Source organism: Pomacea canaliculata, linkage group LG5 (assembly GCF_003073045.1).
Source record: "Pomacea canaliculata isolate SZHN2017 linkage group LG5, ASM307304v1, whole genome shotgun sequence".
NCBI classification, from domain to species: Eukaryota; Metazoa; Mollusca; class Gastropoda; order Architaenioglossa; family Ampullariidae; genus Pomacea; species Pomacea canaliculata.
In genome coordinates, this window is record NC_037594.1 from 2205940 (window position 1) to 2326310 (window position 120371).

Sequence of the window (120371 nt, forward strand, 5' to 3'; positions counted from 1 at the left end):
GGATAGGGACTTGCAATATTTATCGAACTTGTTATATTTCACGATACAAATACTCAGAACACTATATTTTTAACAGTTTTTTTCAAAGTGATTTAATGTAGTCAAGGGAGGACAGCTCAACAACAATGTGAGAGAGTGTGAACGCCCCTGGGAAGTCTGGTGTGGGGGAGAGAGAGGTTAGATACATCGTGTGGCTGACACAGTTCAGACTGTTATCGTCTGTTTTACTTTCTATTCCACGTGACAGAACATTCCATCGGGCGCTGATACATAACCTTCCATGTGGGAGATCAAGACCCGCTTACAAGCATCCTTTGGCTATAAACACATTACATACATTACATACTGATGGTCCCCACGGTGTTGTTATAAGCAAAGTGCTGTGTGCCACTGACATTACATAAATCATGGACTGCACTTTGAATGTCTCCATACGCTGGTAGGGGTCAAAAACTGTTTCCAGTCCTCTGAAAAACTTTTTCTTCTCTCTTTCTGTTGTTTTTCTTTTGTAGTTTTCTTTCTGTATTTATTTATTTCAGTCTTTTTTCTGTCTTTTTTCGCTCTGTCTTTTCTCAATTCATCACTCTGCTTAGTTGAAGAGCAGGTCTAATTTATCTTACTGGTCTCTAGACGCAAAAAATGGGTTCCCGCACTTATTTAAAAATAATCAGTTTGTGATGAACAAATTTTCAGTTCTTGTACCGCTTTGTTCGCCCCGCCTTTTGCGTGCTTAAGACCTTTTTTAAGTCTGGCTTAGGCGCAAACATTTGCTGTTTTCATTACGGGTGAAAAACGAAGCTTGTTTGAGACACATTCGCCGAGCAACGCAAGCACAACGCCTGGGTGGCTGGGTGTTTTCAGATTTCTCTTTCTTGAAGGGAGAGAATAGTTGAATTAAATGCTTTTTTCTTCTTGCTCAGCGCATGATCATTAGTGTTTTGCTAGGGAGGATTATTTTGTGCATAAAAATCCGTAACCTTTTTGTCATATCTTTATCTGCACACCTAATCAGTCTAGAACTGAAATAAAATAGAAATCGTTATTATATGAATATCTTAAAATGTATTATATTATTATATTCACAGTTTCATACCGTATAGTGTTTGCTTACCGAATTTAGGGAGAATGTTTGTAACCTGGGCAATAATGAGACGCCATCTTTGTAACAGATATCGAGCTGAACAGCTTCCTGTTGATGTTTGATCATCTCCTACTACGTACCAGTAGGGATTCGTCGTTCTTAGATGAACAACCATTAACATATTCGATTAGCGGGTTCAGAGAACGAGACTACAAAGATGGTGTCTGCTGGTGTTATGTTGAAACCTTTTTATTGCATTTCTTGTTTATGTGTAGTGTCTGACCCTGCACAACACTCTTCCTTTAGGGTACCCTCGAAGCAAGCCCATGATGAGTGAGATAGAGGATGAACTGACTGGCAAACAGAAGGAATGGACTGATAACACCATGCAGAATTAACTTTCATCCCCATTCAAGAAAGGTGTTTGTGGTGACCGTTTTCAGCCGGTGAGTCCATCCATACATGTCTCCCTCCTCCTTTCTTCTGACAACCTGCGTAAGTTAGATTGCATAGGTCAACTTTTACAGGTCTACGAGACGAATGAACGAAATACATGTATTGCGAGCTTAGCTTCGTTTTGGCAGTTGGAGCTAAGCAGCAGTATACTGTAGTTATCTAATCGCATCTAAGTAGATCATCGTCGGAGTTCACTCGGAAGGACGACGCCAGCGAAATGTCTAAACGACAAAAGAGTGAAGAAGGCACAAAGAATGTAAAGGCATAATGGCCATGCGTTCTGTCCAGTCAGGGTGCAGGTTCTGCAAGCCTACTCTCCTCACTGGCGAGATTTTCTGCGCGAACAAATAAATGGCAGTTGTCAAGCCTTCAAACCTTGAAACCCTCGACACGCCCCAGAGTCCTCTTTTGGTCGGCAGACACAATTACGTGGCATTATTCACTCCCCTTTCTACCTCCTTCATCTTGCAGAGGGGAGACTACTCCGTTTCGTGGTTGGGTGGGGAGGATGTCTAATGGCGGCGCTGTTGTTCCTGTCGCTGCTGCAGCCGACCGCTTCCGGTGTCGTGGCTATATTCTGAAGAGGCTAGTAGTGTTTAGGTTGGGAAATTTTCATGGATGTAACCCTGCAACGACTGTGCCAGACTTTTCCCTCGCCCCCCTGCCTTGTGCAGCTGCTTCCGTCATTTGTTTGTCTCCCCCTGCCAATCTCGGTGTGAAAACGTTAATTACTGTATGTTCCGCTTTTTAAACCAGACTTGCCTGTCTGCCGACAGCTATGATAAAGCCAACTCTACAAAAGATACTAGATATGGACCCATGTTTATGATATATTAACTAGTGAAATTCGCAGGTTCAGTGTGGTAAAAAGAAATGGTGGTTATACTGACGATGGTGGCGATGAAGGCAGTGGTCGTCATGGTCGTTCAGTTCTGGTGGTGTTTACTGGGTAAAATAGATCTGAATAAGAAGCAAGAAAAACAGAAAAGAAGACATGTAAGTCAGAGAAGAACCAAGGTTTATTCTTTACATCCTCCTCCCCAAGGTGACTAAAAAAAAAAAAAAAAAAAAAAAAACCTACCAAAATGAATTAAACTTCAGTTCTGAATGTAGACTGGAATCTCATGCATTCGAAACAACAACAATAACTTCGCCAGTGTGTCTTACCCATATGTCATATATTGATGTGTTAGCTCTAGGATCCAGTGACACAACAGCACCATCAATCTGAAATAACCAGAAATAAAGTCCCTGAAAGCTTACCCACACACCGTGGTGTTACTATCCTGATCCGCGGTTTACCCAGTCTTTACACAAAAACCTACTAAACCCTACAAGACCTCTGATATATCAACTCGCTGCTGCTTAAGGAAACTGGTTCCTTTTAGAGGGTGAGAATGTGGGCCACCCTCTCTATCATTCTTATTCCCGCGACTCATTCTCCGTGACAAATGTACGTTGACTGACATCAGACATATCAAGCCTCCAGACCTCATAACCCTAACCACCAACCTTCACACAAATTTACATATATCCTGTCGAGGTAGTCAGCGACAGACTTCTGCGAATAGTCTGACCCAAAGATTTAAAAAAATATATATGAAATGTTAAACTTTCTGCTCTTTCATCGTCTGCAGAGTGGCTGGCGTCTGAGATGACATCCGAAATGCATCATGTAAGCAGACGATTTGAAAGCAGCTGTCTCGTGGCCGACTGTTGTTAACACAGAGTCACTTCAGAGTATAAGAGTGCAGCAGGCGGCTGTAAGTCGCACACTGCCTTCTTCCCCAACTCTATCATCAGCAGCAGCATTAGGTTGTCTTCTGAAGTACTCTGCTCCGACTTCCTACATCCACAGATTGCTGCAGATCGCTCATTCTGCTCCTGCTTCGTGCATCTTTAAAAGTACAACTAGTTCTCAATCTGGACATCTAGTTCTTCCTATTAGCATCACTCTAGTAAACTTCTTGGAATCCCCCACTCTCTTGGCACCCACCCATCCTCTAGACCAGACTTCCATAATCACCGATTGAAGGAAGTTTAGTACCTGTTCACCTTAACAAACCCTCACCTCAATGTGATAACATTTCCCGTCTGTATAATGAAAGCTTCTGTCTGTCGGCCTTGTGGTATAATCATTGTACTTTGAGTGCATTAGTCAACTGTATGATTATTTCTATTCGTGCCGGCAGTCATGAGCTTATAGACATATTTTGTGCAAAATAAATTTTGATCGCGTTGCTGATCTGATGGTGATTTTCCTGATTTCCGTTCAATGCAATGTCTCACTCAGACTGATGTATGTTGAGTAGTCAAGCATTTTTATCAATGATAAAATGTATTGCCAATAAGTAGGTGGGTCTTGTTCTCTAATTTCTCTCTCACTCACATTAATTCCTCATTCACTGGAAAATCCAGCCATTAAGAAAGCCAATATATGTTGTTAGCCAAGTGGAATACTTGAACAAAAACAACATAACAAAATAATAAACTAGAAAGATAGTGCTATGGAACAGCAGACGCTGTTCTTGATCACACAGAGACATCTGTGCGCATCCCAACACCCTCAGAATGAAATGACAACGACCATTATCTGTGAAGGATACCGCCATTCACAGAACAGGGGAGAGAAGACAGAACTGGATCAATAAACGTCTGAAAGGGTGGTATCCCTTTGTTTGGAGATGCTGTGGAGATTACATACTACCGCAAAATAAAGTCAATAAAATTTAACATTTGAGTTATAGAAATAACTGTCAAGATCCGTTTTGCCGTTACTCAACTTTGTGAAAGGTGTCTTTATTACTAAATATTTACCTTTTATTCCTTATGTGTTCCTATGAATTCTTCCTTGACCAGAAGATGTCTCTTATCCATGACTGATATTATCAAGTCATTTCTTAGATTTACATATTATCGTCCGCCATTTCACACACTTTGGAATGTCAGGTAATGAAGTCCGCATGCAAAGTATAACGGATCTTATTTATGTTCACGCAAACTGTGACTGGATAAATGAATGATAAAACAGTACTTTTATTAGTTCATTCGTTATCTTAATAAACATTCAAGCACACAAGGTAAATTTTGAAATCAAATCAAATCAGACTTTATGGTCTGTCGAGGAGACCCAGGACAAATTTTTCTTCGCTCACAAGGGCAGGCATACATACTCACACAGACATTTAACACACAGTTAGGAGTAATGTTCCTGTTTTGATTCATTTTTATTCTATATTTGGCCGTCTGCAGGGGTAGGAACTCCTGATGGCTCAGTCGTAGCCATTGGTAGGAGGCCCTTGTCATGAAGCTGCATGACAAAGCTGTTGAAGCTAACATTGCTCAGCTTCCGGTCCGCCATGTTGCAGGCGATACTCATGCGACGTATGATGCCGACCAGCCGATAGGTGCTCAAGGACGTGGCCCGGAAGTGGTACACCCCTGCGCCTGCAGCGTCCTCCACGAACTGGTTCAGTCCCAAGTAAAATGGCGAAGACGGGTGAAAGGTGTTCGGAGGTCGGAGATCACGATAGCGTTTGTAGATGTGCACGTAGCAGCGATTGTGATTGGCTGGATTGGCCACGACCCGGATGCGTGTTCGGGAAAGGTCAGAGCTTCCTGAGAGAGCAGTGTAGCGCAGGAATTCCGTGCCACTCTCGTCTCGATCCAGAACTATGTCGCCCCACACCTGAAAAAAATGGGAAGTGCAAGGTCTGACTGGAATGTACAGGAGGGAAGAACGACAGTTGTGCCAAAAGATAAGCAAAAGAACAGGTCGTCAGGCGAAGGAACCAAGAATTATATTAACTGTAGAAAAAAATCAAAGAAAGCGATGCGCAGAAACCCATAACTAAAGACAAAAGAATGAACTGAAAGTTGTTATAGGTCAAGTAAGCTTCGAAGACGTTGTGGATGGTTAAGAAGTGGCATATTCCGTATCGTCCTTAGTTGACTACTCTGTGGCAATTTTTTTTCTGCGAATATGCCTGGTGTTCACTAATATGTTTACAGAAAGACTCGCAGAGAAGTATTGTATAGAATAAGAAACGAAAGATCAACAAGTAATAAATGGACAAAATAAAAAAAAACATAAAACTAAACCATAGAAAAATTTGTGCTTATCTATTTTAAAAAACAAGAAAATGGAGCATAATCAGGGCAGTTAGGAACGACCCCAGCAATTATGGGGCGCCAAAAGGAGAATTCACCCCATACAGCGCTACTACCCTTGCAAAGGAGACAATACGTTTCCTGAAAACTGCAAAACGACAAATAAAATAATGCACAAAACGCCTCATATTACTGTTGGGAATAGGGCATAAATAGATGGGAAAGATGCCTTGGGGTAAAGAAAAATGAAGCATTGTCCGCTGAGTCTAGGCATCAAATTGTGACTATCAAAACAAGACACTTTTCCTTGAGCTCCCCATGTTGCCCTGGGTAAACGACTCTCGCTTCACAACTACGACAAATGGTGTCGTCTTGGAGTCTTGGGTAATCAAACTTAGGAGTAGTTGTGCATAGCTTTTGATTGGTCAAACGTTGTAGTGTTTATGGGGTGAATCTACCTCTTGGCGCACCAAAAAGCGCGCGCACACACACGCACACATACGCACCATGTTGGCGTGCTCGCGGACTCCTTTGGGTCCGAAGTAGAGGTTGACCATGAACCACATGCTGTTGAGGATGCTCTCCGGGCTGCTCGTGCCCAGCTGGCCTCGCTCAAAGAAGACATCAATGTCCCTGGCTGTCATGGCGCTGGTCCCTTCCGGCCTGCCCTGCGAGAACAGGCGCTCCTGCTTGAATTTAAGCTCTGCACGCGATCCTGTCCAAGAGATCCATTATTATTATCTTTATCAGGAGCAGAAGAAAAAAATACTTAAGTTTACTTATAATACTTAGAGTACCCCTGATCAATTTTTACAATCATTTTAGCAATCAACCCAGTCTATTTCTTCTTAATACTTTGACCCACCTGCGAATTCCGGGTCGCGCACTATGGACCAGGCATAACCTTTGAACCGCAGGTAGCGCTCTAGGCTCGACTGGATGTTCCGTACATACCCGGGGTCGTATTCCTCTCCGTCATCCTTCCGCAACTGCACATGACGATGACCTTCGTGCATTATCCCTCATCTTACGGGACTTTTTGTGCATCATTAATTATTCTATGTCTATTGGGTGCTGCACACTCGGGTAGCCCGTGTTGTTTCACCAACCGACTATACTCAAATGTAAAACAAAATCACTTTATCATTATGCTAGCTTAACTACTTGCATTTGGCGAGATCATTCTGGTCATATAGAGTGTGATGATAAACATAGTAATAAAACATTTCTTCTCCCCTCCCTTACTCAGTTGCTAGTATTGCCGCTTTGCAAAAAAAAAAATCATTTAATTTCTTGTAAACAGATTCCTGTTTGAGTATCCGCTTACAAACAAGGTTAGTGATCAGTCGTACAGTTTTCTTTTTCTTTCCTTTCTGCCTCGACGTGTGTTTATCCCACCTGAGAAAAGAAGGCGCCCAGAAAGGGGTCGAGCTCACTGGGAGGGATCGTTGCCATGGGTCGCGCGTCGCCATGTTGACTGAGGAAGCGCTGGAACTGCTGCATGTGACCTCGTGTCTTTCGGAGCGTGTGCTTGGAGGCTAGTGTCTGGCCCAGGGTCACCGCTGACCGGGTTCCTAAAGCTAGAGGGTCTGTAATGCAGAAAGAGGAACTTGAAAACAGGGTAAGAAAACAAAAACATACCTAATACACACCAAAGACTCGACATTTTCTGCAGCTGAGATCTCGTTGTTGGATCGTACACGCATTTAGCAGAACATCAATCAATCAATAATGAAGAACGTAGATCAAATGGTCAGGAGACTGATGGTATCCACGTGATCATCAAGCAGAGAGAAACCACGTGACTAGCGACGATGTGAGGAATTGTGCAAACGAATAAATATGCCGTGACGTTAGTTAACGAAGAGTGGACGAAGAAAGTTAAAACCAGCAGATGAAAAACAAAAAGCCATATGCTAGTAAAAAGTCCAGTACAAATTTGGAAATTTATAGTTTCTGAAGGGAAAGAAGGGTGGATGGAAGAAGAAAGAGATGGTAAGAAAATATAGAAGAAATCTCACTAAGCATATACGTCCTCTGTGGCATTAAAACATAGAAAGCACACAAAAAAATCCTTAAACACTCCTAACTATTGAAGTATTTTATAAGAAACAAACAAAGAATGGCGATTGTCCGATAACTTTTCCACTGGAATACCCCTAAATTACAAGCACTTTCAGTCACCTGCCTCCAACCGCTGACTCACCGAAGTTCACCAGAGCGTTATTGCTCAGTCGAACGAGCGAAGCATAGTTCTGAGCGACTCCTGCCTGTGCAAGGCTACTCTGTTGAAGTCTATTGCCATGTTGCTGCTGCCGTTCTTCTGGCCACTCGGGGACGATGATGCAGTCGTTGCTGTCGTCTTCGTTAAAGCCATCGGAAATGAAGCTGGTCTCCGTGTTGTCCCCTGCGCCAGACGACGGACCCACTCCGTTGTCGTCTGCTGCTGACGACGGGGAGACGATTGCTCGACCCCCTCTGTCGCTGCTTCTGCCTGTAAAGAACAACGTCTCCGCCATTTTCTACACAGTGTGTGCATAAGGATGAAGTCAGGCTACTTGTTGACTATAAAAGTCGTGGTGTGCTCTTTTTTCTTTTTTTATTTGCTAAATACTGAATATTTCTCGAACTTCGGTTGAGGGCCCCCATTCAGTTCCCGAGATACACACTTAAAAACCTCACACTACACAGAAAGAGATCAAAATCGTGATGTAACATCTGTCCCCGGCTACACCTAATTAATATAATTATGGTCCCAGCTCTGCCCCTATTGGCTGTAGCCTTCACAACGTACACGTATACAGGTGCGATCCTGACATCAGTGTTGTTGACCTCTTTCTGTGTCAGCAGATGATTAAAATGCTGTTGGAATTTTTTGGATTTTATGGTCTCAATCTCTTGCTGGCTCTCTAAACTGTCAATTACGGTCAAAAACCTCGCTTAAATTTCCATACCAGGTCTCTCATTCCTATATTCTCATATGCAAACATCATTAACTTACATTATTTTACCCGAGATTATGTTGCAGAACCCGCAAGACTTTTTCTTAAATGTAGTTTACACTATATATTGGTGTCTTGTGTGCATAAATTACACAAATGAATTATATAATGAATTAAATGAGTGCATGCATGGTATAACAGTTCTGCAAAGGAGAAAAAAAAATCGAATGTATATTTGAATGTGTGATGGCGTATCATCATGTAGTTAACAGATAAATGTGAATAACACAAACCTAAATAAATGTATACTTCAATGCACTTAACGTTAATCTCGAAAAACGAAAAGTATGGCCTAGCAAAAGATTGCAGTGTAAACAGTGCTGTCAACTTTGAGGTGGTGAGCCGCAAGTGTATGCCTTTCAAAGTTTACCATGGAAAACCATGTTTACGCGCGTTTACAAGGCTACACTTTATTAAAGATTTCGCTGTGTAACATAGAGAGAAAACTCAACGCCTTGAATCACACGAAATTTCGCGAAGTTTTCGCATTTTTTCGAGCAATGTGAACCAACTACTTAGGGAAGGGAGATATTTTGTTTTTCCACTTCAGCTAGGCTTTATGCTATGTTTTACCTGAAAATCTTTACATTTACGAAAATCTCATTTCTCTGAGGCTTCTGCAAATTCAACAACAACAACAACAACACAACAACAACAACAACAACAACAACAACAAAAGTCATCGGGACCGGATCAAGACGAGACTGTCACACCAATTTGCTGAAGTTTTCGCAGCCTATTCCTTGGAGTAGTGAAAATGTTTGTCCTGATTCCGATAGCATATCACCTTATGATTGCAAAAGTTTGAAGCTAAAGGATTAAGAAAAAAAATTTAAAGTACAAAAATCTTTCCTGACTCATATAAGCAGTCATGGAGGAGTAGGTGTCGAAGCTACACACAACGTCCTCTATCTTTCTTTCCTGGGGCCGTAGTTGGGAAAGGAGGGTTAGTCTTTACCCCGAGGCAAAATAGGGAAATCAAGGGCAAGTATCTTCTCTGGTTATAAAGCGTTGTCTGAGATGTGTCTTGTCTCCATAGTAATGGGGTTTGGCCACCCTGTAACTATTATGACAAGACGTTTACTCTCGATTTCCCAGTTTGCTCCGGGGAAAAGGCTTACCCTACCTGCACAGACAATGTAACTGTAAACCAAGTTCACCTCGTTTAGAAGGACCAGGCTGGAGTTCCATGTCCACCACGCGTTTTCCTAGGCTGCCCTCTGGTCGACCCTTGGTTACAGACCAAGGCTGCCCCACCGGAACAACCTCCTGTAGACTTCGCACTCCCTTCATGACATCAGGCTCGAGTTGCACCACGTCGTCCTCTGCGTGGTCGAGTGAGCCGGACCTGAAGACCTGATCAGATCCAGTGGAATGGGCTGCCACCGCGCCGGAATATGGTGGTGCTTTGGTCAGCTGATTCCCCACAGGATCCTTCTGTCTGGCCGAATAGCCGCATAACTGTTTGCTCCTACCAGCGTCTTTGACAATGGAATCGTGCAGTGCCTGCAGGTGATCCAGCTCTGCGGCTCTACCAGTAAAGCTAGTGGTGGATTTGGTGGGGAAATGTTTGTCGCTTGGGCAAGCGGAAGAAGAGGTTACGGCACTAGAAGCAGCAAGTTCTTTCAGCGTTCCCCCTGTGCTTCGATTTTCCCTTGGCTCTGGGTCAGCTAGGATTTCTCGAGTGAGATCACAGGATTCGAGTTTGAATTCTACTTCGTTATCGCTCACCTCCTGCAGCTCGAACTTCATTCTCACACCATGATCGACCGAGGAAGATGAAGATGAAGCCGACTGCGGATGCTGCGACTCGGAGGGCGGTATGCCTGGCGTCTGGTGCATGGCGGGTACAGCTGGCTTAGTGTTGAAGACTTTGGTGCAGTAGCTTTCACTCATGATGCTACCGGCGGCGTGCATGAGCTCGCTGATGATGTAGCGCTCCTTCCGCATGTCGTCAATCTCAACGGCCAGGTAGCCGCTGACCTCGATGTGATCGCGATACGCGATGTGTTCGCGGCACGCGCGCTGCACGCCCTCCAGCACGGCCCGAAAGAAGTGCACAGAGTGACGACTGGTTTCCATGTCTATGTCTAACGCCCGGCCACTTTCACACGACTGGAAGTTCTGACTCGTCTAGTACAATTACTTGCGTCCGCCAGCTGGGTTTAGATTTTCACACATCTGTGTACAGATTAATAAAAAATCAAATTTTCTCTTGGGATGTGCTGATTTTTATCGCCGGCTTTTTAAATAGAAATTTCACCCTTGTTATTTTCTTTCCCCGCTGTTTAAAAAAAAAAAAAAAAAAGTAGATCGTATACCTGTTTGAACCAAATATTTAAATAAACACCTACGTCAAATTAGACGATGAATAAAACCATAGAGCAGCGGTGAAAGAATTAAAGACGAGACTTTTAAGACCAGGTAAGGATCACCTGAAACTCGTGGATCACAATCTGCCATTAGAATAAGGTTTTGTTTATCTACTATAGCCTCCTTTATTTTTATTTATTTCTGACATATTTATTTTGTATTTCTAATGTCAACATCTCAAATTTTTAGATATTGTCTTGAACTGCCAGTGAAACAGAGCTATGTAGTTCAGTTGCTTGTTCAAGAGATATCACCTATTTATTTTGTAAGTTTGGTTTTGTTTATAATTGCAAACGCTTCCATTTTTCAAACACTAAAGGATTGCCAGAAAGACATAGCAAATGTGTTCCACAATTTACTACAGATACCTCTTTATTTTTTTTTTAATCCCTCTATTTTATCTTGTCATTTATATTGTAACTGTAAGGGTTGCACTTTGAATACGAGATCAAATTTACTGAAGGACCGCCAGTGAGATAGGGTAGATGAGGTTAGTTTTTATTGAAATCTCAGTCTCCTAATAAAAAAAATAGTATGATAATAAAATCAGCACACACCATAACACTTTGATTTGGACTTGCACATTTGATTCGTACTTAGCGACATTGCAACCCCGTGCCGTGACCTACATGAACCGTAGGCCTGCGGTGCTGTTCAACGACGAGACATCTCAGTACGAGATTTGCTGACAGCAGCACAGACGTTTTTTTGGAGGTTAATGACGGACAGAAAACGGTTATGGATACCATACCTTCTCTCATTCTAGTAATTGTTTCTCCATATATGCACCTTTCAGATGTCTTACACTTGCAAAATGGATCATAATCTCAAGAGCACCAGACGACGATCTCAGTCCATCTCGCCATGTCTCACGCTGTGACGTTGCCGGTGTTAAGTCAAGCTGATCCCCTCTTTTTAATGGACATGCGACTTTTTCACTTAGTTTGATTTGACGATGATGGTGGCGATGGAGAAGGAAAATAAAAGCGCTTTAGCATTGGAATTACTATGACTGTTACTGTTTTGCTATATTTATTTCTTCATTCTCCTCTAAAACAGTGCGATGTACGATAATTTAAATGGACCGAATATATTGTACTGTAATAACTACCACAAGTATATTACGTTATTATCCGTCAAGTGTTTCAAGAAACCAACTTCAGTTTTTTCGGAAAAAATGTATAGAGACTCGTTAGACGCATTTCTTTTCTGAACGAAAGAGATTAACTTCGAGATATCTCCTTCTTAACCATTTTGCGCGTTAACAGAAACGCAACTGGAAAAGTTCAAGGGAGACTACTGCAGTGTCGTGTGCGAAGAAAGCGAAAGTTACCCTGTCACTGTCCCTAGCATTCCGTGGCACAGGGAGAAACAGAAAATAATTTAAATTGTAACTATCAACACTCCATCCGGATGTCTCTTTCACGAATTAGTGGGAGTCTTGTTGCAGCTGTTGTCGGCGACTGCATCGGAGCTCTTTTTGAAGGATCGTCGTGTGTTGAACTTGCTAGCGTGCTTGGTGAAGTCGAGAAAATTGAATCAGGTTTCGGCTCTTTTACATAAGTTTACATTGTATCGTAGAAAAGATTGGCTCTTAATTTATAATTAGCTCGTTATTTCTATTTTTCAAACCATTTAATTTCAACCCATTGATGTTAGTGATGCTGAAATGGTCGTAAACTTGTTCAGCAGGTACCAACTCTTCTTTGAGTTTTGTTTTCCTTAATTATGACCTGTTCTTGTCATCGCGTGGGCCACCCGCGCAGTCATACCTTGCAGTATCTCAATCTCAGTTCATAGTTTCGTTGATTTCTGATGTCCCTGCCAATTTTAATATATCCTATTTCCATGCAATTGATATTTCTGCTTTATATGCATTGAAAGCAGAATCCTCTTAATAATGGTGTTCAAATCTCTTAAGAATTGGTTCCTGGTGTACACCTATTCTAAAAAATTTACATGACTAACCTACAAAGCACCATTGCAATCTGTCAATGTATTTCTATTTATGTATTTCTGGCTTTAAATTATGGCAATTATCATTTTCACCTTATCTCAACCGCTTAACTCGTACTCCTATTTTATTTATATTTTTTTATTTTATTTTTTATTTTTAAAAATTTATTTTTAGTTATGAAAATAAGGCTACTGGTCTTAAGGGTGGTGATTAACTGTGGAACAATGTGAAGTGTTGCATCCCTGCCCTCTGTCTACTGATAAATCATACAGCTATTTGCTTAATGGAGAAAGTTTTCCACTAATGACCTAAGTATTTTTTGAATCATTAACCTTTGGATCTGAAATGAATCCCAGCAACACAAGACTGCATAGATATATTACATTTTTTCAACAATGCTGCTATTAACAGTATTAGAAGTTATGTTGTAAAAGAGGTATAGGTCAACCATCATAATGTCTCTAACAAAGTATTGTACTATTTTGTTTTGGATTTGTTGTTTTTTTGGATTTAAACAAATTCTTTTTATTCATTCTTTTCCAAACTTGCAAATATTAGAGTAGTTTGGCCTTTAATTATTTTCAATAAAAGATTTGCTTAAGTCCTCGCAGATAATTAAAGTAAATGCTTATAATATGTATTACTAATACAGATTGTGTAGTTATATATTGTCTGCAACACTCTTTCAGGTCATCTAACCATAACATCTGCTGTTGAGTGTATTTGGGGAAAGGGGGGAGAATTCCAGTCTTCACCATCTTTATTAAACTCTCACTGTTGTCCAAATAGTGACGTTTTCTTTTTTTCCAGAATAATTTAATATTTGCTTTTTGCATTATTAACATACTCATGCTGTCTTATTATTTTCAGCATGGAAAAAGAAGAAGAAATCTGATAATAAATTTGAGGGAAAAAAGCCACTTAAATCTGAAGTTCCAATGTTGACCTATACTGATGACACTGCCATGGCTCGCTGTATAGCTGCTTCGATAATCCATCATAACGGACTAGATGATAAAGATTTAGCAAGACGGTAAGATTAAAATATTCCATGCTTTATGTCAGTAGTACGTCATGCATCACATAAAATGTGGCTTTCAATTGTAGGTTGTTTTTAATTGGACTGACACATGGATAATGAATGGAAAAATAGAGAGGCAAACAGGAAGGAAGGGGGGAGATCAAAGCAATTGTTTGTACTGATGTTTATTAATATTCAGTCACAATGTTTGTAGGTTTTCAGAAGAGTATGACCGGCAACCACACCGAGGGTATGGTGGCAGTGTCATCAACGTCCTGAAAGCGTTGAAAGATCCAAATCTTAAGGATATCTTTCAACCAGCTAGACAACAGTTTCATGGTTCTGGGTCTTATGGAAATGGAGGTGCAATGAGAATTGCCCCAATTGGTCTGTTCTGTCTTAATAAGGATTTTTCGGTGCTGAAGGTGCATAACTTATATGCGTAAGAATGTGGTTTGTAGTGTTGTAGCGTTTTGTTGTAATATTAGATAGAAAAGAGCATATAGGATGTGGTTAACCACACAATAATTCTGGAAGCATTTCATGAGTAAAGAAAAATAATTGTAATGAAAATTTCTGCAAGCTTTGTACGAGGTGAACATCATTGAAGGACACAGCCTGAAGCATTCCATACATTTCTGGCACATTTTGAAACATTTAAAGATAATTACCAATTTTACCAATGAAATAGACTCGAAACAAAGCACACTGAAGTTTATTTAAAATACCATTTTCTTTTGTAGGTTTTAATTTGTAAGATTTTTTTAACATCTGGGGTGGGGGTGGGTGGTGTTTGAAGACCAGATTATAACTGACAAGACTGAAATTAATGGTGCTGTGTTGTATATTTGATCACAATGTCCTATTATATTTAAATATCCACATCATAGTTACAAATTATTCTTGTTATCAAAATGAAAAAAAAATATTTTGAACTGTTTTAGTTCTAATTTTTTATTGTCTGTTTGCTTTTATTGTTCTTTTAAATTGCACAAATCTCTTTATTACCAGACTTTTATAAATTGTAATCTGTGCTTTTTTAAAATCTCTTCCATTATTTTGTGCATTATATGAAATGATTTAGATTATTGAAATACATAATAATAGTAATTTTATAGCATATCTTTATAGCATATTTTCCTGCTGGCAGCAAGCTCAATGCCCTTTAATATAAACAATCATTTAACAATTATATACAGTATAAATTACTAATGTGCAATTAGCATAATGGAACAAAAGCTTAGGTGTATTTTCACAGTCTTAATGAAGCTGGGGAGAAAGTCAAAAAGTGATGAGAGTACTTACCAAAATTCATGTTGTGTGCATTTGCATATGCATGAAAGTATGACTGCATGTTGATCTGTGTCCCTCAAATAAACAAGTGCGCATTTACAGATCCCGTCCTGTATGCCATTGACTTAAATTCTTCAAAGAACTCAAAGGTAGAGTTTGATCATACAAGAAACTCATCACTTATTTGCTTGAATTGGCAGTAAATACATGCAAAGTCGGTGCCTTCTCACGAGTTTCTCTTAACAATGAAATTGTTTGTATGACTGCCGATGTAAATGTTTCGTTTCTTTGTGCCATATAGGATTTAACCACGAGAGCCACTCAGCTGACACATACCCATCCTGAAGCAGTGGTTGGTGCTATCTTGCAGTCACACAGTGTTCAACTGGCCCTTTCCCTGGACAACACAAAGCCTCTTGATACTGATCACTTTTTAAATACTTTGCATGAAAGCCTAAATCCTATAGAGAGTGAATTCTTCCAACGCTGTGAAAAGAATGCAGATGAAAAAGAAACTGAGGGAGAAAGGTTTGGGGTTTTTTTCCACTCAATAGTATTTACTTTTTTTAAAAATAAAACAATAATAAATCAGAGGAAAGTACTGCTGTCAAAACACTTCATGGTTATTATAGCTTTATATAATTTTTTCACATTGAAACCTTTTAGGTATTGCAAGTACCTTTCTATTCCCAAAATAGACCAATCATTGTGTGACTTCTTTGAAGTTACTTTTAGCTTGAGACTATTCAGCTTAGCAAATATATAATATGTTTTAAACATTTCCATATCTGACTGCTCGTAATCAATTTTTAAAAAATGAAAGCATTCTGCATGTTGGCATGCAAATAATGCACACTAACAGCACCTCCAAAGATACTTGCTTTTTTGTTTCAGACACATTTTTAATGATCTGGTATTCTCTATGTTTATGTGTGCATATGTCTTCACAGTTTAATAAAGCATATCAGTTACTATTAGCTGCCTCATGCTGTGTTGTGCATGTTGAGATTCTCTCTTCTTTTATCAGAGCTTAAAAGCCAGAACATGTCATGTTTGTAAGATTGTTCAATGTACATGCATTTAAAATAAAGTGCTTTTATTAATATAGAAGATTCCAATTATGACAGAGTTTAGATTCACTTCTCTGATGACAGGAAATTTCCATACTCCACGAAACTCGAAATCATCAGAGATTTCCTTCGCAGAGATGTTGGCACTGATGAAGTAGATGAGAAGTTAGGTAAGTGTCTGTGCAACTGACAAAGCTGGGGAGAGGGAGGGGGATTGTGTGTCCATTATGTCTTGTAAAGTTGTATATGTAAATATCTGTATGTTCAGTCTGTTGGTAGTAAATCTATTAAGACTTTTGAGTAATGATAAAATTTTCACTCAGCAGCAAAATGAATGCATTAAAAAGTTTATCTTTTCTCTCTCTTTTTTGATACATTTATAGAAAACAAAGCAACATAAAATGAACAGACAAAATACATTAAAATAAACTTTCAAAGGTTGTTATACCTACTGTTTTTTCTTCTTGAAGTACTGAATGGTGGGACTGCAAGATTGTTAGGTATCTGGCACAGTGGGATTCTGTGTTGCTGTGCATTGCTTTTATTCTTTTTCACGGTTTTCAGTGTGCTCTAGTGTCAGAAAATACTCACATATACCAGGGGACTCGTGAGAATTATCAAATATGCTGTCATGCAACATTTGGGAGACAAGTATTGTGGGCATACACTTGCCATGAGCAGAAGTGGAACAGACAAAAGATTTTCAATGCAGAAACTCACTATGCTTAGAGGACACCTTTTAGGCTTAACTTAGGTTACAATAGGCAGAATGGTTTGTGTGGTAGATGCTGGGATCATATGCAAGGCTTTTCCAGCTGCTTTCTCAGACTCTCCTGAGAATGGTCACTTTTATTTTTAGGATCAGCAATGGTATCCCAAGTAGATGCAGTGACAGTGTGTGCTGCATAGAAAGGATGTAGGCTTCAGTTTGCTGCAAAAACATGTCACAATGATATTCTTCTGTGTTGAGCTGCATTTCTGATATTATGAATGCTCAAGCTTTGTGACAGATAAAACACTGAAATTTTTTTAAGTATAAAAGAAGCTTGTCAGCCATTCAGTCTCAGAAGATATTGAAAACTCTGTAATTTTTTTTTCAAACTTTATTTGTAGATTCTGCACACTTTTTGCATTCTTTACTACTACTTTTCTGATCTATTTGGAGGGGGGGATAAGTTAATTTTGTTGGTGTTATACCATTATTTTTTTTATGGAAATCAAAACATGCTCATTAAACAGGAATTAAAAAACAGTATAATGAATGATATGTAGGGACACACATAATACATAAGATGGAGTTGACAATCTGTACATACTTCATTTTACTTTCAGAAGTAGTAGTTACAAAACCGAAGTTAGACTAGCTTTTGAAGATTCTTATTCTGCGAGTGGACAGAAATATTTCCGTACTCTTGATCTTAGCCTCATGCTGTGAGATTGTGGAGAGAATATCTTCTAGTGGAATTTGGTCTGTAATCTTTTCTTGGCTCTCATTGATGATAAGGCAGTTGTCATGGCTCTCTTGAGGTCACAAAGTGCTGTTACTGTATCCCACATTTGACAGCACTCTGGAACACAAACAGAAATGTGTGTTTTCAGAACTCTTCAAGCCATCTGAGACTGTCTAAAGTAGCTCTGAAGGCTGCAGGATGTTACCGGATAATGTGCTTGGTCTCAGCTGAACTGTGCTTCCAGAGTCTGAGTGCTCACATACAGATTGCAAGTTGGTGATTCAGCTCAAAGTCCAGAATAGGCCTGGACAAAGTGGTGCTGGTAAATTGCTGATTTTGCATGAGTCCAATGACATTCATATCACACTGTCTCAGACTCCATCCATCTTCATTTGTTCAGTTCCAGATGTCAAAATCAAGCCTAAAAGCCTACATTCTGCATGAAGTGTGAGCAAGCGGTTTTGTGTTGATAACTGCATGCACAGCATGCTGAAGTTTTAGCTATAGACACAAGATTCTCTTTGTTTTAGCAGAATCTGAGTCTGCATGACATACCAGCAATCAATGGCTGGCTTTCAGCTGTAGTTGAAATGTATGGCCGTAATGCTTGAACTTCCAAGACAAACTTGCTAGTTAGGTCAAGAGCCAAGAGCAGGTGTTCTGACCACGTCTAGTTATAACTTTTGCGCACATAGCACGAGTGGCTCCGATGTTAGAGTTCATCACAGCCCTCAGTTTTGACTTTGAAACTGTTCCGTCCATGGAAAGGCAGCAATCTGCAAGCAAATGAAGAAAAAAAAACACATTTCACACAGTGAAATGTTTGTTGCTGGTTTTCAAGATTAAAGTTGAGATCATCTTGGACTGCTCTTGTGGTGCTCGCAGGGTGAAGTGACTCTCCAGTCCAGTTCCTAATCAAAAAGGATTAGTGCGTCGCTTGTAGAATCTCTTGGCCCTTTGAGAAGAAAAGGAGGAGGTCATTGTGTTTCTGATGTCGGTCTTTGATGCATTTCTGTCCAGCGATAAACACAAGTCTGTAAAAGAAATCAGAAAGGAACTTGACAAGTCAAGATACAGACGAGGCAAAGGGATGGCAGTGAGTTATAGTTTATTTATGCATCTCCTGCAACACATTCAAGACATCAGAAAAGAACGCAAAATCCAGTGTAAGGATGCCAACATCAGCAGACATCATCTTGCACAGAAGTTTGGATTCAGAGTCTCAGGTGTTAAAAATCTGCTATAAACATCAAGATGAATTTGCTCTAAGTGTTCTTCTTTTCCACTTACAAGAATGCGCTTTAAACACATTGTGAGATTATTACATTATGCTTTAGACCACTGCCATTCCTCTCACTGAAAGTCTTTGGACTAGCTTGTAAGACTGCCACACTTTGTAATTACACACAAGTTTTGTCCTTCACAAACTGGTTTCACAATTTTTCACAGTCATCATTGTCACATGCTGAAATGCAAAGGACTGTTACTTTATTGACCCAGTTGTTTAATTTGACAGGCTGAAGGTAAATATAGGAAAAGTAAATGAATTCATGATTAATCAGGAAATCTCTCCCTTTCCCAGCCACTCATTGTCTGTTTTCAAGTGGCTTCTGTGTATGTGGCAAATTTCCTGCATCATTAATGTTACAGAAGCGAACTGTCTGCAGGAAAAAACCAGTAACTTTGTTTTACAAAAAAGTTGCCTTTTTCATTTGTTTCAACATTTGTGAGGTTGTTACATCTTTCCAAAGTGAACATGCTGAAAAATTAAAGAAATTTATTTTTAAAGTAAAAACATATTTGTGCAATTCCAAAGATTTCAGAACTAAAAGTACAGTGTGCACTGTTTCTCTGTCCTCTTTTCACACTTTTACTTTTCCATTGAAGAGTCATTCTTTGATGATGATTTATCATTCTACTTAAAGTCAATAGTTAACAAAGCTTGCTATATGACTGATGACAACCTTTGTGCTCCAGGCTACTTCGAAAATTGATTAGCTGACCACACTGCTAATCAGTGTAGTAAGTTAAGCTTGGTTATCTTTGGCTAAAAGTTGCAGAGATGAGCTAATGAAGTGCACAGAATATTCCTCAGTCAAATTCATCAGTATTTGGTCAAAAGTTTGCTGCATATCTCTCTTTCAGGTTATTAAGATTCCTTTTTCCATGCCATTTTCATAGCAAACATTTACTGTCTTTCACACTGAACATTCCTTTGCAAAGGCTGCATTATATGGACTTCATTTCTATGTAAAGTCTCCACTTTTCCGGGCTGTTCTGGAAATGTATTTTGAACTCATTGCACGTCTTGCAGTGAGGTTAGTTCCCATAGCTGTCTTGAGGTTTGTCTTTGAAACCGTTTGGTCCATCAAGAGACAGCAATCTGCAAGCAGAAGACCAGAAAATAGGTTCACAATGGGTTCTTGTTTAGTTCGCTTTTGTTCTTAAAGCTGTACAGGGTAACGGTCACAATCTGATGTGCATTTTCTCGCACATTTGCCGACAGCTTCTTCCCAGTAGTTTTATCTCTTGTTTCTGGTTAGTTGTTGGTTTGAAATCTTCTCAAACAGCTTGTGACCTGACATCTGTTTGCTCCCCCTGATTTCTGATGTTGTCTGGAGGAGCGTTTGGAACTCTGATACTATGGTAAAGATCGTCTGCTTCTTAAGATATAAAAAAAATAGAAATTATTTCAGTAGTATGTGCTTAAAACATGGCAGAGGTTATTAAGTGCAATTAGAAACAGTCACAAACTGCTTCAGCAGTTAGTCAATCACTCTGGATATGTGGATATGCACAGATATGTATATTTCTGTTTCCAAGCTCCATATCCCCCCTCCTCTCCACCCACCCCACATCCTCTTTTATGTGAAGTGTTAAAGCTGTGGAAGACAGAACATTGTCAAAGTAGAACTCTTGTAGTAAATCTCAGTGGTATTTTGTGATCAGTTGTATACAGTGGGATCTCAACATCTTCATTTACTGATCCCACACGAAATGTCTGCATGATCCCTATTTTGGATAATCTTTTATGCACAACATGCCACTTTGAAACAGTCTGAAGTACTGAAGAATAATACTGGCGATCATTCTGTTGGTTCATTCTGGATCAGCAGCGTCCTTGAAGAGTGACAGTGATCATATGATGTTGCCAAAGCTTCTTGATGCACATCTGTCACTCGCTTGGTCTTAGACATTTTACTGAGCAGTGCTGTCCCTTCTGTGGGCAGATTTTGCAATATACTTAATGCTCATGGCTCTGTGGGCGGAGAGATTGGAACTCATCACTGTCCGTAGGTGTGGCTTTGCAAGTTTTGTGTCCATCGAAAGGCAGAGATCTGCAAGCAGAAGAAGAAAACAGTTTACAAGGTGCTGTTCTTCTGGACTTTTCGAGAGTTTACGGATGAAAAAGTGGTGAGCAACCCCTGTAGCACAAAACATGGTCTTGGGTCAAGCCCCACAAACCCAGGATACTGGTGCTTTTGTCTCATTTTTCATCACACTGCTGATTGCGAAGTTTCTGTGCATTGTTGGATCTTTGAACTGAAATGTAGGAAGCCATTGCTCGTTTGATCATGGTTGTAGATGCGCTCCAGTCCATTTTCAAAGAAAAACCTGGAAAAGAAACCAGAAAAGTGCTTCACATGGTGCTTCCCTTAGTCTATTTGCATCATGGGAAGATGCCCTTTTTGGTTTCTTTTGTTTTGGTTTGCATTTTTCCTTTTGGCAAAACACTGCATCTAACAGACATAAAAATGTTCAGGCAAGCTTAACAGTGAAGATTCCTGATGCCTTGATTTACTTGTGTGGGGATTGTTTTTCTGTTGTTTTAAAATTGTTTTTGCCATTCCTCGAAATGGCGATTTGACTTGCTAGCTGTTGACTTGCCGTCTGACACATCACCACCACCATCATAATTATCCAGATTTGTGATAATTTTCAGAGTTGGTTCGTTTATTCCACTTATCTGCTGCATTTTGGTTTGTTCTAGTAGCTGCTTCACAAAAATGAATGATATTCCATTTTCTGTTACCTTTTCTCAAGTGCAAAAGTGGTTTACAATATGGAGTCCATCAAAACAACCCAACTCCCAGTTTGCTAGCACAGTCTTTGTAATTCAAGACAACTTAGTGCATTGTAAGCAATATCTTTCTAATAGTTGGCACGTCCTAAAATGAGATGGATTCACACTTTTAGCCATAATTCATATCTACTGAAGTAAGCAAAGGTAGATGACAAAAGTCCAAAAACCCAGAAAGAATAGGTAATCTTCTACAGATTGATATGTCAGGAATAAGACCACACAAAACTTCTACTGAGTCCTGAAACTGAGCCTTTAAGTGAATGTAATCTCTTTATCTAAAATGGCATGCCAAGGGCATGAAGGTGACAGCTTGCTTTTGAATGTTTCTTTATAGCATGTCTTTATAAGGTCTCCTTTTTCGCCCCTATGGCCAGGTGTTGCTTAAATTTCTTTACATTTCACACAAATTTTTTATGTTCCATATGATATATTTAAATATTTTGTTACTGTTGAAGATAACAGGAGGTGAATCAGCACTTTGCAGCCATATGCTCCACTGGGGGTGATTAGGAACAAGAAGAATTGGCACTAGTTCTTTTGTTTCAAAGCTGAAGATCACTCTATTGTGATATGACCTTAGTCACATCAACAAATATTGGAAATTCTATGTTATGTCAAGATTTCCTTTTTCTTGGAGAACCATGATGGCTTTTGTTAAACAGGCCACGATACAAGACGGCAGTTTTTTCAAACATATTTTATTTAGTCTGTAGCATGTAATGTCTAGTTTAAATAAATCCTGCCAGACAGATGCCCGCAAGAAAGAAACAGCACCAGTCTTCGAACATCCCATTTTCAGCAATCACGTTGTCTTTTTCTTTATGGAGAATATTTGCTCACTGAGCACCCTGCTGCATATTAAAAGCTGAGCCTACAAGCTCGTCAGTATGTATGTCTAGCTGGCCTAGCAAGGCTTCATGCATGATTAGCTGTCGTCTCATTTTCACAGCACGTGCAGCGCACAGCTGAGAACTCATAACCCTCTTGAGCTTTGCCTTTGGTGATGTTTGATCCATTGAATGGCAGCAATCTGCAAGCAGAAGAAGAAATGATTGACATCATCTGCATCTATGCCTCTCAGATGAAGATATATAGACTTGTGACATGCTCTTCTTCTTTTAAGTTGTGACAGTCTCTCTGTTTGAAGCTACGAGAAATTACCACATGAAAAATCTTGAGAGCTTTTGAGTGCGTGACCCTTCTGATCCTTAAAGAGATGCTTCCATCACCATGGTGACAAGGTGCTCTATGCGACATTTTTTTGTCATGTCAACAACTCAAAACTTGGGGTTTTCTTAAATGATCCTCTCAAATCTTGGATTCATGCCATTCTTAGAGTTATTATCACTTCATTTCTTCAGATGTAGAATTAAAAGAAGTTAAATCATTAAGAAAAATGTGAACCAGATACAGTACGAGTGACATGATTATTATTATTATTCCAGTTTACACCTCATTTTCATTTCTCAAGATTGGCCAAGTTTCTGCTGTTGTTTGATGTTTGTCCATCCTCTTTGTATTATTATATTTATTTTGTCTTATGTGTCTGAGACATATACAGCTTTTTATTCTAACCCAAATGTTGATGAGAGGCAGTTGAGTCACCAAGGAGCCAATAAATGTGGTTTAAGTATTCTGTACATATTCGCAAAATTCCTCCTGCATACATATTCTGAGGTGTAATCCTGTTTTGGCAGATTCCTTCTATGTCCACATTTTCAGAGTGCTTCAGAGAAATGCCCAAACATTCAGCAGTTTACCAGTTTTCGCTAAAAATATCCATTTATCACACATGTATATGTGTGTGCAATACAGGAGCAATATTCTGGTCTTCATCGATGTAAAAGCTGACACAAACGAGACATGCAAACCTGATGCCAGACTTCAGAAAACAGTCTGCTTCTAGTGAAAAAGAACCTGACAGGTGAAGTAATGATCAACAAGAACCAGATTTTATACTTTAATATACTAAGAGCCAGGCCAAACAGCTTCGCATGGTGCTGGACTATATCAAGTTACTCAGGTGTTGATTCTCTGAAACACAACCTATCTCATGATCTATTGGGGATAAGCTCTTTAAAGCTGTCACAGTTCAGTGGATCACATGACATAACAGGCATATTAGCCTGGAATGTTGCCAGAGAGAACAGGTAAGAAGCCACACTTTTAAACCAACAAACAGGTGAGAATCAGAGCTGACAACTCAGAGATGAGGTAGGTAGGTTAGTGTGCTACGTTCGTGCATTTTGTCCTGTGATGTGTTGCTGCTGTCACCTATCACAACAGCATTGCCAAATAGTTGGAACTCAAGGGAACTCTTAGAGCTGTTCCTGGTATTAAGAAAATGTATTGCTGAGTTTTTGTTTCAAGTAGTTGTTTTCAATAAATGGAAAAGAAAAATGCACTTAAGAGTGTTTTTTTAATATTCTGCAAATATAAATTCCAAACAGCTCCAAATGTACTGTCTATGCATCTTAATAGCATGACATGGCTGCCACTTGCTTTGAAGATAGTGATAATCACAACATAATCTTAATACATCATGGTGGTATCCTTCAGCTGTTTGTATGCCTCTCATAGCAGTTTAAAGATGGTGTTCAAATCTTCATCATATTTTAATGACGACCACTTTACAGATGGTCACTGGAGTGAATATGTTTCCCCAAGTGTAAGCGTTTTATTTTCATAGATCGCGTTGCACACATATGGCCAGTCATTGCTGTCTTGAGAACTGTCTTTGAAACTCTCCTATCCATGGATAGGCAGCAATCTGCAAGGAAAAGAAACAGTTCACTAGAGATTTTGCCAGCTATTTGTGGTAGGTTGTGAAACAACAAAGTGACGCAGTTTTGTATTGCCATAAACCTGATTACTCCAAACTCAGACATTTCAATGGAGAAGTTATGGAAAACATCACTGTTAGCTGCTTCATTTGTTTTCCTTCATTTGTATAGACCTATCTTTCATTGTTGAACATCATCTTAAGGAGATATAACACAGGAGGCAGGTGCAAAAATGCAAAAATTATCCATGGCATTTTTGACTCTTTGATTTCATATCTCTTGGTATCTTGCACACCGTTGATTGGTCATTAGCTGATCAAACATCGTTGATTGGTTTGCAAGTTGACCAATTGCGAGCAAAATGATTTCTCATTTTTGTCTCATTATTTGCAATGAGTGATTACATTTGTAAAAAAAAACAAAAAACAACCTGTTATCATATGCCATCATCCTTCATGGATGTGCAGTTATCTGCACTCTGTTTCAACAAATTATTTATTACTTTAAAAGTCTTTTGTGTATTTGTAAACAGCTGAATCACAACTGAATGTTATGAAGAACCACAAAGCTTCGCTGGACAGCACTTTTCTTGCATTCTTCACTTTATCCATGTGCGTATCAAAACAAAGCATTAATCAGAAATGCCCATTCATATTCTGTTTTCAAGAGATTTCAACCACAACTCAAATGTCACACAAATTTATATTGAAAGTAAAAGCACAGACTTGAAGTGTCCATTTGATATTTTATGAACTACTATTTGCTAATGGCAACATCACAATTCTAACAAATATTTCATGTATACTTGCTTCGGCACATAGGCACAGTATACAGCCAAGTCTTACAATCACCTGTATAGCTTCGTTTCTTGTTAAACATTCAATCACTTTCTTGGTGAAGTGGGGAAAGTATGAAAACCAAAGAGAGAAATAAACCTCGAAGGGGCAGGTTTGAGGGTTAGAAGCAGAGACAAAAGAGTGAATCTTTCAGTTCCATCAAGCTTTTAGAATTATTGAAAGAATAAATATTGCTTGCATTATCACAGTTTTGCAGAATGGTTAGCTGTTATCTGTGATGGCATTAGTTGTGATTTTGTTGTTTGCTCAAAACACCTGTCATCTGCCAGAGAAAGATGCCACCATCAGATGATGGGGCAAGTCTGATCCAGACACATCCCCCAGGGCACATGTCTACCCACACATCTCTTGTGCATCAACATTCATCAGCAGTTTTAACACTTTGTCTTCTTCTTCGTGTCCTTGTCATAGGCTTTTCATTTCCACAAAGCAATAAAATTAGTTTCTGGATTTACGATATAAGCCAAGTCTGCATTCAAAACTGTATCATGGTAAGCTAGTCCAGATGTCTGGATAGTTCTAGATACATCTAGGTTCACAACACTGCTTACACAGATGGACTCTTACAGTCTCAAACTACACAACTTCAGTGAAGGATTTCTGTGGATATTCACGTTAAAAGTCTGCATATGTACATAACTGTAGAAGATCTGCCCAAAGCTGGTGCATTCCTATATAAAGCTAACGTTCTTCCATGCACCTCTAGAGCCAAACTTCATGACACGAGTGGCGCCCATGTTAGAGTACATTGCTGTCTTGAGTTTTGTCTTTGAAACTGTACAGTCCATGAAAAGGCAGCAATCTGCAAGCAGAAGAAGAAGGAGTGTCACTGCAGACATCTTTGTCTCGGTTGATTGTTTACAGTTAGGACCTTCAATGTCAAAGTTACTGTAATCAGTATATGTTGAAGGTGCATGTCCACATGTGTTTCTGATTCATAAGGCATCTCTGGTATCTCAGATCTTGGAGGTCACTTGAATTTCTTATCTGTTTCTTTCTTCTTTTTTTTTTTTGTTTGTTTTTGTTTATCGTCCAGTTTCACAAAGGATAGTCAAGAGTTTTTTCCTTTCTGTTTGGAGATAATGGCCTGAGTAACAGGATGTGCTCACACATTTGGAAACTGGTATGACAGCCAATTAAGTTTTGCTTTTGATATACAAAAACCCTGGAATTTATTCCTTTTTAAATTGTGACAAGTCTGCCATATTCACCACATTCTAAATTAGGTTACATAAATATCTATAAACTAGTCTCATAAAAGAACATGAGGTATTTTTCATGGGCTTTGTTTTGGGTTTCTTTAAAAATCATTACTCCACCATTGCCATTAACCTGAATGTTTTATTGTATCAGGCATACTTTACACATGAAGAAGCTGCTGTGTAAATAAGGTGTAAATTTTAATATTTTCTGCATACTTTTTAGGTGTTCTTTTGGTAGGGAGGTAAAGGTGACTAATCTACAACAAAGCAAGCTGTCACACACAGACATTTTGCTGTGCCCAATGTTGCACTTAGAGAGCAATTTCGGTCACCTTCCGAATGCTGTATACATAAGAAGTGACTTGGTTTTGCTGTTCAGTGTCATCACTGCTACAAATGCACATTCTGAGAGTAATAACTTTGAAAGTTCCACAGTAATACTTATTACAGCTTTTGGTGATCTTACAAAAAAGAATCTTTGCATTTGATATTTATAGAGTTTACAGTTAATTGTTAAAATCTTGGAAAAAAAGGGCAGAATTTTATTAGACTCTCCAAAACTTCACATCTTAATCTTCCAATTTTAGGTGTTCACTATGATGGATTGAAAATTTAACATTAGATTGTGAATTTGGTTCAGTTTTACTGAGTGAAATTGCAAAAATCTTTAGACATTTTTTTTTTGTGTACAGTCCTCTTAATAAAATTAGCAGTCCTTTGAGGTAAAAATTAAGATGGAATGCATTTTCAGCTTATTTCATAGTACTTTTAAATGAAATAAACCCAACCATTTAAAAGAAAAAGTGTGCATTGGGGTGAGCTTAAAGCTTGTAAGGCAACATTTTTGGATCAACAAAACTACAAACGCAATTTTTAATCCAACATTTTTTTATAGTTTTTAAACAAAAACTTTCACGCGGTCTAACAGTAAAGATTAGTGAAGTAAGCAAAATGCAGCCATGGATGTTTTGTATTATGAGTAGGTATCGGATGCCTTAAAAGTGTAAAACAAATTAAAACCACAGATGAACAAAATGTGATGCCGGAGGCATGCTTTTTGCTGCAAGTCTTTGATTTATCTATCATTACAAGAACAGCATCAGCCGAAAACTTGATCTCAATATTAGCACTTAAAATCACTTCTGCAGTAATGTTGTGGCCTATATAATAGAAATACCTAGACTGGTATATGAAGAGTTGTACAACAGAAAATATCCTTCACACAAAATGAGTCAACTTTCTCTCTTGCACACTTTATTCATACTCTTCATCCAGCATGAAGCATGTAAAAACAACGAAACTGGGTGTTCTGCAATGCTAAAGAAAAATGATCTCTTCTAACAATTTAAATGTCCTGAAACATAAATTGGACTAAACAGAAACTGTTTTATGCAAATCGCCCTTTATCTGTCTGCAGACACAATTTAGCAAAGAGGTCATGCTTTGAGCCCTGCAGTTTAACAATGACTTAACGTCATACACAAGACTGAGATATCAGAATACACACAGCCAGAAATGAAGCTGAACATGGCTTGTCTGATTCCCATATCAGCTGTACGCTAGGCTGAAGACTGGTGACTGTTAGATATGGCTAACCCTTTTCCATGCACCTCTGCCACCAAACTTCATAGCACGATTGGCAGACATGTTTGAGTACATTACTCTCTTCAACTCTGTCTTTGAAACTGTTTTGTCCATTGCAAGGCAGTGATCTGCAAGCAGAAGAAGAAGACACTATTGTTCTTTTTTGTGGTGTTTATGGTGTGGATGTCAGTAACTACTGCATTTTATGCTAAAGATGCATGGCTCCTCCTGTGTTTCTAGTCAGACTGATTAGCATGACATTTCTGGAATCTCTTGGCTCTCTGAGAAGAGAAGGAAGAAGTCATTGAGTTTCTGATTTTCCTCTTTGATGTTTTTCTGTCCAGTTTCATACAGATTCCTGTAAAAGAAACCAGAAACACAGCTTCCTAAAATGACGACAAATGGACAATAGGATATCAATAGTTCGTTTGTTGTTGGACTTGCTGTTGTGACTAATGCATATGTTCATGTTCTCAAAAGTGTCATCCTAACACAGCTGACAGTGCTGTTGCCATAACCACAAAGTCCAGCTTTTCCAGTCACTATTTTATGGCGTTTACCACACTAAATTCACCTTTCACCTCTCTGTATAGTTGTTCATAAGTTTATCATTTAAACATTAAACTTTTCTTCTGTTGTTGTAATTCTCGTTTCTCCCCTCAACTATGACTGCCCCAGTGGCTCTACATTGCCATTGGCGCTATTCATGTGGACGTGTGTTTAAATTTTTGGGCTCTCCTGGCTGACAGCGAGGAGCTCATGGCCCACTTGAGGCAACTCCTAGTGTTATTTGTATCCATGGCCTGACAGCGATCTGTAAAAGAACAATGAGTATGTACTTCATTTGTTCTCTATCCATGGCATCATGTCTGTCATGCCTTAAACATTCTCATTTTAATAGGCAACCCACACTGAATCACAACTGTAGAAGGGTAAATTTGTTAATCTGATGATGATCTGATCATCTAAGCATCCAAAACAAAGTTTATGGCACTTTTCTAAATTTAATAATGTCACTCACGAACATATTCTGATAAAGAATTGATGAATGATGCTTTTATTGTATGATACAACATGTTTTGATGTCTGTTGAGGAAGCTCAAAATCCAGCAACTAAGATTCCAGTTTTAGATTTGGGGTTTCTGTTTTCCCTGCTACGATCTTCCAGAGACTAAGTTGCCCGATAATAACTAGAGGTGGAATGGTTGTAGCGCAAAGTACAAATAGCTCCAGTGCTACAGAATAAGAAAATAAACCTGGTCCAGCAGAGACTCTTTCTTCTTGGAAAACTTGTATAGTCAGAATTAAGTATGTAAAAGTGTTGAAGTGAGGAAAAAACTTCCCAGAGCTGTGTAGAAAGAAGTAATGAGCACCAGCCATGAGAAAACACACATTACTATCAGAATTCAAATTCAGAGCTTGTAGGACGAAACCTTCATAATAGCACATGCCATAAACCCTGAGAGAGGGCGCCACCAATACTGATCATATACAGATAGGATGATTTATTTAAGGGAGTGACTGTGAAGGTCCAAGCTGCTTTCTCCACTGTTATTAATGCATTCATTCTCATGCGTTTTCCCAGAAATCAAAGATTGTAAAATCCACAATAAAATTTATCTGATATGTGTCCCCTCTTCAGCTACAAGCATTACTTTCTTCTGGCTTGGTCATCATTCCTGGAGGCTTGCTGATTCAATTTATATTTTGCTTGGCAATGGCCAATGTTGGGATGGCAGAATTTTGGGAATCAAGAAATCAGAGGCAAAATTTTAAGCATCAGAATTCGCAGAATCTGTGACAGTGTTCAGCACATTCAGAGCATGTCACTGTCTGATGTGATGGAAGTAGCACTCAAGATACTGTGGTCCCCTGCAGTTCTGTTGTATACATATGTGATCTGCTGTGGGAATATGTGTTGTAACACAACAGAATATGTTATTAATACTAATAATAGTATGCGACCTTGTCAACTGCTGCATGTGTCACCACACCACCCAAAGAGTCTAGGCTGATTTCAGTTCTGTTTTTTTAAAAAAAAAACTCATTTGCTGTAGCTTTTAATACAGCTGAATCACTCTCAGGATCAGCTCATCTATATATTTTAGTTGCTTTTGCTTCAAAATGTTGTCAGTTAATTCCATATAATGGACCAAGGCCAGAAGTTTACTGGATGGATTTCATCTGTATGAATATCCGTTCATTACCTTCCAACAATTAATTTGTCTTTACTCAAAAAAATGTGACAATAACTGTGCCTTGTCTAAATGTGTTAAAAAGCCATTTACATATACAAAAATATACACGTCATCCACTTCTATCATAGCACCCGTGGGCACCTGTCCCTTGTTAAGAACTTTTACATTACATTAAAAATATGCATGGCCACCTGCAGCAAAAAAGAAGCAACATACCCTGAATAGATGAACTGTGGAATATAATACCAAGTGTACCTCAAACAATGACACTTATGCAGAGTTCTTGTTGGTAAATTTTCTGCACTGTAGTCATAAGTGACATTGCAAAAACCATTCAGAAAATTAATAAATTTGCAAAAAACTATCTCCATTATCTTTTTTGCAAAATCTCCTAACACGTAAGTTCTGCCATCTTCCTTTGGTGACACTGGTATTTTTCCTTCATTATAAGTAAACTTGTTTCTAGGATGTTTTTTACATTAATTACTTCTCATGATGGTGACTGATTGTCTTTTAATCTCCATTACTGTCCTTGTAATCTCTGCTAAGATTTTGTCAACCATTTCTATATGACTGCCTGGCACCATTGTTGCCACAGTTCTTAGATGATCTCACTTTAGGTATATATGGCTTTATGTCTTTCTTTGCCATTGTTTTGTGCAGTCTCAACACCACTTTATATCAAATAATTACTTACTTTGTTTGAAGAGCACTTTTTGGGATCACGGACAGAAAAAGATGTCTTCCCAAACTGGGAACTCTTCATCAGACCCATGAAAAACTCCATTTTCTTACCTCACTGCAGCTCTAGCATCTGTCTTTAGGCTTATAATGCTGCTGTTGAAAATTCATGATTTCCTAAAGTACAACTTATTTTGTTTCTATTTTTAATAACTGTCAAAGCATGCATTTGTTGCAAATCCAAGACATTGTTAATCATAGAAATATTCTTAATAGACATTTTCACTGTAGTGTGCTCTTGCTGCAGTAAAGTTTTGAATAAATCTTTCTTTTTCTTTACTCACAGCTTCTTAACTTCAGGATATGTTTAGTTTTATCAAGCTATTTTTAAAAACTTGATTTTTCATATGGAAATTGTAAGTGACCTCTTGCTTTGAAAGGTCAGGAATTGAAGATTTTGCATTCCATCACAATGATGATCACACATTTTGACAGCTGGGTGTAACAGTCCATAGACAAGTGTGTTTAACTGGCTCTCAGGTGACAGCATTTGGTATGGCTCTGTACTTGAGTGCTACCATACTGCTGCGCCTTCCAACCAAGCATCATTCACTTCCTGTGCGCATAACTAAGGCAATACCTTCTATATCTGTAACAAGAAAAGGTTGATTTCTGCTGACCCACTGATTGCCATGTCATTTTTTGAACAATATTATCTTGCACCCATTATCAATCAATTTGATTTGTCTCCCTTTACTTAAAAAATGACATTTTGTTTCCTTAACTCATTGCAGTCACCTCCCTTTCAGACAAGATATGTCTCTATTAGTCATTACATTTTGGCTATTTTTCAAAAAACTATACTATGTGTCACAAAACTATCATTTTGAATTAGGATTAAATATCACATTTAGCAGAAATAAACTGTTTTAGTTATAGGAAGTGGTTTTGGGGTTTTATTTTATTTATATATATATATTTTTAAGAAAATTTAGAGATATCAGCATACCCGAAACTTTCAGATTCGTATTTCAAAAGTAGAGCCACAGTAAAATCTTAGTATATACGTAAAAAGTTCCAGTTATTAATACACACTTTTTTAAATCCTAACATATACATATTATCCAGAATCAGGAAAGTTGCGAGATGAGATGCATAGTAATTCGGCTGATTTTGCCAGCGAAACTGACAGAAAACAGAGGGAACATCACCCCACGTATGCACATTTTGCTCACTATACCAGTGGTTCTCAAAGTGTGGTCCACAGACCACTTGTAAGCCACATGCATAAGTCAGGTGGTCTGCAGCTGACAGTCATCATATTATGTCAGCCAAGTGATGTTTATCGCCTTAATATATCATCAAAAACAACTACATTCATTGTATTAACATTTTAATTGATTAAGAACTTTGCAAAGTATGTAATTTTATAAAAACTTATTATTATACAACTGTCACAAAAGTACAGTTAGTTTTGAATTGTAATGAAACCAACGCAGCAATTTAAATTTGAAATTCATGGTACAAAGTGATTTTAGGCTTTGGTGGTCCACCATATTTTTTACTTTAAGTGGTCCGTGGTCTGAAATACTTTAAGAACCACTGCACTATACCACAAAGAAAGTTAAATTTGAAAAAAAAAAACGGATATCCGGATAAACCAAGGGAAGTAATTTGTAGAGAAATGATTCAGTTTTAAAATGAGCTACTGTTTATTCATGTACCATTAACTGTTAAAAAAACTAATAAATGCACTGTACACATGTCCAGTGTGACTTCAACAGCAAGGTGAGCCACTGGCTGCACCTTGCCAGTGTGACCGCAATGAGTTAAGGTTTGTATGAGATGGCTAGCAATAGGCCAGAGAGACAAAAAAGGTAACTGTTCAAGCATACTGTGGAAATACTCGTACCTATGATGGCATTGGTGATAGTGGGGTCAAGCTGTGTCAGGCCAGGAGCAGGATGTTCCGACAAAGAGCCAAACATCCTCTGCTGTGGGAGAAACATGATGCTCAGAAGGCGCCGTGCCAACCGACAGCCATCCAAGCTGGTTTCGTTGATCTTGGAGGCTTCAATGGCCTTGTCCAGTTGCCTCTTGTCAATGTACACATCATGTCCTGGAGCAAGCTGCACCATCTGTAAACACAATTAGCAGGATTTTAACCAGTGTCTGCCTTCAAACCACTCCTTAACTCTTCGCAGTTAAGAATTTCCTACTCAATCACTATGCAAATATGTTTTTTAAAGCTATCAATATCTGAAATGTAAAGAGTAAATGCTAACCTAAATGCAAAACTTGTTTTGAGATTTAGTGACTACATTTAATTCATTGCAAGGTATAATTCCCCAAATCAGAACCAATACCTCTGTTAAGTGTACCCAACATAAGCCTTTGATCACTATAATATTTCTCATTTCGGAAAAGGTTAAGAACTCATTCCTAACATCACAAAAATATGGTTGTCCCTTTTAGTGATGTCAGATGTCAGAAGTTAAATTTTATGTCAATCCTTGAATACTTTCACTTAAACACCATTCAAAAAGTATTAATTAATCGTCAAACTGCACATCAACTAGCATTAGTCATGAATGAATAACAGCACCTAGGAAGTCCTTCCTCTTTATACAACATTGCTATTGAAACCACAGACCTATATATCTCTAGACTATTTACAGATAATTTTTCAGCATTTAACTTCTAGAATGAGTTCTCTAGTTGAAATCGCTTTCAGTTTAACTCTAAACATGAAAAAGAAAAAGTAGAAGATGCAAACTCAAGCTTTGTGGTCTATTGTGTTTACAGTTTTTTGGCTTTAACATGTGTGAAGAGGTCAACTATGATTTTTTCCCAAACAAAAAAGAAAGGAAAAAGGTACTTAAATTTGAAATACATTTATTGCAAGTATACTGCTGATATTTTGCAGCAGTTCTGGGTATTAGCTGTGAAATGGCTCACTGAGATCTGGCGACATTATACAACTTTGTGAAACTTGGCACACCACTGATAGTCTAGAGATTATGTCATGTACAGACCAACAATGTTGTGAAGTGGTGAGTGTCCAATTTTAAAATTTCAATAGAAAAAAAAAAAAAAATTGGACAGCCAGAAATCTGTGCCTGATCATGAGGACTGCAAATCCACAAGGTCCCAAAATGTAATACAAATCTAAAAAGAAGGGGGTAAATTGGCATTTTATACCAAGCCAGCAACTAAGGCTATCTCACAACAAAGCAACCAGTCCTGTAAGCAGATGCCACAGGCAGAAAAAGAACAGTGTGCCTGAGATGAGATCTGAACCCAGGACAGCCAGTCCTCTCTGCATTGGTGACAGGTGCTAACAGTTATGCCATCAGACTGTGCACCAAAATACAAAAAAGCGAGGAAGGAAAAGACAGAGAAGGATTTGAATGTAAATCTTTTGGAAGACTGAGGGTGGATGGGTATGGATATGATTTTGTGTCAAAACTCAAAATGGATGCATGATCACACTCATATTGCTGTGTACAATCATGTCCAACGAGGGTAAAAATAAGGATTGGTAAATTACAAATTCCCCTGTGGGTACCACACGGGGTATGCTTGCCTAGCAGCATTGTAAGAATGGGGGTCCTGCATCCACCAGGCATGTCGTAAGAGGCGACTAAGGTGGACACCTCACTAGAGGTAAATTAGGTTGTGGTAGGGCTACAACCCCACCATGTACAAAAAAGTATGTTACAGAAACTAAAAACCAGAGAACTCGTCACAGATGGCGGAGTAATGAGACCACCAGGATGAATGGACTAATTGACGACGACAGCCAAACCGAAAGGGAGCTGGCGCCCCGACAGGTGATTTACTGAAGCCGAGGCAGAAGTTGAGGGTGGGGTGCTGGAAGTCCAGACTTGTACCAGACTGGCAGGATGCTCCAACTAGTCAAGGAGTTTGACACTACAACTTGGACATCTGGGAGTCAGTGAGGTCAGAGGACCGGCACGGGAAAGAGGAGACTAGCGTCAGGACATAACCATCTTGTTCTCAGGAAGATCAGACGCTCGGCACTCTGAGAGTAGCTCTATCCTCAACAAAGAAAACGGAAAAGGACTGCTGGATGGAAGCCTTATGGACCAGGCTTTTGAGAGCAAGATTCCATTCAAAGTACACCAAGCTGACAGTGCTATGCACCAACAAATGACTCTGAGGAGAAGACAAGGATGCTTTTACGATCAGCTCAAGCAGCCTCAGAAAGCGTTCCAGCCATGACATGTTGCTCATCATCGGCGATCTCAATGCAAGGTGGGAAGTGACACACCATGCAGGAGCATGTCATGGCAAACATGGAATCGAACCATCAATGACAACGGAGAGAGACTGGCAGACTTTTGTGAAGAAAAACAACCTACTGATTGGTGGCACACTCTTCCAACAAAGACTCCACAAGCAACAATGGACATCACCAGATGGGAGCACAAAGAACCAGATAGACCATGTCATAATCAATCCGAAAATGGAGAGCTTCACTTCAAGATGTTAGAGCTACAGAGGAGCAGACGTTGCCAGTGACACACTCTTGTGATAGCCACAGTTTTCCTGAGCTACGTCGATCACGAGAGAAAATAGGCACGTCAGCAGAGAGTTGGACTCTGGCAAACTGAAAAATCCAGTCATCGAAAGGGCTTTGCTATGGAAGTAAGAACAGGTTCCAAGCAACTAGGGAGACACAACAAGAGATGACCTTAGACGACTTCATCGAGTCTTACAGGAATCAGGAGAGAAAATACTGGGCTTCCAACGGAAAAAGAAAGAACAGTGGATCAGAGAAGAGACATGGAGAAGAAGAAGAGAGAAGTCAGCCAAACAAAGAATCCACAGCACAGATCTGAAAACGCCTGAAAGAACAACTCAAAGATATGCAAAACTAAACAAAGAGGTAAAGAGGATGGCAAGAACCGACAAAAGAGACACATAGAGAAATGGCAAGATGAAGCAGAAAATGCAGCAAGTAAAAATGACCTGAAGACACTGTACAAGATAAACAAACAGCTTAACAACGGGTTTAGAGACAGTGATGTACCAGTGAAAGACGTGAACGGTAATGTATCGAGGAGAGGCAGAAAAACTACACTGGCTGGAAGGACATTTTGAGTCGGTTCTGAACAGAACCAGACCACCTCAGCTTGCAGACATCAGCAGCAGCTATAGATTTTGACATCTGCACAGACCCACCCAGCCTGGAAGAAGTGACAGCAGCAGTCAAGAACAATGAAGAGCGGCAAAGCACAGGGGCAGTGGAATAACAGCATAGATTTGAAAGCAGATATAATGTGACAGCTCCAAGCTGACTGAATCTTCAAGCAAGTTTGGAATCAGGCAGCTCCTGTTGCTTGGAAGACAGGGCTCATCTTCAAGTTACCCAAGAAAGGAATTTGAGACTGCAATAATGGAGGGCATAACACTTCTTCCCTCACACAGCAGTCTTCAGCAAGATTGTTTTGTCAAGACTGACGGCAACTCTGAGAAAGACCTCCGACTACAGAAGCAGGATTTCGTCCTGGGCGATCTGCTCAGCAACATCTTCAATTCTGCGACAGATCTGGAGCAGAGCAACGAATGGAACACACGTGTACATCAATTCATCGACTGAGAGGCTTTGACAGCATCACCGCGAGTCTTATGGAAGATCTGAGGCAATACGAGTCCCCTGCAAAACTTGTTCAGGTCATTGCATGCTGTACAGCGATTTCAAATCAGGTTGTCTGTGACACGGAGCTCACAGACCTTCAACGTCAGTACGGGTGAACGGGCTGCATTCTGTGCCGTCTCTTCATCCTGCCATGGACTGGATCAAGATTCCGACGTGAGAGGAGAGGATCAATGGACTATGACTATGACAGCTAAACGGCTCCGGATACTTGGACTTGCTGATGACATTGCCTGCTGTCGCACCAAGACATGCATGAAAAACAAAGGCTCTCAGAAACAGCTGGAAACTTGGCTGAAGGTCAGCACAAGAAAACGAAAAGTATGAGAGTGAAACGCCAGAGTCCAAGACGGCATCAAACTAAATGAGAGAATGAGAAGTTGACAGTTTCACCTATCTTGGGTCCAAAATGTCAAACACCGGGATGGCGGAGGTGGAGATTCGAGCCCGACTGGCGAAGCCAGACCAGGCTTCGCCTCCCTCAGGAGCACATGGAAGGCAAAAAAAACATACAGCCAGAAGATAAACTGAGATTTCAAGTCAAATGTATCAAGCACCCTCCTTTACGGATCAGAATCATGGAAGATGAAAAACCATCATATACAAGCTTGACGTCTTCACAAAACAGATGCTCAGGCGCATACTAACATCTTTTGGCAAATATCATCAGCAACGAAGAACTCACCGAAGAACTGAACGGATTCCATCACTCACCAGGTTCAACGAAGGCGTTGCGATGGATTGGACATGTGTCCGCCAGCAGACAGCAGACCTTTCCAGAGTCACCCTACGATGGACTCCAGACGGCGAAGAAACGGGCGCCAAAGGAACTTGAGAAGAACAGTGGAAGGGAGATGAAGAAGTGGACATGGGTCCCTAGAGGGTTTCAGCCGATCGACATCGGTGGCGGACTCTGGTTGAGGCCTTTTGTGCAACCTGATGCACGAAGAGGAATAGATAGAAATTACAAATTACTGGATTTTGAAAACCCCGATAGTAAAGTACCTAATCTTAGCAATAAGAATGCTTAAACCAAAATCAGCAGTGTTTTCAAAGCCTCAAAACCACAAATGGTTATGGAAGAGTGTACTCATTAATGGAAATGGACAAAAACACAGTTGCAATTAAAACTGTTTCACTCACATTCTCTTTTCTTCCTTGGGTTGAAGAGCTTCCCACTGCACTCCGAGCATAAGCAACTGAGTCTTGTGCAAAAGAGCCTGCACTCTGCAGAAATGACCCCATACCCAGCGGAAAAGATGTGTGGTCTTGCTGGCTGGTACAAGGAAGGGGAAACCGTGATTTTCTTGGTCTGGGTCCTGAAACACAAAGTAGAAAACTCATCAACGATTGTTTTGTATGTGTGGCAAAACCACTGCTAACTGTCGTTGGTTTTTTGTTTGTTTTTCTCTCTTTTTTTTTTTTTTGGGTTTTGTTTTCTCAAGCCTTGGATTCTGAAAGTTTATATTCCATTTCTGTTTACTTCCAGGTAGAGACATATCAGCATTAGGTTCTGTACCCACTGCTGTCTACTGCTTTCTCAAAGGATCTCAGAAGTCTGTTCCTGGAATTGAGGTAATGGTTTTTGTTTGCATCTTTGCTTGCTCACAAACACAATGTTCTCTCTCTCACTCGCACAAACATTGATACTAATGACACCCTTGAGAGACATGCCATTAATGTAGACCCATAATTTTAACCACCTCTGTATGAACATAACAATACAACTGACATGAAGTCGTGTAAAATATGTGTGATGATTTTTTGCTTATGTATTTATGATTCCTTAATCTTTATGCATCTGCATTTCAACTGCCAAAGCTGCTGGTAAACGCATTGTACTTGGCACTACTCAGCTGGCAGATATTTGACCAATTTTAGGTCAGTTATGAGGATATTCTTATATTCTAATCCTAAAATTATTTTTAAATGACAAAACCTAGTTCATTGTAATAGTTTAAACCAAAAAGTAAACCAAATAAATCCACCTTAGTTGCACAACACAGTTTTTTTTGTACGGGCATGATCTCAACCAAAATTCCTAATCAGTAGCATTCCCATTGCCTATTAGCCCTTTATCAGCAGTAACATTTCATTGATCTTGGAGGTTTCGATGGCCTTGTCCAGTTGCCTCTTGTCAACTGTGTGGATTGTTTTCAGTCTGTTATTAGAAATTTGATGTCAACAAACTTGAGGAAACATCACTGTTCACCCAAGTCTATAGTTCCATAGTCAGATATCTTCCTCTGTAGCAGTAGACAGGTGTGAATTAACTTAGCTTATAACTTCTGATGTTAAAAGCTGAACTAATTGTGAAAGCTTTGTCCAAATGAGTTTTATGGTGCTGTCATAACAGCAAGCCTATTATTTAGAAATAAATATAAATTATCAGAAAGTGATATCTTGAATTTTTTCCAAAATGTAAGTGAGCATTCAAAGACATAGCTTGTGCACCTATACTGCAAGTGAAACAGAACAATTTGCTCCGATGCTGTCATGATGAACTAAACCCATTCATTTCAAAATAGTGTTGCGCTGATATTACCATTCAACCTTTCAACAAGTCTGTGCTTAAGGCTAAGCTGGATAACTCTTTAGTGTGCATGAGCACACAAATGGGTATAACATGTACAAAGTTTAAAAACTAAGATTGTTCAGTTTGTCTTCCATGACAATGAAAACTGATGACCACAGTTTGGAATAACACAAACTTCATTACAAAGCCCCAAATTACCATATACGTTATTATTATGTTAGCAGTAGTAAGGGGATTTAGTCCAAAAACTGTAAATCTTTAGAGCTGTTGAAGGTATGCAGCAATGCTACTGTTATCTTCTTGTAACATCTATAACTTCAGGAAAAGACACCTGTGGAGCAAGCTATCCTATACGCCATTTCTCTTGGAGGAGACACAGATACCATAGCAACTATGGCTGGTGCTGTTGCTGGAGCTTTCTATGGACTTGACTTAATACCAGAGTCATGGCAGGATTCTTGTGAAGGAGTGACCGATGCTAAAAAGTTTGCAGAACAAATTTGGCAACTTGTACAATCAACATCATAAAAATTTTCAAGAATGCTTGTTGAAAAAATATTTTTTAAAAAACCTTTTATTTAAAATAATCTAGACTTTTGATGCTTTTGTGTGAGACCATTCTGATAAAAATGTGAAAGAATAAAATAAATCTACTTCTTCATTAGATAACTGATTACTCGCATGTTCAAGCTTATCTAATGAATGCTTCAGTTACATACTTGTGTGTTGTACTCACCTTTATATAATCCTATATAGCATATATTGCATGCCTCCAACTTACGAGCAGGTTCCATTCCATGAGGCTGTTCTTATGTACTTTTGTTTGAAAGTCGGTACTGAGATGGATATGTGTTATGGTTATAGCATGGTACACGTAGAACCATCTCTACTTTCGGATGCACTGATACAATAATTTTCAGTTGTTTTTAATGTGCTTGAACAACCTTCAAGCACATGAAAATAAAGTTTATAATAGTTTATAATGAAAATGCTGCCGGAACCACATGGGCCCAACTGAGGGGGGCTGCCCAAAACCGGGTTCGCTGGCGAGGTGTTGTTGCGGCCCTATGCTCCTTGAGGAGTAACAAGGAATGATGATGATGATATAATGAAAATAAAGTGTATAATAGTTTATAATTACAGTACATGTATAAACTAAACTTTAAACTTGAAAGACAATCCTTACGAACTACTTTTGAGCTTGAGGACAACATTGTACGTACCAAGGTTCGTAACTCAAACATTTGTAAGCAGGGGACTAACTGTACGTTAGCGTGTGACCTTTTGTAGGCTGATGAATTCATAGAGAAGAAATGTGCCATATAATATTATCATCAATCCATTTCCAACTAGTGTGTGTTTATGTTGATGGGTGGTGACCATCCAGATACCACTCCATCAGCTGCAGTGAAACCCTTGTTTAATCAATTAATTTAAGTTAAGCTTATTTTAAATAATACATCTTACAATTAAATATATTGTGACCATATTCTTTTAAGTATATGTTTGTGTGTATGCATGTTTCAGAAGGAGTTACTATGTATGCATGCACACAGACTAAAATTACCGAACTGTAAATTTCATCACTCGGTTGACACAGAGAGGGAGAGACAGCAGATGGACAAGATATTGCCCTGATAAAAAAGTTGAATTACCAGTAAAAAGTACTGTCATTCACGTTGAAAAGTATATGTAAAAGAGAGAAAAGAATGAAAGGGTTAAGATGTGTAATCTTGGTGTTCAAATGGTGGGAATCAGATGCTACAGGTTTTTGCTTTTCATTGGCTGGGAGACGAATAAGTATTAAATAAAAGCATGTTTGTCCACTCGCCATCAACTTGGAATTCAACAATTGTTCAGCAAACATCTGGAGTTTTTCAGTTTTAGTCTGGCTATTATTCTATCACCTGTAGCTATTATTTCTTTCATTTTTTGTACTATTTTCTACTGTCTATACCATTCATGTACTTGATTAGCACAAGTAAACCATAACTTCTTTTATCTTCAATGATAAAAAAATCCATTTATTCATGCAAGACAATATAACTCATAACTCTTTACTATCTTTTAAAGAAAAAATAGTTATTTCTTACTCTTGTTTTTATTTCTGCATACACAAATAAAAGTTATCAGATGACATCTCATCTTTTTATTTATCTAGATCCCCATATGGACAGTTAGGGTGGGTGCAAATATTTCAATGTAATAATTTACCTTAGTTTTTGTAATATAAACGAGATTTAAATTGATTTGTGATATAAAACTAAGATAAATATGTGAACCAATATGCCAAAACAAGCTAAATCAATGATCAAGTATCAAAGTAGAAAAGACTCAAGCAAAGGAATGACAATGTCTAATCAAAAATGCATACTCTCAAAAACCAATCTGAATGGTTTGTATTATTTGTAGATATTGATAGATATAGACAATATAAAACTAGCCTGTAAATTTTAGCTTCCAAAACCCATCCATTAATTATCCAATGAGCAATGTACTGTCATCAGGGTTCCCAGGGATCAGGGATGGTGCCAAAAAAGGACCTTAAAAGGACCTTTCATGCATTCATAAGGACCTAAGTGACAGTCATCAATGCTTAAGTTTTTCTCTTGTATGGTCGGAAAGATGTATTATTTATGAATCTGTGGTCTTCTCTATGTTCTCAAATATGTATTTCTAGTAATAATAATCAAAGAGTTAATTTTGATGCCTGTCTGCCATATTTAGATTAGATAACTTAAAAAGTGTCCTTAGCGCGCTGTATAACATACACCGTTAATGTTTCAAGTTTTCTAGAATCTAAGTAATAATAATTGCAAAACCTGAAAGCCATTCTTTGGTGTAATACAAAGTCAGTTCACGTGTCTCTCTCTCGCACACACACTCTAACGGGAAGAGAGAGAGAAATAGAGCTATGCACAGTAGTAATAGAAGATCAAAGTTCAAAGAAAGAGTAAGTTTCTAAAGACCTTTTGAAAAAAGAGTGTTTTTTGCGAATACGGAAGGAAACTAGTGTTGTACAGATGTGTAGACCAAACATTTTCTTGTGACTACAAGGAATGCAAGGCTTGAAGGATCAGACGAGAATGAAAAGAGTATGATCCTAATGCTAAACCAAAGATGGAATGAGTCGAAACTGTCAAGCATTACAGCCCATTTATTTTTGTTAACCTTGAGATATTATTTAAGCATTCTCATTATACATACATGTAAACATGCAAACATATACTTATACAAACAGCATGATATACTAATACATATAGATTAAGATTACAAAATGACAAGCAATCCATCTACTATAAGCAAAAGTTTCATTGATGAAATTCAATTCTTTGTCACCCTAAGCTTTACCAATACTAAACAATACAATTTCTTTACTAACCTAATTCTCTAAATAGTTCTGGTTTTTTTAACATGTTCATAGCATACATGTACAGAATTGTGCAGGGCTATTTAAAACTGAAATAAACATTATTCTGAATGTCACAATTCAACACCTTTTAATTTCTTCCTGTAATCTATCAATGTCTGACTGAATCTTTGTTATCTCTTCTTCTGTCTTTGGCTAACAAACGCATGTTGTTAGATCTTTCATAAGTGAAAAACTTTTTGCTCTTCAGCTGGAACTATGTCTGTCAGCCAGTTCCAGCAGGTTCGTTCTTCGGCACTGGTGGTCTTTAGCCTTTTTGTGAGTATTACCAGCTCATGTCCTAATCTCTTCTGTGACCTGCTTTTCTTCTGTTTCCTCTGCTGCTTCTGCTCAGAGAGGTAAGTTCATACCTGCCATAGGCACTAAAAGCGGATATTATCAGTGGTTTGGAGATCTCAACATTTTCACCCTCCCACACTGTGAATATGATAAGAATTACTTGCGTGCTTTTAGTGCAGTCTGGCTAAGATTGTCAGCTACTGTTTTTTGTTGAATGAAAATCCTCTTTCCACTGTAGCTTGACCATGAGAGAGTAGGAGTAAACTGTCTGACAAAAGACCACAAAACCAGAAATTTGCTTTTCAGCAAGGCATCATAAAACCACTATCCACTATAATTGTCAATTACTGGACACACTTGCAGAGCTGGTCGGTGCCGTCTGATTTTGAGCGGGCTGTGGATGTTCTCGATGACGAAAGTAATCAGTACACAAAAGCGCGCATCTTTCAGAAATACTTTTATTTGCCTTTGGTGTCTTTCTAAACATGTGCTGTTTCAGAACACTTTCGCCATTGATGAAAGATTCAGAGATAGTTTGCAGGCAGCACTCGTGCAATGTTTTCGCTCGAGTCTTTTATTAACCAATCTTTATACTTGTCTTCCTTAGCCACTTCTCTGAAAGAGCACTTCCCGCATCTTTCAAATTGTTAAGCAGACAAAGGAATGTGTCGACACGCGGAGTGAGCTCGCGAAAGGCCGAAACGGACGTTCCGCCGCGAGCGAGACTGGGTAGTCATGTGATTAAAATAGCATGCGGCGAAAAATCGTCGGTGTTTGCGCAAAGTCGACTCCGGAAATAAATTTGTGGTAATATTTTATCGATAAAGGACTTAAAAGGGTCACAGAGAAAATGCACGAGGACCTGTGTGAGAATTTGAAAGGACGCATGGCAATAAAAGGACTTAAAAGGCCTTTCGGCGAAAATTCAATATAAAAGGACTTAAAAGGACCTTGCAAGGACCTGGGAACCCTGTGTCATACTAGTACACCAATCACGTTGCCAGCAATCAACATCAAGCAAAGAGAATGAGCAACGTTTCGGATATTCAGATGCCAAAAATCTGCATTTATCATACTATAGTAGCAGTTTTCCAGAACCATAGGAAACTACACAACTAATCCCAATCTGTTTGAGACTGAGGAACCTTCAGGCTCGAACATGCTCTCTCCTTCTGCTTGGTGTTGACTGCTGGCAACATTGTGATTGGTGTACTAGTATGATGTAGTAAACTGACTGCAACACTCTTGATTGTAAGTGCAAATCATGTACTTTGTTACCAGATAATTAATTAATGGATGGGTTTTGGAAGCTGAAATTTACAGGCTAGCTTTGGTTGGTCTTCAAAGGAAAAAGGCATGTGAAACAGAAAGTTAGACTTGAATGACACTGATGTACTGAACTGTTTTCACTCAAAATTTTAGGATACAAAATAATCATTTGCTTACAGTCACATCTTCAACACAGCTCTGGGATGGTATGAATCATTGCCCAGTGACATCAACCTCATCCGCACAATCATTTACTTTCATTCTTCTCAGTGTGATCATCAAAATGTTGACATCTGGGTTCTGAAAATCATGCCATACAACTTTGAACCTGAGTACTGCAAGGATCAGGTGACTAAAGACTGGCATTTCAGAGAATGTCATTCTTGTCAAAATGCTCCATCTGTGTCGCAAATTAGGGTCTGTTTTCCAGTATAAAATAGTACAAAACTGGTGGCCTTCAAAAACTGGGAAAGCTGTGTTTCAGACACAACTCTGAGAAAGCAGTTCATTCAAAACTGAAATTTTGTGCAAAACCAATTCTGAACACCAGTGTCTGTCATTTAATGAATCATTTCAGAGCAAAAACAAAATGCTGACACAAGTTACTGGTCCAATGTAAGTCCCTTTGGTGTGGCATGACCAGGTTAACAATTAACATATCTGCTGAGCTAGATGGATAATGAGCAAACAATTTTCACACAAAATGCTACATTGTGGCAAGACCTGTGACAATGGTAAATAATTATAGGACAGTTTTAAATTATTATACTTTCAGTAGGATTTACAGTTAACATCTTCATGCAAAACAGATGCGGTAAATGACCGGAACAATTCCAGAACTGAAACCAAATATCTGAGACTGCATCTGCCTTCTGGCCAGTCAGCAACATGGTTGTCTGAACTGTCTTGACTCAAACATCCATAGCCCTGCTAACTGTCAGAAGTGTCAGCTTCCCAGTAACAAAGCTTAGAATGGTAAATGCCAAAACATGGGCTGCTGCATAGGCTGGGCTTGGAAGGACAGGAGGAACAGTAAAAGGTTGTCTCTTTTGGATACTTGTGTTTGATGGTTGGGCCATAGCCAAAACGACTTAGGCAGACCTTACATCGCTTGCTGGGATACCTCTTGCTTTTAGTGGGTGGTATTCGCATCATGCTGTGATTTTCTGTTAGACGGACTCTGTCTTCATCCTTCAGTCTGCTTTCTGAAGGGAGTTGAGTCTGCCTGTTCGATGTTTGCTGCAGAGGGGACTGGAACTGTTCTGTTGGTCTAGTACCGAATTCCGAACTGTTCTTACCATCTGAAATAAAAATCCATTCAGCAAACGTGAGGAGCTCAAAGTCAAACTGGTCTATGTGTCGAGCATGTGAGTTGTGCATGCCACAGGTATGTGTGTGTGTGCGCGCACATGTGCCAATCCAAACATACATGTGCACACATGGTCCTTTCTTGAATATCAGATGTTTTTAATGTGATCTGCATGGTCTGAGAGCTGAATATGTAATTTCTCCACTGACATTGCAAAGTTGTTGTGTTGTCTGTGTGGTTATGCATACAGTTTGCTTCTTTAGACTTCAGTGCAACTGATGCATTTAGGTATCTTGACAGCCACTGTTTACAAGTCTCGTTAACACTATGACAAAATTCTGTGCCTTTCCTTATTGAAATGAGGGATTCAAATGCTTTCTCTTTCAAAAAGTCATTATTTTAAGTATTCATTTTCACTATTGACTCTTACAAAGACATGTTCATAGCAGTGAAGAAGAATATATAGATTTGAGTGTGAGAGTGTGTGTTTGCAAGCATGGAGACTTGTGTATATAGGATTAAAAAATGACATGGGGCCATTGTTGTAACACTTCCTCTTAAATGCAGTTCCTCTGAAGATTGCTGAATTAATTTTTTCTTTACAATTCTACATCCCAAGGAAATGCACAGGACTATAACCAAAAGAATTATAAAGTTGAAGATCATATTACCCTTTAGGCTCTACAGAGCATGACACTGATATATAATCTAAAATAAGTGTACCGAGATTCATTTTTTCAAAGTTGGAGGCTATGCTACGCATCTCATGCATAAGTACCCCATTATATAGAACAATTATGAAAAAACAAATGCCACCTCTGCATTTCACCACAGGCAATATCTCCTTCCATCCACTGGTATGAAAATTAGAATTAGAAGACAGGTGTGTGTTAATGCATGTATGTGCAAAACCTTTGTACAGTAGAAATATAAAAGGACTTAACCAAAAACTGTCATTTGGTTTCTAGCTAACAAATCCAGTAGAATAATTCTGCAGCATAACTCATGCTCCAAGCATCAAACCAAATCATGCAATACCTTTTTTCCATATCTTCCTTTGACTTCCTGTCCAGGCATCTAGAAAACATTAACTAGCTACGCTGCTTCAGGTTCTTTGAAGCATCTGGTCCTTCTTAATTGTCTGAGCTAACTCACGTTTCAAGCATTTCTATACTTATGCATATACTTGCCTTCTTTCCCCATCCCAGAATCAGGACATAATACTTATGCCCCACCAATAGATGAATGAATTTTCCCAAATTGCCCTTACAATTGTTCAGCAAACATCTGGAGTTTAAGGCCACACGTTTTAGTGTGGTTATTGTTCTGTATCATCTGTAGCTTTTATTTCACTCATTTGTTGTCCTGTTTACTACTGTTCATACCACTCATGTACTTGATTAGCACTCTGAGCATAATCTCCATGTTGTGGCACAGTGCCATACTAATGTGTATTTATTACATGATCATATAATTTTAGAATCTAGCATCAATCACACAGCATGCTTGACCACAGTAAGACCAGTAATAAAAAATATGTGCTTCACTAAGTTATAAAATAAACAGGCAGATTTTACTAAAGAGAACTTTATTACTGTTAAGATAAAACTGTATTTTACAGTTTACATGCACACATTTGTAAGACAAAAAGAAAGCCATCATTTCCTTTTAACCTAATAGTAATAAGAACCATTCTGCCAGCTTGAACAAAAGTAGACACCTTAAAGTTACATTTTCACAAGCATAAATCACAAACTTTCATCCCCTCAATTTTTATAACACAAAAAGTTTTTATCCCTGAAACAAACATGGATCAGATATAAAGTTTCTTTATAAAATTGTACAAATTCACTAGTATTCTTCAATTTAAAAGTAAACAACTCCATAATTAATGACTTCAAAAATCCCTTTAATTAGAGACGGTTCTTAATTATTTCTTTCGCTTTCCCTAATAAGTTTGATTTTATGTAATCTTTATGTTGCAAAATATATAAAATCAAATAACAAGTGACTTAACCAACTTAAAGGAAAATCAGAACAGCATGTAGGTAAAAGAAATTAGCATGAGAGAATGCTTATTATCACACACAGACACATACCACAGTGCAAAGGCACACACAGCCATGTTACTATAAGGAAGGCAATCATACTCATGTGGAACGGGCAATGACCTCGACACCTCAACAGCAATGACTTCTAGCTGTCTCCCAACTCCTGGTTTTTTTCCTCCAAATTATCAGTGAGCCTCCCCTCAAGGGACTCCACCACATCTTGCTGCTGATGTGGCAACACTTCGTATGTTTTGGCATTGATGACCCTGTGTCTGAGTGTGGAGAAGGGAACCCTGCACATGTTTGAAGCCATTCGCAGAGATACACCTTTGCGCACCATTTCCATCGCCATCAACAATGATGAGGTGGTATATTTCCTTTGCTTACTGTAGTATTGTCTGGTAGACATGAAATGGGGTGGAAGTATTCCTGTCCTTGTGCCCAACATGTCTGGAACACACACAGAACAAGACTGAAGAGTGTCAGGAGGGGGTGCAGAGTGTTAAACTGGAATCGTACTAAAGTACCTTTTTCTTCTGCAACATGGACCTTCTGTAATGCACACCTTTTGGGTGAATGCATGAGTGGATCACCTTGAAGACAAGTATCACAAAACCAAATGCAAAGATTCCAAACAGTTGTTGTCTTAACAAGTCACAATTCACGTTTTCCTGTGATTTCCAAATCCAGTCAAGGCACATAATATGCAAAATGACGAACAACATGAACAGCCATAGAGTGAGAGATTTGAAAGATCTCACAAAACAATGCCAAGATTCTTTCACAAATGTTCAACAGAGCCAAACGTGACCATGGTTTAAAAAGTTACGACACACAGTGCAGTGATCTGGAGTCCTCCATACACCAGAACTATCAAATCTATGCCAACAAGCTTAGTTTCATTATCTTTATATTTTTTTTTTCTTTATTTGAAGATGTCACATTTTGGAAACATCTCCAGTCCTATGACAGAAAATTAAACTTAACTGTCTAAGGCTTTGCATGGTGCCAAATTTATACATTCACACAGAACCAACCAGAAACAATCACAAACAGCTGGAACCCAACAAAGTATAGAATATATATGTGAAGAAGCATAAACGAATGCCACTTTACTAAACGGCAACACTGAGGGGCAATCATTTTCAAAATCTTTGTCTTCTGCAATAATCCACAGCAGACAACATCTGCACCTAGTCCTGGGTGCTCTGGGTATCGCGGTCTTGGCGACCTTTACCTCGACCACGAGAGGTAGGTAATGTTTCAGTTCTGTTAAGCAACATCAAATATTGCCTGCGTATTGTGGTCCTGGGAACTCCTGTAATGGCAGCCACCTTGCGGGTGGAAAAGCCTTTCTTGACCATGTCTATGGCACTGGCCAGGGCGGTTGAAGAGTACTGCCTATAAGGAGAGGGGACTATGCCGACGCTATAGGCGTGTGTGTACCTTCCCCAGCCAACAGCTCCGTCTGGAACAGAGGAGAAAAGAGGTGTGTCTGTACATGGACTCCTGCTGAGGAATAAGTCACAGGTTTATATCAGCAGTAAACAGACTACATGAAAGATAAGGCATGAATGTTGTCATGCGCAAAGTCAAGAAGCCCACTTAAAGATAGAGAACAGGGGGCTGGCTTTGCTCTTGTGGTGAAAAGAACAGAAATCACAGATGTGGCAGTGACCAAATAATCTGCCAAGTGTGTATGTCACCATGTAAAATGCAAGTATGACCAGCAAGGAGAGTTTATTCAATTGGAAAACTTGCTAGATATCAGAAAAGTAACATTAAGCACCATGCAAAAGATCATATTGTTTTAGTGGTGAACCTTTATTTTTATTTGCAACCCTCATTCCTGTACAGAGTGGTATTTACATGATGTGCTTGTATTGAGAAAAGCAGGTTATCTAGCAACCAATGGCACATGGACAAAACTTTTCTTATCATCTCCAACTTCTCGTTTCAGCACATAAATGGTTCAGCTTCAGCATTTTCTAAAGAATAGCAAACAACGTGCCCTTCCCTTCTTGATGCAATATAAAGGCATAATGTTCACAGAAAGCATGGTAAGTCACAGTCAGACCTGAGTGTAGCAGTTTGTGCTAGTGAATCTTTAATTTTTTTTTTAGTCACAACAGAGTTATGATCCATATTTATTGTGATTGTATGCATCTGCTGCATACAACTGGCAGTATTGCCTGCAACCACATCATGAAGTGTACAACTGCAAGCTCTTTGTGCTGTATATAAGAAGTACTATTCCTCAAAGAAAAAGGCCAGGCATGTCAAACTGGGGGTCTCCTGAGTGCCACATTGTTTTGTCATGAGGGCGGCACATGTGTATAAAGTCCTTTTTGCGGGCCGCAGGTGTGCTTGCAAAGGGCCGCATGTTTGATATGCCTGGTCTACAGCTAACTAAAGCAAAAAAAATAAAAAATAAACGTCATTTTTTAAACAGAAGAAGCATGATGCTAACCAAATTTTACAATCTGAACACACTTAAGTTTCTCCTGTTACAAAAAGATCAAGAATCAAGATCTACTTTTTAATCATTAAGGAGTAAATTTCTTAAATTCCTCCTTGAAACATAAACAAATATCTTATCCATTAACAGAAGTGAAAAAATGTCTGTGCTCAAATGTCACATTACAGGCAAATGTTAGATCCCTGCACTGTCTAGGTTACCCATCCTTTGTTCCCTCTGCACGATTATGCTCATTCTTTGCACTGTTACTCTCTTCAGCAAGAGTTGTCAGACTTAGAGTACATCTGCTTCTGAAGAACCTTTGTGAGAGGCTTTTGAACCAAAAGACACTTCTGAGGAATGTAAAGTGGTTGATTCAGATACAAATTCCACTTCATCTGCTGATTCTGTCTCAAATGATGAAGACATGGCCCATTCCCGTTCTGGTACAATAGTCATTTGAAACTTCCTTGAGGCATGAATAGGTCCTGACATCTTTTGCCTAGAATGCTGTATTTGACTCACTTTAGTTATCATTACTGGTTCAAGAGTTTCATTTTGCAATTGAGCTCTCCGCACACTTCTCTGTAAAGAGGTGCGAGGAACATGAAAATATTTTGCCACTCTACGCAGTGGCACCCCTTGAAGAACCATGTCTACTGCCATGGACATGGTGGACTGAGAATAGTGGTATTTCCAGTTCCCAAAATGTGAAGTGACTGCTTGGCTGCTAAATGTATTCCCTGGATCTACCAAAACTGCCTTCTCACCGTCCTCGTCTGGAACAAAAGGAAAAGACACTGGCTGAAGCAAAAAGCTGTTTAGTCATGCTTTTTGCACATCAGTTGCCAACTTATCACATTCAGGATTTTTTTTTAAATGCAAGTTCTCTCTTGTCTTTAAAATCCCATCCCTCTTCTACGCCTATTAAGAAGAATGAAGGTTGAAAAACCTGATCAGGGGCATATTCCACTCTCAGGGTGCTATGCAGTCACCTTTAGACAAATCCATTCACAAAATGTCTTAATTTTTCCCCTTATCTGAATTTCTCCACTACCGTTTTCACACAGTCCTACCATCTGTCCTGGATAACCTGAATAACGGAGAAAAACTAATCAGTTTCACGCATCAAATAACATACTATTTTTAAAACATTTTAATGAACGGCAACTTTCTGATTTGTTCAGACCAATTCCAATGCTTGAAACACTAGCACGAGTACTTGATAAGAAAAACCTGCTTAGATATTAAGCAGAGTGGTTTTGGTACCAGCCATTCTGGTGTGATCCTACACAGTAGGCAAGGAGGTATCTCTTAATTTCTATTCTCTTGACTTGATTTCTTAACAATTTGCCAGATTATGACTAAGTTTTAAATCAAATCTTAAAAATAATGAAAAGCATGATGGTGTGTGGGAGGGGAGTGATGGTTGAAACTTGTTTAAATCCACATAGTTTGGCCAATCCACACTAAATCTGGCAGGAATATTCATATATGGTTCAGTCATAAGCTATGCTAGTTGGAGTACACTGAAGTATTACTTCTCTAAGATGTTGTCAATGACAATGATCAACTTTATTAGTCCCAGTGGGCAATTTAAACATGGGAAGGTGCTCTAGTTACAGAAAAGTTATTATATATATACTCTATAAAACGAAAGAAACTTGCATCAAGAATAATCATGTGCGCATCTTCAACACAAACACACTACTGATACTTCATCTGAGGATGAGCAGCTGGACCGCAGACGGCACAAACGATTTCAGGTGTTTGCATGTTGGCATGGATTAGCATTTACCTGAGCTTAGTAATACAAATTCTCTTGCTAGTACATGTTCAGGTATAGAAAAAAATTGTTGCTGGTGGCTCCAAATGAAAATCTATCATTCAAAAATTGCAACGCATCTACTATGCAGAGCAAACTGAACTTCGTTATTTGATAATATTCTGAGGGAAAGAGTGGAGGAAGGGAGCCAGTTATTTGGCTCCTGGCATCACAGCTGTTCTCTCTCCCTTCACTACAAACAGCCAGCAGGGTCTCTCACCCCCCAAACCCTTTGACCTGTTCTCCCTGAAGGCACTGTGCACTGACAATTACCTGGGCCAAAGCACTGTAATTAAGTTCCTATCCATCTGCATAAATCAATTTAAAATACGTATTCCTCATAATAAATATTCTGAATTCAGTAACACAGTTTCATCAAAATCTATATGAAAGGTTCATCATCTTGTACTTGGTGAGACAAAGGTACAAACTGGACAAACTCCAATTAATTAAAATGAAAATGTAATAATAATAAAAAAAAAATAGCTACAAAGATTTTTGTGATACTTCATGCATACTTGTTCATGCTTGTGTATGCGAGTGCTAGTGCACAAAATAAGCTTTTCCAAGGAGTATGTTTTCTGCAAAGAATATACAACTAAGCTAAACCTTCAAAGTTATTAAAAAATATATATATATAAATAAAAAAAGTTACCGAGGAAAACCAGAACAACCATTTGGCTTTACTTGAAAAAACTCAAACTATGAAACACAATTGGATTGATTTTTAATGATTTAATGTCTTAAGAACTATGCTTCTTAACAGTCATTACAGTCACATTAATGTGTTAACTACTCTTTCAAAAGTTAACTTTCCCCCAATGACAAATCAGTGAATGCAACTTCAATCATACTATGAGTGTGTTTTTGCAAAACTTGGTTAGTTTCAAAGATGAACCAACATCACTTTACTGTATCTGATTAGTCATATTAGTCAACCAAGATTAAAATAAGTCCTCAGCATCTCTACATGAGAAACAGCAGCAAGATCCCAAGATTTCTTTGGCACAATCATGTTCATGGCATCACACCAAGAAACACTTTTACTTTGAAGTTACTTCCAAGTAATTTTTATTTTTCACACATAGTCTGGCAACCAGAATCTTCTCTTTTGCCCACAAAATTTCAATGGTAAAGCTACAACAAGACAAACCTCTTAATAATGTTTTTTTAATGTCCATTCCTAGATAAGCTTGTCATGAATTACTTCCCTTTAAAAACTAAATGAAGCATCCAATTACAGGTAAAGCTGTGTCGCTTTGTTTCCTCCTCAGCCCCCAGTGCCCAACAGTCACAAGTAGGGAAAAGTCGGTAGCAAACCTGATAAATCAGATATACCAGCTTCTCTGTAACCAATCTGATGGTTTAAGTAGATTTCCCCAATCACAAGAAAAATTAAAAATTTATAAAAGAAAAATGTATTACTGCTAAATGAGCATGCATATTGGTCACAGCAGGCCCAATGTGAAAATTGTCAAAATGTCTAAGATCTCTCTCAAAAATATGTGCAGCTCTGACTTGAATATCAAAAGATTAAAGACACCATTTAGCAATTAATGGTGGTTTGTGGATGCAATGACAGCGCTTTGTGCAAGATACCATAAATCATCACTTTAATATGCAGTTTTCCTTTCTCAGAGAAGGAAATAAAGGTCTCTACTTTGTACCCCACATTAAAAATGGCATAAAATGCACTCCACATTTTCATATATAACCCTAATCAGAATTTGCATACACCTAACAACTATAGACACACAGTCTTGATTGGATTTTCTCTCTTAAATTATTTTCAACAAATAAATTCTGCTTGTAGTTTGGCTATATTTAAAGTCAGACTATTGGATGTCAACAATACTAAATTAACAATAATGAAACAATTTTCCAAGTCAAAGCAAGTTGCTTTTTATTCAGAAGTAGAAAATATTACTAAATTTATGAAAATTGTTGATTGTACATACAACAAATGTAACGGTATGATCATCTAACTGCATGTTGCAATTTTTCCTATCTGAAAATAAAAGATACTATCAATATTTTATCATAAAGCTGAAAACAAAAGTGAAGTGACCTTTAAATATTCTTGATTCCCCAACAAATGTCTTTTTAACTTTGAAATAAAATAATACTGTGTTAATTTCAAAACTGACCACCTCAGTTTACTACTCAATCATCACTGAAAATAAAAACAATACTCCAATTTCTATTTTGTGTAAGATTCAATTAAACTGGCTGATGTTTAACGACTTGTCTGGCGACATAATCTATGCATTGCTTTTCTTTATCCCATCATGATGACAAGTTATACATGCAAGAAATGTAACACAATGTTCTTCAGACAAACCTCAAAAAGAAAGTCTCAACCAATATAAATATAAATTAGGACATCCCTGCTGTCTGCCTGGCAACTTGAACATGCCTGTAAAGTGTGGTATAGGGAATGTCAAAATATCTGGCAGCATTGAGTATTGACCGCTTGCCAGACAAAACTGACTCTACAGCTGTAGACATGGTTGCCCAATGGTGTCGAACGCAAGATCTTAGACCAATCACTTTCCTGGGGCCTGCCACAACCTTGGCAAAGTCTGGAAGAGAGAGAGAAAGAGAGAAAAACTCTCTGAGAAGCACTCCTAGCCTCTTCATAGGAATTTTTATGTTATGTTGCCTTTCATGCTTTTCTATGCTGCAGTCACTCATCTCATCTTTCAATACAGCACGAAAAAGTCAACATGAAAACACCAATAGAATGCATAATTTACTGTAAAGAGAGATTATGGATTGCTTTTAAAAAAAAACAGGAGCCCTTATGTCAGATATGTGCTCTCACTCTATGATCTTTTGCAATGTTAAGAGTTTGACTTCAGCAACTACTGGTGACTGCAGTTTTTAGGATGCATTGATTTTTTTGATTTTTTTTTGGGGGGGGGGCTGCTATACAAAAAAGGTTTATATACCCCACAGAATAAGCTTTTATATGTGAAACCTTTAAACAACTGCACCAATAAGGCCAAAGACCAAAACAAGACAGCCTTTGACTAAAAGTGTTTGCAGTAATACAGTAAGTCTTTATTTGTATAAGTAAACTTTTTAAAATCTTCCCAAAAGCCAAAAATAGGTTGATATGGGGGGGGGGTGAACATGAAGGGGAGATTAACCCAAATACTGAGACATAACCTCTGAATAAAAAAAAATGCTTGCAATGTAGTAGTTTGAAAAAAAGGCTGAAACACTGTGTGCAGCACCAAGCCTACTATTCAAAGATCAGTGTACTAGCTTCTGAAAATAAATCGCAAAAATTAAAGGCCAAATATGGTGTCTACATTTATATGACTATCACCAAAGTATCTTTCGTAACTGTGTAAGCATGAGCTTTTATTTTTCTTTCCTTTTTGCCTAAAACAAAATTTTGTGAAGTGATCCACAATCATGCATGTACATAAACACATATGCTCTACAACCAAACACAGACACACAAGCCACATTGACTAAATACTCCACTATTTATTTTACAATGAACAAATAATACTTTTTCTTTTAAAAAATGCATGGTATTTAACATTTTTTAACATTATTTAGTGACAACGAAAACCAGTCCAGCTGCAAAGCTGGATCCTGTGAATGTGCTTCTACACCCTTACACCTGCATAGGTAGCAGTGTCTGCTTCCCCAAGTACAGTGGTACCTCGACATACGAGTGCCCTAAGATACGAGTGTTTTGAGATACGAGCCGCCGAGCAAGCGATATTTTGCTTCGAGATGAGAGCAAGATTTGACATACGAGGGATCGCACACTACACCGCTGCACACGACCCCAACATGAGGGGCGGATGTTGGGGTCGTGTGCAGCGTCCAACAGTTTCTCCCACCTCAGACTAGACCTCAGTCTGTGTGCTTGTTTCCCTCGTGTTCGAAGCATTTTTGAAAAGTTGGGTTCGCGTTTTTTGCTTTTTGTACATTTACAAAACATTATCACTAAACATTAAACATTATAAAGATGGAGGAGGTTATCTCTACAAGAGATATAAAGGAGATCTTGGGAATGTGGGAGAAAGTTGTAGAGTTCGTGGATAAAAATCACCCTGAAAAAGTTGCAACTGGTCGTGCATCGGAGTTGTTCAACGAAATTTGTCTCATTTCCGCAATATCCTGAAAGGAAGAAAGAAACCTCCTTGGACAGTTTTTTAAAACGATCTGCAGGTGAAAATGAGCAAAGCGTGGCGAAAAAAAGAAGTGAAGACCAGTGACGAAAATTAAGCACTTCCGTAAGCACTTCACTTTTTCTTTTATTATGTTTTTATAGAATATGTATTTGTTATTTATAAGTAAATGTTTCTTCTTGTAAATACATTTTTCTTATTCAAAAACACTTAACAAAAACAACTGAGGTGGTGTTTTGGGTGCTGGAACGGATTAATGGCATTCCAATTAATTTCAATGGGGAAAATTGCTTTGAGATACGAGCAATTTGACATACGAGCAAGGTTACGGAACGAATTAAACTCGTATGTCGAGGTACCACTGTACTATTTATTGCAAGAATATTTTATCAGAACAGCACACACCATGTATGTCAACCATTACTATTCAGTCAAATAACAGTTTTCATCCATTCTTCATAACCACAGAAAAATCTTTCTTGATCAAACAGCTGCAATGACACATCTACATGTAGGCACTCTCTTATGTTCATGGTCACATGCATACACACACATATCCCTTCCCAACACACACGCATATATGCCCCTATGTATGTGTATGCATGCACACACACAAAAAAGAGAATAAGAGAAAGAACTGGGGGGAACACAGAATATGAAGTAAATCTCCCTTCCTTTCTAAATATTAAATATCCAAAACTTTTTTCCCGAATCGCATAAAACTTAAGATCCACCACTACTTTTCCTGCCAAGTTAAGAAAAATGTAAAATGAACAATAAAAAGAAATCCCTAACGAATATTTTTTGAATTCTTGCAGTTTTAAAGTCCCATTTTTTTTCAAGTGGCTGTCTTGATCACTTGGATGTAGTAAGCCTGTAGCGTACAGACTATGCCAGAACTCTTATGTTTCAACATTCTGGCTCTGGCTTTAGAATGCTATGCAAGGACCACACAAACTGGCTAGTTGAGTTTCTTTGAAAGGGAATCTGACTGTGGCAGCAAAAGATATGCCCCACAGCACTTCCCTTCATGGCTTTCTTTACAATGCGAGATGTGGTAGCCTAGAGTTCTGCGGGGCACACCATGTCTTTGGGCAGCCACTGACACACAGCTGCCCATGTGCACATCGTGGATTGCCGCCTTGAGTCTGTCTGCACCATAGCACTTGTAAACCATCATACTAACCCTCCTGCCTTCTCTCACCACATGGCTCCATCTAGTCTGCTCATCTGGAAACAGAAAATCAGCAAGCTGCATCTGAGCCAAAGACACTTGGATGTCCCGACCAATAAAGAATCATCCATTTGCTTGTACAAAAAAAAATAAATCCCAACATATTTAAGTTGTAAGGGTTGTAGCACAAGGGATTTATGTCTAAGGTTGGGAAGGATGGTGCTGTGCTATCACTGCCAATGTTTCTGTTTCAGTCCGTTTGTAAGCACCTTGGCATTTGCCAACATGTCCCTCTTTGCAGCGCTTAACTCGGTAACTCAAGGTCCTCCGAGGTACATGATGTCGACAAGATGCCAAGTACACAGACATACCCATGTGTACATCATATATAGCTGCCTTCATGTCATTTTCACTATACTGCTTCTGATAAGAACCCATTACACAAACTCCAGTGCCAGCAAAGCCAGAACTCCATGGGGCACGCTCATCTGGAAACAGAAACAGTAGGACCCATCTAAGCCAGAAAAACTGGGTTGTTACATGTGATGTTCAAGATTGTACAGAAGTAGTATTTTTAAAAAGTATAGAAATAAAGTGACAGAAAAAGTATATACAGTCTTGCAATAGGATGCTGTTCAAATATGCAAGCTTCTAACAATGTATTTATTTACATCTGTTTAACACAATGGAAGATGAGCCACTCAAACCTGACAAATACCACTAAAGCACATGAATCTGCATAAACATCACACAATGCACACTGTTTCCAATGATCAGTGCCAAAAGTATTAAGAGTATTATTACTGTGTTATTCCTTTAAACCCTAACCTGAATTAACCATAAAATTAAAGTTGAAGTTACTGGAAGGTTAACATTAACAATGTCATTAATTTGTTACCAAAATAAGTTGAAAAATTTAATATTTTGATTTAAAAAAATATATATGGACTGACTAAACTTTAACAACTGCCATCACTGAAAGCTACAGCCAATGCAAAAGCTTCAAGCAAATGTTAATAAAACACTACCCTATTTGATATTTTGTGGCAGAGCAGAAAATGGGGTCTTCACTAGTTTCTGAAACCACCTAAGCATTGCACTGTTTAAATGCCTGTATTTAGAGAATTTGCTTCTTAACGCCATTTTTGAATTTAACAAAAGTATCATAGGTATATCTGTGCCCTACCTGTTTGATAGAGAAGAAGCATAGTTAATTTAAGGATGGATGATTGGTGTATTATGCCGAGCCGGCAACTAAGGTTATATCACAGTAGCTAGGGCAGCTAGCCCTGTAAACAGATGCCACATACAGAGAAGGAAAAGCAAGATGAACCCAGAACAGCCAACCTTCACTATATTGGTGACAGGCACTAACTGTTGTGCCGCTGGACTGCTCTGCTAATGTAAGGAAATAGAACGTGCACACGCACAAAACAATGACCTAAAGAAAGATTCTAAACATGCCCTGATGAACTAGGGCAATTAGATCTCAATGTGTTTTGCAAGCAGTTATGGTTGTTCCATCTTTGCTTATGTATGATTTACAAGCTTTGCATAAACAGGAAATTCAGCAACTTCTCTCAATGGCAGACCACACTGCCATATTGTACCAAACAGCATACTTTCACCATGATATACTGCTTACCATGTGAGCAACTTGCCCTCATATAATGTCATTACAATTTATCTTATAAAGACATCTCTTTACGGACACTCATTTATCATGATTTAGCAGCAATACAGAAGTGAGAATAATTCTCATCCTGTGGGGAACACAAAGAATCCACAAACTTCCTAGGTGCTGAGGAGTCTGATGTGCTGCTCATGGTGCACAAACTGACCAATCAGATGGTGCATAATGCATGCAAACACGTGCCTAAGGAAGCGAATTCCAGACAAAACCATGTTATTGGAAGAACACCAAAGCCTGTTTCACAATGGGCAAGTTCTTAAAGTTGTCTTCAAAACTGCTAGTTTTGAATCAACACATCGCAAAACACAGAGTACTCTTTTCTCATCACTCTCTTGCCTTAAAAATCTCCTTGATCTAGATAAATATGGCACCACTGTATTCAGGCATTACCAGCCATTAATCAATACAAAGATGAAAACAGTGACACTATGGACCAAAGTTACCAAAACAAAAAATGAGACTGTCCATTTATGGCATGAATAGGTGAGCCATCTGAAACATTCTTCACTATGTTGAATGTTTGACATCTAAAGCCTCTGCCATGGATTTTGTCTCTTGTGGCAAGAATGTCCTCTGTTCACAGTTACTTGCTAATAATTGCTCAGATCGACATTTCAGACGATGGTAGAGTGAACGTAAAGGGATGCCATGTTTTTCAGCTGCCAACTTCACCGACACACCTCCGTCAACCTCATTCATTGCCAACTGCATATCCCTGGGTGAGTATAGCCAAAGTCGCTTTGGCCTGTGTAATCTTAGCTGAGTAGGGCATGAATTTGCCCACCCAAATCTTTCAGGGCCACTGCTGGGGATTATGCGTGGTCTCAAGGAACCAGCACTTTGATGAGCAAGTGCAGCTGGCATTGGCAGATGTGAGCCTGCGTGACATTGCTCTGAAAAAGAGAAAAATGGATGTGCCAAAGCCGATCTTCAATTTTTCTCTCTGCTATTACAGTAAATGCATGTAATTTCTGTGTGCAAGCATGCATTATTGTTTACATGTCAAGTCATAAGACAAACAGAGTTAATTTGATTCCTGAAGCCCCGAGATCTACTTCCTGCGGTTTTTCACCTTTTACACAATGCAGATATTCATAGTTATAACACTGGTAAGTGATTTTATTTTTTGTTTACATCTCCCTGCACTTAAGTGTGCTTGAATTGGCAAATTAGGCAAAATAACAACAAAATATGTGCAGTCACAATGAATGGAAGAGAAAGACAACTGAAACTGTGTGTGCTTGAAAAGAAGACAGAAGTTTCTTTGCTTCTGCAGGTTACTACACTACAGGTTTTTGTTTTTTTTTAATATTCCTATCTGATCTCCTTACATCTCAATAACCCTTGTTGACTGGAAGCCTTACCTATCACATAAACTGTATTAAAAGACTGTTTATGGTATTATGTGTTACATGCTGCTTTCTCACAATAAAGTAAGCTAGAGCAAAATATTGTCATAAAGAAAATATATTACTGTATTAATACTGCACCTTTAATTGCAATGCACTGTATACTGGAGAGACACATTTGTCATGTGAAGACGATTTGCATCATGCAGCATTTTAATAAGATGCTTGTAACACCCTTTTTTTTCAAATTGAATTATTAAATCTTTGTGTAAGTGGACATAGTTCAAACTATGCTGTTTGGGGGGGCAACTGTATAGGGCAGGGATGCACAACCTACGGCCCACGGGCCATATCCGGCCCGCGACGCGGTGCCATCCGGCCCGCGAAACTTCTGCCCACAGTGCAGGAAATCAGCATGTTATTAATAAAAGAAGACCTTAAAAAAACAAAAAAAAAAGGGGGAAGAAGAATTATTTATCCCCACGTAGGGGCATTTCCCAATCTTTTTTCGATGGACGAACATTTCGATTCAGTGCTCCGACTTGGTGTCTCTACGATGATGCCGGACATTCAGAAGTTGGTTTCGGGAAAACAACTTCAAATATCCCACTAATTACTACATAATTAATGGTAAGTACAACTTGTTTCTAATAAAAAAATGGTATCTGCTCTATTTTTTTTTACCTTTTTGTATTTTTGCGACTGTCCGAAATGGATATGGCCCGCGGGCCGAAAAAGGTTGGGCATCACTGGTATAGGGAATTCCCTGCCCCATTCCTTTCACAATATGTCAATACTGCTGCCACTTCAGTAGTGCAACCATTGAATACCTTTTGTGAATGGAAAAGTGCCGAAGACTCGCTCTTGTTCTTGCATATTTGTATAGATGTGTTCAGATTTTCTTCTCCTTTGCAGGTCTTTGGGACTGCACTTAAGATGTCCACTGTGTGAAATTTGCTTTAAAGGAATTATTGAAAGAAGAAAACCTGCTCCTGTCTATGGAAACTGGTTACTACAACACTGTCCCTCAATTATGACAGCAAACACTTGTACGCTGCTCAGTCTTGTCCTGTCAGTGATGAAATACTTCCAACTGTAGGAAGCCCATAACCCAGCGGTTCTCAACCTGTGGGTCGCGACGTGCCTACAAGGGGGTCGCGAAGGTGGTCATTTTTTAAAAAAAGTTTCTTATACCGGTATTAGTGAAATTAGTATACATTGTGTAACCGAGTGGTGCGGGGGCTCAAACTCCAAATCTCTTCTCCCTATTCAAGTACACTGTCTCGGCATGCAGTGACTTCTCACTTCCAAAACTCAAAACACAATCCCCCTCTAAACAATTAAGTCTCCAATCTCCCTCCTCTCACCTTTTGCCCTCTGTCTTCCCCAATCTCTCATCGCTGACTACCCTCTCCCTCTCCAGTCATACCTCTCTCTTTGTTTTTAAACATCTAAAAGGCACGCATTCAGGAAACGTCCATCATTCACACCCTTTCATTCGCACTGCTCAGTCCTAGTACTCTATAGGTCCCTGACAGAAGGCCATGACCAGACAATGCGCTGCGACTGGATAAAGACAGCAGTTTTAATCAAAATTTTGGATGCAAGTACACGTGTTTGTTCTGAAGAAGATAGCCATGGATAAATTTGTGCTGCGAAAAGGAACTGACTGCGGTGGTTTTTTGAAAAGAAAAGTGAAGAAACGAGCGATGTGCAAGTTTTGGGTGCTGGAGCCGATGAAAACCAGAAAGGCCTGCTACGAAAGTAAGAAAGTATGACAATGAATACTTGAAAACTGGTTTTACAAACATTATTGTTGATGGTAAAGAACGGCCACAGTGTGTTGTTTGCCTCGCAATATTAGCTCCAGAGAGTATGAGCCAAGCAAACTACGGCGCCATTTGGAAACTCAGCATGCGGAATTAGCTTGCAACCTCTCGAATTTTTTGAACGAAAATTGCAAGAATACAAAAGAGACAAAAAAACATTTGTCTCACATACATCAATTCCTAAGAAAGCTTTGATGGCTTCGTATCAAGTTTCCTATCGCATTGCTCAAAACAAAAAACACATACGATCGGAGAGTCATTAACACTGCCTGCAGCAATGGACATTGTACGGACCATGATAGGAGAAGATGCTGCTAAGCAACTGCAAGCCATTCCTTTGTCAAATGACACAGTTCGCCGAAGAATAACTGAGATATCTGAAGACGTGTCTGATCAGTTGATCAGTCGTATAAAAAGCAAAAATTTTGCTTTGCAGTTAGATGAAGCTACTGACACTGCAGGTGACTCGCATTTGATTGCTTACATTCGTTACGTGTGGGAAAATACTTCTGGAAGACTTTTTATTTTGCAAGAAAATTGAACGCAGAGCAACAGCCCAAGATTTTTTTTGGGATTGTCGATGATTCCTTAAGGACCAAGGCATTTCCTGGAGTTCTGCGTCGGCTTGTGCACAGATGGCGCCCCTGCAATGGCTGGAAAGAAACAAGGGTTGCAATCTCTTATTAAAAGGTTGCTCCAGATGTAGTTGGACTCACTGCATGATCCACCGTGAAGTTCTAGCTTCCAAAGATTTGAGTGTTGAGTTGAACACAGTGCTAACAGATGTCATAAAAATGGTGAACTTTGTAAAGAACAGTTCTGCAGATCTCGCCTGTTTTCTCTTATATGTCAAGACATGGGAGCCGACTATGAACCTTGCTCTATTACTGCGAATCAAGGTGGTTGTCGCGTGGAAAAGCTCTCGCAAGAGTCTTTGAATTGCGGGAAGAATTGTGGGTGTTTCTGAAGGAGAACTCTTTCAACAAGGCTGACCTGCTTAAGAACGACCGATGGCTGCTGCTAATGGCATATTTATCGGACATATTTGAGAAGCTGAACGTTTTGAATACTTCTCTGCAAGGGAAAGACACCACCATATTACAAACAACTGACAAGATGAATGCTTTCGTCCGAAAAATTTCGTTGTGGACGCAAAAGATACGCCAAGAAAATATTTTTGATATGTTTCCGTGCTTGTGTAAGTGCAAGGCTGACAACTTGAATCTTGATCAGGTGAAGAATGTAACAGGGTTCCCAGGGATCAGGGATGGTGCCAAAAAAGGACCTTAAAAGGACCTTAAAAGGACCTTTCATGCATTCGAAAGGACCTAAGTGACAGTCATCAATGCTTAAGTTTTTCTCTTGTGTGGTCGGAAAGATGTATTATTTATGAATCTGTGGTCTTCTCTATGTTCTCAAATACATGTATTTCTAGTAATAAATAATCAAAGAGTTAATTTTGATGCCTGTCTGCCATATTTTAGATTAGATAACTTAAAAAGTGTCCTTAGCGCGCTGATAACATACACGTTAATGTTCCAAGTTTTCTAGAAATCTAAGTAATAATAATTGCAAAACCTGAAAGCCATTCTTTGGTGTAATACAAAAGTCAGTTCACGTGTCTCTCTCTCGCACACACACTCTAATGGAAAGAGAGAGATAGAAATAGAGCTATGCACAGTAGTACTAGAAGATCAAAGTTCAAGAAAGAGTAAGTTTCTAAAGAACTTTTGAAAAAAAGAGCGTTTTTTGCGAATACGGAAGGGCAACTAGTGTTGTACAGATGTGTAGACCAAACATTTTCTTGTGACTACAAGGAATGCCAAGGATTGGAGGATCAGATGAGGAATGAAAAGAGTGTGATCCTAATGCTAAACCAAAGATGGAATGAGTCGAAACTGTCAAGCATTACAGCCCATTTATTTTTAACCTTGAGATATTATTTAAGCATTCTTTTACACATACATGTAACACATGCAAACATATATACTAAACAGCATGATATACTAATACACATAAGATTAAGATTACAAAATGACAAAGCAATCCATCTACTATAAGCAAAGTTTCATTGATGAAATTCAATTCTTTGTCACCCTACAGCTTTACCAATACTAAACAATACAATTTCTTTACACAACCTAATTTCCTCTAAATAGTTCTGGTTTTTTAACATGTTCCATAGCATACATGTACAGAATTGTGCAGGCTTATTTAAACTGAAATAAACATTAATTCTGAATGTCACAATTCAACACTTTTTAATTTCTTCCTGTAATCTATCAATGTCTGACTGAATCTTTGTTATCTCTTCTTCTTGTCTTTGGCTAACAAACGCATGTTGTTAGATCTTTCAATAAGTGAAAACTTTTTTGCTCTTCAGCCTGGAAACTATTCTGTCAGCCAGTTCAGCAGGTGTCGTTCTTCGGCACTGGTGGTCTTTAGCCTTTTTGTGAGTATTACCAGCTCATCTCCTAATCTCTTTCTGTGGACCTGCTTTTCTTCTGTTTCCTTCTGCTGCTTCTGCTCAGAGAGGTAACGTTCATACCTGCCATAGGCACTAGAAGCGGATATCATCAGTGGTTGGAGATCTCAACATTTTCCACCCTCCCACACTGTGAATATGATCAAGAATTACTCTGCGTGCTTTTAGTGCAGTCTGACTAAGATTGTCAGCTACTGTTTTTTGTTGAATGAAAATCCTCTTTCCACTGTAGCTTGACCATGAGAGAGTAGGAGTAACTGTCTGACAACAGACCACAACACCTGAAACTCTGCTTTTCCAGCAAGGGCATCATAAAACCAACTATCCAGTCTTTGTGTCATAGGGTCAAAAGCCTTACTACCACACTCACCTGCAGAACTGTCAAGAAAATTACGGAACTCTGACAATACCTTGTCACAAGTCACATCATCAAACCTTTTCACACCTTGGCAATACAACAAAACCTTTTTTCATTTTTTGTATTGATTTGTCTTTTTCCCCCATGGTCTTTGGGTTTAAGAAAGTTATGTTTCTCACTAGGGTGTACTTCAGTGAGATTTATCTGCAATTTTAGAACAACTGCTTTCAAAAAATCTCTGCATTCAGCTCTGAAGGCCATGAGAGTTCCATCGTTTACTGATGACTGTTTCTTAGCTACAGCAGTAGTCTATCAACCCTGAAGCAAGTTCGATCATGCTCAGATTGACATGGTTAGAACTGTTGCATATATCAACCTGCACAAGTTGGAGGGCAGTTTCACATTTATTAAGTACATTTGACTTGATAAATTTGTGCATCAGATTTTTCATAATGTCATGTAAGTCTAAACAAAGGAAAGGAAGAAGAGGCTGATCAGCTTGGTATTTTCTCAAAAAAGGTTCAAGTATACTGGCAATTAACTAAAGAAAGCCAGACGACATGAAAGCAAAGGGGTAGATAAGACTCCAGCTTTTACAATATCAAAAGATTTGTTCTTTGGCAATGTTATTTTTTTCTCCATTGCAGCTTTGACAAATTTTTCCAAGTATGGAAGCATAACAATTGCTTTTTCAGCAACAGAATTGTTTTCAAGCCATCGGTGAGCACAGAACTTGGCTGGAAAAGATGTGGAAACAGTTACTTTTATATAATCTTCTCTTCTGGCTGGGCTGTCTCTGAACAAGATATAAGCAGATGTAAGAAATGACTCAAGCTCCCATTGAGAAGCCTCGCACCCACGCCTAAATGCATTGTGCATAACATGGAGTCCACAGCTGCCCACATTTAACAAACAACATTGTGATTGGTAATCATGTCGTTATTAATTTTCTCAAGAAGGTTTAGGTTTTACAGAAGGTCTCCATAGAAATTTGAAGTAAATTAGCTTGCTTGAAGTTTGATTCGCTAATTACCTTACTGAACTTTTGTTGAAGGTCTATGGCCGCGGAATGACCCAAAAATTCCGAGGTCAGGTAATGAGTCCTTACAGCATTGTCACTCCAGTAACGAACATGGAAATCCAGCTGTTTAGTTTGAGTCTTATGGTTAGAAGATTCATCAAACAAAAGAACATACTCAGGCGACGAATTTACACAGTCCAGAAGCAATTTCGAAAAGTGAGGAGCAAGCCCAAATGAAGTTAATAACTGGCTTTTGTTTGACCGCACTTAAATTCTGCAGCTACTTGGCTGTCTGGGAACATAAGTCGAAACAGTTCAGCAGACTTTTCAGCAGATCTGAAACTGTAGTGTGATTCCACAATCTTGAGAGTCCACAGGATCTCTGCCTTCATCGTTCATTGCTCATCACGAAACCTATTCAAAGAAACATTTAAGTTACCATTATGTCTGTAAACATTATGTTCTGTCTGAATAAAAGACAGGTTTCAAAAAGCAATAATTAATGACATGATAATATAAATAATACTAAACTAAGTTAAGTATAAAGATGGCAGCATAGTTGAAATGAAAGTTATTTTCAGCTAACTGATTTAGCTTTAATGTTAAATTGTTTGATTTTAAAAATCCAAAAAATAATGTATTTGCTGGTAAAATAGGATAATAAGCATACATTATTAATTATACTTTCTTTTTAATCTTTCCTGATCAGATGCCAAAAATTCAGATCAATTTTCTGCAGCAAAGCTGTAGTAAGATTCGTGATTGTATAAAACTCTATTTGTAGTTCGAATCATGAGAAAATGAAAATCTCAACTTTTTAATTTAAATAATTCTTTGCTATTTACTGATCTTTAAGCTATTGGCTTCACCGTAAATTAGACGATAGGCTTAATAAGAGTGGAAAAAACCGCAAAATGTTATGCACGCTTTAATTTAATGTGTTTTTCTAAGTACCCACATCGTTAACTAAATGAATCGCTAAAGATAAATAATTGTCAACTTACTGGACACACTTGCAGAGCTGTCGGTGCCGTCTGATTTTGAGCGGGCTGTGGATGTTCTCGATGACGAAAGTAATCAGTTACACAAAAGCGCGCATCTTTCAGAAATACTTTTATTTGCCTTTGGTGTCTTTCGGTAACATGTGCTGTTTCAGAACACTTTCCGCCCATTGATGAAAGATTCAGAGATATTTTTGCAGGCAGCACATCGTGCCAAATGTACATTATTGCTCGAGTCTTTTATTAACCAATCTTTATACTTGTCTTCCTTTAGCCACTTCTCCTGAAAAGAGCACTTCCCCGGCATCTTTCAATTGTGATTAAAATAGCAATGCAGGAAAAATCGTCGGTATTTTGCGCCAAAGTCTACTCCGGAAATAATTTGTTGTAATATTTTATCGATAAAAGGACTTAAAAGGGTCACAGAGAAATGTAAGGACCTGTGTGAGATTTGAAAGGATCGCATGGCAAATAAAAGGACTTAAAAGGCCTTTTGGCGAAAATTCAATATAAAAGGACTTAAAAGGACCTTGCAAGGACCTGGGAACCCTGTGTAATTATTGCCCATCTAAACGGACTGCAAGAAAGGTTTCAGCATTATTTCGCTGAAATTGATGTGACTAAATACGATTGGATTCGTAATCCATTTCTGGCTGATCCTAGCACAAGCGGGTTGTCCACGGAAGAAGAAGAGCAGCTCATCGACCTTTCAAGTGACAATCCTGAAAATGGTCTTCCAAACAACACCAGTGCCAACATTCTGGATTAGCATCAACGGTGAATATCCTCTCCTTTCTGAGAAAGCAATGAAAGTTCTGCTGCCATTTTCAACTTCGTATATGTGTGAGCAAGATTTTCAGCATTGGCAGCACTGAAGTCGAAATACAGAAATCGTGTGGACGCAGAGGCTGAGCTGCGAATAGCAGTGGGTACGAACATCGCACCCAGGTTCGCTTCTTTATGCAATAGCAAGCAGGCTCAACCTTCTCATTAATCAAAGTGAGTGTCCAATAAATAATATTTATTAGCTTTAGTAAAATTCATTAACAGTTATACTTCTTGCAGATACAATTTGTTCTTTCCGTTTTGAATTGCATTGATTTCCTCGACGGGCGTTCGAGGTTAGCTAAAGCTGCCCCCCCCCCCCCCCCCGCTCTTCCACCGACCTAGCCCGCTAAGGGGGTCGCGGACGTACCGGTGTTCGTTAGGGGGTCGCCACATGTAAAAGGTTGAGAACCGCTGCCATAACCTTATCTGATGGGCCTGTGATTACATTTTGAATCAATGTATTTTTTTCTTCTGTAGTAGTAATATTTTATTGACTTATGAACTTAGTTATGAAATAAACATACACAACAAAGGTTTTGATCTTTAATATCATATCAGCAGGGAATGACAGTATAAGGCAGAGATCTCAAAGGAATAATGGTCTCTGTTTCTCAATATGCAACTTTTTCACACTAATTTTCCATAATTCAGACTTTAAACAAATTAAAGAAAAATTAAAAGCTCTTTTAATTTTGGTTTATATTATATGCATGAAAGTGCAATACATGTCTCAATGTAAAGAGGAAAAGGTGTCAAGACATATTAAGTCTAAGATACAATTACCCCAGAAGTGAAGCAATAATTTTGTTTGGCATTTTTTTTTTCTACGTCAGCATGCCAATCATACTTTCTCTCATACATTTCACCTCTTTCATCACAATCTATAATTTTTTTTTTAATTTCTGCTTATCCTCTTCCTCTCCTATTGTTCTTGTGCATCTTATACTGTGATGCCCTTTAATGTATACAACCTGTATCTATGCATGTGCACTCTCACACACACACCCCACTCCCTCTCCTTCACCAGAGAGACTTTTTGAAGGCAAAATGCCAAGCAGGATCTTGAACCTACTTTGACACTACTCCATCAATGCAAATTCTCATCAAATAAAAACAGAAGAGAAAGTGGATAGCAAGACGCATCCCTCTGAAAGCAGTCCTCCAGCACAGTAAGAATTTTTACCAAAGCAGGTATTATACAGCCATAATGACGACTTCTGAAATGCTAGTCAGACCTCTAAACAATTTACTTGCTCTTGCTTCTCAAAGTGAATACTCATGAAAATTTAGTGTAACAGCTTTATGCTGATTTTTTATGGAGAAAAGCACCCCTGCATTTGCCTGCATGCAATGTGCACTTTTTGACATGTCGGTCTATGGTGCTGTGTGGCACCCCTGTTTCAGCAGATGCTCTGTACAGCGAGAAGCCTCTATGAACCAGCTCTACAGCTTTGATGGGAGCCTGGTATGAGTATTTCTTATAGGTAATACCCCGTGGCAGCACCGTCACCAATGCGCCTGGAACACACAAGAAAGAACCCCCTCAGCTAAAACCTTGCACAGTAAGACCAAACTAATTTTAGTCTTGCAGTCTTGCTTCTGATATTTTATGTGGCTGGCTGTCATTCACTTGTCTGAAAATCTTGACTGGTGCTTGCTAACAAAAACTGCTGCCACTGATCTCTGATGAGAAATCAATTATTGTAAAACATGAATTAGCATGCTATTTTTTAACACCACACCATGCTTACCTCTAGCCACATGTATGCAACACATGCACTAATGAGTGGATGTCGAAAACACACACACAAATTGATGTATCACCTCACATATTTACTGCAGCATCCAGTACAATCCAAGTTATGCAGGTGCCATTATCGGCTGCTAGCAGTGATGATACACAACTTTTTAACTATGAAGTACAAATTAAATGCCTTTTACTAATTTGACTTTGTATTGTTTTAACTGAATCAAGAGCTTCCATTATGACTGAACGAGTTAAATAATCAAACTTTATGCTTCTATACCATTCTGATCTTTCATTTTACCCAGGCAGAGATGGAACAATTATTTACACTTTCTGCAGAGACAGTTATTTTCAAACATCATTAAACACTACACACTAACATCGAGGCCTAAAAAAAATAAACCCTCTTTGTATCATACAATCCACTGTCAATGAAATATTGCTGAAAAAATTAGCTACATCCAACAAACAAGATAAGCCATGTCATGCAAATATATAAAACATCTCATGTTATCACATAAGAACTGCTCCTAATCTACCACTACCACAAAATAACCAAAATAATACTACAAAAGATACTTACATGACTATGAGCATGTACAATTCCTATGAGCTTAAATCTGAATACAAGTGCCATCTACGTGTTTCCTTGCTAATGATGCTGAAATGTTCTATATTTGATATAATACAATGTAAATCAAGATATTTTCTACAATTGTGTGTAGACATCAACTTATGTCAACTTACAACATAAATGAGAATGGTCTGCTTAAGGCCACGGCCACAACATCTCCCCTTAACTAAAACCAATGTTACTACTGGAAAGACAGTTTGCAGGGAAAAATTGTGAAGAATGGACACCTGAATGTCATTAAAATACATGTTCTGCCTTAGAAATGCAAGAGTATACAGGTAGTCCTCGACTTACGACGTTGATCCGTTCTTACACGGCGTTGTAAACCGAATTTCGACGTAAGTCGGATCATACGTTCATACAGTACTGTACCATAATAACAATACAGTACTGCAAACACTTAGCCTATCCAAACACCTATCCTAACACCCTACATAATTATCAATAAACATAAGTACAGTAAAATATTGTGCAGTACAGTACGTTTAATAATGAAATACTGTACTGTAAATACTGTAACAGTAATAAACAGTGTACAGTACTGTAATAAACAAAGATTACAATTCCAAAGAGAGATCAGGCTTACTTATTGGGAGGAAGCTGCAGAAGGTGCTGGAGATACTGGGTTCGCTAAACCTCATAAGTCGGAATGAGTGTAGTATAAAGCGTGGTAACCAAGACCGTCGTAACCCAAGGACTACCTGTATATGTCTGCACCAAACAAATAGGACAGGTGGAGTCTCCTGCAATGACTCACATTTCTCATATGCACCAAGACAGTGCTAAGGCTGAAGGGATCAGAAATAATGACCAGTTGGAATGTTACACACCCTGCACCCTTTTCCCACTCACTGAGCATTCTGGTGAGTCCTTCGGATTTTTAAGTGTGCCCTTTTCAGTGTGGACAGAGGAATGCCACAAGAAATTGCAGCTTGTCTCACAGAAACCCCCTTATACACCATCTTTAGTGCAGCATCAAGAGCACTAGAAGAGTTTGTATCCACCCTTTTTATATGGCAATACAGCAAATTTTTCCCATATATCTTCCTCCCATGGATGTGCATGGTGCAACACTGGAACAGAAAGGGGAAAAAAATCTCCTAATAACAGTCAGCTTAGAAATATCCTACCACTCGTTCTCCTTGCAACTTCTGCTCAGCAAGCAAGTGACCAATTCACACCCATATCATGATACTTTCGTCTCTTAGCACTAACCTTCAAGAAAAGACTTGCTAGCACCTTTAAACAAGGTGTGCTTTAGTGTTTGAAACAAAAGCAAAGTTACTGTGCCTTGTAGTATTAAAACCAAAAAAAAAAATGATCTGTTCAATGCATTGAAATAAAACACTTCAAGTGGTTCAGTCAAGTAAATACATCCCGTTTTAAATGTGTTGTTAGTTACAGACCAGACCATTATGGCATAGCCCTGGTTTTCATCACAAACTATTACACAGATGGTAGATGACTAAAACTTTCTTCACTCGTAGCAAGGGACTGCTCAGGACATTCACTTGCCTGCCTAACTCTCTGAAGCACCAAAAAATCCCAAACTGATAGAAGGGGCAGAAGACACAAAAGCAAAAAAGAGAAAATTGCCTCTCAACTTGATGATGACACCCTTGATGCTAAGCAATCCACAACTCCTGATGCAAATGTGGACTGTAAACATTGCCATCTTTACCAACTCTGACCACTAATTTGACCCATCCATATCAAGTAATATGAAATAATAATAGCTTTTATCAGTCATCTCCTGGCTTCAGAACTGTTTTTCTGCTTCCAGGTAGCTTGGCATTATCTAACACAGTTGACCGTGGTAGCTTGGCATTATCTAACACAGTTGACCGTGGGACACCATAATATCTTGCTGCTTTGTTCACAGACCAACCCTGGCGAACACACTCAACGGCAGTAGCCAGAGCAGATGGTGCGTAACATTTATACTTCAAAATCCTTCGAGCCTTCTGTCTGCCTTTTAGCTCATGGACATGGTCTGGAACAAAACAGCAAGGAAAATACAGTGTTGCCACTCCATCCAGGGTATGGCAGCAAGGCAGTCTGAAGAAACATTCTTCCTACACTTGTTAAACTTATAAGCACAGTACAATGTTTATGTCCAAATTTGATTCTCTTCATTCAAATTAGGGCTGCACAGCATCCAAGAGTAGAAATTCAAAACATGTAAAATATAACGTCCTAACACTGGTTTTTACAATAAGCTTACTTTCCGTTACATGAAATATACCTCTTCGTCAGTGATGTCTATAATGGAAGCAACTATCAATTATACCCTTACAGAATGACTACACTCAAATAGAGCACAAAATATCCAAATGCAATAAAGAGGAAAAACATATCGTGAAAAAGTATTATTAGTCCACCAAAATTTCCAGCTCTATTGAAATCTACTGCATCACTAGAAATCTTAAGATGTTTCAAAAAGACATCTCACACAATTTAACATCATCTTGCATCCATTTTTCACACAGTAAGTAGTTGTAGAAATGATGGTGAAAGAATATTTTTATGTTAGGTCTTTTCTACTACATGCACTGACCAGTGTTTCTTAAAAGAAAAAAGTTCAATTTTTATTTTTCCGCTTAAGTTTTTTACTCCCATGTTTCATGCAAATGTACACGAAAACATGTGTATAAAGTCACATATCATAAGAACAAAATGGGGGAAAACAAAGTACATTTCAGTACATATGCATTTATGCCAATGAGGCTCAAACTAGTCTGCATGCTCCTTGGTCTGACAGAATGAACTTGATGTCACTTTAAGCTCTTTGTCCATTCATTCATGTGATTCATTTCAAAGTAAATGATACACTTTCTTTCATATGGGTTCATTTTTTATCTTGCTTTGCAATGAAACTGTGGAGCAACGCCCTATGTGTGTGGGGCAGCCCTTCGCTGATCTTGCAAACAGAGTTGCCCTTGGAATGCCAAACAGATTTGCTGTATCTATTACAGACATTCCTTTGTGAACATGTTCTATGGCTGCTTCAAGATCTTCTGGGGTGTACTCGGACTTTCTTCGTGATTTCTGAGGCTTAAGACCATGGGTTCTAGCAAAAACAGTGGAGCATCGTCCGCTGTGAGTTCTACATCCCCGACGCGAGTAGACAAAGAGAGTAGCACGTGGGATGCCATATCTGGCTGCTGCATCTATGACTGGCACACCACAATGCACTAGTTCTATGGCCTCCTTAATGTCGTCCCCTGTGTATTTCTCGCTATTATTACCAAAGGGACCCCGTCCTTTTGAGCCATAATCCAGCTTGAAAGCCACCTTAATTTCCCCTGGAACAGATAAGAGAGAAAAAAGGGTCTCCTCAATTTTTATGATGCAGTTACAGATTTATTTAAATCAAACCCAACTTAGCTAAAATTGCAAGCGCAATATTCCATACAGCCTCAGATTTGCTGACGACTATCATAAAATGAAATCAACCAGTCCTCTATATGCTAAATGGTGCAGATATTGTCTTTTTAACAAAAGTGCACACAGCCACACTCTTAGCAGTCCTCTTGGTGCAAAATGGCACGGACACACAGTAAACCAGTAAGGTCACAAAAGTTAACACCATGTGCTTGTAACAGCTTCAGAAATTTGACACTTTAATGCTTACAAAAGTGGACAAAATCTCGGAGTAAAGCTGTTTTTCTCTTAAACAAATCATGATACCAAACAACTGATCAAAAGTTATCATAAGAAGCAACTACATTTAGATTAGTTTCTGAGTCAACCCATTTTGGAGTTTTCTAAAAAGAAATTTGACTCAATGACATAAGCTGAGTTAATTCATTTGCGGTGCATTATCCCTTAGTAAGGGAATGGTCTGTGGGTTTATTGTGATGAGCCATAAGTATGGTGACAGGTCATCTCTTTGTCAAGGATGCACCAAGACAACAAATCAAGGCGGCTATTTTCAGGTAATTTTAAAAACATTTTTCCTGTGCAAATCTTCTTCCTTTGACCACATACATCACTAAAGATTTAACTCATTGGACCTTGGCTCTTTAGTGTCTACTTATGACAATTTTTAACATTTTTAAAGGAAATATTTGAAAATTTACAAAAATTAATTTAGTGAACGTAATGTCTACTGTAGTTGTACTTATTTTGTCACATGTTGCTGGAAACAATACTCAGCTGGTCCAACGGCACAGGCTGCTTACATTTGCTTACAGCAGAAATGTGGATGACATATCAACCTAATCTGATGATTGCAAATTCTTTAAGCATGCAGCTCTCAACTGTGTATTATAATCACCTTCTTTCAAACCCAGCAATTATACCAAAGACTCATCAGCATGCGTTTATTATTATTCCCTTCTACTTTTTTCTAAATTTTCTGCTTTTGGAACAGTTTCCCTATTTTCAACTAACACTGTTTCAAAAGACATTTTAGTAACCAAAATCCACCTCTCAAATTTGCTAAATCCTACAGTTTTAAGTTTTTTGTTTGCTAAATTCAAAAACTAAATAACGGCTTAGTAGACAGAGACAACCAGTCAGCCATAGAAGGAACAAACGTGAGTACCATAAATTAGTTAAGACAGCAACAATCACAAAAGCAGTCGCAAATAAAATAGCACAAAGTCTTGCACACATTCAGTTCTCTTGTCACAAGCTTTCCTCAAGAGGTGATACAAGCAGAACTCGGGAGAGGCCACTTTAAAACATTCAAGGGCTTAGTTACAGAAAATAAATCAACACGTTTCCTGTTGTGATATGTCATATAGTTACACCAGCAGATTTACATCTGAAATACTTCTCAGGCAGAAATCACCAGAAATTCTCTGCCTTGATCCTTCCCCCACCTCTGAAGGTCTTTCTAAATTCTGTTATTAAACTAAACAGTAAATACCAACCAACAATAAAATGTGAATGAGCTCAGTGAAACAGGCAGGCTATTAAATGTAACTTTCTCTACAATGAACATTTTTCCCTAAAAAATACAAGATGCTACAACTAGAACATTTTCTCACTAAAACTTCAGCACAATGGACTATGGACTCTTTAGTATTCTGGTCATAAGCAAATGGCAAATGCAATCATATATTTATATCTTAACAGATGCATGTGCTGAGGTTTAAAATAATTAATATTTAAGTGAAGAAGTCTTCATGTAAATTTTGTCAATGCTGTGAATATCAGAAAGATGAGGATGTTCGGATGTGTTGACTTTAAAATGCTTTTGCTCAATATAAAATAAAGTCCAAGATAGGTTTGGAATCACATATACTATGTATCACAGTAGTAGTGAATGCAGAGAGAAAATGTCACAAGACCAAAAGCACTCAGGTTAAGGCACATCTGGATGTTCTGTACAAAATGCAGCACCAGTACTTAAGTACAGCAAATAATGGTTTTTGCTTATGAAGCCAACGATATTTAACACCCAGTTTAGCTCTATCTTAATGCAGGAAAATCTACCAGCACATTTTTTACCCCCAAATGAACCCGACTCATTAGGCACATATTTCACTTTCACAATCTAACTGCCTAACTCTTTGACTAACAGACATATTAATCTGCCATGTGCAATTAAAAAAGTGTGCAAAATGATTGTTATGCATTGTGAATGTGCACTCACATGTGTGTAATCTTCTTTTTTGATAGGGGATGTTTACATCTTCCACTGACTTGCATCCGAGGTATATAGAGTGGAAATAGTAACTTCTTGTTAAAGCTAAAATTTCGTTTTGAAAAATGTCTTTATTGTCCCTCCAAAATCACCACATACAAAGTGAGTGTGCTAGCATAAATCACACCCCACTCAGATCTGTTCTCACACATGCACACAATTTAACAGATGCAGTGATCTCCTGATCAAAGACTTTTATTGTCTAAAGCTGAATGTCAAATGTTTAAAATCATATCTAACATTATCAACAAACAAAATTGTCCTTCAAATTTGGGCCACACCTTAACATTAAAAACATTTTCTTCCTGGCACTGCATTTGCCTTAGATTGTTAATAAATGTAACATTACATATTTTCTTCCAAACAGATGTTTAACCAAAAAAAGGAGGTGGGGCTGTGAAATCCATAGGTTTGCAACTTAACCAGCAACCAACATAACTGAAACTGATCCTAAGATTCAGCATGTTCACATTCCAAGTTTCCATACACATAAGAATGTGTGAGCATGCATGCATGTCATGTATCCACTTGTGCATTTGTGCGCAGGTTTGTGCATTATCTATAACGCTTTTGAGTCTTGAAATTGCCTTTTAAGGGCAATGGGTGTAAAACACCCTGTAAAAAGACTTCTTTTTCCAACTGCTTCTTTTCCTGGTATCGTTTACGTCGGCGTCTTGCGGCTTCCCTGTGCAGCGTGTATTTCTCAGAAGATTCTTTCACCCTTTTTCTATATGCCCTACTATACTGAGCATTCCGCTGCCGTCGCCACAACAGTCTTCCGTACTCTTGTTCAGACATAACTGCAGAGAAAAAAGACAAAGAAACACTAACAACCTGCTCAAGCTTGTTATAAGAACTCCTTCACTGAAAATAAACTAAACTTTAAGTCGAAATGAAGAAAGGATAATCAAATCCGTTGATGCATGCAGCCACCAAATAATTTTTTTTTAACTGATGCAGAACTGTAGATAGTAAAAGAACCCTAACTGGCACTGAAACAATTTTGTATTCACCTATACAGAGATTGTTGATCATGCTGATCAGCAACAACCCTGCTGCCAATGGTGTGTCCCTCCCTCTAATATTTTTATCTTATTTCCCTGACTGGTCACCTTAGATGACTAAGTATCATGCCTACTAAGATGAACAAGGCTTTCCAACTTTTTCTCAAGCCTACTAACAAAACACCTAACAGATTTGCTTTTATATTCTTGGAAATGTAACAGGCACTCCTCTGAGAGATTATCCTTTAAAAGTTTCATTTCTCTCTTTTTTCCAGCACAATCCCTGCCGTTTCTGCCACTTGCTGCATGGCCATCAAACTTTCTCTTTCCTCTTGCTCTCGAGCTGCTCGCTTGCGGGCGCGATGAGCACGAACACGTAGACGGTTTCTTTCCCTCCTCCACTGGATGCGTTCTTCTTCACTCATTCCACCTTGTGGTACTCTTTGAATGTCCCTGCCACCATAATAGGACTTCATGTGCATGTTTCCTTGATGGACATTTGAATCTCTACGAACATAAGCACTTCTAGGGTTCTGTGCAACTCTGTGGTCTCTATTCAAGACCATAAGGGTGTCTTGTCTTCTCCCCGGAGGGAAACCCCATGGCATCGGGAGAACACCCCTCATCACTGCAAAAGACAGCAAAACAGAAAACCTTACCTAGCGGCAGAACTGTGCACCAGCAATAGGCTGCACAATGAATGCAAAATGAAAACATAGCACAGAAATACCCCCAAATCTGGGACAGTAAATTCAATGGCTGCCATTCCCATTCAAGACATTAAAGAAAAAAGACATCAAGAAAAGGGCCAGAGTCCAGAAAATGTGTATACAAAGGCTTGCTGCAAGACAAAACATGATCAAAATTACTGACAGCAGCATCTACTGGTTTGATCAGAATATCAAACTAGCATTCATGGCAGGTGGCCATTAATGAACCAATTTTTTTTCATGACATCATAATAACTAAGAAAAGAGAGATACTGTTCTACCAGAATCTACTGTAATAAAACTGGAACTCTGATCATGTTATAGCCAGTGAAATCACACGCCTTAAATGCCAAAAGAAAGCCAGAAAGCATCATCTTGGGTGACAACCAATGTAGTGTTCAACTGTTCAAGCTATAGGAAAAGTGTCTTTTCCAGCCCTTGGGAAACATTTCAGACAGCAACAACAAAGTATAACAGAACAAGAAGCAACAACATCTTGACCTACTGAAGCTACCAGCATATTATCTACCACTGCTCGTGTCTGGCTAATTCTGCCAGCAATTGCTGGGTTTGATGATCAGCACGTTTGCGTGCTCTGTGAATCTGCATTCGGCGGCGAGTGGCTTCTCTATACTTTAAACGCTCTTCTGCACTCATGCGCTTTCGATATTCTCTGGCACGTCTGGCTGCCTCCCAGCGTTTCTGCTCAGAGGTCTTTTGGCTCTGTGATGGTTTGCATCCCCTGACAAAGTCCCCTAAGCCATGGACAGGAAGACGCATTACAGATCTATCTTCACAAGGCCCAAGGGCACGCTTCTGCTGCTTTCTCCTTGTTACTTGCAGTACTGCAAAAGACAACCAAAAAAATTCTTCTGCAGCACCAGCTACAACAGTATCTCCCAATTGTATTCTAGTCTACTTTGTTCTTCTCATCAAACGGTCTTCATCTCCTGTTATTCTGCCTTTGCTGAAGTTCTTCAGAAATTATACTGAATGCTTAATATATTGTAAGAGGCATTTTGTGCATAGTTCCCTCTGATCAGTGATCCTAACCAAGCCAATCAAATGTCTTAACACAAATGTGTGCTTGCACAGTCATTCCAATGCCAGACCACAGAGTGGTCACAGTAAATGAAAGGAAAAATCCATCATTTTTACAGAGGAAAGACAACTACCAATTCATGCCTTCAATATCTGAGCTTTATATAACCTTATGAATGAATGTTCCCTTTTTCTTTCTGATCCATCAGCATATATGGCACTCACTGTTTAAACATACTGCTCTGGTGACCCATCAATCCAATGACAAACCCATTTCCTTTACAACGTTTAGTCACACTACTGCTTTTCAGTCCATCATCATAAAAATAACAAGAAGACAAAAATGATGCAATGAGCACCCTTTCTACTCTAGCATGGAACAGGAAATACACATTTCTTATCACATCCAATTTTAAAGGAAATAGAACTTTGGGAAAGATGGTGGCAGTTAATGTCCACATAAATGGGTCTTCTTAATTGAGTTCCAAGCAAAATAGTTTGTTCCCTCAATTTAATAGCAACAAACAGAATCTTGTATTCAATGAACACTGCAGTGATTAAACTCTCCTTGGAGGACACCACTCCCACACCCTTTATAATTATCCCTTTAGGAACTATAATAGTCAGCCACACATTTACATTCTTCTTTCCTCCACCCCCCCCATCCCTGTCCTTTTTTTTCAAAATGCTTTCCCTTCCTGCTGCCTCTTCACTCTCTCAAGTACCAATGGTACACAGTACAGGATTCTGATCACTCTCTTCAATCCTTCCACTTGCTACTGTTTTGCCTGAAAAGCTATGCTCTACAGCACATTCCGCCTGTAGCTGTCCATTCTCCTTCTGTATTTTTCACGCTCTCGTGCGTTGATTTTCATTCTTTGTTCTGCTGACAACTGTGCACGATACTTCTGTTTATACAGTCTGCGTTTCTCTCGAAGGACAGCAGTTTTATCCAATACACCACTGCCAGGTGATAAGGAAGATGTTTTACTGAGCGATGGAAACCCAGTACCAATAACATCCTGAGATATTCTTGTACACATCTGAGACAGAAACGTGCCGACCATGTCAGAACCCATGGAACTTTGTTCAAAACGTGTGGACGCTGGATGGCGCGTGAAAGGATGGGTCCCATAAGTCCCCTCAAACAAAACTGAAAAAGACAAGAAAAAGTCCTACTTGTCACAACAGCATGAGCAATGCTCTTACTTCCCCAAGGTCTCACAGTTAAAAGCATTCAGAAAAGACTAAATGTAAATCATATTCAAACTCCTGCAGCCTTCTCCTGAAAAACGTCTTTGCTAGTCCTCTCAAGCAGTTATGATAGAAAAGTTTTCTGAGCATGCAGTAGTCTGCATAGTGCCAAACTTTAGTTCACAGATAGTGTGACATATACAAAGAAAAGGCGCCATCTTAAGACGTGCCAAGCATACCCATCACACACAGCACACAAACCGAGCTCCAAGTCAATACAGATCAGTAATACTTTATCATACTAATATTTAGTTATGATAATGATCAGCTGCAAGTTCAATATCTTTGTGTTTCAGGCCACTCTCTCAAAATCAGCTGACGTTCCCGCTCCTTCCTGCGGGCTCTAGAAAGCCGCATACGCATCCTAGACTTTTCTCGCTCCAGTGAACGCTTTTCTTCACTCATGTTCCGCCAGTAAGCACTTTTTGGGCCTTGTCTGTGGAAAGGCCTACACTGCCCCACACTGAATATGGAATAATTTTTATCAGCAGCACAAGTCCGCAGACCTACATGCTGAAGACCTATCTCCGAGATATTTGTTGCACAGGCAGCCACTACCTCATGACCAAGAAACTCTGAAACAGACACAAACAAGTGTGTCATAATTCTAAAAGGAGCAAGATTTTGTCTACATACTACAGAGGAAAGGCCCATGGATGTCTAATGCTATGAGGAATGCCATATCGTGGCATGTGGGGCAGCAGTATCAAAAGATGATGCCTGGATACAGCAACAAGGCATTCATCCTTGACCAGATCTATGTTGCCAATCAACTTGATATAACATTCTGATCTTTATTACTTGACCTAAATTTCAATTGCTCCTTTAGCTACTGTCAAAAGTCCTCCCAGTTTATTCTGTGCCAGTGATGTCGTAAGGAGTACTCAACCGCACTTTGCCAACAGGTCACAAGCCACAAAACATGAATGCCAGAAGAATTCCAGACGTCATGACACACACTGTCATGTTATCTTGATGAGATAAATGGCAAATTTTCCCCTCTAGCTCCCCATTTCCAACCCATATTATTTATGCATGTAAATGCACGGAAGCCAGAGTCTACAACTTTTAAAAAATGACTCAACAAAGATTTTTAAAGTGATTGAGTAATTAAGAAAAACCAAGAGACTAAAAACATCATAGATGTAGCACTGAAAATTGCATACGTGTGCTACTGTGCTCTATTGGACTGTATTTGTGTGCATTCTTGTGCATGTACATAGCTTTCAGTAAGAAATAAACATTATAAATCCAAGTTAAGCTGAATAAGAAATGATACAACCTCAAAGAAATGCAGCTGCCAAGAAATCCACAATCTAGCCTCAACGGAAAGGCTATACATAAGTTCTAACTATAATCAAACGGTGGCAAGGTTTTCTTCAGTGAAATAATAAAGCCCAAAGCTTTATAAGAATAAAATGAAACACCAACAGTGAAACAAAATGCCCAGTAGTTACAAGTGACACATTTAACAGTGTCTTCATAAATACCAGAACAATAATGCATGCTGTTTAAGATGCTATCATAGACCTGAAGAGATTCAAAATTTACTTGACATTCATCTCCAATTTCCATGCATGCATCTCTACCATGTGTAAGTATGCATGTGCCTGCATGCACATGTACCCTCACATTTCCTTGTGCCCAGTCTGTGAAAAGTTTAATTTTTAATCTAACAAAAAAAAAAAAAAAAAAAAAGAGGTACAAATGTCTCTGGATGTGGTGGCCAAGGAAATCGGACAATATCCCAGGAAGAATCACAAGTGCTGCAGTAAGTTTTTATTTTCCAGGTTCCATATCCAGTTCAGGAACAGCCTCAACATCAACTGTCAGACTGTGGTCTGAGTGGTACAGCATGAAGCAATGCCTTGTTCTACAGAGGCCCGGTTGTCCAGGGCACACAGGGCAAAAGTAGCTACTGTCTCTTCGCAAGCCAAGCTCCTTGCTGCACGACCGACACCGCTTCTGGGGATGAAGTTTCTTGCCCCTGACTGGAATACGCATCAGGAAGTGCCTCACCAGCTTTGGAACCTCCTTTTCTGGCGAGCTGTCACCTTGGCCACTGGTCAGTCGACTGCCTGTGCCATCGGAGAAAGGCTTACATCAGGTCCACATTTAACCAGAATTCAGTGGAGTTTATGAGTGCAGTAAATAACCCACGGTCATTTTTCTACACCTTAAATAACTAGAAAGAATGACATTGCTAGCCTTTGACTTTCAACCTGCCACCCGCAATGCAAACAGAAAATCCACTGCTGCATTTGCCCCTGAAGATGTTTGTAATGTTTGCAGTATCCAAAATTGATAATGTCCATGCAAAACAAATGTGCAGTCATTTTAAGTAAGCCATCAAGAAGTATTCAGCTTATAACCCACATAAGTGTTATCTGGCACCAAAAGCGAACGGTCACGATAATGTGATGGAAACATCTGATTAAAGCTAGCTTCAGAAGAGAAGAAGGGAAAATTTGGATGGAAAATGTATTAACCTTGTCAACAAAAAGATGATGAACAACGAAACACACATTTACAGCAGTACAAACTATAAAATCATATAATAATCTCCAGGACTGACAGCACTAATCTAAGAAAGCAGTTCATAAAGGCCGATACAGAGGTGGCACACAAGAGCACGCACGTGTGTGTGTATGAATGTGTGTGTGTGAAAGAGTGTATGCATGCACTCGCATACATGCATGGATGTGCATATGCATGCACAAGCTTGTGCCTACATGTACAAGTGTATTAAGAGTGTAAGAGACTGAAAGGAAAACAGCAAAAACTGACAATGGTCACAAATCCTATAAAAGACAATTATGCTCATCAAATTCTCATTTTCTTACAAATTTAAAAAGCCGCTAGAAATACATATAAAATACTTGCCTAAAGTAATGTATCACTCTCTATGGCTGTTGAGCCTGTGCAAAACCAGAGTCCATCTACTAATACAGTATTCGCTTACTTTGCCAACTTTATTGTCAAAACTGCGACAAAGGAATTAAATCCTTCATTTATCAAGTTTGTTTCTTGAATATTACAGCTCATTTCAGCACACACCAATCATCAGTTGCCCTTCAATCACTAAACTTTAACTAAAGCACATGGATGAATGTGTTGATAAAATTCTTCTTTCAGTATAAACTCAACATCACCACAATGTCCAGAATTCACTAAACACCAAACTCCATCATCCCAAGCATTTAAAACTACAGCAAGACCCAGATGTTATGTTCATCTGTAGGTCTTGAATTTTACATCCATGCAGACATACCAGCAAAGAAAAAAGAAAAAATGTGTATGTAAAATGCTGGTGTGGTCCAAACCCCATTTTCATAAATCTAGATGTTCACTAGCATTTATATTTTCTAAAAAGTCACTTCTTATGATGAATCATGCTGGTAGCATCTGCATATTGATGTATATGCACATAATGCTGCCATGATTGCATGCTTTTGCATGTATCATTCCAGGATATGGTAGAATCTATAGTATTTATTAAAAAGTAAAACATAGCATCACGTTTTACAAATCAAGCCAACCACCAACCAACAAGTGCAACTATATAAGATAATCATTCTAAATACTGCTGTGCATCAGAACAAAGACATTTTCTTAAATGGGAGCAGGCACCTTTAAAACTCTGATTCTCACAGCTAGTAAATGTGACAAGGTTGATTTATCTTTCAAAATTCAACACTTCTTCCTGAACCAGCAAGCTTTCTAGCCACATAAGCTGAAACTTCATATGCAACGCAAAGAGACCAGCAAAATCTTTAAATGTCTGAAGGAATTAAAGCAGGGTTTCCAGGTACCTGACAGGATTCAGCGGCAATGGTGATCATGTAATTTGTTTGGACATTATCAAATTTGGTAAAAGCTTTTTAAGCTCTTGAAGTTCATTTTCCTAGCAAATGAGTGGCACAAGTGTACTTCAAGATCTCGTTGTTTATCAGGCAGTACTCACATTAGTACAAAATGTTAGCCTCAAATTTGTGGTCTAGGGAGACCAATTGTACTTCCACAAAAACCTGAAAAATGTTGTCTCACAAAATAAAATTGCCAATCATACCTGTAGTCATTTATAATGCCTGCTCAGTATTAAAAAAGTTTGTATTTATTATCCACTATACATGTGGTGAATCAGTCCCACAAAAAAACATCTACCTTTTTCGCATTACAAACTATTCCTCTACCTACTAAAGAATACTAGCAATCTGTATGTGTGTGAATGCTATCCTTTACCCCTTTATTTTGTCAGTTATTTGGGGGAAAATTTTTTTTTTGGTATACAATGAACTTTCTGTGACAAGTAACCCTGCCATCAACAGCAGTATTTTAGTGCATCCTGTTCATCAGTTAAAAAAAATACCCCTTTTCTCCTTGCAACTAGAAACCTGCTTACAGCCCTGAAAAAAATAACTAAGAAGAAACAAAACATGAAATTTTAAATGGCAGTTAATTTTACACATTATGACTATTCACTATGTGAAATGATCCCTGGTAGATGCAAAATGAAATGTATAAAAAAATCAGTAACATCTTTGAGTAGACTAATGCTATAGCCTAGTGATGTATGTACATCAACCCAAGCAATTCACATCTCAATACATAATGACATCTAAATAAAATTAGTAACTATTTTAATTTCTGATAATTTTGGTACACAAGCTCCCATTTAAAAAAAACATCAGCTTAGAATTCACATTTACAAACATCACATGGTTCTTGATTACAGCCACATATCAGTTTAGAGAAAGAGAGCAAAACAATATACATGCACATACATGAAGAATGTTAAAAAAACCAAATGATGGCGGCAAAAATTGTTAGATTCAAGACTCTTTATTCATTTTGCCACCCAAAAGGGGCATTAACAATATAATAAAATAACATAAACAGTACAATCCCAAAACAGAGACACTATTTCAGTCCCTCTCTATACATCCAAATATTTATGCATACATGATCAAAAATGTTTGACGTGCATACTGCCTGTCCTAAGACTCAAAGCCCTCCAAATCCCTTCATGCTAAACTCCGAATCTGGGAGGCAATCTGATGTTTACTGCCAAGTCATTGTAATCTAGTAATCTTTGATATTTTGTAATAAGTTGTCAAGTAATAAAACTGAACATCAATAACTGTAGAAGAACGTAAAGGATGATAACAAAATAGAGTGATGTCTTGTTGCTTTACCAGACTATGAGGGATAACTCTATCTGCAGTCTGCTGCGTTGACCTGCTGTATTTTTTCAAATCATCTGACGCTCTTTTTGTCATTGGACTTGCATTTTGCTTGCCTAAAACCTTTTGGTTTTCATCTTTCTATTGTCACATCAAGTGCCTACTTCCTCTAAGTACTGCCACAACAGTTTTTTTGTGAAAATTCAAAGGTAAGGAGGTCACACAGTTGACCTTGTGTCAAAAGTATTTATTAGTGGATTTGCATTCCGTCCCTTCCTATGGTTCCTGAACTCATCACGGGATTTTTTTTCTTGTTTCCTCATTTACTAATGTAGATCCTAGTGCACTTGTCCTAATGTTTGCAGTCTATATTATGTTACTGAATGAAATGCATATGTTGACAATCAAATTGTAAGCATATTATATTATACTGGGCATATACTACAAGGGGCCTGGAGGTATCATCTACACCGGGGCATGCACTGGCTCTCGGTGGCCCTGGTCTCTATCTTCCACCTCCCTCCCATCCACTACACAAGAAACATTTGATTATATGCAGATGTCAGCTGAGAAGCTGTCAAGAAAATCTTAGCTCTACAGAAGACCAAAACATAGGGACAGGAAATTATCCATGTATTTTATTCTCTTGTTTTTTATTGTCACTTACACAAACAGTGAAGTCATCAAGTACTGAAAGTTTTCAATGCACTTGGCTGCGGGAATGTGATTTGAAAAATGTGAAACAGTTCATCAGTTTATAAAGTTTGAGCACAACAAGACCATGGGCGGAAGAAAAGGCTTTCAATTTCACGTGATCACCACATATGCATTGGCAAAGCTGATTTTTTACATACTTTTAACTCACCCCCAACCCCATATACTAACTTTGAATGGAAACTAGCCAACAAAACATAAACAGCAAAACACATAAAACATTAAAACCTATTATCACCTTGTAAACTGCTAGCCATCCACAGAAACAGTGTAGTTCCTATTCCACACATTAAATGGCTAGTCTTTCCACCTATGAACCACTCCTTTCCCAGAAACAATAATCTTTCAAATAAAATTTAAGAAAACAGATGAAGAATGAATGGTCAAAGAGAGGTCTATACTTATGGAAGTCTTGCAAGTGGATCCTTTCATTTCTCAGTAATGTTATTGCATTCTGGATGGATAAAACAAGATGTTAATGTAGTGCTGTGGACACACTACAAATTTATTTGCAATGTTCCATGGTTAACCAACACTAAATTAATCTTCAAGCTAATCCCCTGTGTTTGTATTTGGTCAGCTGCTAAAATACAGCAAACTATACACGAATGGATAACAGAATAAGGGTAGAAAATTATTTTCCTATAAAAAATGTTCTAAAAAACTATATACAGAAACCAATCAGATACAGTTTCTTCTACTTCCATATGCTGAAAAATTTAATCTGTTGGACACCCAAAAAAAAAGAGCTATCAGTTGAATGTTTAACCCTTGTTTTTGCTTTAAGAAATAAAATAGCATCACAAAGGTTTCATATTAAATTCCTACTGAATATTCTATTTGTTTATTTGTTTACCAGCTGATTTTAACCTTGATTTCCACTATTACAATGCTAAATTACAACATGGAGATATACGTTACTTGAGATGTATGTTTCTACCACTGAATTTTTTTGCATTTTTCATTTGCGCATAATGTGAAGAAAATTTTTTTTTTAATTTCTGACTTGAAGATTCCTCCACCCCTTCTAAACTTCCAATCCCAAACTGTCTGACTGCAGATTTCAGATCTTACATTTATTTAAATAGATCACGACATATTTTAATCCTTCTGTCCCGAGGTCACAAGAATGTAATGACATGAAACAAGACATTCACAAGAAATAAAAATATAATACCAACCTAATTTTGTTCCTGCCTGAAATACTACTATTTGCACTGTTAAATGAAAAAAAAAGTTGTTATGGTCACCTAAGTAAATCTGCAAGATTTTACACCTGTGTTTATGCTACATTACAACTTTGCCAAACTACAGATGTGTGATCAACACAACGCAACAGAAAAGAAAACAGCTACATGCATAGTTTCTGATGCACAGCAGTTACCTAATATAAACATACACAAAGAAAAAAATTTTTGCCCCTACCTCCAGGAGTTGTAGATGCTGTTGCTTGTGAATTTGAAGGCCCTGGAAGAGTGAGGACTCCTCCGGGAGCCTGAACAGAAGGGTTTGCATGAAGCATGACTGGGAAGGGCTGGTCTGACTGTCCTTGATGTGATGCTAAGTGAAGCTGTTGTCCATCTGATGCACTGAGAAGTGAGGTACCCTCGATCTGTCCTACTCGGTCAAGACTTTCCATTACACAGTTTGAGAAATCAGGAGTATGACCCATCCCTGCTGCAAGACAAACAATACAATTCATATGAACAATATAATCAAAACAGATGATGGCACATTATTTTAAACTGCTATGGTTCTCAAGCTTTCACTATGAAAATAACAGGATGCAACTAACTTGGAAAGCTGCTGTTAAACTTCTATGATAACAGACTTTCTCATTTTATAAAGTTTTGTCCTCAAACAGCTAAAGCCAAATACCTAACATTACACTTTTAAATACCACTAATACAACCAATGGGTTCTTATGAACATTTCTTTAATTACAAAGTTTTGCTACTGCAAAAGTAGGTTACACTTATAATTCTCTATCATTAAAAACTAGCAAAATGATATAATAAAAATAAGCATAAGCTTATGAAAAATATCCATTATTTAACCTGTAATAATTGTGGTTGGTAGTCTGGAATTCCCCTGACTTCTATTACATGTGTATGTCTAGTTAGTCCAGCTGCAAAAACATTTATGAGAACTGAACAAACAAAACTTTTTTTAAAATCACCTTGATGTGATGGTAACTGGTTACTTTCACTAAAGGCACAACTGGGTTCATCAAGTCCTGGCTCCTCTTTTATTTCTATCACTTCAAATTCTGTCTTTTGCACTGAACCACTCTCCTCGTCTCTACTTCTTTTTGCTGGAGAATCCACACTTCTAGGTGCATGAGTTTCTGACTTTCGTCGTCGGTCGAGCGTGTCCTGTGTGTGAGATATTGTCCGTGTTCTCCCACCACTAGTGTTTGAATGAGGTTTCCCTGAACCAGTCAGCTCATCAATTTCAGGAAACACAACCATACTTAATGAATGTGATGAGTCACCGCTTTCACTTAAACGATCTGACACAAGTTCTTTGGACCTTGATGGTACTTCTGGTGGCAAAGACACTGGCATAGGATCAGTCTCTTCTTGTCTTGGCAAAGGATGACTGGATTTACGCCTCGAAGAGGGTCCTCCTGTGGAAGTGGGTGCTAGTTTTGTGGGTGGTGCACTTGGTGGGGGCAACGAGTGATAGCTATGGCTGGAAAATATAGTTGAGCCCTCATTAACAGATTTACTCACTTCCTCACTAAGCACATAGTTAAACTTGTGATTGTGGTCTATTCGCAAATGGATATGGCCGACCACTTCAATGCTGGTAGAGAAATCAATGTAACCATTGCACAATGCCTGGATGGATTTTACCAATGAGCTCACAAAACGTGATGCTGTATCACTATCCATGCTGGTGGAAAAACTGTGTATCAGTCCAATTCAATCTGAAACACATTAAAAAGAAATCAAGACTGCATTTTAAATGATATTGGCAAAGCAGGCTTCAGCTGTCAAAAAAGTAGTAACAAGTGCAAAAGTATCTTATATCAGCAAGCCAAAACATGGTACAGAAAAATTAAAATCAAAACTTAAAGGCAACAAAACCTACAGATACAGTATGTCATATAAATGTAAAAAAGGAGAAAAACTTATCTTGCTTAACTGTTTTCACTGTTCCATGAAATTAGGTTTGACCTGTGCTACCATCTTAAACAGCCTGACTTTTTAACCACAGATCATTGTGTTAAATGCGGAAGCAGATAGCCGAGTCGTTAGAACACTGGCATCAAAACTGAAAGACATTCCACACTGACAACTTCTTTACAATCAACCCAGCAGAAAAAAACTAGTACCCAACTCCACAAAGGTTGGGGAAGGAAAATGATCAAAAGAGGCACCACACTAGATCTTTACTTATTCTATTAAATAAACTGTATAAAAGATCAGTGGATTGTCAAGTAACAACACACTCTTGGGAAATAGGGTGGGTGGTTATGACCACTAAGAAGCAAAATTATTAAAAACCCAAATCAAGGCCAATGTGATGATGCATGCAACTATATGCCTATGTTATTATCCATGTTAGTCAATATTCAATTACCTTCTATTTTCAAATGTTCAGATTTAAAAAAATACAATACCTAATTTATCTTTCTGCCATTGTGATCATAACATACAAAATGTTTATATCCAGAGACAAACACACCTCAGAACCATAATCACTATATTCAAGTTCATCTTATGCAATGGCAGACCAAATTTTAGAACCCCTTCAAAAAGTTCTTGAATTCACAAAAAGCAACTAGAGAGGCCCTTCAATGTCCTTTTCTTTAAAATTTCGTCTTGAACAGAAATAAAGTTAGCTACAACTTCGTTACATTTTGTCACACACATACACATGGATGAAAAAAAGTATGATGACTAAACTTATTCACATGGCTCTGTTTAAAATAGGCAGCTGAGCCTGCGTTATCTATATCGTTTAAACTATGTATGGCTCTTTAGGTAATATTTGATGTTAATAGCTACTAGTTTCATCAGTGATCAATTCATCTTTTGAGCTTAATATAATCTGACTTGTTGGTCTTGGGATGAAATGGATCAAACTGACTTGGTATGGGGTAAAAATGACCGATGACCATGTTATGCCCATGGGCTATTATTAAAGACAAAGAGATAAAAACTTACAGATTTTAAATAGCCTTAAAATAAATAATAAAACCAAAATGATAAAATTAACTAGCACTAAAAACATAACAAATGCTCAATAAAGTGCAGGATGGACGTGTTCAGGATATGACTTCGTGGCCAGAGGATGTTTCTATCATGTCAATGTTGTTATTCTCATTAACAATGATTTCCCAAGATGCTTTCAAAATTTATCCAAGAACAATTCTGCTGAACAGAACTTGCGGAGTTCTCACCCCAACCCCCGCGCTGTTTCCATTCTTACACATGCTGCGATCTAACAATGCCATGAATCTTGAAGCGTTCGAATTTTCGAACACCAACATTCCTCCGCATATCTGCTTTAATCTCTCTTAAGAATTATTTTTCTGAAATTAATACTCCAGAAAACTTCTAATGTTAGTGTATGTAAAAATCTGCAAATAATTCACGAAGACTTAAGCTCTCTCGAGGGTTGAAGACATCATTTGTCAGTGTGCATCAGGTGTAATATTGTACTAAATATACTACTAAAACAACCATGAGAAAATACATGGTGTTTCGTTAACTCCTCACTAAAACAATAAGGAAGAATCAAAAGATCTGTACATTACATATTTTAATGTATTTACGAGGACATGTCTTATTTATTTTTTTAAATCGAGACCACCTAGTAGACAATGAACCTGCCCCCGAAAAGCCGGAAACTATATCAAGACAATAAATTATTCTTACCTTAACGATTTTGGCTTCGTCAGCATAAAAATCACGTAATTGTACTTTAGTTCTAAGTAATTACTCTTGAAAAGGAACGATTACAGCTACAAATCGTTGTAAAATTAGCTCATTCTCATTGTTAGAAGACTATCATTGTCTTCGTCAAATATGGCCGCCAAGATGGCGATTTGTGTTTGAAAACGAGGCTACCAACGCCGTTATTCACGTAGCTTACATACAGATTGCGTTTATATTGTTGATATTTTTAAGTTTTATAAAATAATCAAAGAATAGTTATTTGAATTTACGTTTGAAGATTTTTCACGACTTAAAAAATGATTGATTAAAAATTACTTTAAGAAACTCATTCTGAAAGGTGAGATGCTAAAATAATTAATCGCTAGATCACGTGCACTTATAGTTTGATAGAATTTGTGTTGTTATCTGGCTATATATTTCCCGGTACTTGCAATCACAGTCTGTGCTTGCAATCATTTACAGAGAGACATCGCCCACAGAACACGCAATGGGGAGCAACTCTTAAAAGCAGTCTAATTTGTCGAGTCATCTCTCTTTGTCTGCGTTTGCGTATTTTCTTTTGCCTTTGGTTTTTGTTTTGTTGTTTTTTGTTTTGTTGTTGTTGTTTTTGTTTTTTTTTTTGCTTTTTTTTCAAACCGTTGAATCGTTAGATTGTTTAAAAAAAAGTCACGCACAAAGTATTTTAGTGCCTGTGAATACCCTTCTGGCTGCTTCATTGTACCATCAACCTGTTGTGAACGTTGCTTTCCTTGAGGCTTTCATTGCTTTGTCAGTTGAGCTAGTTGCTACAATCCCATATTCTTAAATTGGGGAGTGCCTCTGTGGTATAAATAACTCAGTTTAGCAGTGTATGGCCTATTCAACCTTCAATGAAGACGAATGGAGAAGCAGAAAGTGCAATTTGGAACGAACGTTGCGTTGGCATTGGCATATGAACACTACAAGGATTGAGCAGTCACTGGTGTGGATTTTCCGTGTTAGGATGGGTTTTCTTTCTTGGATTGTATATAAAACTTCAGCCAATAGTTTATCTAAGAGGCAAAGATCTTTTATTTCCCACCTCATCTCCCCTGTATCTACCTCATGCACGCACAATATACATGTACATGCTTTTAACTATGTAGCGACAATCCCATTGGCATCAAAACACAAAATCACTGCTTACATGAAGAAAAATTCAAAGAATGGTGATAGTCATATCCTGCCATCTATGTTTATTTGTAAAGTGCCACAAATTAATTAAATCCACAGAAAAATTACTAAAAGATTTTTCCCCATTAGATTGAGCTCTTGCTGAAATGGCAGAAATTACATAGTATCTGCAACATGTACAAATGCTTTAAACAATGAAAATACCTTTACAACAATGTCTCAAGATACAATTTTATAATGTGGTTGAAAGACATCACGTTTTGCCAGAAAGGTGATGAATTTTTAAAATTCACAATGATTTGAGAAACTCTCTAGTTTCATGCAACCATGACACCAGATAACATCAAGGAGGGACTAGTAACCAATACAACCAGCAGATATAAATCAAGAGGTGAACTGATCAGGATTATTATCTAGGATAATAATAAACTGTTACTAATGTTAAGGGTGTATCCTTAAGAACCCAAACACTTTACATGCAAGTAAAAAGAATATTATGGAGAAGTGGGAAGATGTACTTGTCAAATTCCTTTTTTATATGTTGTACCTTATGCAAACAGTAAATGCTCAACATCCACCTGATAGCTGGAAGTTTCCATATCCAAAGGCAAAAAGCACCCTTGAGTTTGTACACCAAGAAGTTACAAAAGTCATGAGCACTGATTTCTGAATTGCGTTCAGCAAAGAAATTTACTTTGCAAGCAAACTGAAGCTGCAAAAGAAACATGACAACATAGCAAAGAAATTCAAAACTGAAAGCAACACACCATAATACAGAATCCTGAATGATGCTAACTGAACCACAGTCTTGAATAGCCTAAAAACAGATTCAGGGAAAGATGTCGTTGGTGTTCGTCCACATAAGTCAAGGATATAGCTCACACATATGCTGGTAAACAGTTACACTACAGAGAGAAAAAGTATTCCTTTTAATGGAAATAAATAATGTTTCAGCTTCAAACACACTAAAAGAAATAAATAAAGTTGTTCTTTGTGTAACATGATATGGTCCATGTTTTACCCAAAGTACATAGGTACCAATCTATTCCAATAAATGTGCAAACAGGTAAACAGGACTGAAACACACATTTCTGCCACAGTTCTAACTTAAGGAATGATAAGTCTCCACAACAGGCAATAAGAGAATAAATTTGTGCTGACACCCTCAATAAGACTCAAAAAAACTGCTAATTAGACAAAACAAACAACAGAACAAACATGGGATGGAAATGATCTCATCATAAGTACCTCAATCTCACTTCATTTCTTATCAAACATTTTTCATGGTGCCATTAAGGATAAAAAGTTATAAAGCACATATACTTGCTCATTAGCCTTCTTGACACAAGTATGGCTCAGAATTTTACTTAAATCAGCCCAAAGCACGACCCACGATAACAATTTTATGTAACAAATTTATCCATCATGGTGAAACAAAATAAAAATAAAATTTCAATAGTTGGAGTTGATGCAGAGGAGGTGAAACACCACTAAAGGGATAACAGCATGATTTTTGTTTTGTTTAGTTTTAATTAAACATCTGGAGATTTGCCTTTGTTGTTTTAGGCTACAGCCTTTAGTACTGAATGTCACAGTTTTGACTTCTTTTCATGACTAGATGAGCATCCATATCCAATAGTTTCTATTGCAAATAAAATAGGATTATTTGCTCAGGCCTTGCTAAATATAATCATGTAATAAACTTGTTTGTATTTGGAAAAAAACTTATTCTGTACACTTTTATATATGCTTTACTGGTCTCATAAACAAGGTTTGTATTTCCCAAGACTTGCATGGCTTATTCAAAAATATTCTAAAGCATTTACAGCAAATATAGGTTAGAAGATTATCTTAAGCATTTAAAAGTGCAAAAATAATACAGTATTGACATTTGAAGCAAAGTTTCAACTGTTTGTTGCATATAATCTACAAAAAATACAATTATATTTTGGTTTACCATTCATTTATTGCAGGAAATCTGTATCATCTCATTGTCTTGCACTATATGTACAGTGATGAATCAGCAAATTTAAAGGCCGACCTGAATCAAACATGAAATTTAGATTGAAAAAAAAAAAATGTTGCTAGGTCAATATGAATTTGTCATTAATTTGAAGCCAAATTTGGTGATTAGGGAGCTGTGCAGTGGTCACAAAAGGCACACTTGCACTGACTTTTAATGACAAAAGAAAAGAGATTTACCTATTTCAAAATAGTTATAAATTCAAGTTAGCCTTTAATTTGTGACTATGGTCTATGGCAATAAATGTCAGGTGTGAAGCAAGAGTTGGGGTTAGCTTGTAACTTGTAATTAAAGAAAATGCTAAAATATACCTGTATGTACATCCAAGATGCCAATTAACAGTCTTCTGATGTCTGTCTACAAACAATTAACAGCTTACCTAATGGCCTCAAGACCTTACCCAAGCATACCTATGAGCTACTCACACCTTACCACATCTCATTCTTCAGTCTGCTTGTGTTGCTCTCCTCTCTGTGCCATCAGCGAGAGAAATTCACCAGACACTCCTTTTCCTTTTCTGGTCCCGCTGTCTGGAATTCTTTTCAAACTGTATCTATATTTGAAGCCTCAAAACCGATCTCTTTAGGAAATATCTTGCATAATCAAAAGTACAGTTCTACCCACTCTTCAATTCTTCATCTATGTATTTTTTTCCCGTTGGTTTGGTTATGGTGTTATTTGTTTGCTGATGCCTATGTTTATTGTATGGTTGACTGTTGCTTCATTCATTGTCTTTCAGGTGAAGTGCATTTAGCCTGTATCCAAAAAGGGAAATGGATTTTACAAACTTAATTATTATCATGTTAGAATAAAACCATTCAACAAAATTGTTGAATTCCAATAACTTCAATGTTCAGTCACGAAAAACAGAACTTCTACAGAACATGCAGCTGACACCATAGGGACAACACTAGTTTATTTTAAGTGAATTCTTACTACACCTAATATATGCTTGTTTTGGTGTGAAGGTGACAAAAGAACTAGAGGCCTGTCAAAACAGTGGTCATTGCTTCAGTTAAATAATAGCAACATAGAGGGTGCAAGACCAAAAGGCTTGCTCATTCATTACACATATATTCAGCTTCATAATCTTGCTCTATGGCAAAGTTTTTTTGCTTGCCATAAGCTACAAAAACTTATTTTTGTAGTCTTATAATCACAGAAAAAACTCTGTCCATAAAACTGTCCTTATGTCATGCTTTGGTGTAATTTACAATGGCTTTTTAAGATTCTAATAATAATAGCACATATCACTTGGCTTAATAGTATTGTATACAAACTATTTAATCCAGCTGACTGTGATTTGGGTATTGCAGACCTATGTCCTATTGGGTATACTTAGCAGGAGATTGGAATAAATTAAAAGCCATAACTAAGATATCAACCAGAACTCATTGCCTAGGTTTAACAAACAAAAAAATAAAAACAAAAAACAAAAAAAAAGTCATTGTGCAATGTTTCACATCTGTATTCCTGCATACTCAAGTTTTAATCTTCTGACAAACTACCTGTTCTATCATTAACAGATTCCCACTTTCATATGTGAACAAGAAATCGTGGGAATCTCTGAGCTTATATCAGAACATTCATTACAGGAGAGAGGAAGTGCGGTAAGGTGCAACTGCTCCTGAACCATTTGTTCATCTGAAGATTTCTGCTGCTGTGGCCCATCAGAATCAATTTTGTTAACTTCCGCACCAGCCTTTGAAGCCACAGTCATGGAGTAATTGGGCATAGGCTTAAATGCAGATTTGGGCACAAAGCGCACCCAAGACATGCTACCTTGTGGTACCCAGGTAAATCCTAACTTCTGGCTGCTGGTAGCAATGAAGCTAGTGTCTTTGGTTGGGATTAGACCATATGCTGTCTTGCCTTTGGCAAGGAGCTTTCTGGTGAGGTCAGCTAGAACAATCTGGCCAAGATTGCGTCCTCTGTATTGAGGGTCTACATGCAGCATTGCCATTGCCCCGTTGAACTGCATGCCAATGTAGGCCACTAGATCTCCATCCTCATTAACTATGGCACTGGAATCAAAGCGTTGTGTGATCACTTGCATGTAAAGGTCCAGAGCAGGGTCAGGCCTATAATTCTTCCATCTTTCACACAAGGCTGCTGCATGTTTTGGCTCAAGTGTTGTGAGTGTTAAGCCTTCAGGCAGCCTGGAGAAAATAAACATAAGTTATGAAATAAAACAAATATCCTTAACAACAAAAACATTAGGTCACAAAAGAACTTTACAGAACAAATTTCCCAATTGCTTGCATTTATATCCATCTTTCTCTTTTTGGCGAAACTGTTCCTGAAATTATGATAAAAGAATTACAAGGTCAAATGAGTACATAAGAAAATCTGCAACTTCATAATTTCTCAAGCAGTATAAGCCTCATTTTAAAGAAACAATTCAGCACACAGGTTTTGGTGGAACTTTCTAGTTGAATGAAGTTTTTTAAGTTTAAATTAGTTAAGAAATCTTTCAAAATCTGGAAGATTGCAAGAGTGGATCCATGTAAAGTGCAAATGCAGAAGCCTTGAGGATAAATTAGTGAGATACAATACTTTTTCCATATGCAATTACTTAACCCAACAATGGTAAAATTAAAGAAAGTATCTGATTATTTCCCATGCTAAAAGTTGTTGTTGCTGTTTCTTTTAACTCACGGCGGTTGTTCTGGAAGTTCTTTCTTTGTCCATGCATACATGAACCTGTTTTCTAAAGATGACATTTGTCCCCCATGTTTACGAGACTGTTCCTGCAGTGTAGGCACTGTATCATAAGGCACACCTATAACAAGCAGTTCAATATGGGACATAGTTTTCTTGTAAGATAAAAGAGCGCTGAGAATCAAAATGGGTAGTGTTCTCTGAAATTTCACAAATGCAATGCAGTCACACACATATACATGCACACACAATGAAATCCATCCAGGTGTGTAGCAAATATGATGTAGTGATGAAGATTACACAAAACTTCATGCAGATAAATGGGCAAATATGAAAAGTGTCACCCTCTAGCCAGTTAGGGGAAGGGACATCACTCTCACCAAATACAACATTTAAGACACAGAAATACAGCTCTTTATAATGCCTTTCCCCACTCAACAAATCTGTCACCAAGCTTGAAGCAACATACCTGTAAAGACGGTTGGCTTTGTCCAGTTCACTACACATGGCCGTTGTATAAAGAATCTAAACGCTTTTACACTGCGAGTGTGGCAAATATAGTAGTGCCGGAAATAGGATGGCACCTGCAACAATCACACATAACAATAAACATTCACAAGAGGGGAGTTGAATAGTTCTGAAAGAATATAAGGGTTTTCCTCAAGTGGTTGTAGTAATGTGGGGAATAAAATGGGGATTTCCTGTACTATACAGCCTTTAAAGGGCCTTATTAACTGGCCTTTAAAAGAGAAAATAGATTAATAACCAGAATATTGTAGTAAATTTCATTTTTCCTTACTAATATGCAAAATAACTTTCCTCAAGCCAAAAAAATATTATTAAAGCATATTACATTAAAAATTCCAAGAGTCACCCATTATAAATACTTTTTCTGGCATTCTTTATATTCAGTGAGCAGAGTTCAGTCACTATTTGGACCTCCACCACACCACCCACCCCCAACAATAATTCGTCTCCTGACGCCATGATTTTGATGAAATGTGTAATATTTTGTGCCAAAGAAAATCTAGGCAAATGCATTGTGCTTTAACTTTGCTACACTATTGTAAAACATTTTCTCCCAAGAAATAAGAAAATTTTTACAGCAAGGTTTACTGCAGTGTGGCAGACAGTAGTTTTAGAGACCCAAGAAGTGATGGATTTGCATCAGCAAAAGTGTATTTTTGTGTGTAACAAGCAATTTTCCTTCCCAAAGCTATTTAAAACCTGTGCAGGACGCTGCAGTGTGTGTGATAACATGCAGATCAACAATCTATGGCTTTCTCTCTCTACTGACAGCTATCCCCTGCCACCACACCCAGCTTAGAGGAGTAAAATCTTAAACATGGCAGTAAAGCAACAGTTTACTATACTAACATACCCAAGAACTAAGATCTAAAGGTGGTATGGTTTAAAAGGACAACACCAGTCCACTATGCCAGGCAAGTGTTGGAAAAAAGAATATAAATTAGCACTTCTTCATCCTTTCTCCCAACACCCTCTAAGCCATGTGACTGCCTTTGGATAGTTTTAAACAAATTAAGCAGCACCACTTAAAAAGAATCATAAATCATATGCATAATACTGCAAATTTCGAAGTTCCCTATTGCCTGGGACATGCTGCCACTGAGCAGGTTAAAACTGTCAGCATGATCCATCATCTATTATTAAGCTTAAAGTGGCATGACAAAGTGCACGGATATTGACAAAATGCGATATGTGAAAGCAGCACCGGTTTTCACATTCCACCAGATCATATGAGTGTTTGCCGGATGACTACACACAAAAAAATAAATAAATAAATCTGGGTGTGTAAGACAAATAGTGTGGCGCGAAAGAGAGAGAAATGCATGTTCTGAGAATATTCTAGAGAGTGTCGTTTGAGTACAGCTATTTGCGAAATGGCCGTGCCTCTTTGATTATGATTTTAGTTCACAACTGCTACTCGATCTGTCGTCAAGATATGGCGGCCCACTAGCAATTCACTTAGGCTTCATGATTACAGTAACATGTCAACCGTCTTCCGCGTTGCTGCTTTCGATCGCAGCTTCAACAAGACTTTTCTTGGTGTGCCATTCAACAACTCCTATCGTGGTTCATGATTCGCTCGTCTTCCAGGTCGTTCTTTTTTACACTAGGAACTCGCGATTCAAGAATGATGCTAGTGGTAAAACGACACTGTTGGGCAACACACGCAGTTCTGCTTGATTGACATAAAGCAGACGACACTGGAGTCATGGCAGGTCGCGCGGTTGCACAGAACCACTATAATATATATACACCACCTTCATTATATAAAAACCTTATATGCTAATTGCACTATGTTGTCTGCTTGGCGTCATATTAGTGCTGTAAGAATTGGCAGGATAGATCAATATCACAAGCCGGAATCATATTTGTTCGCAAACCTGAAATGGCACTACTCCGTCAACAACGACGTGTTAGTGAGCAACGCATTCACGTCTGACCCATATAGCTAAGGTTACCTCCCCGTACTCCCTCCAGCCCTTCACCTCCCCATTGGTGTGCCCTCTCTTCTGTTTGTAAACCTACAGGTAATTCCAGCACCCGATTGACGTCAGCAGCTCCCAACCACCTAGCTCCGGTTGGTGGCAAGGTGAAACTAGTCTGGAAACTGGGGCAACTGGTGTATGCGTATACTTGGGTTTGATTTACATCATCATTTGTTTACATACACATGGGCCATTCCAGAAACAAAACGAGGCCCAACCTCTTCAAAAATCAGTCATTTCAGGAAAAATGGTATTTAAATAAAGTTGTTTTCTGAGATCAACATGAGAACAGACACATTTTCGCAAGTTGGCTTTTCTGCCACAACTCAAGATTTGCTTACCTCTGCAAAAGGCACCCTACAAACAAACAAAAAGCAAACTCACCGCTTCATCGGATTCTGGCCTCAACAAAATACAAGTCCACTCTGGCCACTGGTCAACGATGACTTCAAATCCTTTCAGCAACCCACTGAGGAAACTACACAGGATGTAGAACATCTGCAAACACAACAACGACGCTACTGTGAAAGTGCGATTTCCTGAGGGTGATAGTTACAATGATGTAGTGAGATACAGAACGACAGGTGAGAATCAGGAGCACTTATTAACAAAATCGCACCTGTTTACGTACACTACATTAAATCTTGTTTCATGTGCTCGTCTCTCTCTTCTCTTGCACCCATAAAGTACAGACTACCTAGCTACTGCTACCTAAAATCGGTTATAACAGATTAACATTTCTTTGTGATCATCTCGTGATTGCAATCAAATGTCTTTTGTTCCAAGCTGAAATCACCATGAATGTCGTGATAACATTTAAAGTTCAGTCAGTTCAAAAGTATTCCTAACAAATATCAGATATTATTGTCAAAGCAAAGCTTCTATATAAAGCGTCTCCGTGCATTTGATTATTCCTTTCTCTTCTTTTGAAGTAAAAGATGAAGACTGCCGTTTGGTACTTTTTTTTTTCCTGTGCTCAATATAAGACACTTATTAGGCATGTTTAAAGTGGTTCAAAAGGTAAGAACACAATAATCCGCTCCAAATGCTTACTTGCCTGAAAATTGTACATGTAAACAAACGGTTGACTAGGGTCATGTGAGGAAATGGGGCAAGCTATTTTTAACTTAATCGTTACTACATTCTCACACCTGCTTTCTCTCTATTTGCGCATATGTGCATTCTCCTAAATGCGTTGTGTGCACAAACGCACAAAGACATATGCCTGAAAGAAATGAATGATACTCTTTTCAAGTATACTTTTCAGCGTAACTGTCGGGTATTTGCCTTTATTTCCATCCTCTGATGCACGACAACGCAGCAGTCCTCACGTCACTCCCCTAAGATCCATACAGTGATGCCTGTCACATTGTTTTCAAGCCATAAATAGTCTGTTTTCGCACGCGTTTTGTGTGTGCGTGTTGTCTATCGCGAAACTATCCTTTGCTTGGAAAAAAGGTACGCAAATGAGCACAGTTATTACTGTTAAATAAAAGTTTGAGATATCATAGAAACAAAGCATTTTATTTCGTTTTTATTTTTTTTTCTTTCTAATACACAGCAAGGTTATATCAAGAAGTGTCGCTAGTGCAAAAATGCACCTGATTGACTTGTTTTGGGGTGAAAGTCGGGAAAGCCTTTCCATCGTCGCTTCTTTTACATTTTGTTTATTTTTAGCCCATATTAATTATAAAGAACAAGATCTCGAGTAGCTCTCTCGTCGTACGGTCACTCTTTAATCCACCTGTTAATGACTTTTCTTGACCCTTGCCCATTCTCTAAACTTTGCATAAAATTAACATCAACAATGATACAACGTTGACGGAACAAGTATTCTCATTCTACTGACCAGCTAATAATACCAGTCTATTCGATGCTCACGTACTGTTTGTTACCAGCTACTTGCGACATAGCCAACTGTTGCTCAACAAGTGCCCTCTTTCTCCCCCAAGACAAATGAATGCTTTCGTCCGAAAAATTTCGTGTACCAAGAAAATATTTTTGATAGCTGACAACTTGAATCTTGATCAGGTGAAGAATGTAATTATTGCCATCTAAACGGACTGCTCGCCAATTCATGGCATCTGAAAGTTCTGCTGCCATTTTTCAACTTCAGCTGGCAGCACTGAAGTCGTTTCGAGGTTCGCTTCTCTATGCCATTGATTTCCTCGACGCGGCGTTCGAGGTTAGCTAAAGCTCCACCGACCTACTAAGGGGTCGCGGGTTAGTGGGTTATGAATACATTTCAAGTCACAAATCTCTGAAAGCGGGTCGAGATGCACTAGTTGACTGGTCCGTGCTATCCCTTAGAATACGATGAGCCACGATCGGTGGGAGCACGGGAAAGGCGATTTTCATTGCTTTTATTGCAAAGTTTAAGTATTCTCCTTTCCAAAAAAAAAAATATTGGTTTCTTGGTCTAATGTTTACCTGAGAGCAGGAATAATAATAAAAAAAAGTCGTCCACGGTCGTCTTCACAGTCTTCAGTTATTAGCCAGTCTTTGGATTACTTATACTTTTATGTCGTGCTCAGAGAACAGGCTGTGTGTTGTTTTATAATTGGTTAAAGGCTTTTTTTTTTTTAAAAAAAAACCCTTCAAACATTAACAAAATCTAACCACAAAAAGAATTATATCGAATATCTTACTGTTGCTTTCTATGTGAAAAGTCTGTCATACTCAATAACCAACAAAACGATATGCACAAAAATATGTGTAATATGTACTATCACCTTTACGAAGATGGCAACGCCAATAGAAAGGAAAAAGATAATTATAATCATGTGCTGTGTACGACCTGTGCACGCAACACACTTGCACATTTGTGAACAGACGGGGTGGGAAAGAGCGCATTCGAATAATCAAAAACAATGGCAACCATTTTCAAGAAAAGGATGTAGGAAAACTAAACGGAATTAGTCGAAATTGACTTCTAAGAAGGAAGATAAACTAGGAAAATAAAAACAAAGATCATGGTTGGCTTCACACGCTGACCCGTGAGGAATGGCTTAGTGAATGATCGGTTAGTCACTGTCTCCACAATCGTCAGTAGTGGTCTGATTTGACCAAACTTTTCAGTCATTTAAAGAGGACAGAACACACTTGGTTAGGGACGCGCCATTCAACTTCTCGGTCACCTTGGCTTATCTACCTGACATTTCGAAGTTCGAGCCAACAGCGGATGAGAGAAAAACCGCTGGGAGAGGGAGTGGGGGACTGGTTCTGCAGAAACATGGAGGAAAATAGGGATCCTCTCATAGGCCAACCCTAATATAATAAAACATAAACAGGGTGGTATGCGAGACAAACAACAAACATCATACCAACTAATGCAAAACATTGCTGTTTGCATGGATTTCCATCTAGACAGGCTGAAACTAATTACCCGCTGCAATGTATATGGGATCCACGTCAAAAATACATAACTGGGTGTTGGGGTTGGTAAGGGAACTGAGATCGAACTTTTTTTTTAAATAGTGGTAGGGGAAGTAATAGTGATAGTATTTTCCCCGAAGAGGTATTTAAACACAGCTAGTAAAAGAAGATACTTTGTCTGCTAGTTAGAGAAATGACAAGGCTGCTCTGACCTAGAATCTTGCCACCACTTCACTGCCCAGTGACTGATAGCTGATCAGTAAGTGGCAAGGTGAATGGCGTCAAAAGAGGGCAGCTGCCCTATTTTATGCTACGCCTAATTCGAGAGTAATCAGTAAAACAGTTATTGTCACTTGACTATTTCACGTGTTACTTCAAAAAGTTTGCACTCTTTGAACTACAAACGCCACAGTCATCTAAGCCCTGTAGGCAAGTTCCTGGAGGCAAACTGCCAGTGCTGGATAAACATGAATGTAAAAGATCCTTTACTGCTGAAAGGAACATAAATCATGCCTTTCAAAGAGGACTGCCTCACTTCTGTCAAATCTGTAGCAGGGGGGAAAGTTTTGATGGCTTTCCTAACCAGAATACTCTTCCCGTCATGCTAACATTAGTCTCCATTTACAAATCTTTGGCAGCTGTTCAATCACGAATAGGACCAAAATAATGTACTCCAAGCACTGTATACTTCTGACCACCGATAAATTAAGACTTTCCACTCTTTATCATTAATATACTATATTTTCTCTTGTATATATAACATATCACCACTGTCTACAACGAGCTAATCTATAGTTTGTAAACAAATTACATTAAGACAGTAAACATGTCTATCATAATGGAAAAAAAGAATCACTTTGATTTTGTTTAATAACTGTTTTTCCTTTTTTTTCCCTGCATCGTACACACTGCACATGAATACAATGACTTAGCATGTTAAGTCCAAAGTACCAGTATATATACAATCGGAACAGACCTTGGGTTTTATTCACATCAGATGATATACTTATGTGTCGTTCACCGAATTAATTTTTGTATGATATTTTTTTTCTTGCACTTTACTGAAGGAGGCGTTGAATGGTGTGACAATGTCATGTATTTTTTCCTCGTATTTTAGTATACTAAAACTACTTCAAGATATGTGGTTGTGACCTGCACACATTAGATGTAACGAAGACAATATCTTATCTCGTTTGGGGTTTTTTAAGTCTCTGTTCAAGGGCAACATGAGAGTGGCCTGACATGTGGATAAAATCCCCGTGCGGCGGATGTGTGTCGGGTCTGTCACTCATGTGTATTTCCTGCCATCAACCCTCTGGCGCTGACGTAGGCCTCTAAAACACACATGCCATCTCCAACGGCTACAAATGCGTGGCCATACCACGCTCTAAATTATTTAACCGAACAAAGTGCCTTTCCTTTCTTCTGATGTTTACTGTCATTTACGTACATGTTGTCTTTCTCCAGATTACTAGGTCAAACAGTCAAACGGTCGCGATCTTCTTAATGTATTTTAACAAATGTCTCTACGATCCACTACACACCAAAGCACTGGTGACTCTTTGTGCATGCCAGAACTGACCCTTCATGCTATCCCAATATCTTTATTTCTACATCGACTCGACGATGTGATATTCTGCTGTACGCGAAAACCTATATATTCCTCTCCCTAAAAACCTCCTACAGATATTGCTTGTTATAGGAAGATGCGTGACTACTGTAATTAAGTATTTCTTTTTTGTTTTTGACTGTTAACACTTCATTATAGACATGCCTGTGAAAAAAACAAAAGAACTGGCATAATTCTGAGTTTGATTTGTAAATGTATGGAATTACTCTCACTGGAGTTTACCGTTTCACATCTGTCGTTGTCTACTCGCGAACAATAACAGAGCTGTCTAGACATACCACACGACTTTGCAGAACCCGCTACTCCTTCCATTCATGAAATCGTCCTTGCCCAAATAACTAGACTGCGTTTCTATTACATACTGCGTGTGTGTCAGAGCACTACCAGGAAATATCTAGGATGCCATTCTTGCCGGAGCTGCATTATTCCAAACATTTTATGTACATATTTGTTGGCCCTGCTACATCAGAGATATCAACTTCTATCCCCTTTTTAAAATAGGTACACACTCATATTCATGTTCACTATCACAGTAAGATTTTGCCAAGGTATGATGAAACTATACACTTCTATGTGACAGTGGGCACAAGGAAGAAAAATCATGCAAACAAGAAACAAGCAAATGTCAATTTTACCATATACTTAAGGTATATACTCTAGTGGTCCAACATATCTTGGGGATGAGAAACTCCCTTTTATCAAATCATAACTTCCTACATCCTAATGACTTATTTTGTATATTTCCATGTAACCAAGATACAACAACTGACATAAAAATACATTTATGAGTATTATTTAATATAAAATTGGATGCAAGTAAAAATCTATCAATAGTCGCATGACAACATAGTCTGGTTTAAAGAAACACCACTACCTGATTTTTCATTTTGTTACTATTGTCTATCATTTATTCATGAGCATGTGCACACACATACACAAACACACAACCCTGTCTCAATCATCATTTACTGATTCTCACATTGCCACAACTAAGAATGTTTAGCTTAAAATGTAAAAGGACACACAAAACAAGTGCACTGGGCATTTGAAGCTTATTGTAATATATATATATTAAACAATAATAATAATAAACATGTGATCGTGCTCATTAAGTAGCATGATATCAGTGTTTGAGACAAGGAGACTAAATATTAAACAATAACAATATTAAACATTTGATCACACTCATTAAGTAACATTCTCTCAGCATTTGAGACAAGGAAACATGGACATCATATAAAGGATGGAAGGAGAAACAACCATGCAGACAAGTAATAAAAGACAAACATAGAAGAGGGATTGGGAAACAAACAGGATGGTAACTATCATAAATCTGCAGAAAAAGATGAGAAGGTAGACTAGTCAATAGACTGTAATCACAAATATCGACAGCTAATCAACAGGCAAAAAAAAGTGAAAGAAAGGGTTAGATAGATATATGTTTATGACTGCCAGTTAAGTCTTAAAAATAGGAAGACAAACTGAATATGGAAGAAAGCAAGGTTAAAAAAAGGCTGATTTTGCCTATAGCATGGTAATGCTTTACACTGTCCCAGCAATATTTCGGTGAAGGTGAGTCAAAATAGGTACTTATTTGGAAGTGGGGCTGAGGAGAAGAATTCTATGAACCTCTTCATGGAAAACAGGGTTATTTCCTTCATGGTAAAAATTCTAGTACAACTTAAAAAAGGGCTCATGATGCCAAAATAGTTTTTTTTTAAAAATTGGAAAATGGTGCTACAATTAAGATTAGGCATTGGAATAAAGATAAGATTTAGTGTCTGGGTTAGAGGATCTTGTCAATATTAGGGTGATACCATGAAGTCTCTAAGAACATAACAATGTATTGTAGCTCTCCTATATAAACTAGAATTTAAAAAAAGCACATGGGGCATTTTATTTGTCCATATATGAACAGAGTTTTGATGTTCTTCCTTCTAGAACTATATATAGCAGAGCAGGCAAATGTAATCACATAGAACAAAGCATAAAAGCATCTACAACAATAGGCAAACCATGATATAATGAATAATGGAAAGATTAATAGAGAAACTGACATTAAGCTGGTGTAAATTGTCCCTTACCTTTGCTGATCCTGGCAGATCATGCTGAAGCTCATCTTTCAACTGTACAACTTCGTCCAAAGTAAGCACTTTGAAAATCATTTCGATTATTCAGATGTGTGCTCTTGTGTTCAAGACTGTTTTTTAAATGTTGATAGTAAACAATGACATTTCCTTCTGTGCAGCCTGTGAATCTTCTGATTATAGTCAAATCTTCTTTGAAATAAGCGTTTCTACAATACCTCCTTCTAGGCTGTCTGTAATGTTTTGAAAGAGAAAATAAAAAATAATTTATACTTATCTGACGATGAATATCGATGTACTCTGACTACGTGACGTATAGAAGGATCGATATAAATTCCAACAGATACTGAAACACTTCACGGCTACGTGACTGCAGGCTTTATGAAGTATCACTGATTTGCCGAAGACCTAATCGCACTTAAATTGTGATACCCCAGATCACTGGAAGAGCATTCTCGTGATCGTGCAACACTCGTGTGATGACATCGAAGCTGGTCTTTACAACACTTATGGTTGACGAAGTGAACTCAGTTTAAATAGAAGCAGACGACACGCAGAAGACAAGTCGACTAGTCATGGACACTGGGCGACTGGGCAAGTCGATTGTCGTTCATCCACCAGTCACAGTGTCGTTTTACTTCTTGTTACTCTCTTTCCTCATATACTCTTGCTTTTGTTTACATGGCAAGAAATAAACAGCCACGGAGTATTCACGTCTCACGCTTGGCGATCTACTTTTTGTGTGTTTGTGATCCAGTCTAGGTGAAGGTTAGCCGGCACGTCACGTGGGCAGCAGTTGGCCTACCGGCACGTGACCTTCCCTTGATGACGTCAATGAAGGTCGTTTTCTTCTCTTTTTTTTAAAAAAAGAAAAAAAGGGGGAAAACTCATCTTTTACCGTCGTCATCCATCATTCAACATAATGAACACAGTAACATTTACACAGCATCTTCTACTGATTCCAATAATAATGTCACGTGCAGATTTTTATATCATTTTTTTCGGGGTGTGGGGGACTAAATTAGGTGGGGGGGGGGACTAAATTAGGCAAAGCAGACGACATCACGCAAACTGTAGCGGTGCTGGAAAGCACAAAGTTGCACGAGAGAAAGGGGATTGGTGTTTTACGCCGAGCCAGTAACTACGGCGATATCACGGCTAGGCAGACAGCCCAGTGAACAGATGCAGAGAAGAAAAGCGCGTGACCGAGACGAGAACTGAAACCATGACAGCCAACATTCACTGTCATGGTGACAGGCACTAACCGTTGCGCCACCGGGCACTTCTACCTGATTATGTAGAATGAATAAAGCTGTGTTTTACACCGTCCTAGCAATATTTCGGTGAAGGTGAGTCGAAATAGGTGCTTGTAAAATCAATGTTGTGCACATATACACTAGAGATGTAAAAACGATATGAATTTGTTTATGATGTATTATTGTAGCCCGACTGACGGCGTGCCTAATTGCTAAGGCCAACACCTGCGGCCCTTAGCTTAGTCAGTCCGTTCCTCTTTGGTGTTCCAGGGAAGAGAGCGTAAGTTCCCAAGGAGAATTTTCCACTAAAATTCCGGCTCTCGTTCGTCGGGTGCGTTGTCTTATTCCTACCTCACATTGTGTTTTTTTTTTTCTCTCCCCCCCCCCCCATTCTCTACACACCCGCACTCAGCCGACCTTGGAATCCACAAAAGACCCTGCTTTTCTTTCCCAGACAAAAATGTCTTCCACGGATCATGTGTTTTCTTTCTGCTGCTGTGTCACAACTACACATACAACACAAATCTCTCTCGCGCTAGTGATACAGGCACACCTCATTATTCACACAAGGACATATTATATACATACGACAATGGAATATATACATACGACACGCTAGCATTTGTTCGGACTCACACAGGTAAATAAGTTCAAAGACAGATTTATTTACATAATTTACACTATACAACTAGTGAACTACTATATTTATTCAAATCTACCTACTTAGTCTACTAAAATCTAGCATCTAACTCCCTGGGGTGGGGAAAGAGGGGGTTGAGTGATGTGAGCCGCTTTTCAGCAGGACCAAAGCATCTTGCGGTAAATTGGTACTTTACTTGTACTCAGTGTGGTCAGAACTGTATAGTTTACATAGAAGGTGGAGCCTTTCGGTAAACAGGTGCAAGCACTGACTTTTGCCTGCTAATTATACTGGACAGTTTGGGTGCTACGTCACCCGCTGTTGTCGTTTGTCTCGCGCTGCCGCACGCGCGATCGAGTGATGGGGAGGAAGGGGATGCGGAGTGGATTTCGTAAGATATTTAAGTCATTGAAGAATTGCGGATTTGCGTTGCAGCTGTAGGAAAAATTAATAGCATACCTCAGTTTGCCAGTAATGTTAAACTATGCAAAAATAGGCCACTGAAATGTCGCACCAAACAAATCATAATAATAAAAAAAAAAAAGTAAGCGCTCATCAGGATATTTTATATAGAGGGCACAGAAACACTTTCGTAGGACCGCAGCACCTATCTTCTAGAGATGTGCGAGATTACCTAAGCTAGCATTCGAACAAGCTCCCCATATCAGCCAGCTAATGTACGTCTCTGGACAACAGATGCGTAATATAAAGTCCTCCATCGGACAACTAGGCAACAGCTGTGTATTGTGTATGTGTTGACAGAACAATGGTGTTGAAAAACAGGCTTTCCAACACCATTGAATCGCGTCCCTCTTACGAAGAGAAAATTCGTTCTCCTCCTCTTGTCTGTCCGTCCTTGTTTTGACCCAAAATCAATCATCCTTAATGCCACGCCACAGTTGGCAGCATGTATAATTTTACTCTTCTGATCAGAGCAAAATACTCGGAAGGTCGGTTTGCATCCTTCAAATCATAGAAGACATTATGGTATAATGTCTGAACGCGTCTTGAAATGCTGGATGCGATTACTTGAGTTCATTTGAAAAGACGCCTTTGACCTTTGAAGAGAAACAAAACATGGTTTGAAGTAGACAAATCCAGTTCCGGCATGCCTTTTTGCGTTTCTGCAGGTATTTTTTAAATATATAGCTGCGCCGAAGGGCTTTTTACACAACAAGTTATAAATAAGACAGTAAAGAACGGAATGACCCATTAAATAAATTAAATTTAAAAAAACAAACAATAAGTAATCAATACTTAAATTTGTATATAGCTTGTGATGAAAGATGAAAAGGGCGGTGTTCTTTTATGTACAGACCAATAACATCTTTGAAGTAGTAGCGATTTAATTAATAATATAATTTTTATTGCAGGTATTTATGTGGGGATTCGAGCTCAGTGCGATGCACGAAAAGACTACAAACGAATCGATGAAATAAGTTCATGGATAAAGAACTGAGGAAGGAGCAGAACAGTTCTGGTGATTATGCAAGATATTTCTCAAAGAAATGGGTTTTGAGGCGGGTATAAAGACTTCGAACGTAGACTCAGTTCGAAAAGAGCAGAGAATTCCCAACCATTGGGCGTGAGAAAGAAAAGGGGCGTGCCTGGCTGAAAGAGGAGGGCAACACAAGGAGTATTGTATATCCTATCTGTGTGCACCTTTTGCTGAAGTTTGCTGCCTATATTACGTTACTAAACGAAATGTACATATTGATAGTCGAATCACAAATTGTAAACATACTGTTATATGCTGGGAAAATAATAAACGATTAACGCAGTCTGATGTCATTGCATACGCAAACGTTGGCCGTACTTGCTCTGGATATAAGCTTAGCTAAGATGATTATAGCAGTCAAAGCAAAATCCGTTTTAACATCCATTTAAATAGACGCATTTTTGCAGGCATTCGTATAGCCGAGTATATCTTCAAGGTCAAACTGTTTTGCAGTTGAGAAAAGGAAATTTCATGTTTTCTTTGTCACGCTTTTTGCCCATGTCACTTTTTGACTACTGGCTAAACACCCGGTCACGAGTCCTATATTTTCTATACCGTCTATAGAAGGTCTATTTAAATATATATATATACGATCCGTAGTCAAACTGCATATAATAATAATAAATGCAAAATTTGTAAAGCGCATACTCCCTCTCCTAAAGAGCATGCCAATAGCGCTTAAGAACAAGAACAAGAACGAAACATGGACAGCATACGAGGGACAGGAAAACAAACAAATAACATATGAGCTATAAAAGAATAAACAACCGTACTAAACGAAGAATAAAATCAAATACAGAAAACACAAAGAGGAACCAAATAACAAAAACAAGAGCTGAGAGTGACATGATATTGCAAAAGGAAGGGTTTGAAAAAGGACTATCATTATGGGGAAGGTTGTTAGGAGTAATGTTTACGAAAGAGGTGCGTCTTCAATGCATGTTTAAAAGATTCAAAAGAGGGTAGGTGGCGGATATGAAAAGGGAGAGAGTTCCATTGTTTGGCTGCACAATAACTAAAACTCCTGTTGCCATATGTTGTTATTTTGGTGACAGAAATAGTAAGGAGGCGATCATCAGACGAGGAGCGGATTTGTCTAGCTGGGATGTAAGGAAAGAGAAAATCAGAGAAAAAATCAGATGCCAAAAAAAAAAATAAAAAAAAAAAAATTAAAGGACAGCACGGACAGTTTGTACTGGATGCCAGAACGGATGGGAAGCCAGTGTAGAAAATGAAGGAGAGGGGTGGCGTGGTCCCGTTTCCTAGCTCTAAGCACCAGACGTGCAGCAGAGTTATTATTATAAAAAAAAAAATTCCCTGGATGAAACATCTTTAGACGTAATTTCTTCTGGCGGGATGGAAATCAGCTCAGACATAGGCAATGGTGAACAGTCGTGCAAGGAAAAGCATAGAACCACAGCAGCTATGGTCAGACCGAAAAAAAAAGTCTGGGACAGCAGAAGTATCAGTTTTGTCGCCAAGTTCAAGCTATACAAGTCTTTAGTCGTTCCATCATGCTGCACGATTGCAAAACGTTGACCTGGCAAATCGAGACGCAAAGAAGGATTCAGGAATTTGAAATTAAGTGCTTCAGGAAACTGCTCCAAATCTTTTGCAAGGAACACAAAACAAACGAATTCGTACGCAACACGGTCGCTAGCCTGGTCATTAGAACAACATTATCCCACTACATTTTTAACGCAATTCAAACTCTCTGAAACATTTACGCCAACCTTCAGTCTTGCTAACAAGTGCTAATCGTTGGCGCCACCGGACCGCCCTCGGACGAAAGGAAGTGCAGAGGCTGAGATCGAAATCGTCGAGATAGGGGCAACATACGCTTCCTGATAAATCAAGCAGCCACCAAAAAAAGGTCTCTTCTCTGTCAGGAAATGTTAATTTTGGGAAGGAAAAGTGTTTCTTCTTAAAGGCTATTTTGCACTGTCGGGAAATTTCGTGGTTTCTCGCTATTGAAGAGCTTTGGCTTGCATCTCAAAATGTTTCAATGCACTTCTGCTACTTTTGCTTATGACTTTGTTGTAGGGTTCCTATACTAGACATCAAAGAAGTGACTGGCAAGTTTAAATATGAGAGCTACGTCATGCAAACGCTTGTCAAACATCAGTTATATTATGTGTCCAAACAAGAGGCCTTTCTGGGTCATGTACAGGAACAAATAAATATAATGACTATATTTTCGTCAGCATGAGTTTGTGTCTTCCCTTCATAGACAATTTTAAATATCTTTGATGCCTTGATAGTTCAAAAGATCTCTTCGATTTACTCCTCGCTTTCCTCAGATGAGACTTATTGGATATATGGGTTAGAGTTAAGGTTAATCTTCATGACAGCTGGATGATTTAAATGTGAATGTATAATATGTTGCCGATCATTCTGACTCGAGAAAGAAAATCAGTGAAGATGTTTGTATACCCGTGAGTTGCTAGTTTACTGTAGATAAGCTTGCAAACTGGCAATCCCACCAGCAGCAGACATCACTACGCCTGCGAAACAATGAGTCCTGTCCGAGCACTTGGCGGCCTTGCTGTTTCCAATCCTCTTTGACCGTATGTCTGGCCAAACAGCGCGCATGCAGCACCTCGTGTCATGTGTCACGTAACACATTGTTTTGGTTATCACGGGTCCGGGAGAAGGCCCGCTCTATCTCACATACACACACTTGCTTCCTGCTTGCACAAAGCTGGGGTGGGTGGGCTGGAGAACGGATGTAGTGCTCAAAATTGTAACGTACGTCTTTAGTTTCTTCGGCCGCCCGCTATCTGTGTCCCTCCCTAAACTTCAGGATGGTGTAAGCCTGTAAGGGATTTGATTATTAATTTTTCTTAAGCATATAAAAAATGATCTACTCTGCTTACTAAAACCACAGAGCCACCCTGACCTGAAACACTTCGTTGGATATTAGTTTTTACTATGAATTAAACTTTTAAAAGTATGTTGATTTATGTTTCAAGTGGTATTGTGTTTCATTGCTACCAACACACACACGCTTCTCTCTTTTTCCCCGTGCGTTATCTGAACAAATGTGTCAGGCAAATTTAAGGGGAAAAAATAAACAGACGTGCTAAAACGCACGGTCCTTTTTGGCAGTTGTTTGCTGGGCAGCACGCAGCTTCTCTCACGGGTCACGTCAAACCCAGGTGGGCTGACCACACTGTCATTTCTCGACTGTTCGCAGGTTTTTGCATACTGTTAGACCTGCGACTCCAGACGATTGGACAGTTCGGTGTGCAAGCATTCGAAACACCACCCTTTTCGCACTTGACCTTGTCTGTCCCCTATCTCTCCCTTTTCATCACAAAACATCGGCATTATTCTTATCTCCAGTTTCATACTTTCGTTGCCAGGTCTGTGCTTCTTCTTTTTGTGACTAAGCAGATATGTAAAATTTCCAAAATTTAAAAAAAGGTAGTCCCCCAGTTTCAAGGTCGTTGTAGGTTGAGTTTTTAAAGACCCCAGTGTTCTCTGGGTCAGCTTTTGCGAGGATGCAGTTTCTGTTTCTTCCTTGTTGCTTTAGCCTCTGATATGCTCTAGCACTTTAAAAAGATACTAAAAAAAAACAAACCTGTGCAAACGACTCTAGTCCGTTTGTGTGTTGGAAAGTGATCATTATGTCATTCCCGCAACGTTATAAGCGTATACTTGTCGTTATGGCAACGCTCCTAGTCTTTATGAGTTCGAAGCGCTCTTCTACGTGAATTCAAACTGAGGTCAATGCAAGTGCGAACACACTTAAATGTTTTGTGGGACTCAAGCTCGCCTTTAACCTTCAATGGGACCTTTGACGACTCTAGACATGTGACGAAAACAATCGATTAATGTCGTTCCCCACTTTCTCCATCCTCTCAAGTTGTCCCCTCCCCTCCCTGTTTTTGTGAAACGCATCCTGGTGATGCAGGTTGACCCAGGAATGTTCTGCACAGGGACCTTCGCGGGAATCTTAGGTCTGTGGTCCTACATAAGGTCGCGTGCAGTAATCATGAGCGAATCACGTGACCCGAGAAGTGATTGGTTAGGACGGTGATACATATACTTCAAAACAAGACTTTCGGGACAATTTAACTTTGTGATATGACCCCTTCCCTTCCTTTGTCCAAGATGTCGTATCGATATGAACGTTGGTGATTAAAAGTATATTTTAATTTGAAATAGGCAGAAATGAAGCGAAAGCAATCAACCAGACAAAAAAAAAAATCACACAAAAACAAACAAAGCCAAAGTATACACTGATGGCTTCAAGCATCTACTGCCCCATTACATTTTATAGCATCTCTAAAGATTCTTGATCGTAAAAGTAGAATTGCTAAGTCTGACCACGAACTTGTAATACTGGACTGCTGGTAGACGATTTTTTCCCCAGTTAACTACTAAAACGAGGCCGTGTGTACAAAGCTTCCGGTTTAGTCGCATTCATTGTGTTCGAACTTTGTGATTTTGTCTTTCTTTCTTTACAGTAATGTAACATGTTGATGGTCTTTTCGCTAGCAGCTATTCACAACCTCGTTCCCCTGGATTTTGCGTCCTTCCTTCTCCTCCACCTGTACAATGTGCATCTCCTCCACCCACCCAAGCACCCAGAAAAACACTGTGTGTATTTGACGAACTCTTAAAAAAGGCTCTCTTTAAATACAAAAGCAATGAGAACCCCGCTGCCCTTCCGCCTATACACATGACAGGATCTAGAATAGTCGAAAACAAACGCTTGCAGATGGATAAAGTGCAAGTAGGTAAAAGGTTATATATAGCGTACTGGCCGTGCAGGCAGTGAATAGTGAGCGGCTCACCATTTGCAGTTCCCAACATGTGGAACGCGGGGCTAAATCCTTTTTCCCCCCTGCCCCCTGCACAACTCCCACTTCACGGCTTCTCATGCCTCGATCGGTCCTCTCAGTTTGTGAAACACATCCTGCTGGTATGAAAATACTGCCCTCGCACGTACTGACCCACGAATGACCTACACGAGGTCATCTGCAATAATCCAAGCAGCCGTCGCAATGTCGATGTAGACTGACCCCTGAATGTACTACACAAGGTTACTTCTGCATGCGACATTAAAAGCTCCACCTTATCCTTCCGCGACTCCTTGAGACAAGTTATTTAACAGGAAATGGCTTCCTCTAAGGATGATTTTGCATACCTCAGGGAAAGACCAGTGGAGGAGAGAGGATGAATCTGGAGAAAACCCCCGACGGCCAGCCTTGCAACCAAAGAGGTATCCTCTTTGCTGCAACCTTGAGAAGAGTGTAATCTCCAAAACGAGTTATAAACACCCACTACGTTGGTGACAATAGAGTGTTTTTAGATATAAACGTATATGAATGCGTTTGTTTATAGGTATGCATAAATGACCTAAACACAAACATATTTTTTAAAACACGCACGCGTGCAATTGTAAGTTAATATGTGCGCGCGTGTGTGTATTATATCCAGAAAGCTGTGCGCTTTAGCACGTGCATGTGTCTGTGTACGTTAAGTCCCTTACGTCACGATGATTAGGATCCTGTCACATGGCTCCCATATGACTAATTAAGTTCTTTTTTAAACTTCAGTTTTCTCATCTCTTTCTTGTTATATAGTCAGCCCTTTTCCAATCATTACATTAAGAAGATGTTTGCTTTGTTGTTTGAGTTTTGTTTTAACTAAATAGTAATAATAGCCCCCACCCCTTCTCCTTCCTTCCATAGTATGAAATTAGGTGGAATAGGTGGAAGCTCTTGCCTACTAAATCAACAATTTGTGGACAGTCATTTTTTTTTTATTCCGTCAAAATGAGCAGAAAGATAATGCGGATAGATATATGCCAGTACCCATCCCTCCCTAACAATCCAAATCAAAGGATAGCAGGTACAGAGGGCTGCCAGTTTTCTGAGTTTTGTTTTAACTAATCTTGATCACAAAATAGTAATAAAGATGTAGAAGGAAGAACAAAGCAAGGACTCGCTGCGTTCCGGCTGTAAACGGCGATCACTGTAGATGTAACTGTTACTACTCCAGAGAATAAGGTTAGTGGCATCAAGAGAATACTGGGAAGATATTGAGCAATCTTGATATGAAGATATGCTATCATATGCAAGTGCAAAAGAGTGATCATCACTTCAGTTTATTTAATGCAGCTCAAGGTCACTGGAAAAGCGAGTGATGCACGGCGGAGTGGAATCCAGCCAATAGATCCAAACAATTCGCATTTCAAATAACATTATATACAGTCCTGTTGCAAACCACGAGAAAATGCAGCAGAAGCACGTGTAAACAATGAGGGCCAACATTTTTATCCAATCGAAGCACGACAACAAAAGCAAACTAATTCAAGGAGATCCCAACTCTGGCCGATCCTCTGTTAGACGAAGGGACAGAACTCTCACAGTAATGTGCATGAGTTGTCGCAAAGTGACATCCGTTATTTGTTTATTTCGAAAGTGCTTTTTTCCTTTCAATCTGTGTAAAGCTTATTCATTGACTTTATTATTATTATAATAAGTAGTAGTAGTATTTACCAAAGACGTTCAAATTCTGATTTGGGTATTATAGTGACAAAGACTGTCTTAAATTCTTGCGATGAAAGAGAACAGTTGACATTTTCAATAAAGTTTAATAGCAAATATTTCCATACGACTCGATCAGCACCAGCCACCACTTTTCCCCCTCCCCCACAGTGCGAAATCGCCTTCAGGTGGAAGCACTTTCCCTTTTAAATACAAGAACAAGAAACAGCCACCACTATCAAAACCCAACGGATTTCTTAAAGAGAAAAATTCGGACCCAAAAACAGATTTGTAGGTACCCTAGTGGTTCAAAACAACCTTGTCAACCCTGCAGTGAGAGGTGCTGGGTTCAGATCTCGTCTCGGGACACTCTCTGTGACACTGACACCTGTTCGCAGGGCTAAGCTTCGAGGGTTTTCTTCGGGTACTCCGATTTTCTTACCCCTCTTCTCCTTCCACCCATAGTATGAAATTAGGTGGAAAAGGTGGAAGCTCTTGCCTACTAAATCAACAATTTGTGGATAGTCATTTTTATTCCGTAAAAGTGAGCAGAAAGATATATGCGGAGAGATATATGGCAGTACCCATCTCTCCCTAACAATCCAAATCAAAGGATAGCAGGTACAGAGGGCTGCCAGTTTTAAGTACCTTGGTACAGTGATAGAAGATTCTCCTTTAGCGGTCAAATGAACCAAGTGTACAAAAAGGCCCAACAAAGACTGCACCTTTTGAGAAAACTCCACAGCTTCAATGTCATCTCTGGGGTGCTGGAGACTGTTTACAGGTGCTATGTATACACTCGCAAACCCTTTCAAGGGAAGCAATTTCTGTCTCTATCCTTCTATCTACTACACGAGTAGTTCCCCATGCATATATCCTGCACATTTTCATGTCCTCGTTAGACAATTAGTAGTCAATAAATGAATTATGACGACGACTTGGGTGAAAAAGAAATTATTTTTCAAAGTATAACACTGGAAACGGCAGGAAAATGTGCTATATAAATTATTATTATTAAATACACGAACACATGAATCGACTTCTCTCTTCCCCTATCTCTCACTTTTATATATATAGAGATGGCCAACAGAGGTGTTTTCTAGGGCTATTTTCATAGAGTTTTTTATTTGCTGTCCCCTCATCGCGTTTAATTTTAGAGAGTTCAAGGCAGTTCTAAAGTACATGATAATTTGATGACTCCTCTAACCATTACAAATCAGCTTTCGATCTACCTATTGCCCGACAAAACGTCTAGAGCAGCGATTCTCAACCTTTTACTTGCGACGCCCCCCTGACGAACAAAGGTACGTCCGCGCGCCCCCCTTAGCCAGCAATGTAAGCTAATTTCACTGATACTGGTATAAGAAACTTTTAAAAATGACCATCTTCGCTCCCACCTTGTAAGCACGTCGCGCCCCACCGTTTGAGAACCGCGGGTCTAGAGTATTTTGGCCTCCTACCCCTTCATATTGGAAAGCAGGCCTCCTCTTACCCGCACCGGTCTTTACTCGTTTAAGAAGATATCAAACTGCACCAGCGTTTGTGTAATCAGGGCCTGGGTACAGTACAGTTGGCTGTCAGTGACGACAGTGTCTGGAACAAGTGGCTTGGTGAGTAGCTGGTCAACGTTACATCTTTTGTGTCTTCACTTGACTGCCATGAAATGGGCGCTTCAGGATCTTTGACTACTTTTTAGCAGCTCACGCACTGAAGTACTTTTCAACTTTTTGCATCCAAAACTGTGGCATCTGTACATAGACAATAATTTTATTCATATTAGCGTATTTGTAAATTCATGCGCCTGGTCAGTAATAAATAACGATGTCAACGTTCTTGATGATCATCATAGCAACAAAATGCAAGGAGAGCGCAGTTCTTGCCACGCATTTAGCAATACCTGATTCTTTAACACAAAACTAAATCAAAGATAGTGGGAAAGTTAAAAGGATATAAATTACATAAAAATGAATAGAAGTTAAACAATACAAAAGTATATAGAAATCAATAGAAAATCTACATCATTCAAATAATCCTAAATCAGACAAGTCAGGAAAACAGAAAACAATCTATTAAAACAAGCAATTAATGATTCGAAAATGCGAGTTAGATAAGAGAGTTTGCAATAAATATTCTGAAGGAGATTAATAGAAATCACAGGCTTTTCTATTCATCAGTTAATTCTTTTTTTAAGAATGTGTTGTTTATCCTTTGCAGATCATCTGTACAGGACAGACGTACAGTCAGATGGAGCTGTCTTTTGTGCTTGTCTGACATCTGCTGCAGCTCAAACACCGCTAACCCGGAGTGTCATCTTTATTATTATTACAACAAAAAGTTTTACTTCCAACTAATAGATTATGTCCATCAACGCAGTGAATATTAAAAGATATACAGCAGAATAATTAAGTAATAATATAATTAAGCGAGTAAATTATGACAGACTTCAAAAATGTTGTAAGTGGGAATGAACTTCGGGCCAGGAGACTCTGAAGACTACTGTTCGTCCGACATTTCTTGCGATAACTTAGCAGTAGATACAGTAGGAAATACACCTTCTTGTGGCGTGTTTTTCTTTGTCTTTTTAATATAATGTTATCAATAGTATAAAAAGATTTTTTTTTAATATATTGTTTTCAGCGTCCTTGAAACTGGACACGTGTCTTCTACGCTATTAAATGAATTCAAAATATCCTTCTTCCCATACCCACCATTTTCCACCCTTTTCTCAGCGTACATACTCTAAAACATTTCACCTGCCACTGAAATATATGCGCATTGATACTTCAAATCTGGTGAAGACATTTTTTTCTGCCATATTAGTTTTGAATTATACGCCCTTCAAGATGAAGGACACGGTGTTTATAGATTGATTGCGTTCGCCGACCCTAAAATAAAAGAAGAAGAAGAATGAAACATAAAGATAACTTTGCCGCCAACTGCTGTCTGACTCCTTGACCTAAAAAGCCAACAGACACGCTTACTGTCTAAATATTTATAAAATTGCTAGTTTCGTAGAAGTGTGTGATTTTTTACCCATTGCTCATTGCAGGGTTTGTCATCCTTGACTACTTGAAGACACATATAACATATATCATTTCAAACGGTGCGTGGGTGAGTCGGAGGGTGGGGGAGAGAACCAATTTTATATATTATCGCACGCTACATCAGATTAGCAAGCTCTATCTCAAGGCAGAATTTTATTATACATGCGCATTCTTTATATTAAGAACATATTTAAGTGCACCTCTCAGAAGTTTTGAAAATATTCAAATATTTGGGTTATCCAACATTGTCCCCACAAACAGTACATGTCATCTTTATTTTGATGTATATCTGGTCATCTGCTTCGGTAACAGTTTTTTTCCCCCACTTAATCTCTTCGTTGGAGCAAATAGTTCGACGCCCGACTAAATAACATGCTGGCTTTATCGGCTTTTATCGACTGAGGACCATGACACGGCATCATTGCTTCAATCTGATTGGTTTGCTCCAGGCGACACCTTGACATTGGCCAGGCAACGTCTGCTACAGCAGAGCAGTGAAAGACAAACTTCATTAAAAACCGTTAACTACAGGCCAACGGATAAAACGACATAAAACTGTAATATCAGTACGAGAAAGTTGTTACTAGTCGACTAATGTTTGGCGAAGTCACAATATGAAATATGTATTTTAATGAAAGCTGCTCTTTAGAAAAGTGTAGGCTGTTATTAAGGCGCAGTAGATGAAAACCCGGTTATACAGTTCTTGGCAACTTCAGTAGAGTTCGACTGTTCTCTGGCACACCTGGGAACGACGACAGATGTTGCATCGGTGCAAGGTCATCGCCAAAGCTGCAACGGAAAAGATTTATGCAGATACTAAGTTACACCTGCAGAAAGAAAACTTGTCAAGGACAATTCGAACAGCTCCGGAGTTAAAGAATTTTTTTTTTCAATTTAAAAACATCTTTTTTTAAAACTGCACTAAAAAGGGTTCCAAGTTCTTTTTAAGTTTATTTTGAATTAAAGTGTGTTCTTAATTTTTTTGCTAATTTTATTTTAAAATTGTAGTCTTTTTCATTTTATTATAAATTTTTGTCTTACTTTGTGACATTATTCCCTTCTTACATGCCAAATTAAGGTAGATAGCCTATAGTTTATTATTATTGCGCAGCAGTTACCCATCTTCCCTAATGAACCTGTAAGGTCTCACAAAAATAATTAAAAAAATTATTTTACTACTTGTGAACTGCTGGAAAGGATTTAA

The 120371-nt window shown here is 38.6% G+C and overlaps 4 protein-coding genes across 38 annotated transcripts; 1 reads left to right on the forward strand and 3 right to left on the reverse strand.

Moving 5' to 3' along the window:
- Window positions 1-4571: 4571 nt before the first annotated feature.
- LOC112564034 lies at window positions 4572-11928 on the reverse strand. 4 transcript variants are annotated; one of them, XM_025238568.1, is made up of 7 exons: window positions 11774-11928; window positions 9810-10830; window positions 7854-8141; window positions 7046-7236; window positions 6513-6636; window positions 6154-6362; window positions 4572-5225 (listed from the first exon to the last, which is right to left on the reverse strand). In XM_025238568.1, exons 2-7 carry the CDS (start codon window positions 10729-10731, stop codon window positions 4770-4772), a joined length of 2190 nt encoding a protein of 729 aa, XP_025094353.1. In that variant the 5' UTR covers window positions 10732-10830; window positions 11774-11928; the 3' UTR covers window positions 4572-4769. The 4 variants fall into 4 exon arrangements, with proteins under 4 accessions (XP_025094353.1, XP_025094356.1, XP_025094354.1 ...); XM_025238571.1 differs by having other exon boundaries at window positions 11812-11922; XM_025238569.1 differs by having other exon boundaries at window positions 11580-11912.
- A 390-nt stretch (window positions 11929-12318) lies between these two features.
- LOC112564038 (poly(ADP-ribose) glycohydrolase ARH3-like) lies at window positions 12319-41559 on the forward strand. Its single transcript, XM_025238603.1, has 7 exons — window positions 12319-12565; window positions 13850-14012; window positions 14215-14425; window positions 15595-15821; window positions 16448-16533; window positions 38376-38461; window positions 39744-41559. Exons 1-7 carry the CDS (start codon window positions 12436-12438, stop codon window positions 39948-39950), a joined length of 1110 nt encoding a protein of 369 aa, XP_025094388.1. The 5' UTR covers window positions 12319-12435; the 3' UTR covers window positions 39951-41559.
- On the reverse strand, window positions 17452-90962 carry LOC112564035. 32 transcript variants are annotated; one of them, XR_003099147.1, is made up of 7 exons: window positions 90768-90960; window positions 88058-88810; window positions 87304-87555; window positions 38030-38205; window positions 33116-33341; window positions 18370-18590; window positions 17452-17931 (listed from the first exon to the last, which is right to left on the reverse strand). XR_003099147.1 is itself a non-coding variant. In XM_025238584.1 (6 exons), the coding sequence occupies exons 2-6, from the start codon at window positions 88773-88775 to the stop codon at window positions 17819-17821; spliced, it is 1485 nt and encodes a 494-aa protein (XP_025094369.1). In that variant the 5' UTR covers window positions 88776-88810; window positions 90768-90960; the 3' UTR covers window positions 17452-17818. The 32 variants fall into 32 exon arrangements, 29 of the variants coding, with proteins under 29 accessions (XP_025094369.1, XP_025094359.1, XP_025094368.1 ...); XM_025238584.1 differs by lacking the exon at window positions 18370-18590; XM_025238574.1 differs by having other exon boundaries at window positions 17452-18590.
- A 1014-nt stretch (window positions 90963-91976) lies between these two features.
- LOC112564039 (glycine N-acyltransferase-like) lies at window positions 91977-107051 on the reverse strand. Its single transcript, XM_025238604.1, has 5 exons — window positions 106227-107051; window positions 99522-99635; window positions 97094-97208; window positions 96622-96745; window positions 91977-96122 (listed from the first exon to the last, which is right to left on the reverse strand). The coding sequence occupies exons 1-5, from the start codon at window positions 106305-106307 to the stop codon at window positions 95483-95485; spliced, it is 1074 nt and encodes a 357-aa protein (XP_025094389.1). The 5' UTR covers window positions 106308-107051; the 3' UTR covers window positions 91977-95482.
- Window positions 107052-120371: the final 13320 nt, after the last annotated feature.

What these genes read in the sequence shown, in the direction of transcription:
- LOC112564034 (XM_025238568.1), bottom strand. Translation starts at nt 10,731, where the DNA reads ATGGAAACCAGTCGTCACTCTGTGCACTTCTTTCGGGCCGTGCTGGAG. An exon ending in TAACGCTCTGGTGAACTTCG is followed by an intron (nt 7,237 to 7,853) that starts GTGAGTCAGCGG and finishes TCTGCATTACAG; the next exon opens with ACCCTCTAGCTTTAGGAACC. An exon ending in TGGGCGCCTTCTTTTCTCAG is followed by an intron (nt 6,637 to 7,045) that starts GTGGGATAAACA and finishes CGTCATGTGCAG; the next exon opens with TTGCGGAAGGATGACGGAGA.
- LOC112564035 (XM_025238572.1), bottom strand. Translation starts at nt 88,775, where the DNA reads ATGGATAGTGATACAGCATCACGTTTTGTGAGCTCATTGGTAAAATCC. An exon ending in AGCATCTACAACTCCTGGAG is followed by an intron (nt 38,206 to 87,303) that starts GTAGGGGCAAAA and finishes TTTGTGTTTCAG; the next exon opens with GACCCAGACCAAGAAAATCA. An exon ending in CCCAAGGAAGAAAAGAGAAT is followed by an intron (nt 33,342 to 38,029) that starts GTGAGTGAAACA and finishes TTGTGTTTACAG; the next exon opens with ATGGTGCAGCTTGCTCCAGG.
- LOC112564038 (XM_025238603.1), top strand. Translation starts at nt 12,436, where the DNA reads ATGTCTCTTTCACGAATTAGTGGGAGTCTTGTTGCAGCTGTTGTCGGC. An exon ending in AAAGAAACTGAGGGAGAAAG is followed by an intron (nt 15,822 to 16,447) that starts GTTTGGGGTTTT and finishes CTCTGATGACAG; the next exon opens with GAAATTTCCATACTCCACGA. An exon ending in TGAAGTAGATGAGAAGTTAG is followed by an intron (nt 16,534 to 38,375) that starts GTAAGTGTCTGT and finishes GTTTACTTCCAG; the next exon opens with GTAGAGACATATCAGCATTA.
- LOC112564039 (XM_025238604.1), bottom strand. Translation starts at nt 106,307, where the DNA reads ATGATTTTCAAAGTGCTTACTTTGGACGAAGTTGTACAGTTGAAAGAT. An exon ending in AAAGCCAACCGTCTTTACAG is followed by an intron (nt 96,746 to 97,093) that starts GTATGTTGCTTC and finishes TGCTTGTTATAG; the next exon opens with GTGTGCCTTATGATACAGTG. An exon ending in GAACTTCCAGAACAACCGCC is followed by an intron (nt 96,123 to 96,621) that starts GTGAGTTAAAAG and finishes TATTTTCTCCAG; the next exon opens with GCTGCCTGAAGGCTTAACAC.